The following is a 144,179-nucleotide window of genomic DNA, read 5'->3' on the forward strand; positions in this document are numbered from 1 at the left end:
CAACATATATAAAAACATAATAAAACATTTTTTTAAAACCTTCCCTATACAGTGGTACCTCAGGTCACATAAGCTTCAGGTTACATACTCTTCAGGTTACAGACTCCGCTAACCCAGAAATATTACCTCGGGTTAAGAACTTTGCTTCAGGATGAGAACAGAAATCGCGTGGCTGCAAGATCCAAGATCTCCCCCACCCACCCAAGCAAACATAGTCTCACCTAAGCCGAGACCACATAACACTGGACCTGAAAGACCTATATTGGCTCCCAATACATTTCCAAGCACAATTCAAAGTGTTGGTGTTGACCTTTAAAGCCCTGAACGGCCTCAGTTCAGTATACCTGAAGGAGTGTCTCCACCCCTATCGTTCTGTCCGGACACTGAGGTCCAGCGCCGAGGGCCTTCTGGCGGTTCCCTCACTGCGAGAAGTGAGGTTACAGGGAACCAGACAGAGGGCCTTCTCGGTAGTGGCACCCGCCCTGTGGAACACCCTCCCATTAGATGTCAAGGAAATAAATATCTGACTTTTAGAAGACATCTGAAGGCAACCCTGTTTAGGGACGTTTTTAATTTTTGATCTTTTATTGTGTTTTTTAAAATCCTGTTGGAAGCTGCCCAGAGTGGCTGGGGAGGCCCGGCCAGATGGGTGGGGTATGAAGAAGAAGGAGGAGGGGGAGGAGGAGGAGGAGGGGGAGGAGGAGGAAGAGGTTATAGATGTTTAAAATTAAGTGACTTATGGACGTTTTAGATAAATAAATAATTTATGCACAAATCCACTCCATCTTGCAAAAAGTACACTTGGCATTGTCACCGTTCTTTGTCTCTCTCTGCTGAAGAAGGGTTCTGAGGAACTCAAAAGCTTTCTCGCTGCTTTGCATTATTTGAGGCACAAGGAATTACCTTTCTGTTTCCACCCCACCAATGGCTCAACTTGGCCTCCTGTGATTTTTATCTAAAAGGACCAAGAGTATTTGAAATCCAGATGGGGCGGACCTACCTAGAACTGCACATTGTTGCTGATTAAATCAAGCCACAGCTCTGAGATGGTTTTATGGAACTGGAGGATCCGTTCCTACACTCTGAAAAAGCAAGAGAGGCACTATGTTTCTGCACAAATTAGTTACGTTATGCAAGGAGCCAGACACAAGAGACATGCCTTGCAAGCGCATTATGCTCAAGGGAGATCTGAGGGAGGTGAACTTTTGAACTTGCCATGTCGATGTCTTAGGGTGCAATTCCATCAGTTGTTTGTCCTGCATTCCTTCGTGATTATTTTCTTTGAGGGACTTTTATGCAAGCAAATGGCTTCATATTCTGGATCTGAGTTTCTTTGCCTTTCTCTCCCTTTGGCTGTGCCAAAATGACTGTGAATTATGATATTTGCTGTTCTCTGCTGCAGAATCCTGGCCTTCAGAAATCAAGGGAATGATACCTTCATCATGTAACAGTTGCATACCGGTAGTGTGCAACTTAAGCACATTTAACTTGCGTGCATTCTGCTTTACATGCTTGGCCAAAAAAACCAAAAAATTAAAAAATTAAAAAGTGGACAGGCATCTAGAAAAAAAGACTTTGGCAATCCCACCCACCATTACACCCAGTACTTTTTTCTAAAAATTTTTTTTAGGGGTACTCTCATTTTCCTACTCATATTGAAATACTGCCCCTCAACGAGGCCAAATTTAGATTCACAAAATGTTTAGGGGTATGTGTACCCCTGCGCCCCCCCCCCGAAAAAAAGCACTGATCGCACCCAATGTGTTTTGACTAAATGTGATTTTGGCTTTATGCGCTATCCTGGGAACTTAACCCCTGTGCGAGATGAGAGTTGTTTAGTAGGGACCCAAACATGAAAATCCACTTAATTAAAAGCAAACAAAAAACCCTACGTGTAAAATATGCATATTAATTCCAACACTGAGGCCTAGCTTACCTAGGCGCAAGCCCTGGACTTACACGCTTCCATTCTCCCCTTCTTTATCCAGCTTGGCCACAAGGAAATCAGAAGCGCTTGCTCCATTTTCAACCAACCACGTTATCTCATTGTGTCTGAACTAGGAATCATGGTGTTAACTGTGGCTTATTGAATTCCGATTCCATCCCTAAAGTTACCTCCTTCTGCCGAAGTGAGCTGGGTTCCCCTTGTCTGATGCAAAGACAGGAGAGTGAAGTGTTATCTGCTCCCGGAGGAAGCAAGGAGCGACTGCTCAAAGCACTGAGGGGTTTGCGACATGGGGGAATTGTGAAGAATCGGACAGAGGCAGCTTTCGCAAGTGGAGCTTGTATTACAATATTTTGCAGAATGGCTTGAAATATTTTTATTTGCCCGCTTATTTAACATGCAGTACGACTCATGCAACATGTTGGCGACTAATATACACACAATAATTACCAAAATGATTATACATGCTTTATTAATCTTCTGAGAAAAATGCAAAACCTTATGCAAAGCCACAGAGACTTGTGAACTACCCAACCTAAGATGAACTTATAATGTCTGATTTCAATGGATTTTTCAAGTGCTTAACTCAGTCTTTTGCTTTCTTTATCTTTTTAGGTAAGTTCATGAAGATACCAACAAAAGGTAAGTTCGGTGTTGTTCACAATACCGAGAGATGCTAGCGAAGTTGTAGATGGATGTTAATAAAGTTGTAGACAGGGTTCCGACATTTTGCACCTGTTTCGCCCTGGCAGACGAAGTAATCAAGAGGCCGCTGTTCACCCCCGATGGGGCCCTTTTACTGGGGCTTGCAGATAGCACACTCCCAAGGTAGTTTTCCGGGCTTCTTCAGTGGTCTAATCTCCAAGCCTTGATACGTATATTGATATTCACTAATAATAATTCAAACCAAATCTTACTAGAAATAACTTAATGCACTTCTAAATATTCAGTTAAATCAAAAATATTATTTAACATGGGCCACATCCATACCACCCACGATACCACTTTAAACAGTCATGGCACCCCGCAAAGTATTCTGGGAGCTGTAATTTATTAAGGGCACTGAGAGATTTTTGGGCACCCCATTGCCCTCACAGAGCTGCAATTCCCAGAGTGGTTTAATAGTCTTTCGCATTTCACGGGGAACTCTTGACCAAAAGGGAATTAATAGAGATGTCCAGTAAGGGCATGTAGAGTTGCAAGAGGTTAACAGCTATTTAGGGCCACTAGCAGCCAAATCGCTTTAAATCTAATTAGAGTGTGGTGTTGAAAGAATGTCTGAATGCAAAAACCAATTTAATCCTATGAATCCCATGCCATTATAGAGTAGCAACAGAGTATTATTCATTTCTTTTTTGGTGACCCTGAGTTACCAAGGACATGCTGGGCTGCCAGCCAAAAGTAATACAAGCTCAATAATGATAATCTATACTTTGAAAGTTAACATGATGGCTCTTCCACAATGGCTTTTGCTGATTGGGGGAAGGTTAGTAACTGCTTGAGTTAGCACTTGTTTTACTGGAGGAGAAATGTTGTAAGATAAAATACACGTCTTAAAGAGGAAATGTCACGAGGTATAAAAACAGCAAAGATATGTCAATATCAATTCATTTTCCTTCTGACACACCCTTCCTCCTCTGGGTTCTCACCCAGGGTCCAAACTAACTCTCAAGTAGACCCACAAAAGTCTCACAACATCGAAACACTGGACAAGGTGCAATTCTGCCACCTGCTTTTCCTGCATGGCGAGAGTCAATTTGTTTCAGAGGCTGTGAAAGCTGAGGGTTTAGATGGAGCCTTGTGGCTTTAATAGAGGGAGAGGTGCGGAGTTCAGTAAACGTTTATTACTTTGCATCATTTGGATATTTCATTTTGCTGCTGCCAAACAGGGCCTACGTTTTTAAAACTGAAAGGTAAAGGTAAAGGGAGCCCTGACCATTAGGTCCAGTCGTGACTGACTCTGGAGTTGCGGTGCTCATCTCGCTTTACTGGCCAAGGGAGCCGGCGTACAGCTTCCGGGTCATGTGGCCAGCATGACTAAGCCACTTCTGGCGAACCAGAGCAGTGCACGGAAACGCCACTTACCTTCCCGCCAGAGCAGTACCTATTTATCTACTTGCACTTTGACGTGCTTTCGAACTGCTAGGTTGGCAGGAGCAGGGACCGAGCAACGGGAGCTCACCCCGTCGCGGGGATTCGAACTGCCGACTTTCTCATTGGCAAGTCCTAGGCTCTGTGGTTTAAAACTTAGAGGCCCGCAAAAGAAGAGTTTGGAAACGTATTTGAGGAAGATGCCTAAGAGATCTGGAACACTTTTCTAAACATATCTACACTGAAAGCAAAACTTGAAAATAATTTCAGACACCAGATCATTTCAGTGCTTTCATCTCTTCCCCAGCCTTTGATATTAATAGATCACACAGCAGCAGGGACAAGATAATAAATACACTCCCATCCTCACAGGGGACTGCAAAATGACTTAGAAATGCGAAAATAAAAAATGGCTCTCCATGATCATTCGAAACAGTGATATAGGGAGCAAAATAACTTGGCTGTTTTAACTGTAACCTAACATGTTAAATTCAGCTGGTTTTATTTGAGGCTGTGGATAGATTAAGTGATCCATCTCTATTACCTCAGGCTACCCCAGCCCCCTCCCCTTTCATGAGACTATCTTTCTTCTTACCAGACATTCCCATTCCTTTCCCTGAGCCACGTTCAGCTTAATAGCTGAGCTGAAAGGCTTTTTGGGGGAAGGGGGCGGTGAGAATTCCTAAGCATCCAAGGAATAGGAAGGAACCACAATAAAGTATTGCTCGCAGGTGTGTGTGTGTGTAGAGAGGATAGAGCAATAAAAGAGGAGGATGCTTAAAACACACACAAACACATCAGGACACACTGTTCAATGTTGCAATTTCTAGGCTTTGCAAATACAGTGGTACCTCGGTTTATGAACTTAATCCGTTCCGGAAGTCCGTTCTAAAACCAAAGCCGTTCATAAATCAAGGTGCGCTTTCCCTAATGAGGCCTACCACCGCTGGTGCCCTTCCACCGTTCGGCTTCTGTTTGTAGACCAAGGTAAAGTTCACTAACCGGAACACCTACTTCCGGTTTTGCAGAGTTTGTATACCAAATAGTTCGTTAATAGGGCTGTTCATAGACCGAGGTACCACTGTACACAGCTGCAGATGGATTTTTAAAACACCAGCCTCCCCCTTTCCCCTCCAGGTATTCCCCTGAGAACTGGAATGAGGGCATTGCAATTATCTCTGCTGCAATCAGAGCTCCGATCACATCCTTAGCAACGGCTTGGTCTCTATGGTACCTCGAACTTTCCCTTCCAGCCCAGCTCAAACATCTTTTTAATGCATCCTCCTTATGGGCAACAGAGGTCGGCACAGAGGTCACCTGGGCTCGCTGACACTCCACCTTCAGATGCCATCCATCTCCATTCTCCAAGGCTGACAATCCGTGGCGATAGCGTCTAAGCGGGAGGACTCAAAAGGGAGCCATTAAACTTGGCGAGGGACTCCAGGCTGTTTGGTTTGCAAGAAGCAGCGAGAGAACGACAAAGTAAGTGCTTCTCTTATGGCCCTCTCCGCTCTAATTGTCTTAAATGTGAAGCTAATGAACGTCATCTTTCGACTCCATTGAACTTCCTGATACAGTACATATCCTCTGGGTAAAAACATCTTGCAGTGCTGTTACCCAAAACAATAAGGAAGCTATTGGCGTGAAGTATGGTTCAAAGCAATGCCTTCCTTGGCTTCCTTCCCTCCCCAAGTAGATTTATCTTTTCGCAATGAATGGCTTCCTTGGTGACATAAAGGCACAAATGATGGAAATGTAATAGAACCATCTGGGTCACTGTAGTCCAGGGCATAGGAAGAATCAACAGACCAAGCTATTGGTGGTTCAAATCTTCCATAGGATAGGTGCCAGAACTGAAAAGGCTTTGAAACCAGGAAGGAGAAAGACGAGGAATAAGGGCCTTTTCATTGATGAGCGAATTCACAGAGTTATGGAATTGCAGAGCTGAAGGGAGCCAAGGGTCATCTAGTCCAACCCCCTGCAATGCAGGAATTTTCACCCAATGTGAGGCTCAAACCCACGGCCTTGAGATCAAGAGTCTCTCTAAGGCTTTGCAAAAACAGGGGGGCAAGAGGGGAATGGTATACATTTGGGAAGCCACCTTGTTTTGTTCACTTGCGGGTATAAGTTGCGTCATTTCATTCCCACTTGGCTTCATTTCATAAACTGTGCTTTGTGTTGAAATGGGGAAATCACCAATGTGCCTGTAACATTTTCAAAAAATAAAATTGGAGGAAATCTTCTGCATGGATGAAGCCTGCCAAATTTCAGCCAGATAGATCCAAGAGATTTTGTGTTGGCAGCTTTAAATTTTAAAGTAAGTAAAGCAGTTTCTGGTACCTTTTCACAGGGTATTTTGGGCAAGTATTTGCATGACACAGGGAGCACAGAAGTGTCCTTTGGTAAGTTCCCTGCAAAGGTTTACGTGCATATGTGCCGGGGTTCTGAAGTAATCCAATCATCTATCAAAGCTGGTATTTGAGGTTTCTGCCAACAATTATATTTATGTCCAGTTAGCATTAAATAAAACCCATTGGCATAAAGCTGCTTTCTCACCAGCACCAAGGCAAAGTGATTAAGAGGCACAGAAGTTCTCTTAAAACCCCGCCCCCATCACTTCATTGGGCGAGAGGAGCAGGACGTGAAAGAAAGAGAACCAATTAATGGGAGCCTTTGCCTGGAGGCAAAACCAGGCAATATTTCCTTTTTTTTGAAAAATAATATTTATTAAAGTTTTAAGGGGTACAAAAATAAAAAACAAAAAATAAAAAACATCATTTTAAACAAAAAACAATACAACCCATCACAATAGGTAAAGAAAAAAGGATAAAATACAAAGGAAAAAAACAAAAACAGAAAAATAAAATCCATTAAACAAAAAAGAAAAAACAAAGAAAAATACAACAAATCTTCCCATTACTTATCTTTCATTAGCTTATTTCCTTGACCTCTTCACACCTCCCTTTTTTGTATTCTAGATCGATTATCTATTTCAGCAAATCCTTTCCATCTTTTCAATTTTTAGTCCTGTAATTTATCTTAGTATAATGTAGCTTTACTTTCCCTCCTTTCACCAATTAACAGTCAGTTTTTCCCAAATCCTTTCTATCATTCCTGCTAAAGTCACATAACATCATTCCAACATCCTTCTAACATTCATTAATTTTACAATGTTTCTGTAAATAGTCTTTAAATTTCTTCCAATCTTCCTCCACCGACTCTTCTCCCTGGTCTCGGATTCTGCCAGTCAAAACCAGGCAATATTTCCATTGGCAGGGAGACCTGTCAATGAGGATGCTGGTTTGATCTTAGCCACCCTTCTCTCTTGCAGGCAATTTCTTTACAAGAACAAAAGGCCACTGGAGATTGTTTCAAAGTTAGGAACAGGCACTGCAAAAAACCAAAAACACCCAGCTTCTCAAATGCAAACAAAGCTTTATTTCCCAAGTGCTTTGATTCCAGTCACTTTGTCTCTGCTTCATTTGCCTGCGCTGAGAGCAACTGTTATATTACGAGACATATTTCTTGAGGGCATTTCGGGAAGCTCCCCAGACGCACAATTTAGTAATTTTGACATCGCCGCTTAGGAACAAAGCAGTTAGTTCGGTTTCGCTTTGCTTTTTGCTGTTCCTAGTTGGTCGGAGAAGTCTAGCCTTGGCTGTAATGAAGTCCTCAACCCTGTTCAATTTCCCACGTGTGACATTTACAAGAACTATGAAGAACGCCTCATTAGGCCCAAAGAGACAGCAAAACTCTCTGTCCGGGACTCTCACGTAGGCCCAAGTCTGGTTGCCACCTAGGGATGCCATTCCTCCTCTGTTTGCAACACTTGTTTTGTGAAAAAATTCATTGCACAACTGTTGTGGGGCTTTCCTTTGAGGGCGGAACTTCTGCTACAGTGTGCAACACTATCGCAAAGCAGGAAGAAGTGCATTGGCCAGGTGGAATCAACAGCCGATTCCTAGATGCCTTTGCCCCTCAAGAGGTGTTCTGTGACATGGTAGTGTTTATGAGAATTGCCACACTAGCTTTAATAACTAGGTTAAGGTTTCTGCTTAGATTTGTAGGGTTGCCATATTTTGAAGAGCAACAAAGAGGGCACCTTTGCCAACTTCTGCTTTTAACTATGGATCGCTATGACAACTCTCATTTTACATACCCATGAAAAAGAGGACGTGTCCTAGAAAAAGAGGACCTATGGCAAGTCTCTATAGGTAGAGGCTGGCCTGTTGTAGAGACTCAAGGAAGAGAAGGCAGCTGTATTAAAGCACAGTTTGCTGGTACAAGAGGGATTTGTGAACTCTCCTTGTTTCATCGATAGCAGCAACAGCCCAGCTAATGGATGGAAGGAGGGGAAAGGCAGCAGTTAGGAAGTCCACTGAAGTGCACTCGCTCCTGGCCTGCTCTGTCCAGTCTTTTTGCAGGCAGAACAAACTGTCTCATTCCCCTTCCTTTATCCCTTCAGCCCACCTGGAATCTAAAGTGTTGTCGCCCAGGTGCAGGTTGACCACCTCTGTGCAATCTAGGGCTTTGTCTCAACAAACTTTTGCTTTGTTTTGCCATTTTGTGGCTACAAGGACTTGCCTCCTTCATCTCCACTGATGCTGAGAAGGAGACATGTCCTCGCTCCATAATTCTTGTACTAAAAAACTAAGTAAGTTAATGCACATTATGCTGTAATGGCGTTCCTGGGTGTTGTAGCTGTCAAGATGCAGCATGTGGATCTGATCTAAATAGAAATGATTAAGCATCACATAAATGTGCTTTGAGAATTAAGCATAAGGTGAATATGGTCAGTGATTGCCAGCATTCACTATGTACTTTTTTTCCTGGAGGACATCAAATCTCCATTTCCCTAATTGATTCATGTAACACAGACAATCTGAGTGCTGTATACTGTCCACTGATCGCTAGGCAAACATTATTGAAGTGTCAATATTTGCCTTTCCCCCCTGCAGCTATCATTGCTTTGAGAGGCTATAATTCATACAGGACAAAGCGGTGGCTGTTCTGCCTTTATTATACAAAGAAAAGCACTGGCTGTTTAGGTTTCTTAAGTATGTTACATCTCAGGAAGAACAATTACACAGAGAAGGTTCAATGGATCCTCCCTGCAAAAGATCTTTGACAGAAGCCTTCCAAGGCGCACCTGAAGAATTAGTCAAATAGAGGCAGGGTTGCCATATCTTGAAGAGCAAAAAAGAGGGCAGCCCGAGATGCTGCCAGCCCAAGCCAGGAAAAGAGGCACATGGGCATGGATGCCTCTTTCTCTGGCTCGGGCTGGCAGCAGCCGTGGTGTATAGAGCAGCCCAAGCCGCCCAAACGCAAGCTGTCTGGGTCTGAGCCCAACCCCCCCAAATCTGGACATTTCCTTTAAAATGTAGGAATCCGCCCAGGTGGGCATATTGGCCCCCTAAAAAGAGGACATGTCCAGGTTTTCCTGGACGTATGGCAACCCTAAATAGAGGAGACAAGGGATGGGTCTCTGAAACACAGGTCATCCTTGACCCATGGACCATGTTAGCTGTTGGAGTCAAACAACATCTGCAGGGCCAAACTTTCCCTACCCTTGTTCTAGGGTTAATTTGCAAAGGGAAATATTAACAAGGTTTTTTTTTTTTTTTTTTGGTATGGATCACACCAACCCACAAGCTATTAAACAATCATACATTTGTGTCCTTTATCTCCCAGCAAAAATCTGCGACAACTTTTGCTAGCGTGACCAGTTAAGCACAGTTTAGAAAAAGAAATAGATTTGCATCATTAAAAAGAGAACAGCAGTTTGCATAAAGTTTGCAAATGTTTATGTATATGAATGCAAATTTAAAAATTATTGCTATAATTTAAATAGATATGCAGCAGATACCGCTAGAGTGGCCACGCACCAGGGAACTTGTTTGGCTGCTCATTCTGCTGGACTGGTGCTCCCAGCTTCCATGCTTCTGCTCTCCCTTTCTACAGTTCCTTAACTTTAAACCAGATTTGGAACGGACAGCCCTACAAACAGGGGACACCTTCAAAAAGACCATTCAGTAGCCTGGAGATGCCAGCACTGTGAACATCTAACTTAAGGCTTCTTGGAGAGCATAGCTTAGGACTGATATACCTAAAGGAGCTTCTCCACCCTCATCGTTCAGCCTGGACACTGAGGTCCAGCGCTGAGGGCCTTCTGGTGGTTCCCTCACTGCAAGATGCGAGCTTACAGGGAACCAGGCAGAGGGCCTTCTCGGTAGTGGCACCCACCCTGTGGAACACCCTCCCATCAGAGATATAAAAGGAAATAAACAACTATCTGACTTTTAGAAGACATCTGAAGGCAGCCCTGCTTAGGGATGTTTTTAATGTCTGATGTTTTATTGTATTTTTAATATTTTGTTGGAAGCCGCCCAGAGTGACTGGGGAAACCCAGCCAGATGGGCGGGGTATAGATATTATTATTATTATTATTATTAGTAGTAGTAGTAGTAGTAGTAGTATGAGTTATAGAGAGTGAACCTCCAAACACAGGTGCAGGTGTATCGCAAAGCAGTGCAGAGAGTTGGGTTCTCTTGACCAAGAGTTGCCAGGTATGAAATGCCCCCCACAGTGAAGCTTGCGCAGCACCATCTTGAGGGTGTTAATATAATAATAACATCATCATCATCATCATCATCATCATCATAATTTATTTCTGACAGCACAGCCATCTGACTGGGGTTGCCCCAGCCACTCAGGGTAGCTTCCAATAAAAATACAAAGGGGGGCAGGTGGGAATCTAGCATTAAAAGCTTCCCGAAACAGGTCTTCAGATGTCTACAAAACATAGTTACATAGTTGTTAAACTCTTTGACGTCTGGTGGGAGGGTGTTCCACAGGGCAGGTGCCACCACCGAGAAGCCCCTCTGCCTGGTTCCCTGTAACCTTGCTTCTCGCAGGGAGGGAACTGCTAGAAGGCCCTCGGAGCTGGACCTCAGTGTCCAGGTAGAACGATGGTGGTGGAGACACTCCTTCAGGTATACAAGTATAAAATGCTAACATTGCTGAAGCCAACACTTTGAATTATATCGAGTCCTTATTCTGAGCAACAGTCTTAAGCTGGAGAAACAAAGAACTTTTTCTATGTCATGCAAATTGTGTCATATCAAATTTCTGAAAACAACAACAATCCAAACCCATAGTACTTCAGCATGCAATCTGAAAACTCACCACACTGAGTTTCAATTAACCAATTAACAGTAGAAACCTTTTTCTATGGCCAAAATTAAGAATAGTGTTCAATTGTTATTAATGATTAACTGGTTCACTTTTGAATTTTTACTTCAGTATAAAGTCTCCAGGGTCAAACCTTTTAAAATTCAAAACTTTTTACTGCAATGGCCTAATTTGTCTTGCCTATCCTTTATAGACAGGTATGAAGGCATCTCATCGATTTTTGTCATTCTGAACATTTTTCACTATGTTCAGTCCCTCCTTTTGTTGTCAGAAAACTTAATCTACCTGTTGTTTTCTTGTGAATTTTTCCAATGATCTACAGACACTTCTAGCTTATAGTGCTTCTTTGGGACCATAGAACTAAACAAGAGCCCACAACTAGAGTGGAGCCGACATCTCTCAGAAAGTATTCCCGCCCCGCCCCCCCAAGAAACGTTCTGAGATTTTAATTTCACATTCCCCTATTGGATTTGTTCCCAGGATAGTGAAGGCCACCAATTTGGGTGGCTTTAAAAGAGGATAAGACAAATTGGTGGAAGATGTTTCTGCTTGTGGACTTCTTAGATGCATTTGGTTTGCCCCTGTGAAAGCAGGATTCTTGATCGGGTGGGTCTTTGGGCTGATTTAGCAGGGCTCTCCTTCTGTTCTTCTGCTAAAATGACTCTGTGCTTTGCAAGCCTGTCCAAAGCTGGCCACCTGAAATGGTGACTGGGGCCGGCCGCCGAGACCACATAACACCGGCCTTGAAAGACCTACATTGGCTCCCAGTACGTTTCCGAGCACAATTCAAAGTGTTGGCGCTGACCTTCAATGCCCTAATGGCCTCAGCCCAGTATGCCTCCACCCCCATCGTTCTGCCCAGACACTGAGGTCCAGTTCCGAGGGCCTTCTGGCGGTTCCCTCCCTGCGAGAAGCAAAGCCACAGGGAACCAGGCAGAGGGCCTTCTCGGTAGTGGCGCCCGCCCTGTGGAACGCCCTCCCACCAGATGTCAAAGAGATAAACAACTACCTGACATTCAGAAGACATCTGAAGGCAGTCCTGTTTAGGGAAGTTTTTAATGTGTGACATTTTAGTGTATTTTTTGTCTTTGTTGGAAGCTGCCCAGATGGGCAGGGTACAAATAATATATTATTATTATTATTATTATTATTATTATTATTATTATTATTATTATTTCCCTGTTCCCCCTAGTAAGAGGGAGCACAGAGAAAAGCTTGTGCTCAGATTCAGACAGGCTTGCGATGCAAAGAATTGTCTCCTTATGGCGCATATCTCCCTGACTCAAACCCATACTTCCAGGACACATAATAAGCTGTTAATGATTTGAGGCGTTCAGTTACCTCTCTCGCACTCCGTTCCATTCTCATGTTTTTTAAAATTCATTTTTAAAAAATGACTGTTAATTTACAAACAAATATGCAAGTCATTCTACTGCCATGCGTAGAAACCTTCACCTTATTTAAGGCAACCCATTTCAGTTCTGAAATGGCAAGCATTTTATTGTTAGGCGGAATAATGGCATGTTTACCAGGGAATCTACCCTTCTCCCCAGAGAACTTTTGCAATCAGAGTCTGCTCCCAGTAAATATATTCATCCCAGATTTAGATTCCAGTCAGCCAGTGCCGAGGGAGTGGCCTGAGAGACCATTGCACAATCGTGGCTTTTTGAACTTCTTAATCATCCTCAACCCTCAAAAGTTTCCTGATATATTAACCAGCTTCACACATTCTTCATGGCTGGCATTTGTGCCTGGACCTCTCTCCCTTAACACCTACATGATTCGTCTTTCAGATTCCTCCTTTAGAAAACAAATTCTTTGTCATGAATTATTTTTGCCACCTCTAACACCTTTAGTCTCCAAGTTTTTCTACTCAGGGAAATGACCAGCTGTTCTCCCTTCCTGGCATGCCACCTCCCCCTACTGAACGTTCAAGTCACCTTTAAAGACTTCTACCACAAAACTGAGGGGCTCATCTTCCAGCGTCATAACTTTTATATGCCTGTTGTCTTTGTCCATGGAGTTTTCTTGGCAGGGATACTGGAGTGGCTTGCCGGTTCCTGCTCCAGGTGGATCTCGTTTGGTCAAAACTCTCCACTATGACCTGTCCATCTTGGGCGGCCCTGCATGGCATGGCTTATAGCTTCTCTGAGTTATTCAAGCCCCTTCACCATGGCAAGGCAGTGATCCATAAGGAGCCCTGAGTGCTCACTGGAAGGACAGATCCTGAAGCTGAGCCTCCAATACTCTGGCCACCTCATGAGAAGAGAAGACTCCCTGGAAAAGACCCTGATGTTGGGAAAGATTGAGGGCACAAGGAGAAGGGGACGACAGAGGACGAGATGGTGGGACAGTGTCCTCGAAGCTACCAGCATGAGTTTGACCAAACTGCGGGAGGCAGTGGAAGACAGGAGTGCCTGGCGTGCTCTGGTCCATGGGGTCACGAAGAGTCGGACACGACTAAACGACTAAACAACAACAACAACAACCACAAAACTCCCTGAAACTATTTGTCTGTAGTTTGGCAGGTTTGTTACCTAAGGACACCTCTCTCATGCCTGCTGTTTTCAGAATGATGGCCCACAAAACACTTGGGGAGATTAAATTATTCCTATTTTATCCACCCTAAAACTCTAAGTGCTGCCCTTATGCAAAAACCACAGCAGCTATCATGCTGACATTAGCCCAGGATTCATTTCCTCAGAAGGACCTGCCTGCAAATTTCATGCAAATCTGTGATGACAAAAGTTATTGATGTTTTCTCTCTCCTTTTAAATAAAATGTATCTGTTAGATAAGCCATTGGACCTCTCTGGAGGAACTAGTATGCCTGCAAATTTCATTCTCACCTGTCAAGAGGAGGCGGAGGTATAGCAATTTTTGATGTCACAGTAGCAAATGTGGGTTGTGAAATGAAGTAGAGCTCCAAACTGTAATGGCTGCTGTTGTGCGGAAAACACTGCAGCTATTCTTCTGAAAATTTGGAGATTTGTCCCCTCAGAAGGACACAACCTTACCTGAAATTTTCATCCAATTCTGCCCCCCAAAATCAAAAGGTTTTAGACATGTCCTTCTTTTAAAATAATAAACTTTTAAAAGGACTTGACACAAAAACCTCTGCACCTATGTGCCTGCAGTTTGACAGGATTTATCCACCCCACATAGCCTAATATGCATTCAAATTTAATCCAATTCTCCCCCAAGAAGCAGAGGTGGTGGCCATTGTCAATTCTCCTTATAAGTTAATGGTGTGAAAACTATGTCCATGCCCTTCTCTCTGCCTATTTCCTCCTTCCTCAATGTCATGAATATAAGAAGGGATGTTGCTTGGCACTCGTTGGATGTGCTCAGGGCATTTCACAATGGCCTCTCTCCTGGCACCTTCCCCCATTCAAAAAGGATGTGGACCTTGGCAGTGATGGAGAAACTCACAGATGGAATTTATTTGATGAAGACATTGGTTAAACAGAACTCTTTTTATTCTGCTAGGAATCTTCTTTTATTGCTTTTGGGAATCAGAATCGACAAGATAAGCACTCACTTCCTCAACATCAATCATTCTGGAAAGGTGAGACTTGCTGAACTGTGGAATAATTTCTTTCTTGCACACGATAGACCTCTTTTAGATATAAGTTTCAAGATGGCATTGATCACTTTGTTACGGTTTGTTAAAAATGTGTTTGTATTGTGTTCTTCGGTCAATCTATATTTCAATGATAGCTCAAGGTCTCTAAACTGGATGAAGACAACTTAATAACAATTGAGGAACAGAATTGAGATCCAATAGGTCACTGCTGGTGCGTGAAGCACAGTATATTTGACTCCCATGAGATTTTATGTTTTCAGAAATACACTTTAAACGTTGGGAAAGTAATGTTTCCTAGGCAAAACTGTAGAAGTACAGTCAGATTGTTCATAGTTTTAACCATAGTATCTGAAATAATGAGATGTGACCTGGATTTGAATTAGGTATTAATTAATTTAATTTTGTTGATGGAAACTGTAAATTATAATAATGAATTTATCAGTTCCCTAAAGATGGTTTGCAACCATTACTGGGGGACATAAACAATAGTCTCCAATAATGAGTGAATGGCTTTTTAACAAGCACAGTGATTGCTAAAATAGTCAAATTGACACCAAACATAGTCATTTGCCAATACCTAATAAATACCACAGGGGGGAAATCTGGTTTTATTGAACTGTGGGCATAGAAACTTTGAAAGGAACTTAATAATGTAAACTGCATTTGCAGCTTCTGTATAGAACTCAAATTATATTGTTATACACAACCGTATTTTTCTGTCTATAAGACGCCCCCATGTATAAGAAGATGCCCCCTATTTTTGGGGACTCACATTTAAGAAAATGGGGGGAGATATATCCGTGTATAAGATGCTCCCTAATTTTTGACATTTTTTTTTGGGGGGGGGAACCTAGTCATATACATGGAAACATACGGTATATTTGTTAAAATAAATACACAAAATTTCACAAAAATGCAATCCCCAGCATCTCAAGGTAGGGATGGGGGGAAGCCATCTCAGAAGCCCTTGTGAGCTGATGCGAATCATAGTAGATCAGCACTCCCCAACCTGGTGCCCCCCCCCAGGTGTTTTGGGTAGGTGCAACAAGTCTCTCACTTCATCTAGGACTGCTTATGCACTCCCTGTGAATAGAAATTATCTGGCCCACAGCTCAGGCGTTATGCTATGCTGCCATACCCACAAGCTCCAGCTTGGTAGTGGAAGGATCTCTACAGGTCTCACAAGACGGCTGCTTTCTCACGCTTCATAGTTCCTTCCCCCAAATCTTCCTCATGGGCAACACTGGCAGAGCTATCAATAAGAGTTAACACAGAGCCTGCCATTAGCATGTGCGTAATTCTGTGCCTCACCCCAGGCTTAGTGGAAGAAACAGAATAAATCACACCAACTCAGTCCAAATTTGCTAGGGCTGAACAATCGGTTAGATCTACTGATTAAAATAAGTTTGAGGGACTTAAAAAGAGCTTCTCTCAGTTACCATATTTTTCGCCCCATAAGACGTACTATTTCCCTCCTAAAAAGTCAGAGGAAATGTGTGTGCGTCTTGTGGAGCGAATGCAGGCGAGAGGCTCTGCTCAGCGCTCCCTTTAAAGAGCCGTGTGGAGTGTGGGGCTTTTCTGGGAGGTGGGGGAAGGGACTGATGGGCTGCCCTTCTCCCACCTCGCGGAAAAACCCACACGGAGCGTGGGGGGCTTTCCCGAGGCTGCAAGTACCGCACAGACGCTCCACGCAACTCGCTGAGCAGAGCCTGGGATGCATACAGGCTCTGCTCAGCGCTCCCTTTAAAGAATATTTCTTTTCTTGCATTCACCCTCTAATAACTAGGTGCGTCTTATGGTCAGGTGCATCTTATGGAGCGAAAAATACGGTAATAGGCCAGAAGATTTACATTCTGCTTGAGATATATGCCAAAAAAAATATGACAAATTGCAGGCTTAAAACAGGCACTCTTCTTCTCTCTCACAGAGGAAACGAGGACCCTGTTGTGGTGCATGCATGCATCAGCTGAAACATGGCAAGGCACCTGTTGTCCTCTGCTTGTTGCTGGGCCCTGACTGCCATGGGCTGGAGGCTGCATGGCCACTCTTAAAAACCTGTATTTCTCTGAACGTTGCAGTGCGGTTTTCTAGCCACGTAATGGATACATAAAAGCATATAATAGGGTAAAGTGTGCATTAAAAGGCTTGTATTAGTGATGTGTGTGTGTGTCATTAACACGCATCATAGTAGGGAAAACCGCTTGCAAAAATGTGTATATTAGCCAAAAGTGCCATACAAATTAGGTTCGTTGGGGAAACATTTGTTCGAAGATGCTGATCAATTTTAATGAAGATCTTTTTATTAATGCAAATGTGGAGAACTGAATTTAAGGGTGGGGAAATAGAAAACCCGGAGATGCAAAATTGACACCTTTGCCCACCAATAGTTATTATTAATTATTAATAGTTAATATAAACAAATAAACAAATTTTTACATCACCCTTCATCTGTAGATCTCAAGGCAGTTCACAACATTAAAAAATAGCTTCCCGGACTGTCTGCGGGCTGGACTGAGAAGGCGATTGGGCTGCATCCGGCCCCCGGGCCTTAGGTTACCTACCCCTGCTCTAATCATTTGCTCATTTGTTTCTGGTCCTATACAAAACAGCCACCAGGTGGAGATGGAAGGCAAATGACCAAGCAGACAAGCAGCTGGCAGCGCTGAGGCTGGATTGGGTGTGTGTGTGTGTGTGTGTGTGTGAGAAGGGTTATTTACACTTTCCATTGGGTGCGGAAGGATGGTTAGAAACACTTCCTTCTGCACAACACCCGTTCCCCAATCAAATTATCCTCCCATCAAATTAGGAAATGGCTGCCGATGCTTTGAAATAAAGGTGGGAGGGCATCAAAGGAGGATTACAAGAACCAGCCGTGGCTCTCTCCCACCTCATGGGTAGCTGGACTCTCTCCACCTTGCAAAGGCCCAAGAAAGGGCTTGTCCACACCTTGGCTTGACCCGTCCAAGGAAACACGATTTTACCGCTGAATTAGACCAGACAGCAATCATGTTTCCCACCGATCACTGTTTGTTCCAATTCACCGACAAACAGCGCGTTTCACTGGGGAAAGCAAAAATTGCTTGGACCCACGCCTAGGAAAGCCCAGGACAAGCCGCAAACCTCTTGGACCCGTGTTTTCTAGGTGTGGGACAAGCAAAGTGTGTGCGAGCCCCAAGTTGAGCCCAGCACAGACATGCTGACATGAATTGACCCCAATTATTTCACATAGCCATTCATTTTAATGGGTTGTCTCTGAGTAATGACTCCTTCAGAGGTCGGAAACAGCCTAAGGGTGTGCGAGTGTGTTAGGTTGTGTGAGAGGGTGGCACACGAGGGGTTAATAGCTGTTGCAGTTGAAAATAACTGGAGAGCGGACGCTCTCAATAACTGTTTAGTAACCAGTCTTCTGAGAAAAAGGAAATGGGGACTCAGCAAAAGAGAGAGAGAAAGCTGTGCAGCTGAGGGAGACCACAAAGAATGGAGGACGCAGATTGAGGTCACTGAAGGAGAACATGGGAAGAGAAACTTGCCCTCTTTCTATACTCTGTGAAAGGACTGACCTAACACATGGAGTCCATTTCCTGTGGAGCTTTGCTTCAGCTGTTAAAGTGCTCTCCAGCCCTTTGGGGATTTCCAGTTGGTTAAGGGAAAGTGTCCAAGCTGGCTGCCCCCTCAGCTGCACTGTAATGAGAAACAGAAAACATGCTGCAATCTTGCATCTGGAGGCTGTGGGAGCCTGTCGTGAACAGTGATTTCCACTCCGGTGTTGCCACACCACCACGTTCTGAATTGGAGAAGAATTGCCCTCAGGCTAGGGGCAGGCCACTGACACTGAGTGTGCAGGAAAGCAGGGCTGGAGAGGACTTCTGGAAGCTGAACATGCCAACATGCCAAGGCGCAGTTTATTTCAGGCAGGGCCGTCCTCTGTGCCACTCATGCCCGCTAAGCAGAAGTGTTTTAAAAGCTAGGAATGGCCGGGGTGGAAGCAGACCTCGGCCTGTGAAGCGAAACAAGTGCCATGAAACTGTCAGATCCTCTTCACTCAGCCATATCCTGTTTTGAGAGACCAAACAGCAGCAAAAGGAACAAAAACTGCATGGGAAGAGGATTCGAGGTGCAACATTCATTGTGTGTGGGAGGTGCTGAAAAACAAAACAGAAAAGCTTTCACATAATTAATTGTGTGTTATGTGTGAGGGAGGAATGCAGAAATTCCCAAACATGGGAACACAAAAATCTTTCCAATAGTAGTGGAGGAAAAGGAAGGAAATGTGTCCACTCTTAATCACTGCCTGAGCTGTGGGTAGTGAGTTTCCTGACCTCTCTTCCTGCCTGGGCTCTCCAAGAATTGCAGGAAATTAGGCTTCTGCTGTGGAAAGGGAGAGAGAAAGAGAAAACCCCCAACCTCCTTCATAACACGGAGTATAAAAGTTGTCAACATCTCCACCCAGGAGAAGCAACACTTAGCTTTGCTGAGAAAATGACAAGTGAGATTATTTTGATCCTCGCTGTAAAGATTTCTACGACCCCTGCTGAAAATTCAATTATCTCCAGTTGTTTTAAGAACAGGAATAAAAGAAAAATGCATACCCACTTCATGATAAGGCAAAGTGAACGTAATAGTGGTGGACGGTAAGGAGAAGAAGAGATAAGAATGGTCTTAACGCATCCTAGGGGTTCTTGAACTAAACTGTCGTTCTCTTTCCAGTTAGACAACCTATTAAATGGGGCGGGGGAGAACTTTTGGGTTTTGCACAGACTGTTAAAAGGTGTGGTTTTGTTCTCCTCATCACCTGGTGACCTCAACCACCGTTATTTGCAATCTCCGCCTCCCTTTTCCAGGCTCATCCCAACTTTTAAAAGTGCAGTGGAAAACCCAGCAAAAACGGTCACTTCCACACCATGCCTTTAAAGGACATGACTTACCCCAAAGAATTATGGGAACTGTAGATCTCTTTCTCCATACATGGTATATTGCCTTTTTTGAGGTTTAAATCGATGTTAGCCAAACTAATAGAATGAGTGAGCTTTTCCTTCTAATCAGCTGCCCTGAGGCCACCATCTCATAAAAAAAAATGAGAGGCACAAATACAAGATGGGTGACACCTGGCTTGAGAGCAGTACATGTGAAAAGGATCTAGGAGTCTTGGTTGACCACAAACTTGACATGAGCCAACAGTGTGACGCGGCAGCTAAAAAAGCCAATGCAATTCTGGGCTGCATCAATAGGAGTATAGCATCTAGATCAAGGGAAGTAATAGTGCCACTGTATTCTGCTCTGGTCAGACCTCACCTGGAGTACTGTGTCCAGTTCTGGGCACCACAGTTCAAGAAGGACACTGACAAACTGGAACGTGTCCAGAGGAGGGCAACCAAAATGGTCAAAGGCCTGGAAACGATGCCTTATGAGGAACGGCTAAGGGAGCTGGGCATGTTTAGCCTGGAGAAGAGGAGGTTAAGGGGTGATATGATAGCCATGTTCAAATATATAAAAGGATGTCACATAGAGGAGGGAGAAAGGTTGTTTTCTGCTGCTCCAGAGAAGCGGATGGTTCCAAACTACAAGAAAGAAGATTCCACCTAAACATTAGGAAGAACTTCCTGACAGTAAGAGCTGTTTGACAGTGGAATTTGCTGCCAAGGAGTGTGGTGGAGTCTCCTTCTTTGGAGGTCTTTAAGCAGAGGCTTGACAACCATATGTCAGGAGTGCTCTGATGGTGTTTCCTGCTTGGCAGGGGGTTGGACTCGATGGCCCTTGTGGTCTCTTCCAACTCTATGATTCTATGATTCTATCTTTTCTGAACCAGCTACCTGTTTTCTCCCTGTGGCGGCTGCCTAATTTTAGGGTGCGCATTAGCAGCTCACAAGGGAGTGAGGTCATTTCTCACAGAACACCCCCCTGGTTGCTGTGTTTTAAATCGCTTTTTTACATGTTTCTGTACGCACCAGAGAGGGAATGGGAATATCTTCACCCAGTGGGCTTGTTTCCTTACATCAAATTCCTGTTTAGTGTCATCTGCAGTGCTGTTTTTCAAGAAAAAGAGGTGTCCGAACTCGCCATGAATGCTTCCCTTGTTCTAAGCGAGATGGGCGCCGCACCCCATAGTCGCCTTTGACTGGACTTAACTGTCCAGGGGTCCTTTACTTTTTTTTTTTACCTTCCCTTATGATGGCAATGGCAGCCACCTGAGAGGTGCTGGAACTGAGTTCCAACTGGGAAAAAGCCCTGGTCACCTGTGCATGTGATGTCAGATGTCAAGGAAATAAACTACTATCTTAGAAGTCATCTGAAGGCAGCCCTGTTTAGGGAAGTTTTTAATGTCTGTTTTATTGAATTTTTAATATTCTGTTGGGAGCTGCCCAGAGTGTCTGGGGAGGCCCGGCCAGATGGGCGGGGTATACGTAAAAAATGATGATGATGATATCTGAAATGTACACACCTCTGCTTAACTGCAGCTTAAGTTTTCAGAGCAGATGAAATCTAGTTTGAGGGGGAAAGCGTCAAAGAGAAGTATTGCTAAAAGAAACCCCAGCAGGATAGATATGCAATGTGGCTTACGCCTGCTTCAAACACCAGCGGTGGGACCTAGCTAGTAAAGGTAAAGGGACCCCTGACCATTAGGTCCAGTCGTGGACGACTCTGGGGTTGTGGCGCTCGTCTCACCTTATTGGCCAAGGGAGCCGGCGTACAGCTTCCAGGTCATGTGGCCAGCATGACTAAGCCACTTCTGGCGAACCAGAGCAGCGCACAGAAACGCCGTTTACCTTCCCGCCAGAGCGGTTCCTATTTATCTACTTGCACTTTGATGTGTTTTCCAACTGCTAGGTTGGCAGGAGCTGGGACCAAGAAACGGGAGCTCACCCCGTCACGGGGATTCGAACCGCCAACCTTCTGATCGGCAAGTCCTAGGCTCTGCGGTTTAACCCACAGCGCCACCCACGTCCCGGGACCTAGCCAGAGGCTGTGTAAATACAGCTTATGTTATGGGACATGTACATAAATGGCAGTTAGGACCATGGTCATCCTGGCAACTAGCAGTCACTGAACCAGGGACCTTCTGCACCCAAAGCAAGTGCTCTACCGCTGAGCTAAACCTTTTACCCTAAGGATAAAGAGGCTAGCTGTGGTCTCTTGCCTTGTTGCTGCTATCATGCCATCATTTAGCTCCCTGAGACAGAGCAGCAAATAGATTCATAAGCTTGGTCATGCTATTGTGACTCTTGAGGCAGAATATCTCACAAACTTTCCCTCTCCTTTGCAGTGAAAAAATGCAGCAATAAATAAATATGTAAGTAAGATAATTTGCTGCACTAAAAAATTGCTTTCTGAGGTATAGTAGAGACCGCCACAAAAAGGGCTGGCTCTACAATTAGGAAAGGAGGAGGAAGTCAGTGCTTTTAATCTTCCAGAAGCTTCCACTTGTGGTCTGAACAGACACATCCCTGAATATAGGGCAGCAACTGCCCACCTTTAGAAACAGTTCAACTTTTTCTCATACTAAGGAATAAAAGGGTGGCAGGGATCCAGCCCTCTAATAAAACCTTCACGGAGTTTTATTTAAAAATGAAGAAGGAGGGCTGCCTCTGAAATTCTGAATCAGCCTCCGAAGCAAATGTGAGGAGGGTCGCTGCTTGGGCAAAACATCTCACAATTTTTGAGGTAAGACGAAAGGGTTTGGATAAGGTGACTGAAAAATTGTTAGGGCAGGTATTGTACATTCCTAGATTGTCATGGTATTTCAATTAAGAGTGAAATCTGAAGCTAAGTGGGGTGTTCTTCCTCAAACATGCCCCCAAAAATTATTGGGGAAGCAAAGTGGGACTTCTGAGCTGCCCAAGGAGGGCTGAATTAGGGACGGCCAAATTCATATACTCCTGGGTCCATATCACATGTTCCTTCACGAGTTCGTTTCCAACTCATTTCTGTATTAATCTGAGTTCGTTGGCTTTTAATGAAAGCTCCACACGAAACCCTGCGTGTAAATACTATGTGTGGACAGGACCTCACACTATAGAGAATTTCTGGATTGGCCACCATGCATGTAGAAAGTTTGCCTTCAGTTGGGCTTCACACTAGCAGAAAGTTCATAGCCGGGGGCCTGGCTTCCACTGGTCTACTCTTTGCATTCCAAGCATCTCCCGTTCCCTATACTCCCATGAGAGCTTCAGCTGAGATTTGGGGGGTCACCTGTACTAATAGGCATTTGGGGCTCGGCGAGCTGCCATTAAATGGTAGTGAAATGGTGAAATTCAAACGCTTAATCCTGTGTATAAGAGTTTCTGCTGGTTCAAAGCTACCACCAAGATGCTACCCAGAAAACTGTACAGCATCACTCTAGTGTGACGCGGCCCCCACATCCTATATTTCTATTTCCATCAGTTTTCTTTATGTTCCCAAAGGAGATTTCCAGCACACCTTGAGCCATTTTCAGGCCAAACACATTCTACTTTTTATTACACATATTACATTCTTAAATAAAAATGCGTCACATAACTTTTTTTTTTTTTGCATAGATATCTTACAATATACCAATTTAAAAAAGAATTATGAAACAGACCAGTAACAAAAATAAATCTTCTTCATTAATAATCTTGGAACATTAACATACCACCATCATATAATACAAATAATATTTTTTTTTAAATCTTAAGACTTTTGTACAGCCAAAAAAATTGACAAAGTAATATATTCATATATATATATTTATATATAAAAAAGCTTAAAAAAAATAAAATGTCAACCGAAAAAAGGCAGAACCGAGGGCTACAGGATTGGGTACTTCCGCGATATACTAGAAATACCAGAGAAGGCCTGAGAGAACGAGACGGAAGGGTTCTCCAAATGCACTTGGCAAACGCATCTGGCGCAAGGGAAGCTGTGCTGTAGTGCAAAATGAAAGTCCTTCAAGTGTTGTTGGTTGTTATGTGGGCATTGCTTCTCTTCTTCTTTTCAAATGAATGACCAAGTTGGAACACACACGCAAAAAAGAAATTATATATAGATATAAGTATATACAAACGCACAGACGCACACCCCTTTATAACAAAACAGGGACTCTGGTGGGTTTATATGATTGCTAAAGGTGATGTGCAAAGCCTTTGCTTAGGAGAAAAATGCTGGGGGAACACACACACACCTTCTGGTTTCTGGCTTGGTGCCTTCTAACATTATTCTTAAAATAAAAATATCCAAGGCCAGGAAATTGTTCCGGGAGATGAACTGATCCTATCAGGCTGCTGAAATCTCAAAAGCCATGTTCCTCTAGCTTAGGAGGCAACGGATCGTAAAGAACAGGCAAGCCAAATCCAATATTGTGAGTCACTTGCTCTGACCCATTTCTCTTGCATGGAAGGAAAGCTGTTGGGGACAGCTGTGTGTAGCAAAGGTAGTTGGATGCACAATTTTGGCCCCAATTCAAAATCAAAGCTATGCAGCAGCAGGATGGACACCCATTGCTACATTCATGAAGCTCCCTCTGCACTAAATCAATGCATGGGACACCCCACCCCCACCCCCAATTGCCTGTCATCTCTATGGCAGGACAGCTGGCTTGTGGGGAAGCTTTGGGGAATCTCAGAGATCGGGGCCTGCAAATGCAAAATGGATAGTATGTTGATCCTTAATTCGCTTGGGGTTTCACCAGCTTGGGTGATCTGGCGGTCAATGTATTTTAATTGAAAAACAAAATGAGTAGGCCAATCTTACATTTCTGAATCCAAAAATGTCACGTATAAGCATTTAAAAGAAAGAAAACACAACACTACCGCCCGCATTTGCAATCAGAACAGGTAATAAATACATTCTTGATATGTTCCTCCTTCCATCCTATTTTTTTTTGGGGGGGGAGGGGAGGGATGAAATTGCTCTTCTCCCCTTAAAAAGAAAAAAGAAAATAAAGAGAGAGAATGCCAGGTTCTAAGTGGCAAAAGGTGTTTCATGCCAAATCTTGCCACTTCAAATGAAGACATTATATATACTGTATAAAAAAACATAAATACAACAAGAAGAGATAATAAGCTTAGGGCCACTTTATCACCATTCAGAAAAAATACGATACAAAGAACCTCACTGTGCCCATTATAGGTTGGGAGGGAAAATAGAGAGTTGTCTTTCAAGTCAAGTTTTAACATGGGATCCACCAGAGACCAGTGGTTTTGAATACTGGCGCACAGAGAATTGAGAGGCAGAAGCAACGAGAACGTTTGCCCCTTCTCCTACCTTGCTGCTCCTTAACTGTGTGCCTCTCTCTACCAGTGTGATTCAGGCAGTGCTCTGAAATATTGATGGCCAACTGGAATGCCACGAGTCCTCGCCCCACCTGGGCCCTTCCTGTGTTTTTGCCTCCCATGCCTACTTGTGCTGGATTAGGAGACCAGGTGATGCCCAGCTCCCTCTCGTATTGAGAGCACTGCACAAAGAGCAGCCCCAGGACCAAAGACGTCCACCATTGCCAATGAAGCAAGAAAGCCCTCTCCTTAAAGAAAAAAATAAATCCCAACTTCTACAGGACAGCGAAGCGAAGGCGAAATGGGGCAAGTGCCGAAATCAAGTTCTCGAACTATTTACAAACTCTCCATTTCAATTTCTTCAGGATTTGTAATATGGAAAAAGGAAACCCCTCAAAAGCATGGTGAACTGTTGTGATGGCACATCCATCAGGCATGGTTCACAGGTGAAAAAGCCAGAGGTTGCAGCACCTAAGTGATGACCAAGGGGAGGGAGCAACCAGGTAGCCTCCGTGGTGGTGGTGGCGGCCGTAAAGTGATGGTGACAGCACGGGGCTCAGATTCTGACTGGCCAGCAGTAGTGTTTGAGCCACTGATGCCATGGGTCCATGTTGGGTGCAGTCTGCCAATTAACAGTTGCATGGTTGGAACCTAGTATTCCTCTCCCCTATCTTGCAATCCCCGCCATTAAAGTCTCTTTCTTCCTTGCTCAACACTTGGGCTGGCTTCACATATTTACTCAGAAGCACATCTTATTTATTTCAAGGAGGTCATACTTTCCAATGTGTGTGCTTTTTCAGACCACTAACTTTGTGAAGCCATTAGACAGGGGACCAGTTTAGGGTTCTGATTTGCTGCAAAAGGGCGGGCATTGAAGATTTCACATTCTGAAGCAGAGATGTTAAGCGAGACCACAAATGACACTGGGGAAGTAAATCAACATTGTTCTTTTCCATACCCTTATTCCCCCCCTCCCACCCACATTGAATTATTTAAAATACAAGCTTATATTAAATTTGTCACCAAGTCTTATAGATGATCTCTAAGAATTCTAGAGGCAATAGGATTTAACAACATTTCAGATGACGACATTCATGGATATTGGTACCCAATGATTACTGTGATGACAGATATGTGTGCAGATTATGTAGGATGCTACAAGAATAATTTCTTGGACAGTATAGATTTTTCAGCTAACACACTGTCTGGATGTTCCGTCATCCACCTCAGCTGATATTCTAAAACTGCCATACAATATTCAAATAACGAGCTACAAGGCTCTCAAATGCCCACTCAACCCCTGGGTGGAATAGAAAATATGTGAACACAGATACAGAGAACTACAAGATTGTCAGCAAGCAGTGCTCCAATATTTTCTAAATCATAGCTAACCATAAATCTTTGGAATAAAACTTAGATCTCTCCTCCCTCATCCTTAAATGCTCTCGTTCTTTGCCCTCACACAGATGGTTAGATTTTGGTCCTTTTCACATCCCACTGTTAAAGGGCTGGGCCTTGTATCTGCACTGACAGCCACAGCGTCTGAAAGAACTCCGATGCAAAGAGAGTATTATTTGAAAACTAAGTTAAGTTTGACGAAATCAAAGATGGAAAGAAAGCCAAGAAGGCCAAGTGCTAAGAATCCCTGTGTCTGTACTTACATTATACAATTTTAGATATTCTGTATATAAAAAAAGAACTTTTAAAGTTTTTGCATCCTAAACATAAATTAGGAAATTACTGAACAGTCGGCAAGTCAAAAAAACAGTCAAAAGGGTGGGCAGTGAGCTAGTTTAGAGAGTGGAAGAGCAGCAACCAAGGGAGAATCAACATGCCCATTTCATTTCTCGGCACATCTTGCACGGGTGGTCCTGCATTATTAACTATACACAACCATTCCCAATGACTAACTCTCCACCTGCATGAGAGATAGTTTGAAAAGGCAGTCTTTGGAATCAGTGCCAGCTCCAACTAACTAGAAGTAGACATCATGTATATATAGAATAGGGTGTGTATGTGTGTGTGTAAAGTACAGGGAAATTAATCCACTTTGAGTCACAACCATCAAATTATCTACAAGATTCAAAAGGTGAGCCTGATACCTCCATTGATCACTAAATGGTTCAACCATTGGTCAGTGTGGACCAATGTGTTTTCTATTTGCTATTTTTGCTTAAACTTGTCATTTGGTAGGAAGTCAGTGCTCACCAAAAAGCCAATCCCTTTCATTTAACCTTATCATGTCAGAAGAATGGGGATAAATGGGAAAGGAGAACCTTAAGTAGGTTTCATCTTCAGAGCAAAAATGCTGCGTGGGGTTATTTTAACCGGAAGAGGTTCTCACTTTTCCATTCATGATGATCATCGTATTTCTACAAATCTGCTCAACCCAAAATATATCTTTTTGCAGGTGCCAGACACACAAATCAGTAACCAGGCTTTTGACTGGGTCAAAGGGTCAAAAGCGGCCTGAGCTGCTAACCAATCATCGTGGGTTGCAGCAAGCGTGCTCTCCACGGTGCAGGAGGAAAATCTGAAGTCATGCCTGAGTGACAGAATCCAAGACAGATATCCAGGTGAGTAAATGAGTTCTGATGAACATGGAGAAAAAGGTTCAAAGCTTCCAGAGAAGCTGTTGTTCAAGTTTTCATTAGGCAATTAAATAGAAAGTCCGAACTATGGCAATGTGGTGAAGGCTCCAAAGATATACTGTGGTGCTGCTCAGGGACATTGCTGGCCAACCACTGTGAAGTAACATCAGTAGTTTTCACAGTCCCCTAGTGCACATAATGTGCAATAACAAAATATCAAAATTTAAGGAACGAAAAGCAGAGCCAAAACAAAAGAAAATATCCTTGACGAAGTCTATACCATCTCAAGCGAAAAAAGTAGGCGTGTCCCAGGTGTCACTGCACAGTCTACTGCCAATTAAGGCCATTGGTATTGACTTGAAGGGATCTTGACAGCTCAGTTCTATAAAGAAGAACCATAATCAGAGCAGGTCAAAGTGTCTGTGAGGAGCCTTGATGCATCGTTGTACATAAGGGAGTCTTGAAAACAAAAACAGAAAGGAACCAAGACATTAACGTTTTGGCTACCAAACTGGGATTTGGTTTTTCTAGGTCATTAGTTTCCCCTCCAAAATCCATTTAAAAAGAAAAGTTAGTGCTACAAATATGCAACTCCAAAAGTCATGTTCCCCATCCCCTGTCATCCAAGTTGCATCGAGAAGCAAGTTACATTTCCTTCTCTTACTGCTGTTCACAGCGGCAGGGAATCCTCTCCCATTTGCTCTCATTTCCATTGGCAATAAACGGGGAACAAAAATCCTACGGTCCTGAAGTGCTGTAAGCACCATCCGTGTCTTGCTGACATCTTCTCGCACCCCTTTCCTCCTCCTCCTCCTCAGGTGTCATCTGCCTTCCAGTTGGGCAAGGTGTAGAGAAGACACATATGTAATTAAGTATAGCTGGGTGCATGACGGCATTTAGTGCATGGTTGGCGTACAGGTGATCAAGTTCTCTTCCTCTGAAAGGCAGCAAGAGACAGGCAGCTCCCCTCCCCCCAGGATGCTCAGGTCTGTCTGCATCTGGGCCATGCTGAGAGATCTATTATTTAGATGTGCCTCTTCATATGGAGGGCAAGGTGATCAGATCTTGAAAAACACCTGCAGAAATAAATACAAAAAATATATATATCAGGGTTGGGCAATAGAAAACTTTTCTGATTTTGCACCTCTCTGTATCATCGTCAAACGGGATGGAAAACTCTCTGCTTACAGCTGCACCATAAAAAGGCAGAATTTGCAAAGCACCTGGTACGTGTTGAACACTCTAGAAATAATGTATGACTGTGAATCTTCCATGCATGCTTGAGCTCAGACTTAGCAAATAAAACACCAATTATGGGTTTTGATCTGGGTGTCTTTCTGCAACTCACAAATAGACATAGTTATGAGAAAAGGAATATAAGGGTTATTTCATTAAATGGGATGTAACAAGCTGTATTTGTCCTAAATATGCCAACTCCTTTGGCCTCAAAGTGGAGATGAGCACTGCACCCCATAGCTGAATTCGACTGGACTTAACCACCCAGGGGTCCTTTACCTTTTCACCTTTATATATGTTTTTAATTTTTTGTATATTTATAATAATTAAAACACAGAGCACCAGAGGTGCAACCTTTTTATTGGGCCAGTAAACAGGAGTCCAGTATGCTTTCATTTTCCAAGAACAGGAAGTGCATCACCTTTGTTGGTGGGAAGCAACAAAGCTGCGTTATAACTCAAGTGCTAGAATAACTCGCTGTAGCTAGACTTTTCTATTAGCAGCAGCATATCAAATACGGCTAGGAGAAGCAATGCACCACCACCCAGTCTGTAAAATCCCGACAAAGCCACACAGTCTAGCTATTAGCCATGCCACAACAAACAGCAGTTTTGAATGGGTGCTTATAGTGGGTACAAACCACTCATTTTAGAGCTAAACTTTACTCCTAAGAAATAATATATTTGATTTTTCAATAGAGGCTGGTCATATTTATATCAGGTGGGGGAGACCTTGGGTGCTCCCGACGATTCTGAACTACAACTCCCATCAGCCCTAGCCAATGGAAGGAGATTATGGGAGTTGTAGTTCAGCAACATCTGGAGGGCCCAGAGCTTCCCTACACCTGATTCATATGAAGAAAGAGAGTTTGGACTTGATATCCCACCTTTCACTCCCCTTAAGGAGTCTCAAAGTGGCTAACAATCTCCTTTTTCCCTTCCTCCCCCACAACAAACACTCTGTGAGGTGAGTGGGGCTGAGAGACTTCAGAGAAGTGTGACTGGCCCAAGGTCACCCAGCAGCTACACGTGGAGGAGCGGGGAATTGAACCCGGTTCACCAGATTACGAGTCAAGCGCTCTTAACCACTACACCACACTGGCTCTCTTTTAAGGGGAAAATCCTGCTGTGTTTATGAATTTTATACTCATTCAGCCATTTTCATAGACCCATATAAGGCTGTATTTCAGGAAACCTAAAAAAGGTAGATCCACACCTTTATTTCCAACAAGGCGCCATTTCCCAGTAAAAACTTCCCTGTAGGAAGTAGGTCTTTGGAACAGTCCAAATCCATTACAGTCCCGTGCAAACCAGTGTGATTTCAACAAGAATGCCAGGCTTGCTAAACCCCTGCAGCCCTGCATCTGATCCTTGATCAGTAAGGAACAACTGAAAATTAGACTGCAGTCCATGCACCATCTACCTCAAAGGTTGGCTTGCAGTTCAACTGCTTGACCCTGTGCCACAATCCATGCAGCTTCTGTGTTCCTTCCAATACAGCAGCTGACCTACTGGGCACTTCAACAGAAATACCTAGCGAAAGCTAGTAGCCAGCATATTGAAAGGATACCCAAAGGATTCTCTTTCAGTCCCCTCTGGGGTCCACCTCTGCGCCCTTTCCTCTCAATCTAGCTGCCAAAACACACACACACACACACCCATTTGCAGTACATATGCTGATGTTGCTAATCAGCACGACACTTTGCCAGCTTACATCAATATGCCTCACCTGAGATGCAAGACGCAGCTGGAACAACGAATTGCGGGAGGGGGGAGCTGTGTGGGATTCTCTTTCTTCCATTAGGAATAGGCAGTGCTATGAAGAATCACAGCGCACAAATTGTGTGCTTGTGTGTATTACACACTCAAAGGGTAAAATTCTGGGGAAATAACATGCACTGGGCAAGAAAACTCCAGAAGCAGAGCGTTCAGGCGATGTGCTGGACACAGTGCCTTGCCTCTGTAATGGGTTGGTTTTTTGTTTTGTTTTTCATAGAATCATAGAGTTGGAAGAGACCACAAGGGCCATCGAGTCCAACCCCCTGCCAAGCAGGAAACACCATCAGAGCACTCCTGACATATGGTTGTCAAGCCTCTGCTTAAAGACCTCCAAAGAAGGAGACTCCACCACACTCCTTGGCAGCAAATTCCACTGTCGAACAGCTCTTACTGTCAGGAAGTTCTTCCTAATGTTTAGGTGGAATCTTCTTTCTTGTAGTTTGGATCCATTGCTCCGTGTCCGCTTCTCTGGAGCAGCAGAAAACAACCTTTCTCCCTCCTCTATCTGACATCCTTTTATATATTTGAACATGGCTATCATATCACCCCTTAACCTCCTCTTCTCCAGGCTAAACATGCCCAGCTCCCTTAGCCGTTCCTCATAAGGCATCGTTTCCAGGCCTTTGACCATTTTGGTTGCCCTCCTCTGGACACGTTCCAGTTTGTCAGTGTCCCTCTTGAACTGTGGTGCCCAGAACTGGACACAGTACTCCAGGTGAGGTCTGACCAGAGCAGAATACAGTGGCACTATTACTTCCCTTGATCTAGATGCTATACTCCTATTGATTTTAACACATTTTATTGTGTTAAAATCAATAGGAGTATAGCATCTATTGATTTTAAAATCAATCTATTGATTTTAAAATCAATCTATTGATTTTAAAATCAATCCTATTGATTTTAACACATTTTATTGATTTCAACACATTTTATTAATTTTCCAAAGATAATAAAAAACACAAAGAAACAAAAACATACATTCACAAAAATAATTTAAAAAACAAAAAAAAAACAACAAAATACATTTGTGGGATTCCTAGAATCCCTTGACTTCCATCTAAACCCTGACTTGGTTCTACTTTTTATCAACTTACTGCATGTCCGTTGTTATATTTATATCATATTTAAATCATCCACTATCCATTCATGATAAAATTACAAGTGATCTTAAAACCCTACTAATGTATTAAGCTGTGTACAGTCATACCTCGGGATGAATATGCTTCAGCTTAAATATTTTCGGGTTGTGCTCCGCGGCGACCCGGCAGTAACGGAGCGCGTTACTTCCGGGTTTTGCAGCTCGCGCATGCGCAGGCGCTCAAAATGACGTCATGCGCATGTGCGGAAGCGGCGAAACATGACCCGCGCAGACACGCAGTCACGTCTTTTGTTTGCTTCAGGATGCGAATGGGGCTCCGGAACGGATCCCGTTCGCATCCAGAGGTACCACTGTACATTGCTTCTGTATATATGCAATAAACATATTCCATTCTTACTTGAATTCATTGTCGTCTCTTCCTCTCAGTTTCATCGTCAATTTTGCCATTTCAGCATATTCCATCAATTTAACTGTAATGAATTGGATGAGAGCCAACAAACTGAATCTCAATCCAGATTAAGACTGAGGCACTTGTTAGTAGGCAGTTCCCTAGACCAGATGGCTGGGAGGTTGCCTTCTCTTGTTGGGTTACACTCCCTCTGAAGGAGCAGGTATGTAGCTTGGGGGCACTCCTGAATCCTTTGCTGTTGGCTTAAGGCTTAGTGGTGCAAAGAACCTTCCCTTCAGCTTTGACTGATGACCCAGCTGCACCCCTATCTGGACCAGAATAGCCTAACTTCTGTCGTCTATGCTCTGGCAATCTCTAGATTACTGCAATGTGTTATTACAGTCATACCTCGGGTTACAGATGCTTCAGGTTGCGTTTTTTCGGGTAGCGGACCGCCGAAACCCGGAATTACTGGAATGATTAACATTCTATAGACTCTGAAATGTGGTTGTGGGTGAGGGGTTATTGGTTTGCCATTGTTTTATTATATATTTTGTGCCCTCATTTTATATTTTTATGTTGTGAAATGCCTGTGATCTTCAGATTAAGGGCAGTACACTTTTTTTTTTTTTAAAAGGAGTGCCACAGTCAAAAAGCCCTCTGACAACCTATCTGGTACATACATACAATGCATAACAAGTCTGAGTTTTCAACATGTCCAGAATCTGATCTCTTTAACGAACCACGTAGCAAGGAAGCTCAGGACGCCTGGTGTGATTGGTATAGGACGGCAACCACATTTTGGAGAGAATGATGATGTACATTCATCTTCACATGGTCATATGTCATTGTTAGCGGAAATTTATTATTTCCATTTTATATTTGTATACCTTGCCACTTCTTCCAAGGAACTCAAACCAGTGAGGTTTTTTTTATCCTACAGAAACCCTGCATGGTGGGCTATGCTGCCTGTCTGCCTTTCTCAAGATCACCAAAACCTATTCAGGTATTTGCACGGGCAAACCAACAAAGAAAACGATGCTTTTTGGTCTTCACAGTTAACAATTCTTTTGTTTGAAAACATCCTCTCCTCTCTGGGTGCAGCAGGATGAGCAGGTTCTGTCCCCAAAGGCAAGGTAGTTTAAACAAAAAGTCTGAAAGCCCACATGGAGCCGCCAAGTGCCATTTAAGTTTCCAGTGTCACATGTCAATTAAACTTCTGCTGATCAAAACAGGGTGGAGAGGAAGAGGTTAAAACAAGAGCCATCACAAATCACCTTGCGGATATAAAGAAAAACAGGACGTTTATCAGCTAGGTTGTTGGTTCATGAAAGCATCCTTATTCAGCTAATCAGAGACTTATTTTTCTCACAAATGAGAGCTTAAAAGAGATTATTGCTGCATACTCCTGGGAATAGGGAAGGAAGAAGAGTAATGAAAGCAAATGTTACAATCACAAGCTGGGACAATTAAATAAAAAGAACAACTATTTTGCTAGTTTGAATGAAGTAAGTTTCTGGATAAGGAGTAAGACTCTCATTTCCTCAGATAATTGAACATTTTTTGGGGGGGAAGGGGTGAGAAAATATGTACAGTCATGCCTCTTGCGTTCTGCTCTTGTTGCGGACTTTCAGCTTACAAACGCAGCAAACTCAGAAGTGTTTACTTCCGGGTTTGCCGCCTGCACATGCGCAGAAGCGATCTGCATGCTTCACGCACGCGCAGAAACGCACATGCGCAGAAGAGGCGCTCTAGTTGTGAACTTTTTGGGGTGCGAATTTACCCATGAGATCACCTGAGCCCATATACACCCACTCAATCACTTTGATCTGTGAACTGGCATTGTTACAAGTGCCACATAATACCCGTTCCACATAAGAAATCAGTATTTTAGTGTGGCCACCTCCACATTGGAACTCCCTGGCTATTGATATCAGGCAGGCAACTTGCTATATACCAGGCATAGGCAAACTCGGCCCTCCAGATGTTTTGGGACTACAACTCCCATCATCCCTGACCACTGGTCCTGTTAGCTAGGGATGATGGGAGTTGTAGTCCCAAAAAAATCTGGAAGGCCAAGTTGGTCTATGCCTGGTATATACGGTACTCTTTTCAGTGCCTGCTAAAAACATTCTGCTTAGACAAGCCTGCCCAGATACCGGTATTTAAAATGTTGATGCATGTTTAATCTGTTTTTAGTTTATTGTTGATTTGCTTTTTCTTAAATGTTTTAAATTACTATTGCTATTTTATTGATAAATGTATTGTTTTCTGGTTTTTTTTTTTTTTGTAAATGGTTTTGAGGTGGTTTTATATATACACAATCAAGCCATGTATAAATTTTATGAAATTAATAAATATTTTGTCTGCCTGTTCAATTAAGATGCACACCTTTATTCCAATGAGGAGGAAAACTCCCAAGGACATGGACTCTCCGGTACAAGTGCAGAACACTAACCTGCTGGATGTTCATTTGCTGCATAATGGTTTCGACCACAATCCCCCCCCCCAATCTACCACATTTTTATCTCCAGTCTTTTGGGGGTGGTACATGTCAGGAACTCAGCTGCCATCAGCTATCATGGCCAAAGATCTGGAATTATGGGAAAACTTGTTTGGGGGGGGCACAGGATCTCTATTCCTGGAATCCCTCCCATTTTGTCCTCACAACAACCCTTTGACTGTGGTTAGACCAAGAGAGTGGCTGGCCCAGCTTCAAAGGGTGACTATGTGGCCAAGTGGAGATTTCACAGCGCTCCCTGTAGCCATTACAGTCATACCTCGGGTTGAATGTGCTTCAGGTTGAGCGCTTTCGGGTTGCGCTCCGTGGCAACCCGGAAGTAACGGAGTGTGTTACTTCCGGGTTTCGCCGCTCGCGCATGCGCAGATGCTCAAAATGACGTCACACACATGTGCGGAAGCGGCGAAACGCGACTCACGCATGCGCAGTCGCATCTTACGTTCCATTCAGGATGCAAACGGGGCTCTGGAACGGATCCTGTTCGCATCCTGAGGTACCACTGTACTGCACAACTAGTGCAGCAGGACCCTGAGGCAGAACACAAGGCCGACTTACTCAAAAAGCAGCTGTAAAATCTTATAGCATGGAGCTGAAGCAAACCTCCTCCACTCTTACTCTCTGAAGCTAGACTGAAACTGTATTGTGTGTGTGTGTGTGTGTGTGTGTGTGTGTGTGGTGTGTATGGGTGTGGGTGAGAAAGAGAAAGAGAAAGAGAAAGAGAAAGGGAGAGAGACAGAAGCAACTCCCCCCATCCCTCACATACATCAGGCTGAGTACTTCTGACACCCAAATCCAAAAAGACCACTACCCAAAAAGCGACTTTAGGCAAGCCCAGGGCAACTGTGGAAAGCTCACACACCCGTTCTGTATCATGTCCCCTCAGTTTCAAATGCAACTTGCCACAAGCCATGGAAGGACTTCTGCTCAGGAAAGACCACCCTGTATCTGCCTTGGGCATGAAGGACTAGTTGTGTTTGTCTTTGGAAACAAGCCAGGAGAAAACAGAGACACCAGCCTGTTCAATGGGCTGAATAATATTACGACAAGAGCCAAGCTGAAATTTCTCAGAACACTTTTCTTCTGAAAAGATGAGGCATTTCCCCTCACCCTCTTAGGAGAGGCCACTTTGAAGAATTTTCCCCAACATTTTCTGGTTTTTTTTGGTAGTGTGGCTTCCATTTCCCCTTCACAATGACATGGAACAATGCTAGTTAAGGTAAAGGTAAAGGGACCCCAGACCATTAGGTTCAGTTGTGACCGACTCTGGGGTTGCGGCGCTCATCTCTCTTTATTGGCCGAGGGAGCCGGCGTACAGCTTCCAGGTCATGTGGCCAGCATGACTAAGCCGCTTCTGGTGAACCAGAGCAGCGCACGGAAACGCCGTTTACCTTCCTGCCGGAGTGGTACCTATTTATCTACTTGCACTTTGATGTGCTTTCGAACTGCTAGGTTGGCAGGAGCAGGGACCGAGCAATGGGAGCTCACCCTGTCACAGGGATTTGAACCGCCGACCTTCTGATCGGCAAGTCCTAGGCTCTGTGGTTTAACCCACAGCGCCACCCAATGGTAGTTAGATGATGCTAAATGATGGACAGGCTGCTGCTGCAAGCTGTACACACTTACACACACTCTTAGGGGGGAAAGGAACGTGTTGGTTCTGCTACTTCCGCTGCTAATGATGAGCCTCACCCCTGAGAAACCATTGGAAAATTCTTCCTGCCCCTGGGGAGATCTTGTGAAACGGTTGCTCCCAATTTCTCTGCCCACAAATAGGGCAGGTGGTTTTTAAGGGCCGTTTGTGCACAGCTCTAACCAAGATAAATAACTAAGGTTGGGGGAAAGGGAGTTAAACTGCTGTAGAGCACGAAACGCAACGCAGAAATGAAACGAATGGCTTCAGCCCAAGGTCAGAAACTTGTCAGCTCCTCCTTAAAGATTACAAGAAAGCAGCGGTCTCACTCCAAGAAGACAATTCCCTCGACTGCGAAGAACTAAGCTAGTTCCAGTGACAACAATAGAACAACAATTGTTTAAGGAGTCTCCCACTGCCAACAAAGAAAAGAGAACACATCTTCCTTCGGTTGACAAAAGGAATGTATAGAAAAGCAAGGCTCCAGAGATCTCCCTCTAAGTTATGTTATCCCGCATTCTGAACAAACTAAAGCACGGCCAAATGTCCAGAAATAAAAAGGAAGGCAGAGCTGTCAGAGGAAAAACCAACTTGGTGGGATAAATGGACGCAGAAGAAAGACAGAATGTGAAAAATGATAATATTTCTTCCCCTGTTAGAGAACAGGTATCTGTTTCCGTCCTCTTCTCTATACGTGAACCCCAGCAATCTAAATGTGTCCAGGAACTAAAGAGTTATTTGATTGTATTAAAAGCATTTCCTTATTGCAACAGAAGTCTTGAGGGCTGCTTTAAAAGGATGGGTAATTTTCCAAAACCTGCTCTCAAAGTTACATATATAAATAGGATTTCAGAAGATGGCATGGCCAGATGTAAGATATTATTTGATTATTGCCTCGGCAAGATCTCAGGTTTAGACTGCGCATGGCCAGTCTCTCAAATTAGGTGGTTTACTGCTTGGCAATGACAGTGCTATTTGGTTTTATTACTGGGAAGTCTGATTTTATTTTGCCAATGCTATGCTAACAGTCAGATAGTCTAAAGTACACTGAGCCAAGTATTCCAGTCTGTAAGATCTGTTAAATCTTACAGCGAGTTTTCAAAAGTAACCAATAGCTCCATAACGTCTAAGAAAACTGAGCGTAAAAGGCAACCACAAATAACAGCTGCCTATAAAGGTAAAAAGTGACTGTGCAGTTATCTGCCTTTATATAAATACACTGTAAGAAGGCTAAATAGCTTGAAAGTGCATTTTTAGCTATGCTTCCTTTAAGGCTGTGGCGGCTACAGAAATCTTCATAAGCACAATATGCTTGCAGTCCTCTCTGTTGTGTTTTATTTTTTACGTTTTATTTATTAGATGTGGATGCTTTGTGACTTAACTATTCAATTTAGGCATGCTTAACGTTCTTCAAGCCATTATTTTGTATTAATGGCTTAGATTTGTTTCCATTCATGCTTTTATTTTTGTGATTGCGAATGGCGATATAATTTTATGCCAAATAGTTTGAAATGTGGCTTGCTCTTTTCTTCTTCAATGTATTTTTATTGTTCTTTTCAAACAAAAACGGGCGGGGGGGGGCACCCTCCCAGGCAATTGCAAGTATAAGAACAAGGACACTGGCATGAATTAGGTGGTTACATTGTAAAATCATCCGTGTCTAAGCCTGTCCCTCCACACATGACTATGCGCGGCCAGTGGTTGCCACATCTGTGCTAGTGAACTGGATAAAAGGATAGCTGGGCCCTTGAGGAGCATGAAAACCAAAACCTATAGCCCTCTTAGATGTCTAATTAAATTGACTTATCTTAACACTGTTTAGAGGCTTGGCCTCTTTCTCTCTCTCCCTCCTTTTTCTTTTTCTTTGCAGACTCTCCAAAGATCCTCTCAAGTCACCTTCTCAGGGTCATACTATATATATATATATATATATATGACAGGGGAGCCATGTTCGTTCTGTCTGGTGGCCCTCAATTATGGACCTCCCTCTCCTCAGTTACTCCTGGCACAGTCGCCGTATTTCCCCCCCCCCCCCCGCCAGGTAGCCAAGATACACTTCTTTGCACAGGCTTTGGGGAGCAGCCGAGTTATTTAAGACTGGACTGGTCCTTCCCCGCTTTGGCGCAGTAATAAACTTTGTACTTTCATTTTGGTTTTAAGGTTATTTAATGTGTTTCATTGAATGTAGGTTCCCTGAAATGGTTCTTTGTCCGACAGCACCCGGTCTTTATCGGGTCCCAAGCCCCGCCCACCTGGCCTGGCTGTCCAGGATTCAAATAAACAGATGGTGGGAAAGCCCAGTGGCCGGCCTAGGAATTCCCCAACGGATGATCGCCTAGCTGTCGTGTTGCTTCCCAGCGGTAGGATTTTGGTGCGACGAGCCGCAATTGTCGCCCACCCCGTGACCGCGCAAGCGGCCAATTTGGAACCTTGCGGTGGAGGGCAGGTAACAAATTCAAACAACCAAGCAAGCCTGCCCTACTCACAGTGTTTTTAAACAAAAGATGTGCTCAGATTGGGGGTCAAGGCCAGTCCCCCCATATCTCCCCTTTCCTCCCACTGCTCCCCTGTTTGTTTGTTTTTGCTTCCAGTCTGTCTCTTATAATGGAAGCGATCTGAGCTGGGAAGAAAAGGATGTCAAGCAATAGCAAACAGAGAGGAAGACGGGGGAAAGTTTCATATCCTTTACAGCATATGTGTTCTGTTGCAAATATTACCCCAGGCTCCAGCTTTAGAAATGAATGAGGAAGGGGAAAGGGCAAAAACCACACACGGCCGCCCTCACCAAACTTCCTTGTTTGTTTATGAAAGAGGGCTGGCTGGCACCATAGCATTTCATCTGTACCTGTGCATTTTGCTGACGGTCTGGTGCAAATACCAAGAGATTTCCTAGCATGCAATTCCTGTAAATGAAAGCGTGCTCCACTTCCTTGGACTCCGGACAAATACCCACCCTACCCAGTGGGGTAAGCCAGTCTTGCTTAATAGGGAAAGAAATAAAATATTCACATCTGCGCAAGTAAAATATTTATATCTGCAACAGAATTATGGGCTTTTGAAATGTGCACTCTGTTAATGTATTGGCAACGAACAAGCCAAGCCCTATCACTGTCCAAGTCAGTATTGTCTGAGCTGATTGGAAGCAACTTTTGAAGGTCTCAGGAAGAGAGATTTTTCCAGCTGTTAATATCTGAGACTGTTTTAACTGGAGATTCCAGGGACTGAACTGGAAACCTTGTTTGCTTACTGGGCAGGGCCTCTTTCCCTTTCCGTCCAAGGAAGTGGAATCAACCTTGAAATGTTTGGAGATGCAAGGCTGAAAGGTAACCCTGTAGCTCAATCACGGGGGCTCTTGTGTGGCCGATTCCCCTTCCTCCAAAATAAGCAGCCAACGTTGCATTAAACGTTTCTTTAAAAAAAAAAAAGATTTTCCTCCAAGTTGCCTCGAGGGCAGCTCTTGAACCAATAGGTGGGATGCAAGTTACCTGTCGCAGTGGTTGCACTTGAAGGGTTTTGCCCCCGTGTGTTTCCTGTAGTGTCGCGTGAGCTCGTCGCTTCGTGCAAAACGCCACTCGCACCCTTCCCACGAACACTTGTAAGGCTTCTCACCTGCAAAGAAGACGGAAGAAGTTTTGTCAGTGTCAACCAAAAGCTGGAGTGTCTGGTGTTGTAAACAAAAATTGCCCTTTTCCCTTGTGGGGTATCCAAGAGCCCATATAGAGTCCTTACATAGGTTCCCTATTGGTAGGAGAAAATAACAGAGGCCAACCAGAGAATACTGAGAAGCAAAGCAGCTAGTAAGCCTGATCTTTATTGATCTGTTGCAACAGGGTGCTCCCCTCAGCCGCAGGAGAGGAGGAGGAACCCCGAAAAATGGCGTGCAAGGCCTTATAAAGACTTTTGAAATTGCCACCCTGTAGATCAAGACCACCCCCAGAAACATCATACATACATCACAGAAGGGGTGTAACCTAAGACCACCCCTCAGATACATCATACCTACATCACAAAAAAGGCGGTCTAAAACAGAAATTTTGAATGTTGTTTTTCTCCTGTCATTGTTTATCTCCTGTCTGGCAGGTTACTTGACTGGATTTCCTGGGTAGCCTGGCCAGTCTTTTGTAATGATAAATACTTAGTTCCTGGGCCAGGTCACAGGCTCACACCCTGTTCATATCTTAAATGTGCCCTTAAGACAGGATTTGTGAGGAAAGAGACAATGGGGAGGTTTGCCACTTTGACCTTGCAGAGAAAACATTTGCTCAGTTTAGGAATCAAAATGGTTCCAGGTTGGTCTTCTTGTGCTGATCTATGTACATGCTTGGTTGGTACACTTATGAACATTACCATATATCTAAGACCATAAAATTCCTATCACAGTGGTCACCAATATCTTACATGCCAAAGAGGAGGGTTGCGTTGCTGCCAGAGCATCATGGCCTCTCCAAGTTGTCTATGTACCCTGAATAAAGCAGGAGATTTCAATTTCCAAGCCCTCCTGATATCATCTCTCCTTCTGAAATCAGGGGATTGGGGAGGGGGCGATTGTGGTGGAGTTTGGCGGATTTTTTTGGTGGTTTTTTTTTTTAAAAAAGGGCTTTTCAAGGGCTTCCAGAAGTTTAGAGGGTATTTGCAGGCTTTTTCAATGGCATTCCCAATATACGCACGCAATTTCACTTAAATGCACAGTGCCTCAGAACATAACCCATGCATAAATAGGCCTGTAATAAGAAACTAGTGGAGGAACCAAGATATTCTGTAGCAGACCCTTAAAGCTGCCTTTGAAATCTGAGACTGTGAAACTCTTATGACACTTATGAAAGCGGCTCATTTACTACAGGAAGCACTAGTTCTATTTTCAATGATTAGCACTGTAATTGATTTCTTCTTTTTTTACAAAAATAAAATAAAATAAAATCTGAACAACAGCCCAGTTTCATCTCTTCTGGATGGGCCCATTCACACATGAAAGTTGCATTCATCTAGTAGTTTAGGTCTAGGTTCGAAATATGTAGTTGTGAGCTGGTGCTAGGTGATGGTGCAGTCATGTTTTAACCCTAGTTAAATGAGACCTGATTTGCAACAGAAGCAAATGATTTTCACAGCAGGCAATGATGCTGCTTCTGTGGGATGAAACCAGGGGCACCATAGAGATACGTAAGAGAGATACTGTCATTTCATTTTTGCTCCCCTTCTCTTGTGAAAGCCTGCCAATGTGCTTGTCGCCATCGCAACTGATGAAGCATTCTGCTCTTTGAAAGATGGTGTTAATCCAAACCAGAGGGAGGACGACCAGCGAATGGTACAGCATCCTTTCAGCTTAGGTCTCCTCTCTCCAATCTAGTTGTCATTCAGACAGCACCTAGTTGCAGACAGTGGATGGCTCCAATATCTGCGTATTTTAACATGAGAAAGAATCCTGATATTGAAACCAAACACACACAGTACTCAATACGCAGCTACACATTCAGTATGCAGCTCAGCAAGAACAAAGGTGGGCCCAATAGCAAAAGAGAGTACACAGTGAAAGAAGAACAACAGTCTTCATTGTTGCTTCCTTAATAAGGAACTGTCAGCACCAGGGAAGAGGGAAATAGTTTTAAAATACTGGAAATCACCTTAAAGATGCCCTTTAAAGCTCATTCACAGCCACTGCCTTCAAGTGACAAGCTTCTTGAATCCTAAACACTGTTATTTATTATTAGCAAGAGCAAGGAGAGAAATGGGAGATCTGATTGCTTTATAGCCCAAATCTAAGAGAAACCACATGTTCAAGGAGTGGGCAAATGAAGACGGGAGAAACAGGCCCAAATTAATCTCCAGTTTAAGCCCCCCAATTATAATGAAGCTAACATAAGCATCTCTCATCAGGGCCCAAGGAAGGCAAAAAGAGAGAGGCTTCTCTGTGGTTAGTCATTTACGAAACATTACTGATTGCAAGCTAGGCTCTGCTACTCCGAAGATAAAGTGGAAATCTGGCACAGGCAGATGAGGAGAATGGGCAGAGATATCTCCTACAGTTCAGCAACCAGAGCCTTTTATCCTCAGCTCAGATGGGTTTCCAAATGAAAAGGAGAGAGAGTGATCTAAAACTGAAAGGCAGAGCAATGCAGAAAGGAAACTCTATACAAAATTGAAGCAGGTGTAGCAAAGCCAAACACCCATTGATCCACCAGCCCATCAGTCAAGTGATCTCGTCTCTCAAGGCAATAAATGAGAAAGCAGGGTAGCCGGATCATGCGAAGAGGGATGGGGTTCCTGTGGCTTTAAAGTTATGGGGGACAAGGGGATTTCAGCAGGTGTAGCTTGTGACTCCAGCTACACCTGCTGAAATCCTCACCCTCCCACACAACAGTTGAAGATGCAGGAACCCTGTTCCGTTTTGCATCCAGCTGCCTTAGGGGAAAGTGAGGGGGAAAGTGGGGAGAGCTGGAGGTGTTGGGTTTTTTAAAAGTGCATTGTTTCATTTCACATAACGTATTGGAACTCTCTTGAATTCAAGAGTTCTCAATGGCTCAAAACTGCTAAGACATATCAATACACATAATAAATGTTGGAAATGTAAAGAAAAAGAAGGAACATTTTATCGTATGTGGTGGGAATGTAAAAAAGCAAAGAACTTCTGGGAAATGATATATTTGTTGTTGTCGTTTAGTCGTGTCCGACTCTTCATGACCCCATGGACCAAGCACGCCAGGCACTCCTGCCTTCCGCTGCCTCCCCCAGTTTGGTCAAACTCATGTCCGTAGCTTCAAAAAATGATATATAATGAGATGAAAAAGATGTTGAAATATACATTTTTTAAAAAACCAGAAGCAGTTTTACTTGGTATTATAGGTCAGGACATTAATAGGCAAGATGTTAAATTGTTTTTATATGCAACAATTGCGGCAAGAGTATTGTTAGCCCAGAAATGGAAACAAGAAGAAATTCCGACGAAAGAAGAATGGCAGATGAAATTAATCAACTATGCAGAATTGGACAAAATGATGGTAAGGATTCGAAACCTGCGGGACCAGAGATTTACAGAAGATAGGAAGAAGTATATGAATTATTTGAAGAGCAACTGTAATCAACAAATTACGCTAGTAGGACTACAAGAAGTTTTGTAAGGAGAAATATACGAAGTGTTACAAAGTAGACAAAGATAGAGATATTGGTTATGTGTTTGAAATGTAATAGGGAAGATAAGAAATGCATACTAAGAGATTAGTTTGGAAAATTTTCAGACAGGATTGATGGAAGTCAAAAAAATTGAATAAGATGTACAAGTATGTGTAATTACTGTTGAAAATTATATGTTAAAAAACTAATAAATATATATATGCGTCAATACATATACATGTCAGTACATATATGCTCATGAGTGCCTTTGAGCATGAGATGAATGCCCTCCCCTCTGTACAGCAAAAGGTATGTTTCTTAATGCAATTTAAAATAAAGCAGAGCAGCGAGAACAAACAGATCGCTCATTTTTAGGCGAGGCTTCACGCCTTCCTAAATGTTGCGACACAGTTTCTGGCTCAAAACACACTTTGAAATGCATGTTTTAAGACAAAATATTATTTATTATTATTATTATTATTATTATTATTATTATTATTATTATTATTATTACTCCACCCATCTGGCTGGGTTTCCAATATTTTAAAATATGTTTAAAAGTACACATAAAAATGCCAACTTTCATATGGGTTGAATAAAAAAAAAGCAGAATAATGTGGAAGTGGGACACAAATTGGAAACATTCCTACACGTGGGTAGAGGAGGACGGCACAAATACAATTAGTAACACTATTTCCCCAGACCATTGTCACACCATTTCCCCATTTTTAACAGAAATACTCCACCCCTATTCTGCCACAAATCATTTCTCTCATAACTGGGCATGTGGCAGAATGAATGGTTAGTCCCCATAGTTTATCTACTTGTGTTGGGAGTCAGAGTGCTCAAGTACCTGCAGAGGGAATTTTACTTCCCCTCCCTCGCATCTTTGTTTGCTCTCCCTTCCATTGCCCGTGATCCCGACAATAAGGGCTGATGAAAAATCCATAAAAATGTCCGGCGGAAACCAGGACGTATGTCAACCCATATCAGAAGTGTTGGGTTTTCTTTGGTGAATTTCCTTCAAACAGCTCAAAAACATCAATTTTTTTTGAGGGGGGGGAGATTTTGCAAAGAAAAAAGCTCAACAATTTTGTCACCCCCCCCCCAAGTTATACACCTTGCACAGCAAACACAACTGCTCCAGCAACAAGTTATTTACTCCAGTGCCTTGTGCAACAAATGACCTGGCCAGGTGGCTCTCTGACACTGGTTTATAAAAGATGCACCTATTATGTAAACTATATCTTATGCAGAAACTAACTGCTTAACACCATGTATCCAGTAACAGCATCAGCTACATGAAGCATGGACTTGCCTTTCAACTGCCAACCTACTGAAGCAGGGAGATGCATGGTTTTTTTTATACCCTACTGTTCCCTGACCTGTTGGGATTGAGGACAGGTCATCAGTCAAAATAACAGAATGCACACCTATTCTCATGAAGACATGAATAAAAGCATCCACTTTCATAAAGGGAAGGCGCTGGAGACAGTATTGTGTAGTTCCTGACTAGGCTAGCTTATCAGACCCCATCTTGTCCAGAAACTGAAGCAACCCGGCTCCTAGCCATCTTCCTTCTAGGATAAAGGATCCATCGTTTTCTACAGCAGCTTGAGATTTTCCAACACTGATTTGCCATGGAAGTGAATAATTCCCTTGGTACCCAATTCAACGATCCAAGATCTAATGTAACAAACAAAATATCTTGCAGCCACTAATTGGGGTGGCCTTCAGCGATACCAGCTGAAAAATACGACCCAAGATGGATAATCTTGACAGCAGTGCTGCATGAAACTCATTGCACAGAAGCTGTTAAAGCCTCCTGGAGTGTATTCTGACTTATTTCAGCGTCAGATATCCCTCTACCATCTATGATAGCTGAGCTCCCGGGGCATTCCAGAGTAGCTTTGCCAAGCACTGAGACTAGCCTTCTTTTCAGATTCTTTTCTTTTGTAACATGAGCTGCCTTGCTGCCAAATGTCAGACAGTGTCTCTTGTATTCCCAGGCACTGCACGCTTGCTTACTGTATGCAGTGCAGAGGACAAAACAGAAAGACAAAGGAAAATGTGACCTTTAAAAGCCGCTGTCTAAAGGAATCCTTGACCCTCAGACCTCAGCCAAGATTCGGCTGCTCCCTGCCCCCCTTGACAGCTAGTCAAAACTTCAAAGCAAAATGCAGGGAAAGGGAACAGTGACCATCTCATTACATAATATCTCATTAATGCTTTCCTTTCCCTGAAAACAATTAAAGAAAGTATCACTTGGTTTTCTCATCCTCTGATAAGTGCAATGGCCTCCAGGAAAAATAATAATCTAAATTTAAATTTATTATGGCAAGGATTGTTACAGCTGCATTCCACAAATTGCAATCTGGGTTTCATAAGTGCTAAACCTTTGGGACCTTCTCACATCTTCTCACGTTGTGTACTGTTGTGCTGTGTTTTACGGACAAGGAGCAGAAGAAATAAGCATTTAAGGAACGAGTGCAGAAAATGGATTCGGAGAGGTTGCTTTATTGTATGCTGTAGTCACAATATAGCCATTCTGTAAAGGTAAAGGTAAAGGGACCCCGACCATTAGGTCCAGTCGCAGATGACTCTGGGGTTGTGGCGCTCATCTCGCTTTATTGGCCGAGGGAGCCGGCGTACAGCTTCCGGGTCATGTGGCCAGCATGACTAAGCCGCTTCTGGCGAACCAGAGCAGCGCACGGAAACACCGTTTACCTTCCCGCCAGAGCGGTACCTATTTATCTACTTGCACTTGATGTGCTTTCGAACTGCTAGGTGGGCAGGAGCAGGGACCGAGCAACGGGAGCTCACCCCGTTGCGGGGATTTGAACCACCAACCATCCGATCGGCAAGTCCTAGGCTCTGTGGTTTAACCCACAGCGCCACCCGCGTCCAATTCTGTAGCATCTTGCAAAAGAAGCAGTTGCTTTCATGAAGGGCCTAGGTTGAATTCAAACTAGGAGCTGAACATTCAACATCTATTCTTGCTTTTACACATACTGTACTACTTTTCTGAGATGTTGCGGGATAAAACCTTCTTTGGAGGTCTTTAAGCAGAGGCTTGACAACCATATGTCAGGAGTGCTCTGATGGTGTTTCCTGCTTGGCAGGGGGTTGGATTCGATGGCCCTTGTGGTCTCTTCCAACTCTATGATTCTATGATTCTAGGAAGCTAAAAGAGGGCAAGTTACTTTCATATAATATCCACCTACAGCCACCTGTTTAGAACTGAAGCGGCTCTGATCTATTTATAATTTCTGTGCTTTCTACTGAAAAAGAGCTTTGAAGATTGTGTTTGCCATCCCAACAACTCTGTAGAATCAAGCTCATCATTACTGCTATTCTACAGATATTTTTTTTCTAACTAACTCTGCCTGCCCAGCTTTCCACCTCTGCATGAGCACAGCAGGACAAGCAAGGACACAAGTTTCCAAAATGCAAGGCTCTTCGGGTATTTATTTAACAAAATTAAACAAATTATTTAAAAAAGGGGGGAACCCTCTATGTGGTTGTTTTCTATCTACATCCACATCCATATACAATCTGTAGCTTTCTGGTAAAAGAAGAACATTAAGTTCAGAGCATATGCCTAGATTTAATCTCAGGTATCTCCAGATACCTGAGATGCGAACGCGGGACGCGGGTGGCCTAGGACTTGCTGATCAGAAGGTTGGCGGTTCGAATCCCCACGACGGGGTGAGCTCCCGTTGCTCAGTCCCTGCTCCTGCCAACCTAGCAGTTCGAAACTACGTCAAAGTGCAAGTAGATAAATAGGTACCGCTCCGGTGGGAAGGTAAATGGGGTTTCCGTGTGCTGCTCTGGTTCGCCAGAAGCAGCTTCGTCATGCTGGCCACATGACATGGAAGTTGTACACCGGTTCCCTCGGCCAGTAAAGCGAGATGAGCGCCGCAACCCCAGAGTTGGCCACGACTGGACCTAATGGTCAGGGGTCCCTTTACCCTTTACCTTTATCTCCAGTTAGTCTGTAGGTAGCAGGACTGCGAGGAGAGACCCTCAACTAGATTTCTTGTACAGCTACTGCCAGTGTGAAAAAATACTGAATTTGATGGTCTGATTCTGTATAAGGCAGCTCCAGTTGTTCAAAATTCAAGATTAATGCTGCTTTTTTCTAGCAGATAGTAAAGTGCCATGGAGACTCTGTGTTAAACAGCTCTTCCTCCTCCTCCACTCACCAGACCAGACTCTATTTGGTGCCAGAATAAGAGCACTTTTCAGATCAAAGTGATCTCGTAGCCTGACCTGGACTGAGTATCACACACACCTAAAACCCCCCACTATTGAGTCATTTATTTGCTACTGCTTTTGTTCAAGATAGTGAACAAAATAAACCAACAAAGGTCACAAAAATAGCTAAGACGTATACAATCAATTAAAAGGAGGCATTAAAGAAGAGATAAAGTAGCACCAGAGATACAGAACACCCCTCGTGATTAACTGTGATCTCAGCCGAGCATCACGTGGTGCAGTGTAACAGCTAAGATACTCAGCCAGCTAAGGCAATCTCAGTTTGAATCGCTGCTTCACTCAAGAGCCCAACACAGCCCCTCTACCTGCAATGCAGAAATAATACTCACCTACCTTATCAGTAAGAGTCGTGTTCATATGTAGCAATAAACCAAAGTTTGTAATAAACCATAGTTTAATCACGAAGGCCTGCACAGTCCTTAGAATTCTTCGTTTATTTCTGGCTTTCTAGGTTTTGAAGTAAACCACAGTCCACTTTTGGATGACACAACAAGCCGAAATATGGCTTGTTTCAAGCATATATGTGCCAGCGTAGGGGTGGAGGGAAGACTGTCTTTCAAATGTAACAAAATGGAAGCCCTATAAATTAAAATTGCTCCAAATTATCTTGAAGTATTAAGGTTCTTCTAGTTTGATGTGCCCCAGAATATATTTAACATTCATACTCATGACAGATTTATATCTTGGCCTAAACCCTCTGAAGTGAGTTTTTGCCATAAATGGATTTCTAAACAAATTCAACAAACAGCTGAGTTTTAAAAATCTGAATGTATGCAGTTTTATGTTATAACCTTAGTGTTTTCCATTTCCAAAAGCTAGAAATGGAAAAAATTTCACCTTTTCACAGTACTAGTAAGTTAATGATTGACGATGCAATCATTCCCTCTAATATCCTGGATGTGAAATCCCCTGGGACTTGCATTTAATCTTAAAACACATTATGTAAAAGTAGGATTCATAGATGGAACAAATTGTTGTTTTTTAGACAAAGAGAGAAAGAGCAAACAAACAAACAAACAGATACAGCTGTTTAAAAAAGAGAGAGATTTGGAGATAAAAAATATAGCATAAAGTATGTGTGTCATTCTTGAACCAGTCACAGTGAAACTAATAGAAAAATCTGTTTCGGTTTCTTTTAAGATTCTTTCATTGTTGAATGTGCCTCTAGTTGATTTCATCAGGTAAGAAAAAGTGCAATTCATTACTAAGGTGGCTGGGGTACTGTACCATTCCTATTTAGAGAGAGAAATGGTGTACGGTACCATTTTGGCAAACACCATCAACAGCAATTCATGCATGCACATTAATCAGAAAAATGAAGAAGAGAAACATGGCAGACGTGTGAGATGAAAAGCAGCACACCACCATTGCGACCATCCTTTCCGTCAATGTATTTGCTCCCACACAGTTTTGTAGAATCAAAACGCCTACCTGAGATGGAATATCACACCGCCTGTAGTTGAGAGACTTGACAGGCAGATCAATGGCACCTAAAGCCACAAAAATGCCCATTGAAGGCAGATTTAGCACCAACATCTCCCGCTTAACACTGGTCTGAAAGGCTGTTCTGAATTTAAAGTTCCTAATGAATGGTATGAATGACTCCAGAACAGGAATGGTAGTAACTCTGCATCATCCTGCTGGTAACCCATATTATGAATTGAACCCTCTGAATTCTACTCCAGAAAATGCCTTTTCTCCTTTCAAGCATGCTACTTTGTGGGATCTTGCAATTTATACATGTGGCAGGAACCTGGTGACCATAGAAAGCCAGGACTCCTTCTGGGGATGGAGGCAGGATCCCTATAAATCACCTTCTCTGAGCCCTTCAGCACAGGTACAAAGCCTTGCTGCAGCCAATCACGCTTTGACGTTTGGGGTTAATTCACACATTACTTGATTACTCAACATTTCAATGAATCGACTCCACTGAAAAACTCTACATAAGGGGACAGAATGCTATCCTTTCTGTGGGAATTGGATTTGTGAGAGCTCGCCACACACCAGTCACTGCTTCATGCTGCAGCCATGGAATGGTCAATGTGCACATCTGAGTGGAGACAGGCAGCCCCTTGTGTGGCAGCTACCGGTCATTCCCATTTAAGGAATGAAAAGGAGCTGCTTCAATCAATTTACCTACATCAACGGCAAACCACATCCTAAGTGGCTCTGTCACTTAAGTGTCCGTGACAACCTTCACATGTCATTCTGCATATAATGCGAAGCATGAAAAGGAGAACGAAATAAGAAAAAATAGACTCTCCCTCAACACGGGTAAAGAATGCTTCTTAGAAAGAGTAAAATGTCTCAGAGGGCTTAAGCTACCCGCACTCAATTATCACACCCCCTCACAAGCCCATACGCAGGAAAGCAACGATTCATCGCATCTAGCCCACTGACACAACGCACACTGAGAAAAGGTACATTATCCTTCCCTTGCTAGTCGCTTCATGAAAGGGACAAAGCTTCCTCAATTCCAATTCCTTTTTAAAGCCTGTTCTTGAAAGCTTAGCAGAAAAAGAAGCTTGAGGCACCTGATGTGCGTTAAGAACAGAAGGATTTTGTTGGGGGTGGAGGGAGAATTAGGAGACACAGGTGCCAGGCCTTCTGTAGAATGTGCCCTTCTGCTCCATTAATTGCTGACATATCCTACCCCCCCTCCAACTCAGCCCCTCGGGAGAACAGCAGAGCAGCAGGCCCAGACTGGTACCCAGCAGCAACACCAGCAGCAAAAGTAGACAATTAGGTGCCAGAAGAAAAGGGGGGGGGGAGAGAAGATGCAGTTGCCTAGCAACCAGACAGCAGAAGCAGCTGTGTAGCAGGCCCAGGCTGGTACCCAGGCACTGACAAGCTAGCCAATTAGCACACTGTATTTAATGCTGATGTGGTTTCCTAGCAACAGGATGCAAAAGTCTGTCTGCGACACACTCTTCCCTCACATTTCTCCCCCCCCATCCCTCATTCAAACCATTACTTTCTTTTCTTTTGTCCTAATTGACAACTCTCTGCTGCTTTAAATTGCCATTATTATTTTTTTGTCCCTGGAGAGGTTAGGAGAACTTAAAAAAAAAAAAAGTAATAAGAGCTTTTAGTTTCAACTTCACTTTAGCACTAAGAGCTCTGGATATATGACAAGCCAGCAGCTGCAAAACCAACAAATAAGGAGCAGGGAGACGTCGATATTTCAGCCCAACATATAAGCTTTACTTAGAATATCATTCACAATATGGTAACGGCTAGCTTGGACCACCTCTCTTACATTGTTTCACCATATGGCAAAAACCTTCCTGTTTAGGCAAGCATTTGTTTTATTGGATAGATATACTTTTTATCTGATGTCCATCTTATTCACTGCAGTTGTCTCTGATTTTATTATAATGCATTTGAGGAGGAATTTTATGGTATGTTGTAATGGGTTTCAATTGTTGTTAACTGCCCTGAGTAGCACGTAGGCACAAAAAAAGCCAGAATATAGATTTTTATATGATTTTGCATTTTTATTTTTATTTTATCCAACAGAAGTCTATTTATGACCTTGTCTGTTAGTACGCAGCGCACAGCATTAAAAGCAGATACCAATATTTTGTGGATCTGTGTCTGGGGGGGGGGGGGAATGCAATCATCAGACCGAACACAAAAGACTAAATATTACCAATATGGCGAGGTGAGCTTGCTACGCAGGGTTAACAGTATCCACTGCCCCATATTGAACATGCTAGATTGATGCACAGAATAATACACATAGCAGGAAACCTGTACAAATGTGGCTTCCCTAAAACATGAAGCAACTGTGCACTGCTCACCAGAGGAATCTGACTCACTGGAGTTCAGAATCTTTGCCCCATTACGGCACACTCTTGGCAGCCACTGGTACTCCTGAAGAGCTGGTTTCAGTCCCATAAATATATTCTCCCCAATCCAGAACTCTTGATAAGTTTTATTTGCCTAACATGCTCAGAGTAGGGTGCAATCTACACACAAATAAAAACCGTTCTGAAAATGTTTCTTCTTTTTAAGCGTGTTTTTTTAAAAAAACCACACTGAGTTTTCCATAAGATTCACCATCGCTATCTAGCGTCACATTGTATATTGCATTCAAAACACACTTTAAATGTTTTATTTGAAGATGTGGAGCTGAGTCCTAGTTGTCTTTCTAGTCGAGTCTTGTTTACTCAGCTCTCTAGGGTCTTGGGCAGAGAGAGCGCTCTCCTACCATCTGCTCTGTGTGCCTTTAAAAAACTGGGGATGCCAAGAATTTAATGTGAGGCCTTATGCACATGGAAGGTAAACAACGGTCCCTTCACCCCCCCCCCATTTTTAATGGACATTTTGTTGGTGTGACCATCAACACATGCCTCTCTGAGCACTTAAGGAGGCAAGTGCCCTAAGTGGAAAGATACTGGTTTGCAGGGCATAAAATCTGCACAACGATTCTGAGTCCTTTTTCTGCATCCCATCAATGATGCCTTTTCCTCACAGCCATTTCAAAGGTGCATTGCGTTTGCACCAAAGTTTATTGGAATTAGTTATGCTGCTTGAGCCGCCGTGTGAGTTTAAATGAAGCAAAAAAAACCCCCAAGTCCCTTTCATCTTCAAGGAATCATAGATGTTGGCAACTGAGCCCAAGGCCTGGTTCCTTTGCATAATTTATGCCATTTTAACTAATGCCATTAATGTTTGTTACCTCCCCTTTACTCTCCATTCTCTCTCTCTTTTTTACATCTTCAGGCGCCCATCCCCTGCTAGGACTCCCTAGGTGGTCACTCTGGATTCCAGATCCCAACAGGATAAGGCTCCTCATCAACCATCTTGACAGGCCTGCCTCACCTGGGGCTCAGCTGACTGCTCTCCCCTGCCTGCCCCTCCTTGCTGCCATTAACTCTTTCTTGACCCAGTGTTGCTTCCCTGTTGCATCAGTCACCCTACTCTTCCATTATATCCTCCTGCTTCTGAAGAGCTGGAGCCTGTCCCCCAAGGTGGCTCCCCATTCCATTTGTTTCTGCAACAAAAGCACTGCAAGTCTCTACAAGGTGCTGCTCTAAGCATCATTTCGGGTTCAAATTGAGGCTCGAGCCAAACTAACCCTTCCATAGAAGGGTCTTCATTTAATTTTTAAGGCACATTTTCCCATCAAAATATCTTGCTTCCCTTCTTAGACAATGGCACATTTATACTCTGTGAATTACATTTATTTTTTTTGCTTTTGTTCAACCTAAATTAGCTCTCCTTCTGTCACTTGCTTCAGTGGCATTTGCTGAGATGGGGCTGGAAAATTCTCTCTCTCCCCCCCCAAGAAGCCAAACTGTCACTGCTTGCAGAAGTATCTGCCATGCAATTAAAACAGGGGACAAATGTGTTAAAGCTAGATTTATGCCCCCAGTCAATTAAGTACCAGTTCTATTTCAGTTCCTCACACCCACGAAATAGGTGCTCTTTCTCCCAACTGCAGACCTCACTTTCCCCTGCCACCTAGAGTGCTCTTTCGCACATATTTTTCCCATATGACAAGCGACTTCTCCATTTTACTCCGGGCCAAAATCTGGTCCCACCTTTTTGCACGTTCGTCCTTAGCAACGTCTCCTTGGCGCAACATAAATTAGCACCACCACTTTAAAAAAACACCCCTTCAGTTAACTGAGACCGAAAAAAATAATTAAAAAGAGGGATCTGCTTCTTGTTCTGCTCAGCTGAATTAAACTCCTTTCCCTACACAGTGGCTCCACCAAACAGTTGCATTCCAAACTCTTCATTTGCCAGAAATTACAATATTCAGAGGGAACTGTGCCGGGTGCCAAAGTCAGACCATGGATCTCTCTGGCCCATAGTGATTGGTAGCAGCACACCAGTTTCAGATGTGAGTCACTCGGGAGCCCTGCCTGGTGAAATCAAGGACCTTGTACCCTTGGTTTGCACAACATGATCTACCGTTGAGCTATGTGTGTCTGCGTTTTAACAGAGCGGAAGATTACAAGTTATAGGGGTGTGGAGAGGGTGTGTATGAACTTAACAGCGCTTAGCTTATTTTCTGATTGCTATTTTCTGAATGTTAACATTGCTTTATAGATGATAAATGCTGTGTTGATTTGTTAATCATGTAATATGACTTTTGCTTTAATTGTGACATTTAGCTTATTTTTTAAATTGTTGACAGTGTTTTATAGATTGTCATTGTTTCGTTCTATATGGTTTAAGCTGTATTTGTGATGTTTTACTGTGTTCTGTTGTGTTATCATTCTTTGCTGTCAGTAAGCCGCTTTGAGATTCATTTGAATGAAAAGCAGCACAGAAATATAATAAATCAAATCAAATGGAAAAATCCTCCCTTCTCTCTGTCCTCTCCCCTTTCCTTCTGCCTGCTTCAGTCCCCTCGACAGCAAGAGACCAGGTGTTTTGTGCTTTGCTTTCTTCCCCCTGCACAGGGATTGTCAACTTTGCAGTCAGTGGAATGCATATGGATCTTCACAGGCAAAATCAAGGGTGCATTCTGTGGTCACCCCCAAGGCCGCCCTACAGCAAATCTCATCTGTCCACCAGAGTTTGCAACATGATTGCTTGAGACACTGCATGGCAGAAGAAACCCATCCACTAATGTTCAAGGAGAGAGAAGCCTTTGTCTTTCCGTTTTATTGTAGAGATGCGGAGCAATTAAGCCACACAGAGCCTCCTCTTCTCCTGCACATGAGAGCGCTACCAGCAGCCAAAGGGAAAAATAATATCTCACAATCTTTTCAGACCTTCAGTTCAGCTGTCAACTGAGCCAAGTGGCTGGCAGCCATTGGCACTGCCAAGCATGTTCACAATTGACAGTGTATTACGCTGATGATGGTTCCAAGAAGCTACGGCTGCGTGGAAAGACAAAGGACCCAGCAAAATAACTGCTCCGTGGCTGTAATCTTGGGTACGTGTGCTTGGGATCCTTACAATACACCCCAAAATTTCCAAACCACACCCCTTTAATACTTCCTATTTTGGTTTTGGAGGCAATTTAGCTCTCTTCCTGCATAAGTAATGCTAGCTTTATTGCCAAGAGGGATCAGACAGTGCAGATTGAGAAAGGCAAGCCATGTAAACATAAGCACAGCTGTTCTGGGTCAGACTTCTGGGCCCACCCAGCCCAGTATCTCATTTGCAATAGTGATCAGGTCCACAAATGTAACTATACAAGCGAGGTGAGAGGGTGCTTCATTCTACGTATCTAGCCTGTGAAGGTGTCAGGGACAACATGTATAGGAAGGCTATATCCTGCACATAGCCACTGACCTTCTTTCTCTTTCTGATGAATTTGTTCAAGGCTGAAAGGTGTGGCCTAGAGCTGGGGGAGTCAGAAGGTAGATTGGGATTCACTGGTAGATATCTGGGTGATTTGCATTTGAATGGCAAGGGAAATTCCCAACTGAAAGCTACAAAAAGCGTCTCCCCTCACTAAATGAAATGAACAAAGCTTAGAACAGGGCCAGGAAAGACGGAGTTCAGTTTACTAGTTCTACTTCTGAATACAAGCTCAGTAGGAATCATGCCAGAACCTTAATTTCAAGGGTGTGTCCACCCCCCGAAGTCATTCTTTTACACGTGGTTTCACCTTTTGTTCAAAGAAGTTCTAGTCCTGCATGTCTGAAGGCTGCCTCCCGATGACCTAGAACACGACACAACTTTCCGCTGCTAGTTGACTGCTGCCAGGATGTCTCGATCTGACCAGCATCAGGTTTGAAAACTAGACTCACCGAGAGTCACCATGGACCAAATGTCCATGAAACCCAACCCCCTTGGCTCTTCTCACACCAGACCATTCAAATATCAACCTAAGCTGATGGACCAAAGTGTGCCACAATCAGATAACAGTGCTCATCTACAACTTATGAGTAAACTGAAATTATTACCTCCAGTGGCATGAGAAGCACTAATACTAAACATGGATTATATAGCACTTTAGGGAGTTCAGAGCACTTCACTTTACGTTAGGAACACAAGAAGCTGCCTTTTATGGATTCAGACCATCGGTCCATCTACACCAGGGTTGAGAAACCTCTAGGCCTCAGATGCTGTTGGACTACAACTCCCATCATGCCATCAATTCCCAGCTCCATAATGAGCACTTTGGTGTGATGTCCAAACTGACAAAACATAGTTATGAGCATCATTTTGCTAATAGTTTGGATTTTGAATTATTATTAGAGCAAACCATGGTTTGGTGTGCTGCTGGAAAGGAACCCACAGTTTGCCCAGGACCACATGGAAAGTATGTGGCCAAGGTGGTCCTTGAACAAGGGATGATTTTATGCCACTACAATGCAGAAACTGTACGGCACAGTGAATAGTTCAGTCTTTGAAAGTCCTCTGCATAATATTAATTTCTACTAGTCCAGGAAATTTATCTTTATAAGGGTAGAAACCTATCTCTAGGAACTCTCTTTTATAAAGACATGTTATTGGCATGGTGGCATTATCATCAAAGACTGCATGTTCAACAGCAAAATTGAGGAAACTGACTCAGCAGTTCCTTTAGAAGCAAAAAATAGCACAGCAGTCATGGAACTGTATCATCCTCATGAGGAAAGCTGAGAAAGAGAGCAGAGACATTAATCAATTGCAGAATAATTATTTTGAGAAATGTTCTGAGAGTAGAGAGAGTGTAGAGAAAGAAGATGGGATAGCTCAACTCATCCGAATATTTAGAGGGGAAAGAGCTTATGGAGAACTGGCTGTTTAAAAGCTCACTCATTTCAATTTGTTCTTTTCTCCCTTTTTCCACTGAGAAATTCTGACACAAGGACTTTTGCAATCCACATTGTGCATACTAAGACTGTAGAGTTCAGCTAGAGGTTTATACCGTGGGCCTCCTTGAATGTCTAAAATCATTTCTAAAGTGATGTAGTTCACACAGTGAAAAGCTCTACATGAAGAGGATACAATTTGCTAGACAAAAAACTAAACTCTGGCTGAGACACCAGGATTCAAACTTGTGGTCAGCCATAGGTATCTGTGGCCGTGGGCAAAACACTCTATGTCAGCTGCCACATCTGAACATGGGAAGAAGCAATGACTTTGCAAGATTACTCTGGAAAGAATTAAGGAGGTGGTGTTTTGCAAGTGCGATGGCATGGTAATGATGATGATGATGATGCAAAATCAACAGCACAAAATTATTCCTAGGAAAGGGCACATCTCAAGTTTTGGGGTGTTTCTTTGCAATTATTTGAAACTCTTTTTTTAAGTACTCTTAAGATACTGAGAGGAAGCCCCAGCTCAAAGTTGTAGAAACACCACCGCCCAGAAAAATTCCTTGATCCTGGCACAAGTGACATTTCTAAGCACACTGAGAAGTGTCATTTCAACTACCAGCCTAAGAACATATATGCACCTTTATAAATAATCACTACAGTTTAAACAGAAATACAGTATGTCTCAGCACCTGTGTGTTTGCTGAGTCTGCTGTCCAGATGTCAACTGTTTGTGGGATGGGAACCAGGGTGCAGGTCTTTCAAAGTTTACATTTCTTTTGACAATAGGACTAAAGCCGTTTCCCTCAAGGTTTTTTACAGAATCCTATTAGTTCACAGACTTCACCGCTTGAAATGCATGCGACCATTACAAAGCTAAACTGATTAGAATCCAGCCCACTCTTCTGTCCTCAACTCATTCCATCAAAGAACTGCCAGACTCATAAACCAGGTGTGAAATAAAGCCAATTCACTCACCCCCTTGAGCTAACAGCATTGACAGTGCATTAATCCTGCTACATTAATCCGCATCATTCACGGAGAGAATATATGCTATACTTGGAGGTGCTTTCTGTGACCAAGATATGCAAAGCTAGATGCTTCAAACAAATAGCAAAAAGCTTTTCACATCCGATGACCTGTGCACCCCATTGGCCGTGTTTGCATGTAACAGAAATCCAGATTTCACAAACAATGTGCTCCCAACATGCTCTCACTTTGCTCCTCCCCTGGCATGAGTGGGGTGAACAAACCAGTAAACCTTGGCTTTCCACTACCTAAAAACTCAGGGTCTTGGTTGAAGCCCTGGTTGCTTTGTTCGCTTGAGGATCATGTCTTGCAAATGCCGCTTGCTCACAGTAAACCAGAAGATGTGGCTTATCATTACATGTGAACACAGGCTTTGCATCTCCAGTGTTTTTGGGGAATTCTGAAACATGTACCAAATACAGGGAAACCTGAGACCCTTTCAGGGGTCTTCCACACGAGCAAGGTCATCCTCAGATAACAAATTCCCACCCCCACCCCCACCCCCACTTCAGAAACGCATGGAACACATTGCTCCAAACCATCTTCCAATAGACAACTCTCATCTAGGGACTTCAACTCTGAACTTAACAAACAAACAAGCAAGCAAGCAAGCACAAGACCCAAGCATCCAACGTAAGTACCTGTGTGAGTCCTCTGGTGCGCTTTTAAGTGTGAGCTCTTTGTATAAACCTTCCGGCACCCATTAAACTGACAGCGATGAACCCTCTTCTTGTTTTCCGGCAAAGCATCTGCCCCTGTCCCTCCTTGCTCGCTGTCACTGAGCGCACACTTTGTTGTGCTAGCCGGTGCTACCACACCGACTTTTATAGAGCTGAGGGCGCTCTTCTTTGCAACTAACTTCAGCGTAACTGTGCCATCCACCGCGGAGACAGTCTGTGAGGTTTTTACAAGATGGCGACTGAGCTCAGGGGAGGAGGGAGGTGTTAGTGAGGTCACTGCGTTGAGTTGGGCCTGGTTAACGGCAGTATAGCCCTCTGTGGAGGAGCTGGTAGGCTGCAAGCTGAGGCAAGTCTCGGACAAGAGTTTGTCCCGCGAGACGATAACGTCCATGTTGGAATTCTTGTCGCAAGGACTCATGTCTACAGGTAACAAGAGGGGATCCAGCTGCTGGATGGTGTCTTCTGTGTCTTGAGCGGAGGCAGTGTGGAGGAAACAGTCCAAATCATCACCAAAGCTCTCCGATATCTTCCTGGGCTCCGTCTGAAGGTAGCGTTCCAGCTCAAGGCATGTCTGCAGACAGAGAAGGAAGACATCATTAGATCACCCAATCCAACAGTTGCCACTGCCGAGAAACAGAAGACAGACACAGGGGTAGGGAACGCATGGCCCGCCAATTCCCATCATTGGCAAGGCCAATGGGAATGATGGGAAGTGTAGCTCAGCAATATCTGGAGGGCCACAGCTGCCCCATCCCTTCCCTAATTGGCGGAAACATATGGATAGGCCAAAACAGTCATAAGAAAAGAAAGGAGAAATACATTATCTGCTGTGCAGTTGGTATAGGACGAGACTTTTCGTTTCAGGGTGGTTGGTTCAAAGACCCATGTTGGATAAGAGATTCCTGCATTGCAGAGAGTTGGACGAGATGACCCTCAAGATCGCTTCCAATTCCACAATTCTATGAATTTCCTTACAGAATAGCAGCCAAAAGTGCCACTTCTCCATTCTCGGAGGAAGACGGAGGACAGCAGAGGCCCTTTCCAGTTGCCTAGCAACCCCAGGAGCAACCACTTGTGAACCAACCCCCAAACGTTAGGAGGCTGCTCCACAATCAGTCAAATTCCTTCCCCTCCCCATCCACCTGAAATGTTTGCTTAGCACACAAGCAGACTATTCGCAGGCTGCAGTTGCATCTTCTCTGGGGGCCTGGCACAAATACCTCTGTACCAAACAGGGGAAGCTTTGGGTTTTGTGGGCTGGAAGGCACAGGAAGTGCTCCTCTGCAGTGCAAACCAAATTGCTTACTGCCCAGTGGTTCATAGCTCCTTCCAGCAGGGCAAGAGGAACTAGCGGGGAAAGCTCCTTGAGGCTCTGCTCAGAACCGCTGGCTGTTGGTGTAAATGCCAGGCCATCGGGACAGAAAAGTGGGGTATCAAAAGTGCTGTAACAGCCCATTTATATAGGCCAGCCTTTTACATTTTAGCCTTTCCACGCAATGCTGAGTAGTCAAGGAAAAACACCCAGAGAACAGGAGTTGCTATAACATACAAAGCAGTGTAAGGTCCACTCCCTGCCCCCCCCCCCCCGCAAGGTAGAATTCAGTAATTATTCTATGCAACTGGTGCACATTTAACATGTGTGCATTCAGCTTTACATGCCTGGCAAACAAACAAAACAAAACAAAATTTAAAAAGGGGGACTGAGCGCAGGAGAAAAAGTCTTTAACAATCCCATCCGCCATTGCACTCAATATGGTTTGACTACACTTGATTTTGGCTTTAGGCACTGTCCTTAATACGTTGCCTCTGTGTAAATTGAGGGCTTACTGTATTGGGATGTTCCTTCTTTCTATCACAGGGCTGAAATATTTGCCCCCCCCTCTCTTCCTGGCCTCGGTTTACTCTCTGCTGCACAGAAAACTCTTAAGAGCAGGTAATCCCCAGGTTAGCAAGCGTGGAGGCTGCTATATCTAACGCCAGTCATATGAATTCTCCACTGCCTAGGACATTAAAGTGCTGGGTTTGGTCTCCGAACTTCCTGTGGAGAGGGCAAGGGGGGGGGGGGAGCTGTCCCTTTAAGGCATTACTCCTCTTATGACAACCATAGCGGTCCTGACAGACTTCGAGCCTTGTCATTAATTTTCCATAAAGAACAGTTCTCCGCAAGCCCCCTTTGAGGCAACGCCTGATGCTTCAGAAACCTATAATTATTCTTGCATCCCACCCCCTGTGGTCTTTGCACCTGTGTCAGTTCAAGATACCAGCTGGTCAAGCCTCGCCTTCTGCCTCTGAAACACAAAACCACCTCCTCAAGGCCATCTCCCTTAAAAAATAAAAAATGGGGTGGTGGTGAGGGGGAGAGAACTCAAAAGGTTGGACGGGCAGAGAGGGAAAAAGAAGGAGACAAAGTGAAAAAGATACAGCTTTCAACAACAGGAACAAAACCCCAACACACTCCATGGCTAGACAAGGTTCTGATGAGGCCGAGCGATATATGGGTCTATTTTCAGGATACAGAAAGTATCCATTTTTTAAAAAAAGTTTTTAAGAGGTTGCTTACGTTTTAAAGCACAATGCTAATCAAGTGGAGGTGGGAACGAAAGAAACAATTTGTTGCATTTTGATTGCTATGATTTCGAAGTTCAGATATCAGTATTTTTCCCCAGGTGCTGCCTGTGGCTTGCCCACCGTTGGGGAGAAGCTGCTATTGAATTAGGCTGCACACTTAACTAGTGACTGAAACCTGCTGAACACAGCAAGACAAAATTCTGAGTAAACCTGTGTGGGATTGTGCTGCAAGGCTGTTGTGAAAGCAGCACAACCTGCCTGCCACATTCCCACGGGTCATCTGCAAATTAATTATATGAAGCCAAATATGCATTGTTATCTTTAGCCTTCCAGTTCACAGAATTATTCTGTCTTTAACACTTTGTCTGTGCCATTAGAGAAGAACTACAGATAAAATATCTGCAAAACAAAATGAGGAAGGGCCGTCCTCCTTTGAACCCCAATTCTCATCTGCCTGCTCTCTGCTACAAGTTGACGCTTTTTCATGCATTACAGAGATTCTTTCTTCACATGCAATTTTGCTGCTCCGGAAAACATCAAATACCTTACATAACCTTCTTCCTTCTCAGTCCGACATCACAAGTAAAAAAACACACACAAAAACAAGATCTCCGGCTGCCAAGCTTATGTTATAAAACAAATTTGTTGGCATAACATCGCCACCCTGGCCCCCAAATGGAGCATGAGAAGGAGGTGCTGTTATTGTATTATTTATCTGTTTGCAAAAATTACCGTCAACCTTACGAAAACCACCATGGTGGTGAACACCATAAAACAGTAAAAATTGCATCCATAAAACAAATTCAAAATACATTGCAAATTGGAATATCAAATTACTGTATCAACATAGATGGATCGCCCCGCAGGGAAAGCTTTGAGTGAACAGGTGAGCGTAAATGCCAGGATGGAAAGTGCCTGGTCTGCTGTTCATTGGAAGCACATTCTCAAAGGCAGGTGCTACCACACGAAAGACCCTGCTCTTAGTAGACGTAAGGTGAACTTCGGGAGAAAACAGAACTACTAAGAGGGCCTCTTGCAAGGGCAGAAGTGACCACACAGGTGTATAAAAAAATGTAAGGCCTCCCTGAAGGTAATCCGGTCCCAAGTTGTTCAGAGTCACAAATATGCTAATAGGTAAAGGTAAAAGGACCCCTGACAGTTAAGTCCAGTCGCGAACGACTCTGGGGTTGCACGCTCATCTCGCTCTATAGGCCGAGGGAGCCGGAGTTTGTCCGCAGACAGCTTCCAGGTCATGTGGCCAGAATGACTAAGCAGCACACGGAAACGCTGTTTCCCTTCCCGCTGGAGCGGTACCTATTTATCTACTTGCACTTTGAGGTGCTTTTGAACTGCTAGGTGGAAGACCTTAAACCTGACGCTCCATCTTACCCAGACCCTGTGGGACTCATGCATCTTTTTGGCTTGGTGATTTAATTTAACATGCTGCTATTATTTTCTGCAGTGTGTGTGTAAAATGACTGTATTTTGCTTTATTCCTGGTGATTGCTGCTCATTATTTGGTGTTTACATTGCTTCATGCTATTATCAGTTTTAAAAAAAAATCACTCACACACACGAGATCCACCAGCATACTGGCAGCTAGTGAAGCTCTTTCAGAACAAGTGTTAGTCACCTCCTTGAGTAGCCTTGCTGCCATATTCTGCACTAGAAACTTTCTATTCTGCTGTAGAAACTTTCATTGCACAAAACATTCAGAAATGCATTAAGACTCATCTGTCCAATTCTACTTGTACCCACTTGGCTATGCCTGTTGCATTTCACTGCGCTATTCAAGAGGCCCACCTTTTGGGGTGATTATTTCCCCCCCAGAAAACATTACTTGTAAAACGTGCTTTATCTGTTTCTTCGTGGAAAATGTTATTTCGTAAATTCATTAGTCACAATGAGTGCATGCCAACTGCAACTATAACATTAGACAAGCTTCAACATTCTAGCTCTGCTTGCTAAATACATGTAAACTGAACACAGCAAATTAGAGCACTCTTGGGCCCCAGAAAGTTTTCCAATGCAAAGTATCCTAATTTGTATAGGAAAATTTTCCAAATCCCATTTTCCTGGGAAACTTGCTAGTGTTACAGGCCATATTTCCTCCATAACCACCCAAGCTATAAGCCTGTTATGAGTAGGGAAGCTGCTGATATTCTCAGGAAATGTATATTCCGTGCTAGATACTAGAACCAACATAGCAGTGCTCAGAAAACAGAGAAGTCCTGGTGATGGAATACAAGGATAAGTTTTGCCCGACAGATATTCACTGTGTCTGGAATTTTTTCAAAAGTGCTAATGTATGCCAGTGATCTGCACAAAGTAACCTGGAATGGCACAAAGTTCTCTGTCAATTTTCTTGTAGATCTCTATTACACCAATTTCTGCAATCTACTTGGAACTGCTGGCAGCAGCAACACCAAAGATAGTTAAGAGATTAGCCATATTTTTGGAGAAGCTTTTGCAGCTCAGTACTTCAAAATAAAAGCCTTACTTAAAAATACAGTAGTACCTCGGGTTACAGACGCTTCAGGTTACATACTCCGCTAACCCAGAAATAGTACCTCGGGTTAAGAACTTTGCTTCAGGATGAGAACAGAGATCGCATAGCGGCGCGGCGGCAGCAGGAGGCCCCATTAACTAAAGTGGTACCTCAGATTAAGAACAGGTACTATTTCCACTGTACGCTAAATTCAACTTGAGCCTTGGCTTTTTCCTAGCAAATACAGTGGTACCTTGGGTTAAGAACTTAATTCGTTCTGGATTAACCTGAAACTGTTCTTAACTTGAGGAACCACTTTAGCTAATGGGGTCTCCCGCTGCCGCCATGCGATTTCTGTTCTCATCTTGAAGCAAAGTTCTTAACCTGAGGTACTATTTCTGGGTTAGCGGAATCTGTAACCCGAAGCATCTGTAACCTGAGGTACCACTGTATCACTGGTGCATCATACCAAAGACCCGTTAGATGGTGGGGAAGGAACACCTACAGCCTCTAGTAAAAAACCAAACCATAGCTCCACTTTACACTTGCACGCAGCAAGCTAAAAGAGGAGACAGATTTGTACTGTGAAGATTGATACCGAACAAAAGACACCTAAAGATAAATGACGTGGCACAGCTGCTACAAGATAAAGAGAAGTTGATAGATGTTATTCGTTGCCAGAGTCACTGCATGACGTGATGGACAGGGTTTGAAGAAGAATGCGGTTCCTTAAAGAGAAATGAGAAGTTGGCGCCTGATTGTTCCAGCTTGCGGGGGGTGGGTAGAGATCCTATCTCTCTGTGGGAACTACCATTCTGGGGCATGGGTTAGAACCCTTGCCCAATTCCCCCTCTTCCCAGAAGTTAAAGCTCAGTATCTTTGAGGAAGATCCTTACCAGCCCTAGCTTCTCCTGCCTCCACTCCCCCCCAGTACGTAGGCCAGGTCTTCTGAGGCTCAGATCCTGAGATGGCTGGGGTGGAACTTCATAGAGCAGGGGGTGGAGTGTGATCGATAGGGGTGAAGTCTAAGACAGGGGTGGGGAACTGGTGGTTCTCCCAAGGTGTTGAACTTCAGTGCCCCAGCCAGACTGCCAATGGGCAGGGTTGATGTGAGCTGACATTTCATGGACTCAGCCTGCTTAATCTGCACTGGGATTTTCTTTGCAAGGGTTGCCCCTTCAGGTTTTAAAAAATGTGTTGCTGTTTTAACTTCTGCATAGCTCAATGTTCATCCGAGCATTCTTATGCTTCCTCTCTCATTTCCCAGCAGCCCAATTCAGTATTGCCAATCATTTTTATCTCCAGTCAACCACCTGAGTTTCCTATTACAGGGGGAGGGGAGGAAGATTCATGGTTAAGAGCAACAGCAGGAGCTTTTCATGGCCTCATGCAAAGAAGCAACCCAAAGATGGTAACACATTGGCCTTTGTGGGGGGGGGGGGTCAGTTTCACATCAGGCCTCAAACTGCTGCTTAAAACCTGCAACAATAAAAGCACTCTCTGAAATCTTTCTTATGGAGCCCAAACCAAAGGAAGAAACACAGGTAGCCCAGACACATATAAGCAGCTATAAACTTAGGCCTGCCTTGAAGAGTACCATTTATAGGGATCCACAAGCATCTCCTTGTAAGTCTATTAGTATTATACACATGATGTCTGGAAACAGATGCTGGTCACACCCACCCATTCCACATTCATCCATTTTTGCAGCATGCTTGGCACATCTTGGGTACACACCTAGCAAGGAATTTAGTACAGTGGGAGCTCGGGATGCGAATGGGATCCGTTCCAGAGTCCCGTTCACATCCTGAAGCGAACGCAACCCACGTCTGCGCGTGCACAGGTCGCATTTCGCTGCTTCCGCGCATGCACGTGACATCATTTTGACCGTCTGTGCATGCGCATGCGGCAAAACCCGGAAGTAATGCACTCCGTTACTTCCGGGTCGCCATGGAGCACAACCTGAAAATACTTAACTTGAAGCACATTTATCCCGAGGTATTGCACTAAAACAAACGTTATAGCTGAGCAAGGATTTCTGCTTGTCTAACAGAACAACTTCTCCTCTCCTCCCCCTGCATGTTTAGGGGTACTCTCATTTTCCTCCTCATATTGAAATACTGCCCCTCAATGAGGCCAAACTTAGATTCACGAAATATTTAGGGGTATGCGTCCCCCTGGGACGTGGGTGGCACTGTGGGTTAAACCACAGAGCCTAGGACTTGCCAATCAGAAGGTCGGCAGTTCGAATCCCTGCGACGGGGTGAGCTCCCGTTGCTCGGTCCCTGCTCCTGCCCACCTAGCAGTTCAAAAGCATATCCAAGTGCAAGTAGATAAATAGGTAGTGCTCCGGCGGGAAGGTAAACGGCATTTCCATGTGCTGCTCTGGTTCGCCAGAAGTGGCTTAGTCATGCTGGCCACATGACCCGGAAGCTGTACACTGGCTCTCTCGGCCAGTAAAGCGAGATGAGCGCCGCAACCCCAGAGTCGGCCACGACTGGACCTAATGGTCAGGGATCCCTTTACCTTTACGTGTCCCCCTGCATCCCCCCCAGAAAAAAAGCAAGGAGGGTGGCAAGTCCCATTCCACTAGTGGGAGACCTTAGCTGGAACTACTTCATAGAATCTGGCCCCTAATGTTTTTAGCAAGCTGTTTAGGGAAAATTTTGCTGTTTGATGTTTTATCGTGTTTTTAATATTCTGTTGGGAGCCGTCCAGAGTTGCTAGGGAAACCCAGCCAGATGGGCGGGATATAAATAATAAATTATTATTATTATTAAATTATTATAGTTAAAGAAATTTAAATGGTGCAAACCAATCGTGTGTGTTTTATATCCCATTTTCAAGCGGTTATCGGTGCTCTTCACTGGCCTTCAAGTGAAACACACCAGGGCAAGATGTTTAAAGGAAAGCCAGACAGCCATGTGCTTCATGTGACTATCACAGCAATCACTGCAAAAATCCCGGGTGATAACTTTCAATTGCAGCTTTTAGGAAGCCAATGAGAGATTTGCCTTACTCTTGTGGATGTTGAAGGCAGAGACCACATGAGCACTAAGAAGCATAATACAAAGCCCTAGGAATCAGTGCTGCAATATTATCACTTCTATTGCAATATCTGCTGTTTTTATTAATGCCCCAGGCACCAGGCAGGCAATTAGAAAAGAACCTCAGCTTTCATTAAAATAAAAAAAAGTTACATTCTAGCTCTTGAGGTTACAAGAGAATGTCTGAAAAACACGATTCCCTAAGGTTTGGGAGTACGGAAGCAATTAAAAAAAGCACTGAATTCCTTTAAGAAGCATATACGACACACACATATCCCTAAATTGGGAATGTTTCAGGGAAAACTGAAAGATCAAAACTTCAAAAGACAAAGAGAATATGCAGACAGGAAGAAGGTGAGATGAAAACAAAAGTTAGCAGATGAGGTCAAGGAAACTAAGCAATGTTTTTCTGTGGCCAAATGTGATTCCTTAGGGAGGCATCAAGGTCAGATAGTTTAAACTATTAGTGATTGCTAATTCAAATTCTTCTTCACATCATGCACATTCTCCAATTATGTCCACAGTGATACAGTAAAGTGCTGAACTCTTAGCAGAAGTACAAAGTTAAAAAAACCTCTACGCAGAAATCTAAAAGGCTGAGTATACGGCTCTGTTAAAATGATTGCTTACTTTCGCATCAGCATCCTGAAAACTGTGAAATTATAAATGACTGGGCTTTGGCCACACCTAAATATCTCAGTAAAGTGACAAAAAGAAAATGGGGGGGGGGGGGAGAGAGAGAAGGACACAACTGTACGTGGCTGGATCCTTGTTCATGACGGCACCTGTTGAAATCCTGTTATGCAGATTTGGCCTTGTAAAAGTGGGTGACCTGTTTGCTCATGCTTTACGATGTGCAATAGAGTGTACACACAGGAAACACATTTGTGATTTGCAATGGGCAAAAGTGCCCCAGATCTGTTACGTGAAAGGCCCATGTTATACTGTAGACACAGTTTCCAATGTCAACACGTTTTGGATGCTGCATAAGAATGAATAAAACTTTCTACAGGGAAAACTTGATTCATCAGTTGGTTGGGTGGGAAATCCTCAGTTCATTTCATGAGAAATCCCCAACCATTCCCATGAAACTCCTACATACTGCAGAGGATGCCCAATGGACTGTATGCTCTCCAGCTGCACACCCCATTCAAATGACATGCCTGAACCTCAAAGTCATGTGTTAGGGGCAGGAAGGGCAGGGATGCCCTAAGACAGAGCTTAATAATAATAATAATAATAATAATAATAATAATAATAATTTATTATTTATACCCTGCCCATCTGGCTGAGTCTCCCCAGCCACTCTGGGCAGCTCCCAATCAAATGTTAAAAACAGTACAGCATTAAATATTAAAAACTTCCCTAAACAGGGTTGCCTTCAGATGTCTTTTAAAGATAGGATAACTGCTTATTTCCTTCACATCTGAAGGGAGGGTGTTCCACAGGGTGGGCGCTACTACCAAGAAGGCCCTCTGTCTGGTTCCCTGTAACCTCGCTTCTCACAATGAGGGAACCACCAGAAGGCCCTCGGCGCTGGATCTCAGTGTCCGGGCTGAACAATGGGGGTGGAGACGCTCCTTCAGGTATACAGGACCAAGGCCGTTTAGGGCTTTAAAGGTCAGCACCAACACTTTGAATTGTGCTCGGAAACGTACTGGGAGCCAATGCAGATCTCTCAGGACCGGTGTTATGTGGTCCCAGCGGGCACTCCCAGTCACCAGTCTAGCTGCTGCATTCTGGATTAATTGCAATTTCCAGGTCACCTTCAAAGGTAGCCCCACACAGAGCGCAGTGCAGTAGTCCAAGCAGGAGATAACTAGAGCATGCACCACTCTGGCAAGACAGTCTGCGGGCAGATAGGGTCTTAGCCTGAATACCAGGTGGAGCTGGTAGATAGCCGCCCTGGACACAGAATTAACCTGCGCCTCCATGGACAGCTGTGAGTCCAGAATGACTCCCAGGCTGCGCACCTGGTCCTTCAGGGGCACAGTTACCCCATTCAGGACCAGGGAGTCCCCCACACCCACCTGCCCCCTGCCCCCCAAAAACAGTACTTCTGTCTTGTCAGGATTCAACCTCAATCTGTTAGCCGCCATCCATCCTCCAACCACCTCCAGGCACTCATGTTGATGACACACTATTTAGACATGCATCATTTTGTGACGCAGTAATTCAGTTTTACTAGCAAACCGGAGGTTAAACTAACCCCTTTCCAGCCCCGGGAGGAGTGGAGGGAGTGTTTGCATGACACACCTACACACTGCAGCCGACACACTAACATGTCGCGACATGGTCTGGAAAGCTCTGCCCTAAGGGCACAGCTCCTGGCCCTGATCTAGGAGTACCCATGTGTCAGTGTGGCCATCTGCAAGGGGAGAGAGGGAAAGGGAGAGACTGACCGACAGGCAGCAGAAACCATTGTTTGTGCATGGACTTCCTCAGTGCCTGGATGCCAACGTAACTGGGTATTTCTGGTTGCATGGAAGCTTCTGTAAAAGCAGCTGTTTGTGCACAGGTACACAGAGGAGTACTGAGGAGCAGGGCTGTGCTCCTAGCCCACACTGCCAGGATCGGGCAGGCTGCCTGGCCCTGCCTCTAGATATCCTTTTGCTAGCAAGGTCTTCTGCAAAGAAAAAAAACATTCCCAGGTACTAGCATAGCAGCCCCTTCACGCAATTTCCCCAGACTTGGATTCCCATAGGTTATTCAACTACATCTCCCATCATCACTGGCCATGCAAGCTGGGGATATTTGGCGTCCCAGTGCTGGGGAAAGCTGTATTGGATTCACCACATTCCAATCAAATACGTCTGTGCATTTCACTAGAATTGTGCCAATTACAGCACATTCTTCTATTGCATGTAATCATTCTTAACATTACTAAGGAACAAAAGAAAAGTATCTATATTATACAGTCGTACCTTGGAAATTGAACGGAATCTGTTCTGGAAGTCTATTTGACTTCCAAAAGTTCGAAAACTGAAGTGCGGCTTCTGATTGGCTGCAGGGAGTTCCTGCAGCCAATCGGAAGCCACGGAAACCCCGTTGGACGTTCGGCTTCCAAAAGAACGTTCGAAAACTGGAACACTCACTTCTGGGTTTCGATCATTCGGGAGCCAAAACGTTCCGAGAACTAGGCTGTTTGACTTCCAAGGTACGACTGTATATGAATGGAGCTGTGAAGCTGTTTTCCTTCACATTCAGGCAGTTGAGCACCTTGGACAGCTGCAAAATGTGTACTCTAAATTCACTCAATGTGTCTTTTGAGGAACCGGTATGTGCCAATACTTCAGTCATAGCCAGCCATGTTAACCTTGTCAGGACAGGGAAAGGAAACATGTTTCAGATCCCCAACATCAGTAGGAAGATTCAGAAGCTGCTGGTGCTCACAATCAACCCAGATCTCCTGCTTTTCAATCCTTTTCCATTTCTCAAGACCTCTCTCATGCCCCACCTCTGCAGACTTCAAAATACCACAATGAAGGCTCGATACAACACCATTTTTGATCCTTCCAGTGTCAAGCCCAGATGATCCTGCAACAAGGAACGGTGGAGGACCAAGCCAAGAGTTTCCACCATTCTCAGTCTACAGTTCCTACCTACTGGACTCTACAAGTAGTAAAGCAAATACAAGAAACAATTCCATGGAGAGATCTGATGGTATTTCCACTGAGTTAACCAGTGGGGAGGAACGAATGAACCTAGAATGAACGGAGAATGATTTGAACATATATCTGAATTAAAAAGCAGCATAACAACCTACTAAAAAAGGTAAACACTCAGATGCCTTTGCACACGCCCACCCAAATTAGAGTCTGAATGCATAAAATAAATGCTCTCTTTCCCCCTTTCTCCATCCCCAGTCTCTGCTTTTTATTTCCAGAGCTAATAGTTTGACTAAGGAAAACACTTATGCCAATGAATAACAGCATGAACATTTGCTCTTATGAGAAATGCCACAGAGTCATTAATTATGGAGGTAGATAACACGGCGCCTCCATTTGCAATGTCTCAGAGAGCATCTTCCATACAGGCATTGACAAAATCTGCTTTAATCTACCAATGAAGTCTAAAAGGAAACCAGCAGGCAGGGCCTTTGCAGGTTTGAAGCCTCAGTATTATTTTAGGTATCTCAAGCATGATGAAAATTACGTTAATTTTAAGTTGTCTCCCATGGCTTTTGTTGGCGCCCTCTGCTTAAACCAGGCTTGTAAAATTATTTGCCTGGGCACATCTGAGATAAGGAAGAATCGGCTCAAAGCAGCTGCGCAGGAAAGCTTTATAAACATGGCCTCTCTCTTAGGCCACAAAACAAGCTTCTGTGTATGAGCAGATCAGCTAGTCACATGTTTGTTTTAATTTCAGAGGAGTCCAGCTGCAGCTGAATGTCTGAACTGGCCCTTGAAGAATATCCTGCAGGACAACCATTGTGAAAATTGCCTCAATATATATATTTTCATGAGGGCTACTGCTTCTCACGGTCCATGCAGAATGCATCTTAACTGCCAAGTCAACCATTTCCGCAAGGGCTTGGCAGTAGTGAAATTAAAGCCCTTTGTTTTTAGTTGGTCCTGCCCCATACTCAAAACTAAAAAAAGCCACCAAAAACGTTGGTCCTGTCCCTGACTGAAGAAAGCTGTCAATAGGCAGACAGTCATATGAAAAAGTTTTATCCACAATTTTGTTATTAGCGCAGCTTCTCGGGTAGAGTAATCTGCCAAGCAAGGTCATGACCAGCAGCTTTTAAAATAAAATACCTTGAACATTTTCTCTCACACCATTCTGCTACTGTTGTTCTGCTCACCTTAACAAGAAGCCTCTCCTGTTCCCGTAAGGGCATGTTTATCCACATTCCAGCAGCAGAAAGCACTCACTAACTGCCTCCTTGAGGAGCTTCTCAAGGGCACGGAATCAGATCTTGTTATAATCATGTGTTAACCTTGATGCTTGACTAAATTCCAGTTCGGAAGTGTAGAGAAAGCACGTGGTACAGTCCTCACAGAACCGTTCCATTTCAGAATGCGGCTGGGAGAACTGTACCATCTATGCACTTTTTCCGAATGTTCGGAGGAGCTCTAAAGGAATTCAAAGCAGGAAGTTCTCAGAGAAAGCATGCACAGAGGAGCAACACTGGACATCTGAATTCTTATAAAAGGACTGCGCATTTTAATCCAACATGCTTTGTTTTAAAGGTAAATGGAAAATGCATTTTAAAACTGCACAAGCATTTAAACTAAAGAGAACTACACCTACTGCCTGAAAGCCTAGCTAAAATCAATACTGTATTATAGAGAAAAGGAGGAAAACCACTTTATAAGCTTTGCTGAGCCTGAGAGGTAGAGAAAAAAGTGCATCTCTCTCTACCTCCACCCCACCCCCCACCGCTAAGAATTTGCCTGAGGGGTTGGGGGTTAGAAATAATTGTCTCTACAGAAGCTGTTTCATCAGAGACATTTTCCCTGACACACTGGAAGTTAATATGAAAGAAACCCAAGGATGAACAAATAAGAAAGCACGAGCCAGAGACTAGGAAAGACTCCAAACAGCCAATATCAGCAAGTTGATGCTTAGTTAATATAGAGGATCACTTAAAATGGTGGCACTTTATGAGCAGTGTGAGAAATGCAGAAATATCCAAAGGGAGAAGAATCCTGCCAGAAAAACACATATCCTGCTGGGGGTGGGGAGAGAGAATGATAAGAAACAAAGAAATCTGTATCTGTTGCCCTGGTCAGTCTTTAGAAATTAAAAACCGTGAAATAAAAGTGTTAATAGCTTGGACAATTTGTACCCACCACCTGGCATACTCAAGGTTATTTCAAGGTGGCTTATTCAGAATATTTCTTCTGCTGCAACAATCCCTGTTTACATAAACAGACACTCCCACAGTAACGTCCTCAGACGATTCACTCAGACTAAAAGGTAAAGGTACCCCTGCCCGTACGGGCCAGTCTTGACAGACTCTAGGGTTGTGCGCTCATCTCACTCTATAGGCCGGGAGCCAGCGCTGTCCGAAGACACTTCCGGGTCACGTGGCCAGCGTGACAAGCTGCATCTGGCGAGCCAGCGCAGCACACGAAACGCCGTTTACCTTCCCGCTAGTAAGCAGTCCCTATTTATCTACTTGCACCCGGGGGTGCTTTCGAACTGCTAGGTTGGCAGGTGCTGGGACTGAGCGACAGGAGCGCACCCCGCCGCGGGGTTTCAAACCGCCGACCATGCGATCGGCAAGTCCTAGGCGCTGAGGTTTTACCCACAGCGCCACCCGCTGATCCCCACTTAACAGGAAACAGTAACCATTTTATCATTTAAAGCCAAGTGGTGACCAGAAGAGCTAAGATTAAGCCTAAGAGCCCTGAACACATATTCAAAAACTCATTTCCCATTGTTAAAAATGAAGTAGGCATTCCATTAGCTGGGTGCCCCCACTGAGAAGGCCCCGTCCCTGGCGTGGATAATGGGGGCACCTGCAGATCCCTTATGAAGAGCTTAACATATGGTTAGCCAGGGATGCGGGTGGTGCTGTGGTCTAAACCACCGAGCCTCTTGGACTTGCTAATCAGAAGGTCAGTGGTTTGAATCCCCCAACGGGGTGAGCTCCTGTTGCTCTGTCCCAGCTAATGCCAACCTAGCAGTTCAAAAGCATACCACTGCAAGTAGATAAATAGGTACTACTGCAGTGGGAAGGTGAACGGCGTTTCCATGTGCTGTGGCTTCTGTCATAGTGCACCAGATGTGGTTTAGTTATGCTGGCCCGGAAAAGCTGTCTGTGGACAAATGCCAGCTCCCTTGGCCTGAAAGCGGAGATGAGCGCTGCACCCCATAGTCGCCTTTGACTGGACTTAAGCGTCCAGGGGTTCTATGGGTAGCCACATATGGAGAAAGGGGCACTTCAGGCATGCCAAAGCCATAAAGGGCATTAAAGCAAGGTGGTTCAAAAGGCACTGTCTCAAAATCCAATTGGTGCAGCACTACTGTGTTATGATCATAGCATCCAGTCCTGGTTATTAATCCAGCTGCTGTATTCTGAACTGTTGTTGTTTAGTCGTTTAGTCGTGTCCGACTTTTTGTGACCCCCTGGACCAGAGCACGTCAGGCACTCCTGTCTTCCACTGCCTCCCGCAGTTTGGTCAAACTCATGCTGGTAGTGTCGAGAACACTATCTAACCATCTCATCTAAGCTACTGATTGCCTGCCTGCCTTTTTCATTCCCCCACTGAAACATAAGTAGCAATGAGACTACGATTTCGCTCTCAGTAAGATTTTGCCTACAATTTAAATATTGACTCATACTGGGGGATTAGAGACTAAAACAGATACACTTTCTCAATACAACCTATAGTACACAAGACGAGATAGTTGCACCCCCCTTTTTTAAAAATAAAAAAGTCTCCTGCATCTTGCCTGCTGTCACACAATATCTTGTGTGACTTTGCTGTTCAGCAGCTTTCTCTGGTGCCTTTATGCAGCTTCTTGCCCCATCCCATTTTCATAGCAGGTGCTTCCAAACTGTTTAGTCAGAAGCAACCCCCCCCCAAAACAACAACAAAAAAACCCAATAACCACCCAGATTTACGAGAAAGGGCCACTGAAGTCTGAGAAGCTGTGTCAGTTTATGGCATTTTGAGCATCTGGTCCCATAAAAGCCCATAAAATCAAACACTGAAGTTTCAACAGCTGAATCAAAGCTGCTCACCAGAGGGTCTCTCATTACAAGCTCTGCCACACACTATTAGTGCAAGACCATAAAGCAAGGCTACCTCTCTCCAGCCAACCTCCCACCTCATAAACGTTTCCTTAATTATTAGAAATACACGTTTAAAGGCTTAGGAAAACGGTGCAGATAAACACCAGTTGGAAGGAAACATGTGCATGCCATCAGACCCAGGGTGCTGAAGTACAGCAATCTCTAACGGTAGATGCGTTCCCCAGAGGGGGAGAAACATCTACTGCTGGTCCAGGGCAATTAGATTCCAGGAAATGAAGCTAGAATCTACAAGGCCACAGGGAAGGAGGAGAGCATCCATAGTAACTGTAACAGGCAAGAGGTTGCACAACTCTGTTTCTTCACCTCGCCGCCAATATATGCTCTGCTTGTCAAACACCCCCTGCAAATGTACTTTTGAATAGCTGGTGGAAGGTTGAACAAGTCCTGAAAAATCTTTTCCTTCAAGTACAGAAGCAAAGATAATAATAATTAAAAAATTGAAATAAATTTAGAATGCATGTGTGTTGAGTATCTGCCCTGCATGCTCCAAAGGGTTAAGTGGCCAGATCCTAGATCTTGAGAAGAACAATCAGTCTGCGGCTACAATTCCAGCTCCGCCTGCTTGGAGTAGATCATTGCTTCAACAGAGCAAAATATGCAACTTTTGCTCAAACACTGATTTCTGGCATCTTCTCTGACATGAACTTATGAGTAAGCATTTTTACGGCAGAAACTTTTAACATGAAATCTCAGCAACAATTGATGTAGCATGCATGACCAGAAAATAAGTAGCAAAAAAGTACTATTGATTAAGTAACACATACAAAGAGAAAGAGAGAGAGTTATAGTGTAACCCTAATTTAGAAATTGGGGGCAAACTCTTTTGATACATAAAATAACTTAAAGAATCAAGTACCGAAGATGTGAATTATAAACAGGATTGCTTGTGATCACCTAAAATAAGTGCAGATTTAGGCTACAGCAGCCCTGTAACCACTGACCTAGGAGTACCCAATGAACTCAGAACTTATTTCTGAGTTGACGTAAAAGATGGAGCTGGAAATATTTACTGCCTAAAGACCTTCGTTGCCAATATATCCACAGTTGCTGAAACCATCAACCGACAGAAAGTTGTTTAGACGAAATGACTTTGCAGCATCTAACAAGCCAAACATTCATTGTTTAAGCGGAAGTTATTTGTTATTGCACAATATGAAATGATGAAAATACAAACATCCGATTTAGATTTAGATTTGTTGCTTATGGAAAGGAAGACAAAAGAAGATGTTTAAGTTGCTCTACTACAGTGACCAGCAGTCCTCAAAATCTTGCCTTGGGTATCAATGGATTATAGAAAGAAAAAACCCCATTGCATTCTTTATAGGCTCTATTAAGGCTCTATTTTGATTGCTCATTGCAGTGGTTTTCAACCAGTGTGCCGTGACACCCTGGGGTGCCTTGAATGATGCTCAGGGGTGCCGCTGGCAACACTGACCTCTGTCCCTCTTCCTTCCGGTCTCTTGCATCTCTGCCTCCCAAAGGCTTGCACAGCTGTTTGTTGCAGCAGCCCTGGCTACAAGCTCTGCAGGGGAATGGTGCCTCTGGGGCTGGGCAGGGGTGCTTCCCAGGCCCCTGTGAGGCAGTATGAATAGGCACCTCTCTTTGGGGCAGGTGGGGAGCAGCTCAGAGACCAGGGGGCAGCAGCTGTGGCTGCCCAGAGACTCCCAAGGAGAGGGGAGAAGAGAGGAGGCCGAGGGAACACTCCACCAGGGAGGGTGTTTGTAAAGGGGTGAGGGGCTGCCGGCTCTGCAGGCAAGGGGTGGCACAACTGGGCTCTGGAGCCCCACAGGGGTGCAGCAGAAAGAATGTAGTTGGTCAAGGGAGCTGTGGACCCCAAAAGGTTGAAAGCCTCTGACTCAGAGAGAAGCTTATTCATAAATGCTAAATGCCAGTCATATGGAAAGAGCAAGGCAAAACTTACACATACGTTGCAGCAAAGCCAGATTGTGATTCCCTATTGGAAAAGAGGCTGTGGGTTTTAATAAGGTTCCTTTTTGTATGAATAGACTATGAGTTCCAATTTAAGGGTGCCATTTCAGGAGAGTTTTCCAGTGTGGGTTCTCTGACAAGCTTCCAGAGAGCCCTCGTTGTGGCAAGCTTGGAAGGAGAATGCTATTTCAGGTATGGAAGGAAGGATAAAAATACCCCGGGAGTTTCTGTGCGGCTGCGCTCAGGTTGCTGAGCCGGCAGGAAAATGAATGGAGGAAATAAGATAAAGGGATTATAATGAAATACAGTCTGCATTTCTGGATTACAGGGAACTAAACAGAAATGACAATGTTGTGTCTTTTAAAGGTTTCTATAATGTTTGCAAGCTATGTTGTGATGTAGGTCCCTGACTTTGCATGGAATTATACATTTGTACACGGAGTTACAGGAGAGCAGTATAGTTTAGGAAATGTTTAAAAGGATTTCCTTTTTATTTTGTTAATGTCTGGTTCAGTGCCCTTCCACACATAGAGTTTCAAGTAGCCTAATAATCACAATCAGAACAAGCCCTATCATTAGGCAGTTGAGACAGTGTTCCCTCGGGCATCAGATGTTAAGGCATCTCTGTACCCTGGCTTCTGACACCTGAGGTGCCTTTTTTTTAGGACCCACCCTATTTCTGAAATTGTAAGTCGTTTTAAACCATTTTTAATACTGTGTCTTAATTGTTGTAAGCTGCCCTGGGACCGGAGGGGTGTAGGGTGGTTAATAATAATAATAATAATAATAATAATAATAATAATAATAATAATGGGCATATTTTTATGGCATGTACCTCCATGCTGAAGGACAGCACTGTTCTGATTTTCTGTCTTCAGAAAACAATCTCCAGACACCCTAATGAGTGACAGTCCCATCTTATGCTGAGAATTATACAAATATATTAAATAAAAAATAAAAAATGCACCGCTCCCTGTAGCATTCACTGGATTCAGGGTTCCCTTACACCAACTCTACTAATTATATTGCTGTCCCTTTTAACCAGCCTCCAGAACCTCCCAAACGTCAAGCCTGCCTCTTTCCCCACTCACAGCAAATCTGAAATGTGCAGAGACGGAGGACCAAAACCCCTCGTCCGACTGGCCAGGCGTCTTCACTGTAGTAAGCTCAACAGAAAACTGTGCAGTCAAACTTCTAAAGACAATTATTCACACTGCATTTCACATCCAGCTTGGATATCCCTTTCTGGTCATTAGCAGCTGGCTGGTGCTATAGTTATTTACAATCCCCTTAGGCTCTCCGCTCCTCCCGCCAGATATTAAATGGAAATCAGTGTGGATTAGGGAAGGGGTGTTGTTAAGTCATGTGAGCAGCTCATGTGCTTTCAGCACTCTCTCAGTTTATATATCCCTGTTAAGTGCTGCTTATTTAGCAGTTGGGAGTTAGCAATGGCCTGACCGCTGCCGGGATTGTCACGTCTGGCAGGTAGCTCCCGCAGAGAGGTCATTTCTCGTACAGAGCAATGTCTATAGGGAATTCCTGAAGAACTGGACCTGAGGAACCAAACCAAACTTCACCAACCTGGTGCCCTCCAGATGTTTTGGACTACAACAGATGGACATGCTGTCTGAGGCCTCTGAGAGAGTGGTAGTCCAAAATGTCTGGAGGCCCCTATTCCCTGCACAAATTCCCAGAGTTCCCTACAATTCCCAGAGTTCCCTGGGAAGAGGGATTTGCTATTAAACTACTCTGACAATTCCAATTCTGTGAGGGAAAGAGGGGTCTCCTAAGAACTCACAGCACGCTTAACAAACCACAGCTCCCAGAATTCTTTGGGGGAAGTCACAACTGCTTAAAGGGGCATCACAGTGCTCTATAGTGCAAGACCTAAAGTTGGAGTTATCTCCTTTATAAATCAAGCATGCATTCAAATCAAACATTACAGTCATACCTTGTGTTGCGTTTGCTTCATGATACTTTTTTCAGGTTGCGTCCCGCGGCGACCCGGAAGTACTGGAAAGGGTTACTTCCGGGTTTTGCCACTCACGCATGCGCAGACGCTCAAAATGACGTCACGCGCATGCGCAGAAGCGGTGCATCGCGACCCGCGCAAACGCAATGCAATGCAGGGATGCTTGTGTGTGTGTGTGTGTGTGTGTGTGAGAGAGAGAGAGAGAGAGAGAGAGAGAGAGAGAGAGAGAGAGAGAGAGAGAATATTCACAAATATAGACAGAACTGGGGCATGGTGAATTTAAGACTGAAAAAATGACAGAGAAACGGACGTTAACACTTTTGTCCATTCCCAATTCAAGAGCAATGAAAAAAGCAGAACCTTAGATAATATAATAATACTGAAGACAATGGAAACTGATACCACACTATACTAGGCAAAATGGCCATCAATAATAGCACTATAAATTAGGACCTCCTCTACCTGCAATACTATACTTAGATTTGTGCACCTCATTGCAGAGCAAAGATCTCGACAAGCTGGCAAACCTCCAGGAAAGATCAACAGAAATTGCTGAGGTAAAGAAAACAGCTATTTATAGGCAAAAATAAATTAAAAAACCCCAAAGTGTTCAATAGTCTTCCTGTTGCAATGCCTAGAGACCCAGCCACAGATCAAAACTTGACCATGTTAGATGTTGTCAGAAGCCCGACTGATTAGCCAAACTTAATTTCTCCCCAAGTTGCTCCTCAAACTCAGATACAATAAGACAAATATCTAGAAAAGTGAAGAAGTGTGCAATAGATAGACACAAGTTACCTAACCAAACAGGAACAGCCAGGGTGGCATAGAAGTTAGAATATCAGACTAACAAGAGAGGTTCAAATCCCCACTCCGCCAGAAAGTTCACTGAGTGATCTTGCTAGTTTTATACCTAAACCTACACGGCGGGGCTGTTGTGAGTATCCATGGGGTGGGAGGAGCTGACCACCTTGAATTCCTCGGAGGAAGAGCAGGACAAAAATATAAATAAATATATACAATCTTGGGCTATCATATCCCCAATCATTAAGTGCATTAAGTGCATTTACTTATTTACTTCAAAGGGGGGGGAGGGGTTGGTTATAGTCAGCATTAATTCTTCCGTTTGGAAAAATTACATAGACCACATGATTTTGTTAATTCCGTTTCAGCCTGGCACAGCCACAGTGGCTGCTGGTGATTAATGAACCCCATTTGGATCTCGGTCTAGATGATGTTGCAGCTTTTTACAGTTGTTGAGATGGAGAAGAAAAAGGAGAAACAAGTACTTTATTTGAGGCTGCATCTTTCCATTTCTTTCCATTTCCCCCACTCGTTTCATCCTGCTCCCAGAGTTCACTTATTATTATTATTATTATTATTATTATTATTATTATTATTATTATTATTAAACTCCTACTATTCAGACAATACATTGGGCCAATGTACACGTTTTTAATAGTTAAGCATAACAAGGACAGGAACCCTCCTAAAAGGGACTTGCGAGAGTGGAAGAGCCATCATAGAAAAGGAGGCAAAAGAAGGAAAAACAAACAACTACCAATGCGACAATTATATGTACTTAGGTGTAAGTTATGCCATTACCTGCGACCCACGGACAATGGGAGCTTTTCAGCCTGGGCTTTGTTGCCCATCACAGTTACCTGTCTTTAAAAAACAACACGTTGGTATTTTTTCACCAAAACCTCACTTTTTATAGTGGAGAGCTGAAAAAAAATCCACCCCTGTTAACCACCCCTATGGCTTCAGAAGGTACACAGGCAGAAGAGTTGAAAAAGACTGGGACACAATCTGACCAAACTTTTGATATATATTTTGCTCTAGGAGGTTTAGTTTGGTCAGAACTGAGTATACACTTTCAGCGTTAACACTAAATACATTGCTCTTGGTGAATGAACCTCCATAGCCACTAGAGGACTGTGAAAATTTGTGTCCCCGGCTATTCAGACTCGTCTACCCAGGTACCATCTGAAGCCAAAGGGGTGCATTGGTTGCCAGGTATAAAATATACAGTGGTACCTCAGGCTACATACGCTTCAGGTTACATACGCTTCAGGTTACAGACTCCACTAACCCAGAAATAGTGCTTCAGGTTAAGAACCTTGCTTCAGGATGAGAACAGAAATCGGGCTCCGGCGGCGCAGCGGCAGCAGGAGGCCCCATTAGCTAAAGTGGTGCTTCAGGTTAAGAACAGTTTCAGGTTAAGAACAGACCTCTGGAATGAATTAAGTACTTAACCCAAGGTACCACTGTATTGGCTTTCTTTGCGCACACACACACACACACACACACACACACACACACACCACTATTACTGTTCCTGCTATAAGCAGGCAAGTTTCAAATCCTCCTTTTAAGGACAGATTAGCAGTGGACAAGAGGGTCTTTTTAAGACCCTGTGCAACATAGTAGGGAGAGGGGAAAAACCCCATTCCCTAAAAGCCAAGATGACTAACCAGCATTTCTTTAAATCTTGTGCCAAGGAACGCTTTAGAAGATTCCAGTGAAGGAGTACCAGCACCACTAACCTGCAGTATTCAGCCAATAACACCCCCCCCAGCTGATCTTGAAATCAGAGTTCCAGGTTCATCAACGCAATAGATTCCATCCAGTCTGCTTAATGCTCAGAAATGCAATGATTGCCCTTTTAACAAGACAAATGTTGCCGCAGATGTTTTCATACTATGAAGTAAGAGATATAGTATGAACCAACACTCGAGTTTGCCAATCCCTGATGAACTACCAAAACGTTCGGAAACCAAAGTGCGGCTTCTGATTGGCCGCAGGAACTTCCTGCAGCCAATCAGAAGTTGCAGAAGCCCCGTCGGACGTTCGGGTTCCAAAGAATGTTTGCAAACCGGAACACTCACTTCCGGGTTTGGAACTTTCAGGAGCAAAAACATCTGAGTACCAAGGTGTTTGGGATCCAAGATACGACTGTATTTTACCACTCTTGCTAAATATTCTGATGCTTATCAGGAGAGGCGCGTTTCAAAGCTCTCCTCCTATGCACCATCACGTTTTTAAAAGGTCACATTCTTAGGCCACCATCCTGAGCTCAGAAATGCATTCTTCACGATAGGAGTACTTATCTCAGCCAGTTTGGGCCAACTTCACGAAACTCTTATGGACACGAGGAGCCTTCCTTGTCTTCTTGAGCATGGGATACTTATGCAAGAATCCCACCCACCTTTAATAAAAGCAGAACACCCATATTTACACAGATTTCAAAGTGAAAGACTGAGAAACTAACCGGGTATTAAAGAGCAGCTTTACAACGGTCTGGTTCAAATCTGAAGGCGGTGCATTGATGTTTTATTATCTTCTTTGGAAAAAAGCAGCGTTGCCTGCGTAACTAGGCAGATTTATGGTCTGGATGCATTCAAGAGAGAATATAGATTAGCCGGCAAAGTTCTGAGTAAACGATCTTGCAAATCAAGGTGGAGGTCAGTGAAAGAAGAACTTGTGCTGTGTCACCTTGAAGTTATGTAAAGATAATTTCTATGTCTGAGGCCGCTGGTAGCTTTCCAAGATTATTCCGTTCACGGACTTTATAGCTGGTGGGCAGGCGGTGTTCATCAATTCTCAGTTTTAAGGTTCCCCAGCTCAAGGCAGCCAACTCAGGCAGCATAAACCCAAGAGATGGTGCCCCCCCCCATGGGTGCTCCTCCCACCAGATTTGGGAGGCAGCGGCAGCGGAAGGGCAGCACCCCTCGATTTAAGAAATAAAAAACTGCCTGGAATCTCTCCAAATGTAACCAAGGCAAAGCCAAAACTGATTTAAGTTACTTTTTTTTTTAATTCATCTTTATTGATTTAAAATATCATCTTGCATATATATTACAGTTACATCAAAATTAAACACAAAAATATAATAGAAAAAAGATAAAGAAAATAACAATAAAAAGCAAAAGAGTTAACAATAAGAAATGAATATTGGTTATAACATCCTGTCTTTTCTAATAAAGTCTTCTGAAAGAAATTTCTGATTGTTCTCATTGTACTTTTTTATTGTCTTATCGCAGTTTGTTTTATAACTTTTCCTGTATATTCATCTAGTATATTTATTCCATTTGTTTATTATATACAAGTATCATTCAGTTCTGCTAGGATAACATCATTATTACAATATAATCTTATATATTCTTTGAATAGTCTCCATTCTCTGAATATTTTTTGATTTGGGACTCCTCTGACTTTTCCGGTCAGCTTCGCTAATTGAAAGTACCCTAGCATGAGTGATTGCCAATCTAGTATTGTAGCTGTTGTTTCACATTTCCAACTTCTGGCTATCAGTATTTTTGCAGCCATAACTGAATACATAAGCACTGATTTAAGTTACAGGTGGTTTTAATAAACGCCTAAGAAGGCCAGCTACAGCAAATGTGCAAAAGTGCCTCATAACGTCACATGCCGGCAAGCTATGGGAAGACATGAGCTTGGACTCTCTGATCTTCACTATTAGCCTCTTCCTTGTCAAGATAATGTCTTTGAAGGCCACCAAGGAGAAGCTGAAGGTTACTGTGTTGACAATCCTCCACCACCTTCCCTGCCATGCACAATTTGCAAAGAAAAAGTAAAGTGTGTTGTAACTTCGAGACTCCTCCTGCCCTCAGTCGACACAAGAGCTCCGAGGTACAAATTCAGAAGAGAGCATTGGCATTCTACGTCCAGCTCCAGTTAATAGGCATCCTTACTTTTCCCAGATCCATTTTATATCTATTTATGTAAAGCAAGAGGTAGGAGGAAAACAGAAGCAGCTCATGTCTTTCCAATACTGTCTTACACCTTCTTAAGGAGGCTGACCTCCGTGTCCCAGAACTACAGCCCCGAGGCATCTTCCTAGGATACCTAGGCAGCATGGTAGCTGCTGAAAAGCCACCTGCCATGCGAGAGCAGCTGAAAAATCAATGGCACATGGTCACTGTGCCATGCCTCTATATGCAATTCAACATGTAATGCTGGGGACTCGTGCGAATGCCCCTTATAAATGCTGATATACAGAGTTTTGGGGTGACCATCATATGCTCAGGCAATGTGTAAATTGAGTCCCAAATAAAGAAGCTGCAATCAAGGCTTTCTTTAAAGAACCGAGGTGCCTACATATGCTTCTCAACCCACACCTTACAAACACACACGAACACACACACAACACACACACACACACCAAAAACAATTAAATTATCAGTTGGCCTTCAAGTGTCTGTTCTTCCAAGTCACAATGTATTGCATCCTTGTGCTTGCTCTCTCCTCCCCACCCCACCCCTCATATTATATATGATAAGATAGTAAGCATTTTATTTTGCTTGCGTTCAAACAACAGAACAAAACCTAAAACATCAAGATTATCTGCAAACAGGAACATCTAGCAGCAACAAATATTTTAGCAAGCAGGCCTGAAACATCATATCTACCATCACAGAGGATCAGTCAACACAGTAGTCACAAAGCTGTCTCTGATAAGCAGGGAATTACGGATGAGAAATATGTCTATTCTGACTATTAACTGGCACGGCCCAAGTCCCTGTAAAAAACAACATTTACTATGGCACCTTAGAGACTAACAGACTGATCCTTTGTGCATTTCCTTGCACACCTCATTTAATTCAAGGATACCTGGGTCCCACCTGCACCATGCAGGTAAAGGATGTTAGTCTTATGCCCCTTTAGCAGTCGTTGCTTCCTCCAAAGAACCCTGGAATCCATAGTTTGTAAGGGATTCAGAGAGTTGTTAGAACATTAATAAACTACAGTTCCCTGCAGTGTTCAAAACCCCCATTATTCTAGGTGCATTTTGCGACGGGGAATTTTATGAAACTGAGCAGCTTCTGAGCTCTGGGTGCAGTACTGTGCCCAAGATTTCAGATTAAAACTGCAGAGTGGAAGGAAAGGAAGACCCTTTTCTGCCTCCCCACTTCCAGTTATTCTCTGAAGACTGGAGAAGAGACCCTCTTCAGAATATTAGGGGGGGTGGGCCGGGGAAGGACTAGACCATGTGAAAAATGAACATAATATTTTAGCTGCAGTTCATTCATTTTCAGCTTTGTATTCTTGTTATTAAAAAAGTACACCTAGACATTCCATTGTTGCCCCCATAACTTAGGTTTAAGGTGCCATTTAGCTCCTAGCTTTCATATCTCAGTTTCTAACACTGGTTCCCTGGGTTCTTGCGGGAAAGCCATGATTGTTAATAGTGGTATAAGAGTGCTTTAGACATACAGGGCTGGATTCAACGAACCCGGGATGCTAGGAGAAACCAGCAGACGGACTCCCGCTAAGCTACAGCAACAGGGCTTTCCCGGTGCCCTCCTCCCCCGGCACATCCTTTGCGCCTTTCCGAAATCTGCTATGGAGGGTCAAGAGAACCCCCAGAACAACCAACGAGGGGTGGGGAAAGGGGAGATTTGCTGGTAGGAAGGTTGCACTGGTGCGATGCTGAATGGGCGTGGATGTGGCCTTCCTTTCAAACAAACATACATCAACCACAGATCACACCTATAAACAGTCCTTTGGGTGACCACCTGTGAGAATAAAGACAAGCTGTCGACCAGGCAAGATTTGCACACCTACGCACACAAAATTACCAACTGCTTTTTCCATTTTAGTTGACAATGACAAACAAGCAAGCAAACCAAAATGTCTCCATGGTTGGTCTAATTGGGGGGGGGGGGGGAGACACAATCATGTGAATGTCCCAGAAACCTTATGTCAGGGGTCGGCTACCTAAGGCCCATGGGCCAGAAGTGGCCCACAGAGGCTGGTTAACCGGCCCACAAGCCGCCCCTGAACCGAGATGCCCGTGCTGCGCTAAACACAGTGCAGGGACTCTCTTCCGCGGCTCCAGAAATCGCTTCTGCACAGGTGCAATTTTCGGCATCTGGGCATGCGCAGACTCGATTTCCAGCATTGCGCTGTGGTGGTCCAGTCCACGGAAAATGTCCGTGGGAGTGATCCTGCCCATGCCCTTGCCAACCCCTGCCTTATGTTCTCCAGTAAGCACAGCCCCGTGAATATCAGACATCCAGTCTCCCACCCTTGTACAGCGAGAGCAGCCACTGCCGCCAGCCCCTGGAGACTTGACGTCTTCCCATTTCCTCATTCTCGTCACACAACATGGAGACTCTGGCAGAAGAGGCTGGCACAGAGCCTTGAACACACTCCCGGCTGTCTTTCAGAGCCCTAGCAAGGACACTGGAGGGGAACAGCCTTGCCCAGGTAGTAATCCTGAAACAAACAGGAATAACCCACGAGTCTGCAAGTGCACACAGCATCCATAATTATTTAATGTTCAAATGCCGTGGGTTTTTTTTTTAAAAAAAAAGGACCAAGAAAGCCTGACGGCAGGTTTTCATCGCCATTCCAATCTGCTCAGTAACGTGCAAAATTTGTCCTAGGTGGCACTCGTCCAGGTTCCATTAGACAGTTAGCACCACTTTTCTAGCCGCTATATGTCAAAGACAAAACAATATTTGAAAGATGCTCTCTTTTTTTTTTGCATCAAATGCTCCTTTGCACTCTCCCCTTCTTGATTCTCTGTAGCAAGGAGTTCGATTCAGCAGCTCTTAGTGACTGCAATCTTTTGAGGGCATTGTAAATTTTCCAGAGCAACTCCGAGATTAAATGGCTACACACACACACACACACACACACACACACACACACAGAGAGAGAGAGAGAGAGAGAGAGAGAGAGAGAGAGAGAAAGAAACAGCACAAAAGACACATGACTAGCCGTGAGCCCTTCGAGGAAAAAGCTGGTTTCAAAACAAGGCAAGAAAATAGCCAAAGTGGTTGCCATGGTTAGGACTAGCAGATATTCCCTGAGTCCAGTCCACACCTCATTGAAGTCAATGACTAAACTCTTGTTGATTTTAATGGCTCTGAACTGGACATCATGTTTGCAAAATTTGCCCCTGGTTGCAGGTTGCATGCTGCTGCTGAGAAAGTATCTCGACTTCAGTGAGACCACAGACATAGGCAGACCTCATAGTGCAGGGGTCAGCAAAATTTTTCAGCAGGGCGCCAGTCCACTGTCCCTCAGAACTTGTGGGGGGCCGGACTATATTGGGCGGGGGGAATGAACGAATTCCTATGCCCCACAAATAACCCAGAGATGCATTTTAAATAAAAGCAAACCTTCTACTCATGTAAAAACACGCTGATTCCCGGACCATCCACAGGCCGGATTGAGAAGGCGATTGGGCCGGATCTGGCCCCCGGGCCTTAGTTGGCCTACCCACGCCATAGTGCAACCATCCACAATATATTGGACCTATAGAAGCACATCTAATGAACTAAAACATTCAATATTTGCTTGACAATTATGTTATACTCAAAAAAAGCCAAACCACACACATGAAACCCTTTTTTAAAACTACATGTAAGAACAACTTGTGGGGGGAACTCTGATTGCAACATTATCTCTCAGGTCTTGCAGTCCTTTTAAATTTTTTTTTAAAAACTTTTAAAATCTTACTAGGAATTACAATTCAGAGCCCTGTCTGAATGAAGATCTTGGATTCGTGGGTCTTTAGGAGAGCACATCATGTCTGCAGAGTGTGTGTGTGGGGGGGGGGGGGTTAGAGTGCCAGAGATTCTGCATTTGGGAATTTCCTTTCCTTTCAAAAATATTTTACGTAAGACAAAAACAAACTCCTACATTCCTCAGGAATTGCGGGGAGGAGGGAATGCTTAAAAAAAAAAAGTTAGCAAATGTTTCAAAATTCACATCATGGAGGTTTTTCCACTTTGTAATCACTTTTGTTTCTTTTTCTCTGGAATAATTAAGGATGTCCTTGAGTTACAGATTTTAAAGAGCAGAGCTGATAAAATGGAATGTTTAAGGATCCTAGTGCTTCTCTCCCCCCCCCCCCATAAGCTGCCCGTCTACAAAGAGTCGCATTTATCCCACAAAGCCCATCATTTGTTTCTTGAGTTAAATAAAGATTTGCGACACACAAAAGCAAAATACAGTGGTACCTCAGGTTACATACGCTTCAGGTTACATACGCTTCAGGTTACAGACTCCGCTAACCCAGAAATAGTGCTTCAGGTTAAGAACTTTGCTTCAGGATGAGAACAGAAATCGTGCGGCGGCACGGCAGCAGCGGGAGGCCCCATTAGCTAAAGTGGTGCTTCAGGTTAAGAACAGTTTCAGGTTAAGAATGGACCTCCAGAACGAATTAAATTCTTAACCCGAGGTACCACTGTACCAGTTAGCTCCCAGACTTCTGGGATTTGGCAGGGGGGGAGCTTCCAGACGAGAAGGAGAGCTTGGGGTCTCAGGCCTCCAGATTTAGAAGCAACAACCTGTTTCTCCTACAACACAAATCTTCATCTGGTTTCATGGAGTGACCTGCACCTTCGCTTGGCCAAAGGGAACACAACCGGCAGTGGCACAGCACAAAACAGAGCCCAAAAAACTCAGAAGGTAACAAAGTTTCGAGTAAGCCAGGGATTTCCTGCTGCCTCTGCAGGGATGTATCATGTGTGGGAGCAACACTAGAACTCATGCACACCCAACCAAGCTGAATGCTGGAAGATGCAGGAGGCATAAAAGAAAGTCCTCCTTCACGCAGGACAGCAGAGTCAAACTATGGAACTTGTTCCCCGAGGAAGCAGTGATGGACACCAACTTGGATGGCTTTAGAAGAGGATCAGACAGATTCATGATGGAGGAGGGGGTGATCAACAGTGTTAGAAACTGACCAATGGTACCAAATAGTATGGGAAACAACCCTACTAGAAAAATTGCCGTATTTTTTGCTCCATAACACGCACTTTTTTCTTCCTAAAAGGTAAGGGGAAATGTCTGTGCGTCTTATGGAGCGAATGCGTGGTCCCTGGAACCGAACTGCCCAGGGACAAAAAGCAGATCGTGCTTTTTAAAAAAAAAAAAAGAAGGAAGGGGGGTGTTGAAACAAAGCCGCTGATTGGCAAGTCATTGGGAGATAAGGCTGCTTTTAAAGGAGGCTGCCGGGGGAGGTAAAGACAGCGAACTTGCAAGGAGAGGAGACAGGAATACTAAAACAAGCAATGAGGAGAGAAATTAGAAGAAAAGGAGGAGCAAAAAACTGCTCCAGCTAAGGAAAAGACACTAAGGCAAACAAGAGGGAAGGGGGTGTTGAAAGGAAGCAGCTGATCAGTGGGATCGGGAGATAAGGGACACGATAAAGGAGGCTGCCTGGGAGGGAGGGAGGTAAAAGCCCATGGATCCTCAGGATTTTTACATTGGTCACCCCAAATTCACTTTCGGATCACATAGCATGTCCGTGGCTACAGCCTACACCAAAAAAATCATGCATCCACTGTTTCCTGGGGCTGCAATGGTGCAAAAATGTGGTTACAAAGCACGGATCCACATGGATCCTTGAGGATTTTTGCATTGGGCTACCCCAAATTCACTGTCAGATCACATGTCTGTGGCCACAGCATGAACCACAAAAATCATACATCCACTGTTTCGTTCAGAATATTTTTTTTCTTGTTTTCCTCCTCTAAAAACTAGGTGCATCTTATGGTCAGCTGCGTCTTATGGAGCGAAAAATTCTGTAACCAAGGAACTGAAACTGACACGGGGACAAATAGAAGAAGACGCCTTCACCCCGGTATGGCTCTCCTTTATCACATAAACAGCCCAACAAGACAATGACAAAAATCCACCAACAGCATACAAATAAATATGCCTAACCTGATCCAAAACACCCACCCACCCCACTCACACATGAAAACAAAGATCACCACAGCCAACCACAAACAAACAACCACACCCTAGGCCAACCCCAACCTCTCTCACCACCAAAGAAACACAAGTGAACAGCAAAGAACCTGCACAAGCGACGCTGACACAAAACCTCACATATATTAAGTATAATAGAAACATCGTCAACCGACCCCCCCATCTTCCCCCCCTTCCCCTTCTTCTTCCTAATGTCTCAACAATTGAAACTGATCTGTAAAAAATGTTACTTGGAGGGGGGGAAAGAGAGAGAGAGATTGTACACACTTTTGTAAACTAAGAAAATCTTTAAGAAAAATGTAATTAAAAAAACAGTGTTAGAAACTGGTATAGAAAAGCCAAACGGTTTCTGGGACCTGGGTTGAGGGCGCCAAAACAGAATGCCTAGTCGCCATGGGGGTGTGGGGGTGTCAGCAACAATTTTTTATTTTCTTTTGATGAGCATGAATTAATACGCAATTTACACAAGTGAGACACTGTTAATATCACATTTTTAGCAGAAATTGTGAATACATGCTTAATTTGTTGTTTACAATAAAAATATTGGTATCATACTTTCAAAACACTCTACTCTTTATTGTTAAACTCCTTAACGTATCGTTTATCCTTAAAAATATACTTCGAGGCTTCAAAGCACAAACATTTCAGTAATCCTTGAGTGTCAGCCACGCACAAAAAATGGCACCCAGGCTTTTTGAGGTGCTAGCAGCTGGGAGATCTTTGGGCGCAAAATGCACCTGGCACCCTGCTAATTTCGAACAACTGGCTATCAAAGTTCACTAGCTGCAATGGCTGTGCTCTACCTTCCACAGCTGGAGGCAGCAAGGCTCCCGAATAGCAGTTGCTGGAAACCCCAGGCGAGGAGACTGCTCTTCTGCTCAGGTTCCGCTCGCTGGTTTCGCACAGACATCTGTTTGGCCACTATGAGGACAGGACGCTGGAGTTGAAGGGCCATGGGTCTAATCCAGCAGGCTGTTCTTATGTTCCTATCTGTGAAGGTGTTGTGAGCCTAAAGGTAAGGGGTAAAGGAACCCCGACCATTAGGTCCAGTCACGGACGACTCTGGGGTTGCGGTGCTCATCTTGCTTTATCAGCCGAGGGAGCCGGCGTACAGCTTCCGGGTCATGTGGCCAGCATGACTAAGCCACTTCTGGCAAACCAGAGCAGCGCACGGAAACGCCGTTTACCTTCCCGCCGGAGCGGTACCTGTTTATCTACTTGCACTTCAACGTGCTTTCAAACTGCTAGGTTGGCAGGAGCAGGGACTGAGCAACAGGAGCTCACCCCGTTACAGGGATTCGAACCGCCAACCTTCTGACTGACAAGTCCTAGGCTCTGTGGTTTAACCCACAGCGCCACCGCGTCCCTGAGCCTTATTATATTGGTGTTCAAAACTAGCCAGGTGCCAGGCATCTCCACCCTCTGGAGGTGCATGCCTGGGGATCATTGGATCTGGACTGTTTTCACATGCTACCAACACATCCTGTAGAATTCTATCAGATATATTTCATCTGCACAATCGGAATGAATTTCAGGAACCCCAATGCTTTTTCTGTGCAGCCTGAGCAGAAGCAGTGAACAAAGTTATAATCGATTGTCTTTAGTTACCCCATCCCACTGTCCTGCCCACAGTTGCGGAGAACATCCCTACATTATGAATGTTTCATGTCACCATTAAGAAAAAGAGGTCAGAATGGGCATTGGCCCATATATGTGGACTATCCCCAGATCAAGTGACTTTTCTTCTTTAAGTTCTCAAAGTTCTTCACCTAGCTCAAGGTTGTCATGCGAACTATCCAGACGTTGAACTGATAATCAATCACAGCCTGTCCGTCATTTGAAAAACAAGGCTCTAGAGTCGCCTGGCCCCAAAACGACAACTAGACATTCCATTTTAGTGACTGTAACCTTGGTAACCCTTTGGCGCCTGGTTTATATATCTGAGTTTCAAATACTGATTACAGTATGTAGGAATGAAGACACATCATGTCATAGAACCCTGGAGAATCCACAGCCCAGTGGCAACAGAGCAAGAATCCCATGCCGATCACTTACACATCCCTGCAATCTGTTCTGTTCTGCTTGGGAAGATAAGGGACTGAGCACCAGGACTTGCCAATGCAGGCAAACTTGCTTCTGCCATCGCCACCAGCCCTAGGAACTGGCATGCATTTAACCGCTTGCCATACATCATTAACCACCTTGGCCCAACGCCCCTCCATTTCTGCCACTTTTAGCTGCTGAGGTTAAATCAATTCCACCTACTTGTTTACACTCAGCAAACGCAAACCAAGCAGTCATGTACAATTTGCAAGGCAGAGAAGGAGCAAGACAGGAGAAGATCACACCTCCTCCATCTGAGAGATCCTCTCCCACTCCAGGTAAAAGCCTTTTTTGCAATGCCTGCAGTTTGCAGAGTGGGAGCTGTCCCACAATTTCAGGAAAGGCAAGCCCAGAAAGGTGGCATGGGGAACATAATCACGATGCACAATAAAAGCAGTCCCTGGCTATGCTGTAGTCATAATTAAACCTATTTAAAATGTGACACTCAGGTAAAGCGAACGGCACAAAATGTGCTATAACTGTACAATAATTCCCACATTCTGCCACAGCTCAGAATTATTGCTCTGGAGGAAAGAAGGGAGGAATCACACTTTCAACAGTGACAAAAATGTTGAGGTTTGAATACAGGAAGAACGTGATTTTCTAGCGGCAGAAACTTTGCCTCAAGGGAAGATGCATGAAATCCTGACAAAAGCTGAACAACAAAGCAATCCCTGTATGCCTGGAAACACCAATATAGGATGTTTTGCTAGAGGCCATGCTGACATTTGTTGTGCAATCCAATATCCTACACATTTAATTTTTTTTTATTTAAGTTAAAACACATTAGCTCATCATTCTTATTAAAAAACCAGGAACAAAGAAACATAACAAACAGGGAATATATGGCAGGTTTTTTTGGATTTCAAATTAATCAGGAGTATTATCATAATCAAATGTATAACCCACCCTTCACCAGCAAGCCCCAGAGCAGGGTACAATTTAAAAGTCAGAAATTAAAAACAATTAACACAAATTACAGTCAGGGGGAATAGGGTGGGCCCCAGGTGAGACTGAGCAGACTCACCTGGGTGGCAACTTTGTAAGTACAGCACCAACACTGAGGAGGCTCTGCCCTGACACCACAGACTTAGTGTTTTTCATAGAACTCCCAATATCCACTGACCAGAGTAAGATGCAAAATATTGCCTGCACCCCCTGAAGAGTGTTCGAAATTAGCCAGGTTGCCAGGCGCATTTTGCACCTGACTATGAGCCACTTGCAACCAAGGGAAGATGCCTGGGCGCCAGGAAGGTGCCTGACGTCTCCACCATCTGAAGCTGCACGCGTGGGGATCATTGGATCTAGACTGTTTTCACACACCAATACCACATCCTGTAGAATTCAATCAATTATATATAATCTACATAATCAGAACGAATTTCAGGAACCAAAATGCTTTTTCTGTGCAGCCTGAGCAGGAGCAGTGAACAACATTAATAGTCAATGGTTGGAGCTTGCCATCACTTTGCCCACCCCACTGCCCTGCCCACAGTTGTGAAGAATATCCCTACATTATGAATGGTCTGTATCACCCTTAAGAAAAGGAGGTCAGAATAGGCCAGTATATATGTAGACTGCCCCTGGATCAAGTGACTTTTCTTCTCAAAGCTCTTCACTTAGCTCAAGGTTGTCATCTGAACTAGCCAGATGTTCAACTGATAATCAATCACAGCCAGTCTGTCATCTGAAAAATAAGACTTTATAGAGCTGTCTGGCCCCAAAATGGCACCTTGTTGTTGTTGTTTAGTGATTTAGTCATGTCCGACTCTTCGTGACCCCATGGACCAGAGCACACCAGGCATTCTTGTCTTCCACTGTGTCCCGCAGTTTGGTCAGACTCAAGTTGGTAGCTTCGAGGACACTGTCCAACCATCTCGTCCTCTGTCGTCCCCTTCTCCTTGTGCCCTCTATCTTTCCCAACATCAGGGTCTTTTCCAGGGAGTCTTCTCTTCTCATGAGGTGGCCAAAGTACTGGAGCCTCAGCTTCACGATCTGTCCTTCCAGTGAGCACTCAGGGCTGATTTCCTTAAGAATGGATAGGTTTGATCTTCTTGCAGTCGATGGGACTCTCAAGAGTCTCCTCCAGCACCATAATTCAAAAGCATCAATTCTTTGGTGATCAGCCTTCTTTATGGTCCAGCTCTCACTTCCATAAAACTAGACATTGGCAACTAGACATTCCATTTTGGCCACTGTAACCTTGGTTTAAAGAGCCATTTGGTGCCTAGCTTATTTATCTGAGTTTCTAACACTGCCCCTGAGCTGACAATCTACTTTGTCTAATAAACATATACAAATACAAATCCATAGTTTAGTTACTTCAAATTTACAGTTTGAATACAAATCCTGAAACAGGCGAGCAGACCTGCAGAAAGACCTAGTCAAAGGCAACCAACTAATATTCATATTTCACTGGAGAGGACCACAGAGTCAAGTAAGTAATTCCCACAAGGCCAGCATTGCTTTCTTTTTCCTTTCTTGCAATTTTACTTGGCATTGTTAAATAATTGGGAGGCAAAAACCCTTACTGATCTACTGCAAACAACCAAGAGATCTACCAGTACAACCTGACCTACCTTTCACCCAGTTCTGATCTACAAGATCTAATAAGATTTCTAAAAAGATTGAATGGTGCACAACAAGCCCCCTCCTGTGGATCCCACAGTTCAAGCAGGCTCACATTGAAGATTCTCCAACAGGTCTTTTAGCAAATGTATTTTAGCAATCCATAGCTCCGTTAGTGCATGGAATTGCATCCTTTGTGCCCTCATGGTGGCCTGGAGACTTGTAATGCAGAGAAACCATAATTTGTAACTAGGGTTTCTGCAGCCAAAACACGTCAAAGACAAATCACCTTAAACCCTTTTACTTTACATCCTGCATTGTGTGCAAGTGTGACAGGAAGTGTTTTAGCTTATTCAACAGCCTTTTCCAATCCTCCGTAGCTCACAGGTGGCTTCTTATACTTGGAAGTCAACTCTTCCTGCAAGCTATTCTCGCGGGGCATGATGTACAATAAGCACTTATAAATGTGTTTTGCTGTGACTGGAACCAAGATGAAATAGCAATATTAAAGGAGATGAGTTTCGTTTATGGAGTGGCCAAGTATGCCATTATTCTAGAACAATGGGGAATGGCATGAAGGAAGGAATGTTCCGCCCCGTGATTTATTCCTTTCCAGTAGCAGCGGAAAATTTTCGACCGGCCAGCAAAATGGCCCCGTCTGCCAAATATAAGTCAGCTTAATGGCTAACAGAGTTGTGCTAGATTAGTCCTGCCATTGTGATACTTCCATAGCCCCAGACGACCTCACAGCCTCTCTCATCATTTTACAGCAACACCTCAAGAGGGGGAAAGACGAGCTGCCCTAAAATTATGACTGCCACTCCCAAACAGCCAATAGGACTGACAGGAAAAAAACCTTTGCACCTTATCTCAGAAGCAAGTCCCTGTGTGCTCAATAAGGCTTGCACTCAATGAAGTGTGCTTAGAACCTGCAGCCTGCATGACACGTGAAAAAGCATATTTTGAGATTTCTTGTTTCAAAGGGCAAGGTTAGCCTTCTGAAGGTAAGGTAGAACAGAGGCTCTTTCTTGACCTCTCTCTCTTTCTTCCCCTAAGTGAGTGTGTATTGCCAAAGAGTGTGTGTTAATATGGCCCAGTGTGTGTAGATAGGATGATCCTCGTGTTGTTTTTGGTTAACACAGAGAACCTACTAAGCAGACCATTTTAAACAAAAAACCCCCAATGCAATCCAGCGTGACGTTTTCTCAAGCAAGCCTCACTGAACTCAGGGAGAGCTCTGCAAAAGTACCACGTGCCGTGTGAATGAAGTCAGCACTTAGCTAACTTGACACACACCTAGTTATTTGGGAAATGTGTGTGCATAAAAACAGAAACAATGAGGAGACAAAAAATGTTCTCTAAAATGAAGGTCTATCCATGGGCTAGGGAACCTTTGGTCCTCCAGGAGCCACTGGGCTGCATCCCTCATCACTCCTGAATACTCTCCAGGGTGACTGTAGTACAGTCAGATCTGAAAGAGACACAGGTCCAACCATTCCTGGCCTATCACATACAAATCAAAACTAAGTCTGGCCAATGCACAGGGTCCCTCCTCCCTTCCAACAAACATTTTTTTACTTAACAGGCCTTCCAGCACAATGTCTGAAAAATCATCTGCCTTAAGAGCAGCAACAACCTGGAATTAGCTTGGTCCATTCATACTGTACCTCATTCCTCATGCTGGAGGTCCAGTGGTTTTGAAGAGACCCAAGGAAAGATCATGCCACCTCAAGCCAGCCCAATGTGCTTCTCCACACAGAGAGTCTTTTCACACATCCAGAAATTATCACTTACACACCTGTATTACTAACTGTGCACATCCTGATGTTGCCTATAATGTGCACATTGTATCCACTTTTTTCTGTTTTTGACCACTTGCACATCTCACAGGGGATCAGTGCTTGACTGCGAGTCCTCATGCCATGTACACTAGATGTAGAATAACACACATAACTATGGCTGCAGCAAGTACACCGCAAATACCTGTATTATGCAAGGCATATAGCTGCCCATTTGCACATGGTGCAAAATTGTTGCTAAGTGTCGACTGAAACCACATAATTGTGCATTAAACTTACCCTCTAACCCCAGGAGGAAAACAGACAGACAAACCTGCAGTTGCACACCAGTACTGCCAAAATTCTGTGCCAAGAGAAGCTGAATTTGGATTTTAGCAACCTGTGTAAAATATGCAGGCAGCAAATGGGCATATATTGGGATTGTTTTGCATGATTTATTCTGTTCCTGCTCAGCCTGGTGAGGGACAAGAAGCAACACAGAGCACTGATGCCCCATCGTATGAACCTGGCTCAGTGACAGAACACACGCTTTGAATGTGAAAAGGTTCCAGGTTCAATCCCTGGCCTCACCAGCTGGAAAGGCTCTCAGGTGGCAAGGACAGGGAAAGACCTTAGAGCTGCTGCCCACTGGAGTAAGCATGACCAACTGCAACCCACCAAAGTGTCAAGGAGCAGAGAAGCAGTATGTTCCCATGTGTAGCATGCAGGTTATATCTGGTTATCCTTAGCATGCCTGAAAGGGGGAGGGAGGGAATGCTGCGGTGCAAAAGCCATCTCTTGTGTTTGTGAAATTCCATTATTACAAGAGATCCTCTTTCCACCCTTTCAGAACATACCAAACATACCAGTGCAGAACAGGAAGGACGGTATTGTTTTAAACATCCTCGAGAAGAGATATGACAGCCATCTTCAAGCATCTAAAGAGCTGTCATATGGAAGATGGAGCAAGCTTGTTTTCTCCTGCTCTGGAGGGCAGGACCTGAACCAATGGCTTCAAGCTGCAAGGCAGGAGGTTCCAACTGAACATCAGGAAGTACTTTCTGACAGTAAAACAGTGCAAGGGACTCCCTTAAAAGGTGGTGTGTTCTCCTTCACTGGAGGTTCTTAAGCAGAGGCTGAATGGCCATCTGCCATGGCTGATTTAATGGAGTTTCTTGCAAGGGGTTGGACTAGAGGATCATCAGGGTCCCTTCCAATCCTATGATTCTATGAGCAAGGATCCTAAACACCGATAAGTGTCTGTAGACATAGGACACACACGGGTCATTAAAATTAAAGTCGAGGGGCTTGCTAGTGGGAGATGAGCTGATCATTAAACAGATAGCAGATCAATGATATAACCAATGCAACCAATTTTCAGGTGTTGTGCTGTGAGTCTCACCCACATCTATTAGAGATCTGCGCTGAGACCAGGAGTTGGAGCAAATAAGGAATTTAAATGAACAAATTGTAAGCTGCACCCAACATATTATTCCACATCACAGGAAACAATCTCACACCCCAGCCAAAATTTCACACATACACACAAACTCTTTTATAAACATTCCAAGCTTACTTTCTGGACCCACCAACCAATTTTTAAAAAGTATGATCAAGGCATGTGGTGAACCCAGCAGAACACCCAGCCACAGGATAGCTGCAGATAACAAGCTGTTTCCTGTCCATGAAATATTCTTCTACGTAGGTTCATTCAAGATCTTAGAAGTCTATATTTAATTTCATTCAAGCGATAACATTTGAGCCGAGTATCCTGTCCAACACAGCCATTTGCTCTTTGCCCCACTCCTGTTTCTGTTGCAATGAGATGCTTCAGTCTTGCACAAGACTTTGACAATCTGCCTTGGGAACATCTGCACGAACAAAGATGCTGGCTCTTTTCAACTGAGGACAGACAGACTAAGGTGGCGGGGGGCAGGGGGCGGGGGGCAGAGAGAGAATATGACCTGCTCAGAGCAACCAAGAGGAGAGACTTGAGAACTATTGGGCTTGGGTCTAGAATCTAGATTGTGGGCTTCCCAGAGGTCTCTGACCAGGCTGCTGTGAGAATAGGGGGCTGGACTAGACGGGCCTTTCAGCCTGAACCAGCAAAGCTCTTCTATTTAAACTTAGGTCTTCCCAGCCAAAGTCAGAGGAGCTACTCTAATCTCTTACTCTGGCTCCTTGAGCATTTGGAAATGGCCAAAATGATCCTTCCAACAGCAAAACCCCCAAACTTGCTCACTCTGCAAGTGCTAAGAATTCACATTTTTCATTCTGCTCCATAAGGAGTTGTGTTCTGCCGAATCCTACTGAAATAAAGCCATCAGTCCAATCTATGTTGCACCTTTTGCTATCAGGTATGCACCAACAGCCCCTGCCAAAGTAATTTGGCTTAAAACCAGCATGCAACGGACATCAATTCTCTTCCACCGAAAGGAGCCTGCCTGCTCCACATTTAACAAGTTATTCAGAAACTGCCTCATTGTAACTTTCCATGCAACTACTGTACATTCTCAGAAGCAGAGACCTAAGAACTTCCTCTTCCTTCAGCTACAGGGAACGGCTGTGTGTATGTGTGTGTGTGTGTGTGTGTCAGAAAGGAGGGTGGGTGACAGCCAGCGATTATTTAGCAACTGTCTTGGGTTATTGCTGCAGACACAGTACTATAGGGGTTTTAGGTTATGACACTTGACAGCTACACTACATGCAACTTTTTCTGTTCTGTATTCACAAAGTTGCTGCAAAGCAGTAGGCAGGCAAGCAGAGAGACAGAAGAAAGATGCAGTTCTCCACAGCTGTCAATCACAACCAAATGTCTACTGGGGCACAGAAAGCTGCACCTCTAAGCATATTTTATTGAATGCAGCTTACACAGATTTAAGTATTTTGAAGTCCCATGGATTTCAATGGGAGAGGTTTAAGCAAGTTCTCAACTTCACCTTTGCCAAGAGTGTGCCTTTAGTATTTACACAGTGCTTTTCCTGGGTAGTCTAGAAGCAATTTCATGCACACTCTCTCAGTCATCCTTACAACATCTCTGTAATTGGACTTCATGTTTCCATGTCCATGTTGCAGACAGAAGCTGTGGCTTGCCTAAGAACTGCCTATCATCTGGATGCTGGATCAGATGGGCATCTGGCCTGATCCATGCTCTTCTTTTGATTTTAAGGCCTTAAGGTTCAAACCAGAGTCTTCCCTCGTTCTATTACCTGCTGAAGGTTGAAGATTTCATTTTAGCAAGAAGCTTCGTACAGCTGAATAAAAAAGCACGGCCCTTCAATAACAGAACTGTAACCTTCCATCATTTAGGAACTCCAAGATGGAAGAAGTGGACCAAACCAAGGATGGTGGGGAATTTTTTTGAAGGAGTTGCGCTTTAGGAATCCATGTCTGGAATCAATTGCAAACATCACTTGAACTGCAATCCTAGACCCATATACCTGGGAGTAAGTTCCGTTGAAGTCCATGGGGCTCACTTCTGAATAGAGTGGTAGAGGATGAATGCTGTGATTCTAATTCCTGGAGGACCATCCTCAAACGCTGCTGAGATCTGGCCATGCTGAGGACAGCAGGAAGGGGAAAGGAAGCAAAGACCCGCCCCCACCTGCTTCTCTCTGCCACCCTCACCTCCCACCAAGGTAGTTTTATTGAATGTTGGGGTTTTCTACTGCATTGTTAGCAGCCCTGGGCAGCCCACTGGGAAAAAGGGTGGGCCAGAAGCACAGAGATATAAAATGAATAAGGGTTGTCCTAGAATAAATTTCAGTAAAACTGAAAGCAACTGTGGCAATTTTGCTGCACTCCAACCCACAAAAACCCAGTTTTCATAAGCGTATGAGGATTCCACGGCGGCGCTCCCTTTAAAAACAAAGCTATAATTATCTTTTTCAAACTGTTTATTTATCTTTTACTGGTATTATACAGAACAATAACATTCAAGCTCTCCACCCACCCACCACCCACACACAGAAGAACAGATTAATACAAGCCACCCTACTAAGAGATGTTAGCTAAAAGTATGAGTCCATAATTTGCAGTGAGTCGTTGATGGCTGATAGCCCTGCTCTGTAAAAAATCTTAGAAACTTGTTTGTCGTGATTTTTGTGGACACATGTCTGGAAATCGTGGTGCCTGGGGGAAAGTGAGAAAGCAAAGCACGTGCCTAGACAAGAATGGGTCCATTTGGTGACCTCAGGCTGTGGGCAGGCTTGTCTCATGTCTCCCTCTTCTTTAGATGATAATGCTCACTTACTACAATATGTGATAAGAAGCCTGACCTGCTGCATTGGAGAGGGGGGTCCCCTGCTCAGGCTGCTCAATGGGCCACTGGACATCTGCCACCCCATCCCCCAAATCCTGCCACCATGGCACCAAGGTCTACAAATTATTTCTCTGTAGCTGAATCACTGTTCCATTTACCCATTTACCCATCCTATTTTTTTTTATTTTTAGTGCCTTTGGCTGCAATCCAGTACCCACTTACCTGGGAGAACACCTCACTGAATTCAATGCAACTTACTTCTAAGTAGACGTGCCTGGGACTGCATGTTTAATGGCATGAAATCCGGTGTCCCAAATTCGAATCTCACTTCAGCTTTACTGAGGCTTTAGAGAAGCCACTATTCTCTAACTTGCCTCCCTCCCAAGACACACCATATTGTGCACTGGCCCTGCCTCTCGGGTTCTTTTTCTTTCCGTGACGTTTAATGAGATAATGTACATGGGGCACTTGGAAAACTCAGAAGAATACTATACAGCGCGATGAGCTTGTGTAAGAAACAAAAATTGGTTTGATTGAAAGGTTCGTGTGATTATAAAACAAAGATGGACTAAAGGATGTAGGTCAAACACCTGAGTTCTTAAAATACAAAGAACAAGCCATGCTCCTTTAAATGTAGCATTTGGCAGTCGTGTGGCAGAAAACAGCCAGCTTCCTTTCAGTGCGCTAGGACAACCTCACAAAGTGTAGCATACAGTATCTGCCTGAGGCATGCTGGCTATGTCAACAGATTATCTCGCATTGAACTGTCTAGACTGTTATTAATATGCAACTGATTCAACAGCAAGGGCACTGCTGTTGGAAGCAAACTGGAAGAACTGTTAAGTGGGGCATTATTCGCCTCTCCAACTGAATCAGTCCCTTAAAGGAGAAACATGGAGAAAACCAGATGTGACTCATCAATGACTATGCCTAGCAAGCAGGCAAACAAAAGGCTGCTCTTCCTTTAAGAATAAAGCAGACCTGAACTGTCCCCAGTTACCTGCCAGTGCTGTATTTTGCCAGAAAACCTTTCCCAAAAGAAAGCAGGAACTCAAGGCTGAGAAACCCCTATAATAATGTCGGTCAACTATCAAAGTGGTTAACAATTCCACGGCAATAATATCCAACAATAGATGCAGACAGCTAGAACACGTGTACAGTCACCTTAAACACACACAAAACACACCTTTAAAAGTACATTGTGGAATCATGCTAATCAATTATCATTTGGACAACTGGAAGATAAAATCCGGCACCTCATTATCTCACTCACCCTACAGCTGTCATGTGGGGGGGGGGAGTGCAGTATGCAAGTTACATTTGCAGCCACATGCTTCTTCATCTACACCTATCTCCTAAACTACACAGGCCAGGCTTCTCCCCTCCCCAAATGAAGACACAGTAGTTTGTACAATGGCTAAATAATCTTAGACTTGTAACCAAACCCAGCAGGGCAACTCATAGCAGCACTACTTTAGGTAATATTTTGCCCTGATGAAAAAACCCCTTCCAGCCGCATCGAACGATCCCAGCTGATACATTTGTTTTCTAGTCATTTCCTCTCCCCATCTTTGTACATATTTAGGCTAATCAGAGATTTCACACCCAGTCCGCTATCTCTCTCTGGATTCCCCATCTCTCCACCGTATTGTCAATCAGTCTGGTTTAACCTCATTACCCAATTTCCATCTCTGGTTGTATTTCTAAACCCCTTTGCTGTCTAAACTCTCTTCTGCGTGTGCTTGAACTGTCATTGTTCTAAGCAAAAACAAGCTTTCTTTTTTAAAGGAAGCAAAGTAACACAAAGGATTCTCTTTTTTAAAAAATTATTGCAGTGTGTGCCTGGCTTCTGCAATCAAGTCTCTCCAATAAAGGAACTGACTTGCCCGACACACCAATTACCTTGCAAAAAATCTGAAAAATCTATTCAGCTTCCACCAGCTGTTAGTTGTTAACACTGGTTGAAAGCAATCCCCCCCCCCGTGTTTTTTTTAAAGGGACCAGCAATGAAAGAAGAAGCAACTTTATTTTGAAAAAATTAACAGAACCACAATGTAATATGAAAAAACACACTCAAAAGAACAACGTCCAACAGACCTCAGATGCTCCCTGGTTACTATATGATCTAGGATTTAATGCAAGCAGCTTTCAACAGGACTGCATGGCTATTCATAACATTTATGACAGTGTTGATTATTTTTTAAAGGGGGGGGGACGACAAGATCACAGAAAACGAGAAACAAAATCAGAAAAGCCGCTCTGATTCACCAGCGCCTGCATTTAAGAGATTTCACAGGAGTAACGTAAATGGTTCACCTGCTGCCAGTTCTCTTCCAAGGATGGCAAAGCCGAGAAGTAACCGGTGTCGTGGACAAGCTGCAGTTCCTGGAATATACTATAACTAGCCAAAACATCCATGTTGCTGTTCCTGCTGCTTCTGCTGCTTCTGCTGAAAACAACAAACCCCGACCCTTTCCTTTTAGGTTTGTGTTTGCAATTTTGCGGTGGGCTTTTAGTTCTGTTCATTAAAAAGGGAAAGGGGGAAGAGGAGGAGGAGGAGGAGGAGGAGAAGGGGGGGAAGAAGGACCGTTAAGAGCAATCAATCCAGCTGTCCTTGTCCTCTGTTTTGCTTTTGTTTGCTATATATATGCATATGCTGTTTGTAGTCACACTTTCAGGGACGGACCCAAAGCAGGAACAGGAGCGGAGGAGAGCGGGGGGAGGAAGGAGCCCCATCAACGACCCAGAGAGAGAGAGGGAGAGAGAGGGAGAGAGAGAAGGGATAAATGCTCCCGAACGTGTACAGTGCAAGCCGTCAGCCAGGCAGCCAGAGAGGAGGAGGAGGAGGAGGGGGACACACTTCTTCTCCACTTGTAGTAAAAAAGCAATTGCCTTCCGGGGCTCTGTTGCTGACTCCAGCTCTTGCACCGGCGGGGAAGGGGGGGTGGGGATGCAAACTCACTGACACGAGACTGCCATCTATTTCTGCATTGCTGCTCGCTGCTGAATGCAATCTTTGCTCTTTATTTTGGGGAGGTTGCATTTTCCGCCTTGCGCGCGCGCGCGCGCTCCTGGAGCCAGGCGCGCTCCCATACTTTCCTCTCTCCCTCCCTCCCTCCTCCCTGCGCGCAGCCGTGGGATCTTCAGAGGAAACTGTCCATTAAGGCAGCGCGTGACCATGTAAGGCAAGCGGGAGGCGGGACGCCAGGGCCGCTCATGAAGTCACTGGCGCCCAATGGGGGCCCGGAGCGAGGCGGCGGAGGCGGGGCTGGGCACGGAAGAGCCGCGGCGATTGGGCCGAGGGCTGGATCCGACGTCCGCCTTATAAGGCAGTGTAAGGGGAGCTATTTTTAGAGGGCTATATAAAGGAGCCGGAGCGGCTGGTGCGCGGCGGAGTTTGCAGGAGAGAGAGAGAGAGAGAGAGAGCGGGAGTGCGCCTGGGAAGCCGTGCGCGGACCTCGGGCTCCGGCCCGTTCGCAAAGGGGCTCCCGTGGTCAGAGGGGCTTTGCATTGCAGCAGCAGCAGCAGCCAGAAAGCATTTTTTTAAAAAAAATATTTTGCATGGCCAAGCGAAAAAAAATATCCAATCCAGAACGGGAATAAATGAGACAGCAGGAATCTCCCGGTTTTTCAATGAGATATTGGCGGGGGGGCGGGCGCACAAGTTCAGATCTTCCCATTTCCCACTTTTTAAAAAAGAGAAGCCAGAATCCTATGAGGAAAAGCGGGGGGGAGGGGAGATCGAGGAAAGCGTATTTATCCCGGGGGTTGGTGCTGTTCTGTGAACGCCGTTCGGGAAAGTTTCCGGGGGCTTCATTGCACTTGCTGCAAAATGCGTGCATGGACTGGCCATTTAAAAGCACGCGCGCGCGCACAAAAACACGCTTTAAGTGTCTGCCGTCCCGTATACGCGCAGTTGGGAGTGAGGCCCGTTGAACTCCGAGGGGACTGGCTTCCGAGTAAGCATGCACAGGATCAGGCCCCCGCAACGTCTGCAGACCTTGTAAGCGCTAGCAAAAGTTTGGGCGTTGGTGGCGCTTCCAAGTCCCTGGCATCCTGTCGCGCGGAGTTACTCCTGGGTATCGCCTCCTCTGTTCCAAGTCTACCTGCCACCGAAAACAAAGTCAGAAATGTTCTGTTGTGGCAGCTGGGGAGCCAGATACTGGACTAGGGAGAAGAAAGCAGAGGATTAAAATCTGTGACGACACTGGGTGAAGATAACCCCTTACTGGTATCTGAAAGCGCTGGGGCCTTATGCCAGAACCCAGCCACTTGCATATTTTGTTGCCTACCAAGTTCTTCGTGCAAAGCAGTCTAAGTGAGCATGTCAGGCTGAGTTTTTCCATAAATGGTTCGCTTAGGCCACATATTCCCCAAGCTTTTCAGAGTGGTGGTAAAGGTAGTTTCACTTGGAAGAAATGACAGAGCTAAGGATTTGCTGCTTGCAATGTGATTTTGTTGAGTGGCTAACAGACAAGTATGTGCTCCTTCCTGTCCGTTTTTAAGGCTTGGCAGTAGCTCAACTCTCCAGCCAGGGCTGGTCAGAATCCAGATGTGTGGGTTTCCTCATCCCCTCTGCCTTTTCTGAGGATGGGAGAGGGGGACTGTCACTTGCTGTAGATGCCACTTAGTGTACAGTGTTTTGTAACAGTAACCCTGCCCTTTCCTGTGTATATTATAAACAGCAGCCACGCAGAGAAGGAAAATTGCACATCCTAGTTGAAATAGCTGCATGCTGTCTTTGCTGCACCAGCAGAGGGTTTAAGCTTCTCAGTTTGGATGGGGCAAGGGAGGGTGAACCACAGTGAGGTTGCAAGAATAAGAGCAGGGCTGGTTGAGGCTGTTGGTGGGAGTTGTAGTCCCAAATATCTGGAGAGGACCAGATATCTGGCGAAGTGCTGGGATATTCAGTGGAAAAGAAGTTCCCTTAAGCAGGCATTTCATGACTTGGGATATGATCATTCTGAATGTCAACAAGCAAGGAAAGAGTATTATTGAGCTGTCCCTACAGCACTGGGAAGGAAGGAAGAGCAGATGTCTGCATTTAATAAGACATTCTGTCTAAAATCTATATCTTATTAAATAAACAAGACATAACCTACTGGTCAAAGTAGGCTTTGCATACAAACAGATTGGCTTGGAATACTGTTTTCTGATCTAGAATAATGGGGGCACACAGTCCAGAATTTTGGCTGGATGTTTTGAAAAATCTCCCCTACCTTTTTCAGCCCATTCCAGAGCTGAGCAAAAATTTCTCAAGACATTTTTCTGAGAAACAGAGATTTATCTCGTTCTGATTTTACCTAGAAATAATTGTGAATGCATCCCCCCCCTCCAAATATGCCCCAGCATTTTAATTTTAACGCACATGTTGGCAACCATTCTTTCCTCCACCATCCATGCCCCAAGATGATGCTAGATCCACTGTGGAACATGCACAATGGCCAGGCAACAGCAGAAAGACAAACAGAAAGGATGGAATCTTTGGGGGGATGAAATTATGGTGCTGAACACCCCTGGGGGGATTTACACTAGCCTTTGCTGAGCCAGCGTTTGCTCAGCCAGAGAGGATAGGTTACACTCACATATATTTGGTTTAGCCAGGGTAGGAGACTTGGCACCCGCTGAGCCAGGGATCAGCTGGCTGAGCTGGAGATCAGATGCATCCTCAGCTGCTGATCTTACTGTGCTAGCACCTTGTCACCTGCACGGACGTCTAGTATATTTCCAGGCCCAACTGCTATTGTTAACATGAGCAACTTGACCCGTGGAGCAGAGCAGCAGCAAAAACTTCCCGAATACAGTATTGCTGCTGATTATTAGGAGTGGGGAGGTTGGGGCTGTGCAGATGTACTGGTGGACCCAATCCAGCATTCCCACACATGTGTTCACACAGCCCTGACCTTGCCATCACTTCCCACTGTTGGCGTCCGTCTGTCTTGAGAGACAACGGAGTGTGCATCTAGGTGTTGTGTTAGTGCTGAATGACACAACAGCACTAAACTGTTGTGTTAGTGCTGAAGTTACCTCCCCTTGGCACAAGCCTGGGCAGTGTGTATGGAAGTCCTGGGCTGCCCAGGCAAAACAACGCTATCAGCCTCTCTGATGTGGTCCAAAGGAAAGGAAAGCAATACATTTGGAACCAGCTTGGCTGCAGGAGTTGCCAGAAGGAGGCATGTAAGACGCCATCCAACCGTTGTACGGACAGATAGGTGAAGGATTTACTGATTAGCCCTTTCTTTTCCCAAAGATGTTCCACAAGGCAGTGGAGGTTTAGGGTCAGAATTTTCCTTCTCATAGACGGGCTACCTTCCTAAGTTGATGAGCCCCGTCTGCCCCTCACTTCCCTTCTTGGTCTTTTTGCTGTCAGGCAAAGATCTTTCATTTTCCAAGAATTTTCAGTCTGAAAATCTTTTTGGTGATTTTCAGATTTTTGTACTGATGTTCTCTATTGCTGGTTTCACTCTGCTTTTGTTTTGTTGTGGGTGTTATTTTGCTTTACATTTTGTGCTTATGTTTGTTTTTAAGGGGAATGAGGGGAAGCAAACAAGGTTGAGGGACAGAACCGTTTTCCCTACAAGAATTACTATTGAATTTGAAAATAATTTGCATGAGATACCGGTAGCTAATTTTAGCAGATGCATCTATGCTGGTTATACCACTGAAAAGGTGAGCTTTCAATTTCTGCACTACACCAATGCAGACTAAGCAGCATAAACGTGTAACTTCATGGCTAGGTTTTCACGTCAACTCACTATGGAAGTTCTGTTCACTTCTCATAAAATGACACAATTTAGATCTTCGCGGAAGCACCCCACATTAACTAATTTTGTCATTCTGTGAAACCTTTGCTTCAGAATACTGAAAGGGACGTTAAGGTTCACCAGATAATTCCTTGTAGCCCGATCCTAAATGCATCTACTTTGAAGTCCCACTGATTTACCATATTTTTCGCCTTATAGGACGCACTTTCCCCCCTCCAAAAATGAAGGGGAAATCTGTGTGCGTCCTATGGGGCGAATGCAGGCTTTCGCTGAAGCTTGGAGAGCGAGAGGGGTAGGTGCGCACCGACCCCTCTCGCTCTCCAGGCTTCAGGAAGACATCAGCAAGCCTGGGGAGCCCACGGGAGTTCCCACAGGGCTCCCTAGGCTGCGGATAGCAGCCTCCTGCACGGAGCGCGGGGCGCGCTGAAGCAGAATGCCCTGCACTTCGGGCAGACATCGGGCAGCCCCAGAAGCGCCGCCATCCCGCTGTTCCCCGACCTGGTTTGGATTCCCCGACCTGGTTTTGGGGGGGAAATAAAGGAAATTTTTTTTCTTTATTCCCCCCCCAAAAAAAACTAGGTGCGTCCTATGGGCCCGTGCGTCCTATGGGACGAAAAATACGGTAATTGGGTTCATATCAGTGCTATTTTTCTAGAAAAAGAGGTGCTGAAACCCATCATCTCCCTCGTTCTCTTAGAATGGCTATGGCACCCACCTGAGAGGTGCCGGTACTGAGTTCTGGCAAGTTCCCCTTGGGGGGAAAGCTCTGGTAAGTATGCAGTGATTAACAGTGGTGCATCCGTACTTTAACAAATACCATCATGAAGATTCCACAAGAGCTCTGGGCAATTTGTTTTCATTGACCAATTTTTATTTCTGCATTTGGTGAATCTCTCCAGCATAAAGGAGTTCCATATACATAGAGCAGCTACTAAGAAAAAGAAAAGCCTTTCTCAAATGACCTCATGGCAGGGTCATTTGGCAGATGCTAAAGAGAGGGCCTTTTTGGTGGTGGTACTCAGCGTCTTCTTGGGTAAGACATCGGCAAAATGTTGAAGGATGCCAAAAGAACTTCAGAAATGTCATTGGATGTTTTCACAGGTCCCTAATTATAACCATCTACTTTCTTAAGTACAGTGGTACCTCGGGTTAAGTACTTAATTCATTCTGGAGGTCCGTTATTAACCTGAAACTGTTCTTTTTTTATATAATAATATTTTATTAAGTTTAACAATAAAAAGAAACATAAAACACACAGAAAAGTAAAAAACAACAATACAATCTTTCACAAAATAGAAAAAAAAAACAATCTGAAACACCACAAATGACATAAATAACATAAGATAAACACAAATCACTCTTTTCTAATTATTCATCTTTGGTGAACTTATTTTCCTGACTTCCTCGCACCTCCCTTTTTTGTATCCCTCTTTAACAATTAGCTCAGCAAATTCATATCGTACTACTTTGTCCTTAAATATTTTACCTCCCAAATTTATAGTTTCCAATTTTTATCTCTTGTTACTAGAACTTCTTCTTTTTATTTCCATATCATCCACATTCATACATTTTACAGTACTTCTGTAAATAAATTTTAAATTTCCTCCAATCTTTCCACCAACTCTTCTCCCTGGTCTCGGATTCTGCCAGTCATCTCCGCCATCTCCATATAGTCAATTACTTGCATCTGCCATTCTTCCAAGGTGGGTAGGTCTTGCGTCTTCCAATGCTTCGCAATAAGTATTCTTGCTGCTGCTGTAGCATACATAAAGAAAGTTCTGTCCTTCTTTGGCACCAATTGGCCAACTATGCCTAGGAGAAAGGCCTCTGGTTTCTTCACAAATGTGCATTTAAGCACCTTTTTCATTTCATTATAAATCATTTCCCAGAAAGCCTTAATCTTCGGACATGTCCACCAAAGGTGAAAGAATGTACCTTCAATTTCATTACATTTCCAACATTTATTCTCGGGCAAATGGTAGATTTTTGCAAGCTTGACTGGGGTCATGTACCACCTATACATCATTTTCATAATATTCTCTCTTAAGGCATTACATGCCGTAAATTTAATCCCAGTGGTCCACAACTGTTCCCAGTCAGCAAACATAATGTTATGTCCTCTATCTTGTGTCCATTTAATCATAGCAGATTTTACCATTTCTTCCTCAGTACTCCATTTCAACAGCAGATTATACATTCTTGATAATATCTTAGCATTGGGTTCTAACAGTTCTGTTTCCAACTTTGATTTTTCCACCTGAAAGCCAATTTTCTTATCTTGATTATAGACCTCTCTTATTTGAAAATAATGTAACCAGTCTCGCACCTTCCCTTTGAGCTTGTCATAACTCTTCAATTTCCACTTGTCACCTTCCTGTTCCAAGATTTCACAATACTTTGGCCATTTTGCCTCCATGTTAAATTTTTTCATAGCTTTCGCTTCCATAGGTGATAACCACCTTGGGGTTTTATTCTCTAAAAAATCTTTGTATCTTGTCCAGACATTAAATAGTGCTTTCCTGACAATATGGTTTTTAAATGCTTTATGCGCTTTAACCTTGCCATACCACAAATATGCATGCCACCCAAATACATTATCGTAACCTTCAAGATCTAAGATGTCAGTGTTCTCAAGAAGTAGCCATTCCTTCAACCAGCAAAAAGCTGCTGATTCATAATAAAGTTTAAGGTCCGGCAGGGCAAACCCCCCTCTACTTTTAGCATCAGTAAGTATCTTAAATTTTATTCTGGGCTTTTTGCCCTGCCAGACAAATCTAGAAATATCTCTTTGCCACCTCTTGAAACAGTCCATCTTGTCAATAATTTGTAATGATTGAAACAAAAACAACATTCTCGGCAATACATTCATCTTAATAACAGCAATCCGACCCAGCAAGGAAAGCTTCAAATTCGACCAGATCTCTTAACCTGAAACTGTTCTTAACCTGAAGCACCACTTTAGCTAATGGGGCCTCCTGCTGCTGCCATGCCACCGGAGCACAATTTCTGTTCTCATCCTGAAGCAAAATTCTTAACCCAAGGTACTATTTCTGGGTTAGCAGAGTCTGTAACCTGAAGCGTATGTAACCCGAGGTACCACTGTACAGGTAAAAAGGTAAAGGTAATGTACCCCAAGATGGTTAAGTCCAGTCAAAGGCAACTACGGAGTGTGGCGCTCATCTCGCTTTTCAGGCCAAGGGAGCCGGCATTTGTCCACAGACAGCTTTCCAGGTCATGTGGCCAGCATGACTAAACCATTTCTGGCACAACGGGACACCGTGACGGAAGCCAGAGCACATGGAAACACTGTTTACCTTCCTGTCGCAGCGGTACCTGTTTATCTACTTGCACTGGTGTGCTTTCAAACTGCTAGGTTGGCAAGAGCTGGGACAGAGCAATGGGAGCTCATTCCGTTGAGGGGATTCGAACTGTTGACCTTCCAGTCAGCAAGCCCAAGAGGCTCAGTGGTTTAGACCACAGCATCACCCACATCCCTACTGTCTTAAATATGCACAATTCTGTTAAGTGAAATGAGAATCGGGCCTTAGAAATGTATTCCTTTCTTGAACAAAGCCTCTATTTATTCCAGGAGAAGGTATTCCACCTCTTTCGATTTGGTCTGAACAGACAACTAAAATCTCCACAAACAGTACAGTGCAGTAAAAGGCACAATTTCCTTTCCTAGAACCAAGGCCTTTTTTCAGGTCCTTGAAGTCCCTCTAATTTCCTCTTGTTTTGATAGCTTCCTCCTCAACCTCTCACCTTCTTGTGAAACTCACCCCCCTCCCCACATTCCCCAAGTGACATTTTTTATTGAGAGAAACTATCTTCTTTCCCCTTAGCCCTGAGGTATTTTACTGATGTGCTGGACACTCTTTTGCAGCAGCTTTTCTACAATGCTCTCTTTAAACCTCTTTCAAATACAAGCAACCATCCCCACCCCAGCTTATAAGAAACAGGAAAGGGGGGGAAATACCATAGGAATTTGCCTTCTTCTATCATTTCATCATTTGAGGTGTTAAACAGGGAGAGGGAAAGGAGCCCCACAAGAAACCTCGTTTTCTAGGGCAAGGAAATCCTTGCAGGCCCATATTTTTAACCTTCCGCTTTTTAATTGAAGGGATGTCTCTCAGGTATTCCTCTTTAAACGTGCTTTTGCTCGCTAAGCCTTTCTGCCCTTGTGCCAATCCGCAGAAAGTAGTTTGTACAGCCAAGAATTTATGTTAGCTCCGCATTCTGCTTCAGAGAGTGTTCCCAAACATCTGATATTCCTGGAAGAATGCTTGGCTTTGGGCTGATACCCTACTAGGGCCAACTCACACGGCTGCTCACAGGCTTGGTGGCCTTGTGAAGTCAGTTGAGTTTTCCAATTTAGGATGAGATTCACAAACTGTTCACCATGGTCAAATGCCTGACCTGCTTGTGTCCAAAAATATATATGGAGCAGTTCCTTTCCCTGTTCTCCTATATACTTATTTTTCTTTCATTCATTCATTCATTCATTCATTCATTTGTATAGTAAGCTTAAGTTCTGTTCCACCTTCAAGGGTGTGTGTAGATCTAGATGAGAAATATCACAAAGTATCTGCTTCCTTATTCAGGAAAACACAAGTTTGCATGGGCCTCAGGTACTACCAGTGGTGGCATTATTTGGGGGTTACCAATTATGACATTGTATACCACATCACTGCAGGCGTGAGGCCTCATCCGAACTCCTGGGTGAGAGAAAGCTTGTCAATATTTTGGGGTGTTTATTACGATGTCTGTATATTTTTCTAAAACCTGCAGTCATGTTTCAGCAAAAAAAAGTCAGACACAACTAAGGGATAGCATTTTGGCTTAGTTAGCTACCGTATTTTTTGCTCTATAAGACGCACCAGACCACAAGACGCACATAGTTTTTGGAGGAGGAAAACAATAAAAAAAATATTCTGAATCTCAGACGCCAGAACAGCAAGAGGGATCACTGCACAGTGAAAGCAGCAATCCCTCTTGCTGTTCTGGCTTCTGTGATAGCTGCGCAGCCTGCATTTGCTCCATAAGACGCACACACATTTCCCCTTACTTTTTAGGAGGGAAAAAGTGAGTCTTATAGAGCAAAAAATACGGTACATGAAATCTTGTGCCTGGGCTAGATGACCCCTGGGGTTCCTTCCAAGTCTACAATTCTATGACTTGTATGGACATACCACTTCAGAATGAAGGTCGCTTACAAAAATAACTTTTACACTGTAGTCCAAAGCCCCCTTTTCATGGAAATTAACTGCTATTCTTTACCACTATACAGTACTTCATTTTTCAGCCATTACCATAAGGGACACTGAAGCCAATGTCTTATGAATGTAAGTTTGAAATATTTCTGTAAAGGGTGGTGGTTGGGTTTTTTGTGTTATATATTGAAAATTGAGTTTGAGTTAGCTATCATCTACATGCTCAGAACATTCTGAAGTCGCCCTATCTTTTGAATGCATAGTTATAGCCTTCTAAAAGCCTGCCTTTGCACATCAAATCTTAGGCTGTCTATATCTTATTGGATTATAAATACTTACCCTTTTGCATTTTGTGACTTGGTTCTTCATCAGTAGGTAATTAAAAATATAGACATGTGCCTTTTTGGATATTGTACTTCAAAAGCACCTGTTTTTACTAGAGGACTAAAATACTGTATCAGTGTCGGTGCACATATTCAGATGTGCATTTGGGACTATATTTGTTGTGCATTCCTAAATGAACATCCACAAGGACATTTGTCATAGCCATCTTCCAGGTTATATCCTACTTCCAAGTTGTATCATTTACCCAGTTCACAAGTAACGCTAAGGTCAAACAATAGGCACTCAACAAGGAAACTATTCCTCCAGTCCTGCTGCTACTATGCTGTTGTGAGTTAAGCCATGGTTTGGCTCAGTGTGTCATCCGAACCTGGGCTCATGGTTTGTCTTGCTTGAGAGTCTAGATGAGCCATAGCCAAGATTTGGTCTATGGCTTACAGTTTGTGGTTTGCCTGGAGGAGACAAATCGTGTTCAGACAACACACTAAGCCCAAACCATGGTTTAGCTCACAGCAGCAGGACCACAGAAGCCAAGTGGCCACGATCTTCTCTTTGGAAGCCTTCACGCTCACACATTTGTGCTAAGACATGGTTTGGCATAGCATGACATGCAAACTCAGTCACTTTGTTCCTTGTCAGACTAGAGAGTTTTCTTGAGAAACATGCTTTCAGACAACCTTGTTGGGGTTTTGCCCTAAACATGAATGAAGGTAATTCTAAAAATACAGCTGTACGGCTGGAATCTGCCAGAGTCTGTTACCAAACTGTCTCTACATCCTTGGGGATTTCTCTTCTGTTCCTGATAACAAGCTGTTGAAGAGATGACTCCTGAGTATACCAGAGATTTAATAAGGAAATGTTCTGTGTGCAGCAGAGGCAGCAAAGGCTCCCGGATGTTCTGTTCCAGACCGACAGCCTTTAATGACATGACAGGGCTCAGTTTTGGCTCACTGCTTAGAAGTCAACCTGGTTTTGCTGTACAACTTGAGAGGAGTGCTGAAGCCATGCCATGCTTATTTTGATGTATGAAACTGTCTTGTCTTCTGTCGTAGGTGAAATCCCATCTGCTTAGACCCCTCAGCCTTCTTCAACATTGCAGGTGGAAGATGTCTCACGCTGAAAGATGCTTGTCTGTGCTCAGGCTCCCAACATCTCACCGGAAAGCTCCTGTGCCTCACAGAAGAGTTCTGAGGAAAGCAAGGAAGGAAGATTTGATACACACATTGACAATTTATGCTTAGACACCACCGTCCCATCTTCCTTCGTTTCCTTCTGTTTTTTAATGTGACTTTAACGCTGGACTCTCCATAGGTAAAGGTAAAGGGACCCCTGACCATTAGGTCTAGTCATGGCCGACTCTGGGGTTGCGGCGCTCATATCGCTTTATTGGCCAAGGGAGCCGGCGTACAGCTTCCGGGTCATGTGGCCAGCATGACTAAGCCACTTCTGGTGAACCAGAGCAGCGCACGGAAACGCCGTTTACCTTCCCGCCGGAGTGGTACCTATTTATCTACTTGCACTTTGATATGCTTTCGAACTGCTAGGTGGGCAGGAGCAGGGACTGAGCAACGGGAGCTCACCCTGTCATGGGGATTCGAACCGCCAACCTTCTGATCAGCAAGTCCTAGGCTCTATGGTTTAACCCACAGTGCCACCCACGTCCTGGACTCTCGAAACCCTGCACTAAAACCATCAAAATTAGTGCACAAATAGTGATCTGAATTCTGTGCCAACTTTACAACCCACATAATTTATGCGAGGAAAGTAAAGGGTGAGTCTATATGGTTTTGAGTAATTTATTATACTGCTTCCAGTAGCCTGTGGAACAGGAATGTAGGGCAATGTGAAGCCCCATCCTTTTTTCCTTCCCTCATCCGGTCCCCAGCTTCTGAGACTTCTTTGCCAGGGATTAGTCAGCACATTTTCAAGCCCATTTTCATAGCCATTTGAATTCAGCTTTCATATGAACTAGCCTTCATCATTTCTGCTGGAGGACTACAACCATCTTCTCTGTTTTGAAGTTATTTTTCCTTGATCTGTTCTACAAACTTTTTTACAAACTACCACAATGTAAACAGAAAGGTCCATTTATACAATTTTCTTCATTGAGGGGGATATGACTGTCACAGGGACTGTAGGATTTCATGGAATAAGAGCCAGTTCTTCGTATTTCCTCTTTGTGCAAGGAAATTTAAAGTGCATTTTTTCTCAGAATGAAAGCATTTGTTGGAAAGAACAGGTGTACAATTGGAGATTCAGTCTCTCTCTCTCTCTCTCTCTCTCTCTCTCTCTCTCTCTGTGTGTGTGTGTGTGTGTGTGTGTGTACCTTTAGGAAGCATGTGTTGTTATTAAGACACTGACATAACAGAATGTGTATTGAGCACATGTATCTGCTTATGCGCAGACCTCCCATTCCCCATCACCACTCCCTATGCACAAGTGTGGGCAGGAGGAGAATAGCAGGGACCCTCATGTACCTATGGTGCAAGTGGACAGTGCTCGTGTAATATAATGCTTGTGTGCATTTTATTAAGACTCTGTGGGTTCCCCCCAAAAGAGATACATGTGGAAAAGAGATGGACCAGTGGGTTCACCCCTAGTCTCCCCACTGCATAATGGTGATGGAGGGGGGCACAAAGATAGGGCTAAAGATTGACCCCACTTGTCTGTTTTGCTCACCAGAAGGAAGATGCTTCTGTGCAAAAAGGGATGCAGTGTCACAATAATTGAGATGGTTTGCCATGAAAATAAAATGAATGGCCTTTTCTTTAAGTTCATATGTAAGTGGGTTTGTTCTTTTTTAAAAATGGTCGATTTCAGAATAGAGAGTTGAATTTCTGGATTGGGATTCATTCAGTCTGAAATTCAGCCATGATACTTAAGGCAGGGGGTTGTGCATTTCAGCAGCAACTCTTAATTCATTTGTGCACCTTAATCATTCATAATTCTGCTAGAAACCCAGCATTGGCTCAGCATATCCGTGTGTGGCTTGCGAGTATAAATCTTTCCTGTTATGTACTGAGTGGAATAGGATCCAAACTGCAGCAGTCTGATTGGTCCTAGAACAATAGGATCCAAAAGGCAGCAGTCTGATTGGTCCTAGAACAATAGGATTCAGAATGCAGCAGTCTGATTGGTCCTAGAACAATGCAGCAGTATGATTGGTTGGCAGGAACCACCCAATCATGCTCCAGATAGAAGTGAATCCACAACCTGATTGGCTTACAGTAGAATTCCGGAATTAGCCAATCATGTGCAGCCCATTGTGTAAATAATGTATATAAAGCAGATACTTTGAGGGGACTTTGATTCATTCCTCCTCACCACTATGAGCTGAATAAAGAGCATGAAATCACTTTGCGACTCTGAGTATATTTCATTTCCCAAGCTCAGATTTCATTTTGGTATGACTTGTAAGAACACGGACACGAGCAAAAAGCTGTAATGTTGAAAACAGCCCTTTAAGATCAGACTATTGAAAGATCACAAAATCCTTCTATGACTAATGTTCAGGGAACTATTCGATGAGATGTCAATGAGAAAATAATAGCAAGGTGATTTGTTTTATTACTGAAAAGCTTTCATTATATGTTGGAACTCACACTATTATTTGTCCTTGACTAACCCACTGATGGACAGTCAGAACCACAGCCCTATCTGGTTCTGACTGTGATTGACAGCACTGGTTTTACCTCTGACAAATGAAAAGAAAACTCTCATAGCATTGGGCTTTATTTCTTAACTGGGTAGCAAGAGCTGCTTCCCCTTTATAAACACTTAAATATTTATTTCAGCATAAGGGGGGAAGGGAAGGTCCACGCCCCCTTCCCCAGTTGACTACCCAAGGAACAACAGATGATGGGGGCAGTGGCAAACAGGTCCCATGTCAGTATTGTTATAGGCTTGGGGGGACGACTCCCCTAAATCCTAGAAATTAATAAATGGTGGGTTTTTGATTATTTTGAGTATTGAAGGAGAAATTGCAGGCCAGTGGAAAAATATAGGCTAGGCTTCCTTTCCAAGCCAGGGCACTGAAGTAAATTATAGTTCCTGTTATTCCTTTTGGGGGTGTGGAGTTTGAATGTATGGTGTGTACAGAGCTCAGGACTCCACAACTCCCAGCAAAAGCACTTCATTGTATCGTTAATAGAAACAGGTGAACATTCACTGTAGCCTCATTTTCCTAATGGTTTTTTTGAGTGATGCTATTGACCTAATATAGTGGTACCTCGGGATGCGAACGGGATCCGTTCCGGAGCCCCGTTCGCATCCTGAATGGAACGTAAGACGTGACAGCGCGTCTGCACGGCTCGCGTTTTGCCGCTTCCGCACATGCGCGCGACATCATTTTGAGCATCTGCGCATGCGCGAGCGGCAAAACCCGGAAGTAATGAGCTCTGTTACTTCCAGGTTGCCGCAGAGCGCAACCCAAAAGCGCTCAACCTGAAGCACATTCAACCCGAGGTATGACTGTATTTCTTATGGCTCTGTGTGCTGTTATGGAATACATTTTCCCATCATTTTGTTGGGGCTTGATTTCATCAAGAGCAGGAGGTTATGCCAAAGCAGACCAAAACCTAGCATGATATTGTTATGGGTTTGTGGGTGCCAGGCCACTATAACCTGCAGATCAAGCTAGTGTTAGAATTTAATTAAGTGTTAAAACTGGGTGCCAATCCCATATGTATTGAGTTGTGTGCTAGACACTTCTAATTATTCTGGAACCAGCAAGTGTTAAGAGCTAATTAAACCAGGGTAGTTTAGTTTTGAAGTGAGAGCTTGGGTCATGAGCCATTAAGACAACAAAGGGTCAAAAGGGACTTGTTGTGAGATGGCAAATGAGTAGGGCCTCTCCCTCAACAGATAAAGCCAGAGCTTAAGAACTTTTGGAGTTAGGAGTTATGTGACCGAGATGCAAAGCATCAGGCAGAGGGTGATGTTTGGTGTCTCTTTGAATCCATTCCTGTGGGACAAAAAAAAAAGATTCTTTTGGGGGTGATTATGCTGTGAAGCTCTCCATTGTAGGCTCAGGTTGTGTGTGTGTGTGTGTGTGTGTGTGTGTGTAAATAAACCATATATCATAAAGACGCCACAGTCTCTACTGTGCCTCATTCCCAAAAGGAAACAGACCCTGGAATTCCTGGAATCTCGCACTCCTCGGAGATTGAGGTTGGTGTGCAACAATATGGTGGAGTTTTCATTGCCAGAGGTATCATTTTTCCCAAGTTCATCTTGCCCTCAAGTGACACGCGACTTTCCATGTTGCTACATTTGTGGTATCATGATATTTGGCTAAAGATGATGTTGGAGAATAAAAAGTCCCACACAGTTAGCTATTTCAGAAAGCATGGGAACTGACATGTTTCTCTATGTGTCTTTGGTTTCCATATGGCTGCATTTCTTTCTTTCTTTCTTTCTTTCTTTCTTTCTTTCTTTCTTTCTTTCTTTCTTTCTCCAGTTCAGAAATTCAGAAATCAATACAAATCTGCTGCACACACTTTGTTTTTTTGCAGCTCCAGAGGGAATGATTACACCACAGCAAGATTTCTCATTTCATCCACCTTACATAAACCAAACTACCTCCTAAGTCAGTTAAGCCGAAGAACACAAATTGAGTGCTTTTGAACCCACCCGCATGGGAGCTTTTCACCTTAGCATGAAAGCAAAATGCAGGAAGCACCAGTGTCAGCCACACTAACAGGCCATTCCCCCCACTCAAAGATGTGGAGTAACACAATCAGTGCAGGAATCGGGAGAGTTGTGTGGCTTGAAAAGATCAAGAGGCCTGGGATTGGCTCATCCCAACTGCACTGCAGCGGAGCACTGATCCTTGGTTTTCATCCATTTCTTGTCAACGTGATCCTTCACTGTGGTTGGTAATGACCGCTCCCCACATCAAATGGCGGTGCCTCTTGCGTGGTTGCGTGCAGCCCCCCCGGCTCCCAGTGCGACTCCCGGTAGTATGGGCTGGCTTCACCTTCCCCAGGCTGGATACCTGGAGGTCTCCGCCTACCTCAGCCAATCGCCCAATCCTGCCTGGGGAGGTGTTGCCTGGGGATTGGCCAGGTAGGGGGAGGGACTGCCCGGCCCACACAACAGAAGGTGAATCTTACCTGCGAAGCGTCATTTGGCTCCAGAGCTTCTCCCACCCTGCCCTCCCTCAGTTAAGTCTTCGTTTGCAGGTTAACCTCTTCTCCACAGGTACGCGGGCATCATGGTCGCTGTTGAAGGGCTGGAAAGGAATTTTCCTGCATTGGCAGTTTGCCTTTCCCATAGCAAAATGTCACATCTTTGGCAGTTTCAGGCCTTGGGCGGAATCCTTTAGTCTATCTTCCTAAATGGGGGTGTGTGTGAAGCAGTGACCCCCTTGCGGCGGTGATTCCAGGGTTCCCTGCTAAAGGGGTCTTGAGGGGAGGCATTGGCCATATGCCGAGAGGTTGTCATTGCTCTCCCCTCCAACGGTGGCCAAACGGGGGGCGGGCTCTCTGCTTGAACATATGTTCTCCAGAGCCAGCCCAATCCCCACACATTCTGGATAACCCTGATGTCTCCTAGATCCCCTGCTGGGGACTGGAAAGGATAAATGCCCAATGCCTGAGCCAAGGTCTCCGTACATATGAAACTTAATAAAGTTGTGGCCAATTTTAATCCCATAGCACATTGTATTGAGTCAATATTCCGCTTGGGGGTCGCGTGGGGTTGGGGAGACTCCGCCTGTCCACGCAACTTGTGGGGTGCACTAGTGGTGCATAGAACAGTACTTGAAGAAGTCCCATTCATTCACAGAATGTAAATTCTTTTCCCTACCCTTTATTCCTCATGTAGATCTTCACTCCCCCTTTCTCCCATGGTGGGGAGGGGGCGCCATTTTGTGGTTCACCTCAGGTGCCAAAATGTATTGGGCCAGCCCTGGGGGGGTTGAAGAGGGCTAGGCTTTCTACCATAGGCAATCTTGGTTAACTTTCCCCCGTACCTAACAAATGAGATTGAATCAGGTCTTTAATAGCCCAGGGTTATGCTAATATTTCTGATACCTGAAATAAAGGAATGCATCCTTTTTAGCTCAAGGAAACCTTTCAGGAACAAGGCATCTGCCAGATATGGCAGGCTTTTATGATTGTTTCTGCAATAGGGAATGGGTAGTTAATTACCATGTGCCACTCTTGTTAACCTCTGCAAAAATAGTATCATTATAACTGATTAATGGAAAGAGCTTTTAGGCACATCTGAAAGAGAAGTTTCTTCAGAGGCATGTATCATTATCTTCATAAGCGCCACCAGTTCCGCACAAATGCTGTTAATGTTCATTTGAATATTGTTTTAGCTGGGCTGGTTGAATAAATATTTCAAACCAGGGTCTCACAAAATTTGTCTGATCTCCCATGGAAAACAGAAAAACAAATTCCGTTACAAATCCACAGCTTTTATGCTCCATGTTCCTATGTATCCCTGTGTGTGTCTTATTGGACCTTTAGCTAGCACCCATCTAGTAATAACTGAACGGGAAGAGTATCTGTGGTAAAGCATACAGTTACCCTATGTGATATCATGAAATTATAACAATTCTACCTAATCACGCTGTTGTTGTTGTTTTTTAAGGGGACGTGCAATCCTTAAATGGATATCTAACTACCATAGAACTATTTCGGAAGCTTTAGCTGTGTCTTCCTTTAATTCCTGCCCCTTTCCCACCCTCACCTGCCAACAGAAAGAAAAAAAAATCTCGTTTGCTTTTGTGGACAGCACTTCCAGCCTTTTTGTGTTATCTAGGAATTCAACAGATGTGGAATAGGCTGAGTGGGCATATTAAGTACACTACAAATGGAGCCACAGATTCAGGCTGGATTAATGTGGTGCTCAAATTACAGCTGTCTTTTTTTTTTTTTTTAAAGTAGAGATATAAACAAGTAACATTCACTGAATAATAAGAGAACCTGTAAATAATATAGCAGAGTTAAGTGGTTTCTCATACATGTTCTCTGCTGGGAAAATGAATTTTGAAAGCAAAGGGGACAAGATAGCACATTCTTTTGCAAACATACCCTTCAACATTTCTCCAATAAAAATAGGGACGTCCCATTCCATAATGATAGTTTTACTATTTATACCCCACACGTCCGGCTAGGTTGCCCCAGCCACTCTGGGCAGCTTCCAACATATATAAAAACATAATAAAACATTGAACATTAAAAGAAACCTTCCCTATACTGGATTGTCTTCAGACGGCTCAGGGGGTCGGGTAACTCCATGCCCACCAACATTTCTCCAGTGAAAATAGCAACACCATTAGGAAAAGCAGGACATTGCAGGATCAAATCAGGAACCAGAATGGCTTCTCTAAATCAGGGACGCCCCTGGAAAATAGGGACACTTGGAGGGTCTGCACAAAGTGTGTTTTATTTATTTCCTCCCTAAATTGTTGGTACCAGTTTAAAATTGTATTTGGGAGTATTCTGAATCCTTGCACTGCCGCGATAACAACAGACTATATGGTTCACAAAGGAGGAAATCCACAATAGCTTGTCCTATAAATTTCATCTTGTGAAAATTTGTGTTGTTTGCAAATGTGCACTGGAAATCTTCATAGATTGTTCATGGTATTGTTACTGCCAAAGGGAGGTGTATGCACCCTGTCCTTCAAGAATTTCAGAGTGACTTATATGGAGTTTTATTTTCACTTTAAATAACCCATGGCTGAGGGGAGTACCATTTTTTTATTATGGTAAAGAAGCAGAAAGGGTGGCAGTGATGGTTTACAACATATTCAAAGGTAGATTATTGGATGTGTTTAGCAGCAAGGCCATAGTCTTGTGCACACAAAAGAAGTGGACTTTTTGATAGCAGTTAAATTTTTTTAACAGAAAGTTTTGCTAAGAAAGGGGAGACACAGAGTTTTCCTAAGGAATAATCACACATGTCCTGATATTTGCGGTATATTAGGCTGAGAGTTACAGTGCCTCCAAAGTGAAGTTTATGATGAAATTGGTGCTGCTCATGTATGCGTTTTAAAAATGTTCATATGATGTCATCATCAAAATACCAGCCTCCACTTTTTAAATTTGGATTTCTTCTTACTGCGGTCTACTAAGACTCCTAGATCTTTTTCACATGTACTACTGGCAAGCCAAGTGTCCCTCATCTTATATTTCTGCAGCGGGTTCTTCCTGCCCAAGTGCAGAATCTTACTTTTGTCATTTTTTTAGTGTGGGCCCAGCTTTCCAGTCTGTTAAAGTCATATTGAATCCCAATTCTGTCTTCTGCGGCATTCGCTGCCCCTCCTAGTGTCATCTGCAAATTTGATGAGCATCCCCTCAATTCCTTCATCCTATGAGTCATCTGGGACGCGGGTGGCACTGTGGGTTAAACCACAGAGCCTAGGACTTGCCAATCAGAAGGTCAGCGGTTCGAATCCCTGCGATGGGGTGAGCTCCCGTTGCTCAGTCCCTGCTCCTGCCAACCTAGCAGTTCGAAAGCACGGCAAAGTGCAAGTAGATAAGCAGGTACCGCTGCGGTGGGAAGGTAAACAGCATTTCCGTGCACTGCTCTGGTTCGCCAGAAGCTGCTTAGTCATGCTGGCCACATGACCCGGAAGCTGTACGCCGGCTCCCTCGGCCAGTAAAGTGAGATGAGCGCCGCAACCCCAGAGTCGGTCACGACTGGACCGAATGGTCAGGGGTCCCTTTACCTTTACCTTTATGAGTCATTTATAAAGACATTGAACAAGGGGCCCAGGACAGAACCAGGCAGCACCCCACTTGTCACTTTTCCCCAGGATGATGAGGAACCCATAGCTGTCAACTTTTCCCTTTTCTTGCGAGGAATCCTATTCAGAATAAGGGAATTTCCCTTAAAAAAGGGAAAATGTTGATAGCTATGGTAAGGAACCATTAATGAGTACTCTTCGGGTTTGGTCGGTCAACCAGCTACAAATCCTAACAGTTACCTCGTTCAACCCACATTCAACCAGCTTCTTTACAAGAATATTATGGAGAAGGATTAGCTGTGCTTCAAATTTTTGCTGCTTTGAGCTTTCTTGGCAAATGCTAACAGCTCTCTCTCTCTCCCCACCCCCATCGCTATTCACAACCCCATATGCAGATTTTCTTTTCTTTCTATATTACCTAGAATAATCTCCAATTACACTCCCCTAATTAACTACAAAACTATAACAGCATGTAGGGGGGAAAACAGTTTCTACCCCCAGGGAGCATTCAACCACTCTTCCAAAATTATACTATCACCATTCTGAAACGGCTTTCCTGTTTATTTAGGGAAGTAGTTTCCTGCTGTAAAAGCTACACTTTGGGAATCTCACATCCAGAATGGAAAATGATCCCTTATATTCTAGTGTGCAAATATCTGGTGGGGTTATTTTTAAAGGGCAGCACCTACATTATCCCTTCAAATCAATACCTGACAGCTGCTATGGGGATGGCTGTTGCCATGGGTTACAGAAAGGCACATGGCAACAATGGCTTTTAACGTCACATCCTCCACAGAGATGGTGTCTCTCAAGAGAGCTGACCTTTTCTTCCCTCCCCTCCCCCTCCCCACCCCATTAGTGTATATTCTTATAGATTCACAGTATCATAGAATTGCCCTGCTACACATTAAATTCGCAAGCAGGTATATTTTGGCACAGGCTGCAAATGATAGCTCCTTGTCTCTTGTAATTAAAGTCAGCACAATACTCATATTTACTTCTAATCTAGGGGAACGTTTTAAAATTAGAGCGCCATAAACAAGCAACCTACACATGTTGCCTTGTGCCTGAACTGTGAGTTTTCCTATTAGGGGGTGGGAAGTGTAAAGACAAATGAAAGATGAGAAAGCCAGGGTCAGGTGAGGGTGGTATTTAGTATGCCAGCAATCACCATCAACTTTTAATTTACCTTACAGTAATAACACATGGCAGCTGCCTTTTACCAAGGGTCCTGTGAATTCTCTTCTGCTTCCTCCATGGGCTGTATTTATTGATGCAATCAATAATTCAGAGTAATCTTATTTTAAAATACCTAGAGCAGAATTTTGCCCAGAGGTTTTTCCAAAGTAAACCTCATCGCTGACGAGGCAGTATGGCAAAATACCCACAGGCTGACATGTACAAACAAATATTAAATCTGCCCTGATAATATTTGTTCCTCCAAGTCCTACTGTCTAAGAAGAAGTCATTTTAGGCTGCAGTCCTGCAAACACTTTTCCTGGGAGAAAGCTCCACTGAAATCAAAGGGACTTAATTCTGAGTAGACATATATGGAATTGCAACATTAAGAATAAGCAATGGACAGTTTTGTGGAACCTTAAGGTGTTTCAAAGATGTTTTTGCTGCAACAGACTAACATGCCTCCCCTTTTGGAAACTGTTAAGAACGTTAGCAAAATAATCACTACAGTGGTACCTCAGGTTGCATACGCTTCAGGTTACATACGCTTCAGGTTACAGACTCTGCTAACCCAGAAATAGTACCTCAGGTTAAAAACTTTGCTTCAGGATGAGAACAAAAATTGTGCTCCGGCAGCGTGGCAGCAGCAGGAGGCCCCATTAGCTAAAGTGGTGCTTCAGGTTAAGAACAGTTTCAGGTTAAGAACGGACCTCCGGAACAAATTAAGTACTTAACCCGAGGTACCACTGTATAGGGACTATGAACTACAATGGGGACAATCTCTGCCAGTCGAAGCTACTGATCCAATGTGCCCAATTTGTGTAGTGCTTCATCCCATATGCTCTGACGAGTTTTCATCTCTCCTACCATTCAAACACCATCTCATGTCTGAGCTATCAGTGGCCATGTCACGGCAATGTGGATTACCACCGATAATTGAGAACCAAATGTACGGTAAATGGGGTTGAGATGATGCACACAGATGGCAACTGGGAGAGCATTGAGCAATGTGTGATGTAAAGCAATGACACATCAATGACCTTTGTACCCCAAATCATGCCATAAGGCAAGCAACCTGCATTTTAACACTACGATTCTCTTCCTCCTGGAGTTTTTCTTACACTCATCTCCTCGCTGCTGGTTATATAAAACAAATGTGTATATCAAAATGGCAACAACAGATTAAATGGGCATTTTGAAAAGATGGGATGTTGGTTTGCATTGCTATAGGTTTTGGGTGTCAGAGTTCATGGGTACAAGGCACCCATACTTCCTAGATTTAGTAAATGTTAGATTTTAACCAATATTTGGAGTACTAAGAGCATAACTGTCAACGTTTCCCTTTTTTAAAGGGAAATTCCCTTATTCCAAATAGGATTCCTCGCAAGAAAAGGGAAAAGTTGACAGCTATGACTAAGAGAAGGTGCAGAACGTTTGATTTAGCAGTGTCAAAATACAGGCTAAACTTGTTTTTTCCCTGACCAGGGATAAGCCATTAAGAAACAAAGACAGAGTCATGACCCACCAAGATGGGCCAACAACAAAGTAAAGTTTGCCAGCTGCAAACAAGGGATAGTTAGTAAGACAAAAGGTGTGGGGTTGTGATCCACGTCTGAGGGCACCAGTCTAGGGAAGGTTGCCTTAGAGAAGGGTTTCCTGAACTTGGGTCTCCAGCGGCTTTTGGACTACAATTCCCATCATCCCTGACCATTGGTCCTGCTAGCTAGGGATGATGGGAGTTGTTTGGCTGGAGACCCAAGTTAAGCAAGCCCTGCCTTAGAACATTCACAGCCCTTCATAAACATAGTAGTAAACGTCATGACAACCTTGTAATGTAGGCTGCTATTATAAGCCCCATATTATTAGTGGTTGAGGTTGCGCCATTGTGGTTGGCCTTTGACAACACTTTATTTATGGCACGGCTGAAGTTTCTGCCAAGCACTTCCCACGGCTGATGCACTTATCCTCTAGGCTCTATCAAACCACCCAAAAGAATTCAGAAAAATACGATGAGAATTAACATTCACCCAGTCAGCTAAGGAACTATATGTACGCTATTGCTTTCCCTATACCCAAGACTGCAAAAAAATTACCATATTTTTTGCTCTATAAGACTCACTTTTTCCCTCCTAAAAAGTAAGGGGAAATGTGTGTGCATCTTATGGAGCGAATGTAGGCTACACAGCTATCACAGAAGCCAGAACAGCAAGAGGGATTGCTGCTTTCACTGCGCAGCAATCCCTCTTGCTGTTCTGGCTTCTGAGATTCAGAATATTTTTTTTCTTGTTTTCCTCCTCCAAAAACTAGGTGCGTCTTGTGGTCTGGTGCGTCTTATAGAGCGAAAAATACGGTAGATCCAGTCTTTTGAGTTCCAACTTATGGCATCTTGTGAGTTCATATTTCTCTTCACAAGTTCTTATCATTTCTTCCTGCTGCCCTGCACAGAGAGATCTTGGGAGGGAAATTAGGAAGTTGGAATTCAAAAGTGTTTTCTGCATCATTTTTTTAAAGATGATGATTTATTCTGAGCATTATTTGTTTATCATGATGGGCCTTTATTACTGTGCTTTCTAATATATTACAGGTGTGATCCAACTGCCGTTAAGTTTTAAGCCTCGTTCATTTCAATGGGAGAGATTTCAGCATTTGCTTAACTCACTTATCGAAATCAGACTTAGGAGGAGTGCTGCTGGACCCTGCGGCTTCACGCTGTCGTATGCTTCCTTCTCCCTTCTTAGCTGCTTTATATTATTTTAATATGGGGCACATCAAAGTGCAAGTAGATAAATAGGTACCGCTCTGGCGGGAAGGTAAACGGCATTTCCGTGCACTGCTCTGGTTCTCCAGAAGCGGCTTAGTCATGCTGGCCACATGACCCGGAAGCTGTATGCCTGCTCCCTCGGCCAATAAAGCGAGATGAGCGCCGCAACCCCAGAGTCGGTCACGACTGGACCTAATGGTCAGGGGTCCCTTTACCTTTACCTTTACTGAAGGAACGGTGGGATAAAGCTTTTATAATAAAATAATACATAAAAGTGAGGGCGAAATCCTTAGCATATTGAAGCAGCTAGTATGCTGACATAAAACCCAGATCTCTCCAATATATTTATACGGTTTTTTAGGCCTGCTATCGGCGATTTTACTGTGGCGATGGGCCCATCATTCTTAAAAGAACGTGTCTAAACTTTCTGATGTTAACATTCGGTTACAACTAAATAAAATGCAGAGCCTTGGCGAGATGCCGTTTTACGGCAATTCAAAAGGAAACAGCTGTAAACTTCCTCAGGAATACAGGTTCCTCAGTTGCATCTGCCCATCCTGTTACATAGCCAATCGCCATAGTTTTCTAAGCTGTCCTATTGTAAATCAAATTGCTTTATGTTTAGAACAGTATTTAATAACACACACCATGAACACTTTAAAGTTAACATTTTGTATTCAGAGTGATTAATAGCACCATATTGTATTTCAATTACTACAAGATAGGTCTTGGTAATAAACAGTGGCAATAATATTCACATTAAGCCAATAAAAAAAAGCATCTGCAACGTGTAATGTATAAGAGCTGTTATCACAGCATAATTTGATGGCACCATACAATGAATTATCAGCATGGTTACAGGAAAGATTCTGGCAGCAAGTGGTATATTTTGGTCCTGATCATCAGGCCGTTGAGTCTGTAACCCTTGTTTTCACTAATTTATCCTCACATACTGCAAAGGAATATTATAGCTAAGCCCATGTGAGATACAAAATGAGTGCTAAGCCATTAAAGCATGGTTTATAGCTCGGTTCTACGCATGCCAACCCAGAGGTCCCACTGACTACAAAAAGACTTCCTCCCAGGTAAATGTGTGCATAGGACTGCAGCCCTAGGAATGCACAGAGCAAACCAGAAAGTGGTTCATTTCAATGTAGCTCAAGTCATTCATAATATATCCACCAAGGATGAGCTGAAGGCAAACCAATGGCCAGTTCTGCCTTATGAGCTCCCGGAATTTTGGAAAGTGAAGTCAGATCACTTTTGTGGCAAGGAGTTCCGTAGCTCAGCTCCCCTCAAGCGAAGTAAAGACCTATTGTGACCCAGCCTCCCCATTTTGCATTTTCCCATTCCCACGTGCCTCTCAAAGTATTTTTTTATCCATTTCAATTCCCAGTTAGTTCCCCCCCACCCCACTATTAGCTAATTATTATTAACATGTTTTGTAGGGGGTTGGAGTAGATGATACTCAGAGTCCTATCCAACCATACAATTCTACGATTCTTTGATCTCCCTTTCTTTATGCAGTGGTACCTCGGTTTACGAACTTAATCCGTTCCAGAAGTCCGTTCTTAAACCGAACTGTTCTTAAACCGAGGCGCGCTTTCCCTACTGAGGCCTCCCGCTGCCAGTGCCCTTCCACTGTTCGGATTCCATTCTTAGACCGAGGTAAAGTTCTCAAACCGGGACACTATTTCCGGTTTTGCGGAGTTTGTAAACCAAATCGTTCTTAAACCAGACTGTTCTTAAACTGAGGTACCACTGTTACCTCAGTATACACAAACCCTCCAAGTGTCCCTATTTTCCAGGGGGCCAACTAAGTTTGTTATTGGTATGAGCTTTCATGTGCATGCACACATCTTCAGATACCAGATATCTGCTACTGGAAGGAATTTTTTAATTGTATTTTCCAGGGACAGTCCCGGATTTACAAAAGCCGTCCCGGTTTCTGATTTGATCCCGGAATGTCCTGTTGGAGGGGATGAGAGAGACCTTCCTTCCCGGCCCCAAAACCTCATTTTCCTGGCTACCTTTGCTCAGGATCCAAGAACTTGCCGGCCCTGGTACAGTCAAAAGACGGTAGCACAGCCTGGCAAAGTCCAGTTGTTGGACATTTTCCATATCTGCTATTGGGTCCCCGGAGCACAGATTCACACGAAGTGGCAATCAACCTTGCAGGATTCAACAGGATTTATTTGAAATGCATATGCAGGACAAAGGCACAGCGTGATAAGCTCACAATCTGCACACCCCAGTCAGGGTGCGCCCACTTTTTATACATTTGCAGAATACAATACCACCTGATTTCTGAGAAATCGAAAGTTATAGCAACTTCCTATGTCTGCTAGTGTTTTCACCTGTTTACAGTGATCTAGATCATGGGTAGGCAAACTAAGGCCTGCGGGCCGGATCTGGCTCAATCGCCTTTTAAATCCAGCCCGCGGACAGTCCTGGAATTAGCATGTTTTTACATGAGTAGAATGTTTCCTTTTATTTAAAATGCATCTCTAGGTTATTTGTGGAGCCTGCCTGGTGTTTTTACATGAGTAGAATGTGTCCTTTTATTTAAAATGCATCTCTGGGTTATTTGTGGGGCATAGGAATTTGTTCATTTCCCCCTGCAAAAAATATAGTCTGGCTGCCCACAAGGTCTGAGGGACAGTCGACCGGCCCCCTGCTGAAATAGTTTGCTGACCCCTGTCCTAGATAAATTATAATTTCCCCCCAATCTTTATTGAAGTTTAGGTCTTCGGGGTTCCTGAGTCTTCCAAACAGTTTTGCCATTTCCGCATAATCCAACAGCTTGATTTGCCATTCCTCTCTGGTAGGGACTTTATCTTACTTTCATCTCTGGGCTAGTAACATCTGTGCCACTGTTGTCGCATACAGAAAACGTCTTTTCTGTACCTGTTAAAAAAGAAAACAAAACCCATGTGCTCCTAGCCTTCAGTACTCATTTGCTTTAGCCTTCACTAGTTCACTGCATACTAGATATAGGAAATTCATATAATTTCCTTTATCTAGGACGCAGTGGGACGAGTAGCTGGATAGATGTGTGCACACAAACACAAAATTAGGTGTCTTGCTCTATCCTACCCCAACGTCCTCATTCCCAACATGAAAATGATGTCATCTTTCTTCGTGGTTGGCTGGTCTTGCTGTATTTGCCCCCTGCAGAGCGACAACCAGTAGGAGACAGCTTTGGGGACTCCAGCCGTGTAAATAAATGATGACCCACTGGATAGAGGGAGGCAGCCCAGTCCTGCTCAGGACACATTAAAGCTATTAGCCAGAAGAAAGAAAGAGAAACAAGAGGAAGGAGCAAGTGGGGGCACCATGTCTAATCTCAAAGTCAACAAAATCCATTGGATTAAGGGCATGCGGGCAGTCAAAGAACCCAAACAGCCACATGTCACCAACGGGTATGTCATTAGTGAGCATCTCTGGGAAAAGTAAAAGCGAGAAATGTTTAAGATAATGTGCAGCAGCTGCATGCCTGATGGCTGATGGAAGCGTTTGGCTTTTGAAACAGGCACCAGGCCCCTGCCGCCTTTTCCTGTCTGCTTGTCGCCAGCCTCCTGGGTGTCTTGAAGATGCTTGTCTGCGATGCCCCCCCCCCGTGCGCTCCCCCCCCCCAACTCCAACCGGTCACAGCCACCTTGTACAAAGCAAAGGGAGGACAGCACAGAAATAAATGCATTGTTCTTCGCTGCTCATTTTTACAGTTTGGGAGTTCTCTGACCTTCCTTCCATTTACAGGTAAAAAACCAGGAATTATTTCGTCGAGGCTGCGTATATTCCAATCAGCCACAGCCAGTGCCAGATTTACGAATAAGCTAAACAAACTATAGCTTAGGGCCCCACTCTCTTGAAGCCCCCCCCCCCCCCCAAATTAACAGGGGAAAAACCCTGGCTGTACATTTCCAAAATGTAAGATAAAAAACAAATAAGATAAAACCTACCTACAACAACAGTGTGTTGTGTTGTGTATGATGTAAGTAATAGGCCCCGCCTGCTAGCCTGCTCCCTAAAATATCACTGGTTTGCTCATTTCTGTATATAGGGTGCCTACATTCTGCATGTGTAAATGGCTTTAGATACCTAGTAGGTCCATAAATTACCATATAGCATATATTCAACACAAAAAACAGCGACAAATCGTGTCCTCCAAATCATGGAGAGCCACGTGTTGTGGTGAGATCACCAAACAGCCTTCTTGTTGCTGGGGCGGGCCCGTTTGGATGACCTCCTTGCCTCATTGGTCACCCCTTTGTTACTGGGGCAGATTTCTGTCGGTTGGGGTTTGATTGGCACATCAGGGGCTATTTAAGGGGCTGCACGTGGCGAAGTACTTCCTCTTTCACATCATGCAGCGGATCTCCCGCCATCCCTCCCTATAATTTTAGGTTGTGTTTTTGACCTTGCTATGCCTGTCTAGGGGTCGTCTGTTTTTGGAGCAGGGGCCCGGTAGGAATTTTGCCACTTGGCTCATGCCATTTGGTTTTTGCCTACTGTGTAGCAAATCACCACAACTTTGTAAGGTTGGCGGTTAGGCATTGGTTCATCTTTTGGTGGAGGGGATTATGGATTGGCTGTGCCTGCCCCTCAATTTTGTTGCTGCTGCTAGGGAATTCCGTTAAAGGAATCCAGGGACTCGATTTGCTCTGTCCGATCCCCTCTCAGAGGTAGGGCCAGGCCAGAGTTCCTGGGAACATCTGGGGTGAACTAAGAGGTGGAAATCCGCCTCTGTGCTCCCCCAGTATGTTTTCCCTTACTGACCTCTGGACGTTCCAGTTGTCAGTCCTGTTCCTGCTGGTGCAGGTTCACGTAGTCCGAACCAATGCCTAAGCAACCTCTCACATGCTGTAAACAATAAAGGTGTGGCCAAATTAATGCCAAAAATCCTAAACAAATATTCTGTTTCCTGTGTGATTTATTTTGGAGGGGGTTTGGGGGTCTTCACACGCAATTTGTTGTTGCCAAAGGACAGCTGGACATATAAAGGGCCCCATTACCTTCAGTAGCTTAGGGCCTCATCAAACCTAAATCCGGCCCTGGCCACAGCTTAGAGAGTGAGGCACATGGTTTGCATTTCATTTACAATGGAAGAGATCTTAAGATAGAAATGTAGAGTTGGAAGGGACTCCACGGTCATCTAGTCCAACCCCCGGCAATGCAGGAATCTCAGTTTAAGCATCCATGACAGATGGCCATCCAACCTCTTCTCTAAAACCTCCAAGGGAGGAGTCTGTTCTCTGGGATGTGAAGTGCTTCCGTATGTGTCCCCCACTACTGCAGAACAACATTACCAAACAACAGGGGTGGGGGGGTGCTCTCTCTTTGTATAGAAATTAAGCCCCAAGAGGCAAGATGGCTGATATTTGTTCAACCTTGGACTACTTGCTTGAACTACTGCAATTCTCTCTATGTGGTGACCCGGAAACTCCAACTAATCCAGAATGCGGCAGCTAGACTGGTGACTGGGAGCAGCCGCCGAGACCATATAACACCGGTATTGAAAGACCTACATTGGCTCCCAGTACGTTTCTGAGCACAATTCAAAGTGTTGGTGCTGACCTTGAAAGCCCTAAATGGCCTCGGTCCAGTATATTTGAAGGAGCATCTCCACCCCCATCATTCTGCCCAGACGCTGAGGTCCAGCGCCAAGGGCCTTCTGGCGGTTCCCTTGTTGTGAGAAGCCAAGTTACAGGGAACCAGGCAGAGGGCCTTCTCGGTAGTGGCGCCCGCCCTGTGGAACGCCCTCCCAGCAGATGTCAAAGACAACAACAACTACCAGACTTTTAGAAGACATCTGAAGGCAGCCCTTTTTAGGGAAGCTTTTAATGTTTGATGCATGGCCTCCTCTTGAGAATCCTGGGCTAGATGAGCCTCAGGATCCCTTCCAACTCTACAGTCCTATGATTCCTATATACTACACCCCCTTGCAAGATACTGCTTTGTCTCGTTTAAAATGCATCGGGGGAGGGCCCTGAAGCTGCCCTTACTTAAATCCAGAAGACTACTTTAAACACGGGCATGAGCTTTTAAACACGTGCAATCCCATTTAATGATTAAGTCTACCTGTATCTAATTACATCTCCATCCTGAACACATTTTTATCCCATTGATTTAAGTGGGATTGAAAGCACAGGGGACGAAAGAGCCACTTCTAAGGCAGAGACATCTCCAGAAGCATCTAAGGTGTTGCAGCCTCTTCCCCTTTCCCTTTTTTAACCATCAAAGAGACTGTGGGGATGTGGAGGTCTGCCTTGCATCTCGACTGCTATTTTTAAGGCAGAGAGAGCCCTGCTCAACTCACTAGATCATGCTGGCTCTTTTCAATTTCTACTCCAATGGAATCTGAGGTGACAAGTTCAATTCTCTGCTCTTTCAAACCTACTTTCCATGACCTACTTTTTCACTCTGCAGTGCTGGAACAATGCCTTGCTACATTCCTCCTTGCTCAGATCTGCATGTGTACAGAAGCCTAGTTGGTTGCCAATACTTCCTAGCTGGGGACTCTCCATAATACACACCTTTTGCAGAGTACAGCCAAGTCTTCCTATTAAACACTCTGAGTGCACCTTGCAATCAGAAGGGAAAGTGGGCATCGGCTCAGTCCTCCAGTGTGTACTTTCACTTCATGATAACACTTAAAAAAAAAACAAAAAAACCAACAACACCCGAATTGATGGGGAATTATTGTTCTTGTACTTTTGCTGTCTCTCATAGCTTGTTAAACATTATCACAAATTCTAATTCAAAATCTACTCTGTACTTTGGAAAGTTTGTTAGCTATGCATTTGGGCACCTTTTAAGGTACTCTAACTATGCGGGTGGCGCTGTGGTCTAAACCACAGAGCCTAGGGCTTGCCGATCAGAAGGTCGGTGGTTCGAATCCCCGCAAAGGGGTGATCTCCCGTTGTTCAGTCCCTGCTCCTGCCCACCTAACAGTTCGAAAGCACATCAGACTGCAAGTAGATAAATACCACTGCGGCAGGAAGGTAAACGGCATTTCCGTGCACTGCTCTGGTTCGCCAGAAGCGGCTTAGTCATGCCACATGACCCGGAAGCTGTCTGCGGACAAACGCCGGCTCCCTTGGCCAATAGAGCGAGATGAGCGCCGCAACCCCAGAGTCATCTGCGATGGGACTTAACAGTCAGGGTACCTTTACCTTTCACTACGTTTTGCATGATGGATTCTGAGATCAAGGAACAAATTCACATCTATGTTAAGGTTACCAGACGTCCCCCTTTCCCGGGGACAGTCCCTGGATTTACAAATCAGTCCCCATACAAATTCCATTGAAGTTGAAAAGTGTCCCCAGATTCATTGAAAAAAATCTGGTAACCTTAATCCATGTTTGGATATGATTGGCTGCCATTTTGAATCAAGGTCATGGACTGAACCTTTAAATATTGCACTTTTTTGTTTCTTAGAATTCCCAAGCATTCTCAAGTACCAGTCTGACTAGTAACGGATAAATAAAAAGTTTTAATGTATTGAACTTCAAAATCCCAATTGGTTGCTATTGCAAATAGCTGCAAGTCACCTAGTATTACACCAAGTTCAAAACAGATAAGAGGAAGTGAATCAAGGATATATTAGGGCTGCTTCACTTCTTACTGTTTTCTACTTGTATGCCTGAGACCTGCGGGTCTTTTGAGAGTTGTAGTCCATCAACTGGGCCCATCACCTCCTGGCAAATAGAAGGGGAAGAAATGGAGGCAGTGAGAGATTTGACTTTCTTGGGCTCCATGATCACTGCAGATGGTGACAGCAGTCACGAAATTAAAAGACGCCTGCTCCTTGGGAGAACGGCGATGACAAACTTAGACAACATCTTAAAAAGCAGAGACATCACCTTGCCAACAAAGGTCCGTATAGTTAAAGCCATGGTTTTCCCAGTACTGATGTATGGAAGTGAGAGCTGGACCATAAAGAAGGCTGGTCGCCGAAGAATTGATGCTTTTGAATTATGGTGCTGGAGGAGACTCTTGAGAGTCCCATGGACTGCAAGAAGATCAAACGTATCCATTCTTAAGGAAATCAGCCCTGAGTGCTCACTGGAAGGACAGATCCTGAAGCTGAGGCTCCAATACTTTGGCCACTTCATGAGAAGAGAAGACTCCCTGGAAAAGACCCTGATGTTGGGAAAGATTGAGGGCGCAAGGAGAAGGGGACGACAGAGGACAAGATGGTTGGACAGTGTTCTCGAAGCTACCAGCATGAGTTTGACCAAACTGCGGGAGGCAGTGGAAGACAGGAGTGCCTGGCGTGCTCTGGTCCATGGGGTCACGAAGAGGCAGACACAACTAAACAACAACAACAACAGTCCATCAACATCTGGAAAGCACCAGGTTGGCAAAGACTGGCTCGCATTTTCTTGCACACATTAGCTTTGATGTAGAAAAAAAGAAAAGGTTTAGGTGAGAAAACTCTCCATTATCACACTGTCACAGGACTGTGGGCAAAACGGTCTCAGTACAATAGCCCCGTCTGCAATGTTACAGAACCTTTGGCTTAATTAACCCCTCCAATATTCTCCTTTAGCAGAATTCACTTGAAACTCAGGGGCAGTGAACCCAGACTTGGCACCCCTGTCATTTCCAGAGAGTCAGCCAAACGTCAAGAGGGGTCTCTAGGCTTTTATCGCAGAGGAGGAGGGACTGCATGTCACTCTTTTTTTGCCTAGCCTTGCATGGCGATGCTTAACTCACACTCATTATTGCTGAAACCAAAAGGGATGGAGCGAGCGAGTTGGGAAATGTTTGTGAAAACTGGGCACCATTGATTCATTTTGTAAATGGTGTAATTTGGATGTGAATCTATATAAATCATTTAAAATTTGGTAAGGAAGCAACATTATGCATGCAGTTGAAAAGAAACATTGCCAAGGAAGGGAGATGTTTTTAATATGTTTTCTGCTGTGCATGGACTATTTACAAAAATAAGTGGGGAAACATTATTATGTTCTTTGTGGTAATTATATGCACTTTAAATCACAGTGTATGATTTTCAAGGTCAAACTGCAAACCGATGATATGCATGACTTGGATCTGAACTTTGTGATGGTTTATACATACTGTGAAGAGCTTTAACCTGTTTGGGATTTGTGTCCAAATCAACTGAATATAGGACTCCATATTAAGGTATTTTATCAATTAATTAATTTACAGCAGTCCCTTCTCAAAATAAGAATGTACAATAGACACTGTATCGCACTGCAGTTTATTAAAACATTGTTAGCAATTTACATATTCATACAAATCATTTCTGCATATTTTGAAAACAGTGGTTGCTTTCCATAGATATTGTCGTCATTCCTGTTGAGGTCAGTTGCATCGCATTACTGTGAAATAATTGTTCAGTGTTCCTCCATACTTCTGTCATGAATGCCATATTTTCCCTTTCAAACAATTCTCTTATTTAGTGTCCTTCTCCTAAGAAATGCAACACACACATACACACAAACATTATCGAGGCAATGTGCCCATAGAATGAAATGGCACACATTCTGTTAAAGAGACTCACAGTTCACGCTGACTGTAAATGTGCAAAACTTTATAATAAAACTACTTTTCAATCATACAGCATTCTAGAGTATCCAGATCACATTCATTACACTGCAGTCCTAACAATAAGTCTGTAAGGCGGTCAGTATTATTACTGGCAGACTAAAGATGGGTTGGCTGCAGCTAAGAAAAAATGACTTGCCTAAGCGCTTAGCCTTGTTGGCATCCGTCTGCCTCTAGAGACAACGGAATGTGACTCTGGGGGCAAAGTCAAACTGCTGGAGAATCACAGCACCTGCTGTGGCTGCAGAGACCGGTAACTCACAACTGCTGCTTCCTGTGTTGTTTTTGCTGCATTCGCAGCGATGAAGTAACCTCTCTGGGGCACAAGCCCTGAGCAGTGCGTTTCGAGGCCTGCCCAGACAACAGGCAACAAGAACCCCCTTTCAGCCTCGCTGACGTGGTCCAAAGCAAAGCAAGACTCTGCCCCTTGGGCTCCCCTATTCTCATTCCTTTTGTGTGTGTGTGTGTTTGTGTGTGTATTGGTGTTGTCACAATACAAGATAAAACTTGGGATTTTTTTTTTGAGAAAACAAGTTCCACATTAGTTTGTAACTTCTTAGTAACAGCACAAACTATTTCACACCTTTTTGATATCCCCTTGTTTGCTGTATCCTTAACATCCTTTATTCTTAAGTCATTTAATTCCTGGCATTCATACTAAATCTTCTGGTACCTTGACCTTTACATAACCCATTATGTAAGCTAACACGTTCCCTGCATGGAGGAAGAGGGAGGAGGAAGATCACAGCTTTTCTCTGGCCCTGACATCCTCTCCACCAATTGCAGGAGGGCAACTGGCTGGTGTTCTGCACCTGCTCCCACCCCAAATGCACCACCTAATAAGCACAGCTGCCCTGACCACTGGCTGTCAGACATCACTATGCAGACAAACTCAAAGAGAGAATTGGCGTTGATGCTTTAGGGGGGGAAAACCCTCTTCCTCATTCTCCCAAAGGAGACATCAATGAGATTTCGAACACTTTTAAAGAGCTGGTTTTCTCTAATATGTGCTGACAACTAGGTGTGCTTCCTGTTTCATTTTGTTTTGCTTTTATACCCAGAATACTCCCTCTTGGTATCATGAAAAACAGAGAAGGAGAATTTGCTGGGCAGCTGCAGATCGTTCAGCTCTGTGCTACAGACATGGCAAGCTTATATTAATAACAAGCTTATACCATTGCCTTGTGGGACAAGAGAGGAAATCTTTCTCAGCTTCCATTTATTGGAATTAATTTAGGGAAGAGTCCATCAGCACAGTGTGACCTTCAGTTTCCTAGATCTTACTACAGCCTGTTTTCCATAATGATTGTGTTTGGACGCATTAGCATTGCTTCTGTAAATACAGTTTCCACCGTCTCCAGTTTTATTAAACTATTAAAGAATTTATGCCCTATTTCTCCATCTTTGAAGGTCAAAGCAGCTAACCATTTTTAAAGGAACAATGCGATAATCCATATTTTCAAAACGGCTGATAAATGGCTACTACAATGCCCTTTAAAGGAAAAAGAGCCAAAGGCTCGCAGATGTAAAACAGTTTTCACGCTCAGCCCTTGAAAAGCAAGCAAAGAGGGAGCCAGGCAAGTGGTCCTCCTTCGGGTGGGAGGCACCATAACTGAAAGGTCCCAGCAGGAACAATTCCAGAGTAAGTAAAACTTTTTCTTTCTTTCTTTTTCTGCTACAAACAGGTTAGTGTGAACATTTAAGTCTGCTGACAAGATGCAGTCCCCTGGGGCTGTCAATATGACAGCTGATATTTCTGGTCCAATAATTAATTTCATCGTTTTACCCAGGGGTAGGCAACCTAAGGCCCGGGGGCCGGATGTGGCCCAATCGCCTTCTCAATTCAGCCTGCGGACAGTCTGGGAATCAGTGTGTTTTTACGTGAGTACTATGTGTGCTTTTATTTAAAAATGCATCTCTGGGTTATTTGTGGGGCATATGAATTCGTTCATTTTTTTCTCTCCTAAATATAGTCCAGCCCACCACATGGTCTGAGGGACGCTGAAAAAGGTTGCTGACCCCTGGTTTTACCTCTCTAAAGTATACTTAACCTAGCACTGAGAGCAGGCAGTGAAATAATAACTGACTATGCCTGCATGGGGACACGGGTGGCGCTGTGGGTTAAACCACAGAGCCTAGGACTTGCCGATCAGAAGGTCGGCGGTTTGAATCCCCACGATGGGGTGAGCTCCCGTTGCTCAGTCCCTGCTCCTGCCATCCTAGCAGTTCGAAAGCACATCAAAGGGCAAGTAGATAAATAGGTACTGCTCTGGCGGGAAGGTAAACAGTGTTTCTGTGTGCTGCTCTGGTTCGCCAGAAGTGGCTTAGTTATGCTGGCCACATGACTCCCTCGGCCAATAAAGCGAGATGAGTCGTCTACGACTGGACCTAATGGTCAGGGGTCCCTTTACCTTTACCTTTATGCCAGTATGTGTAATGTCTCTCCTATGGACCAGCTCCGTGTCAGCAATTCAGTTAGGATGGAAACAGAGATGCCTTTATTTCTTGGTATCTGTGGTGTGTGTGTGTGTTGAGCTGTGCTCTGTCTGCTGAAGCAGCACTTTTGTGAAGGCCCTTTTCAAAAACTGAACATTTTCATAACCCTGGGCAAAGTTATTTCAGAGTGCTATTGGAGCAGGGGTCCAACTTCGGGCCTCACCTATGAGTCACTGTGCTGAAGCTGAACCATGAAGTATACAATTTCTACTATGCAACAGGACTTGCACCACTTGGCCTTGGTGTGTTCTGTATCCTTTTGGTCCCCCTTGTGCTGCATCAGATGAGCCATTGAGGTCCTTGATAGCAACAGAGGCTAAGAGAGGAGTGGGCAACTGGTTCCCCCCTTCAGTCCCCAGGCGTTGTTGGACTACAATTCCCATCATCCCTACCAACCAGTGGTCAAGGATGATGGGAGTTGTAGTCCAACAACATCTGGGGACCCAAGTTTGAGAAAGGCTGCCCTGGGAGGTCACAAAGGTGACCCAGGGCAGAGCTGGGGAACTCGTGGCCCTTCCAGCTGTTGTTGGACTCCATCTGCTCCTGGCAGCATGGCCAACGGTTATGGGAGGATGAGAGTTGGAATCCAGCACCCACATCTGGAAGGTCACAGGTTCCCTAGCATCGCCCTGGGGGCGGGGGATAACTTGTTGGGTGCGCCATGTGGGTGAGGCTGAAGCCAGGGTGGGCAGGGGCAGAGCAGACCTCCTTCCACATGAACGTACCCCACTTAGTGTTTTGCTTAATTCCACCCCATGGAAGTTTGTGTCCAGTTAAGTAATATTCCGAGTGGTCCCGATGCATTCAGTTGACTTAGGTTAGTCAAGTCCATTGGTTTCAATGTCCATTCTGAGTACAGTGGTACCTCGGGTTAAGAACTTAATTCGTTCTGGAGGTCTGTTCTTAACCTGAAACTGTTCTTAACCTGAAGCACCACTTCAGGTGGGGCCTCCTGCTGCCGCTGGAGCACGATTTCTGTTCTCATCCTGAAGCAAAGTTCTTAACCCAAGGTACTATTTCTGGGTTAGCAGAGTCTGTAACCTGAATCGTATGTAACATGAAGCGTTTGTAACCTGAAGCGTTTGTAACCCGAGGTACCACTGTATTCCTTAGTTGGATTCAACCGTATGCGTCTATACATGGTACTCCCAGCACCTCATATCCTCAAAGCAACCTCCTGATATCAGTTGAAGCCACAGGCTAACCCCACCTGCTGGAGCCAATGTACGGTATATGCTGCCAAAGCCATTTTCTAGGTGTTACCTTCTCCCAGTAACTGGGCACCTGTGATTTTATTTCTCTTGTCCCAGCTAATTTGTCCTTTTCCCCCATTTCATCTGAAATATACTCAGAGTCGCAAAGTGATTTCATGCTCTTTATTCAGCTCATAGTGGTGAGGAGGAATGAATGAAAGTCCCCTCAAGGTATCTGCTTTATATACATTATTTACACAATGGGCTGCACATGATTGGCTAATTCCGGAATTCTACTGTAAGCCAATCAGGTTGTGGATTCACTTCTATCTGGAGCATGATTGGGTGGTTCCTGCCAACCAATCATACTGCTGCATTGTTCTAGGACCAATCAGACTGCTGCATTCTGAATCCTATTGTTCTAGGACCAATCAGACTGCTGCCTTTTGGATCTTATTGTTCTAGGACCAATCAGACTGCTGCAGTTTGGATCCTATTCAACTCAGTACATAACATCATCCATGATATTTTATTTGATGGAACACATATCTCTCGAGAATTACATGCACACTTTCTGAATGCATCCTTCTTAATCCTGAAACTATTTTTAACCCAGAATGTTAAGCCTATAAGAGACCAGGAAGCATTTCCCTTAAGGGGGGTGGAATACAGGATAAGAAAATGTTAAAACACTAATTATGGACATTGGTCTTTTTCATTACACTTACGATTTTTTAAAAATGCAAATCTCAATAATTATTGACAGCACAATCCTAACCATGTTTACTCAGCAGTAAGTGATATTGAATCCAATGGGGCTTACTCCCAGGTAAGCATAATTAGCCCTAGCAATTCTCCAATTTAGCTTTGCACACCTTGAGTGTGGTGGAACTCTCCCCTCCCCCCCCCCCATATATCAAGGCAGGTTTCTCATCTCTATTATCTTACTGAACACTTTCCTTTATCAGCAAGACTTTTAAGTGGAGATCTGTATCTTAGTCTGTATCTGCATTGAATTTGGAAATGTTTTTACTTACGGAATTGTTTTTAACTGTTTTTGTCTATGATGCTTCTGCTGTGCAACTGCTTTGAGACAGTACATATGGAATGCAGCTCATAAACTGCATCAAATAAATAAATACAACCTCCTCCCAAATTTGTGCATCCAGTCAGCTGTTTCATTCATCTTTCAAATTTCCCCTCCTCCTATTTCTTTCTCTTCTTGGCTCTCTATGATGCATCTTTTTAAACAGTGTGCATTCATCCCCCAGGGAGAAAAGGGGGGAGAGAGAGAGAGAGAGAGAGAGAGAGAGAGAGAGAGAGAGATGCCTCTAAGAAACCGGCTCTGTCTTTCCCCAAAATCTAACCTTATGCTTGATTCACAAAAATGGAAGAGCAAACCAGCAGATCTGCATAAGCAATTCATATAACAGCACAGAGCCCCCACCTGCAAGCTCTCCTTCCTGGGGTTTCGGTGCTGAAAGCCACAAAGGCAAAGATGGAGAAAGCAGCAAAGCTCCCCTATACCCAGAGACCAACCAGTCACAATTAATAAAGAGCTACTGGGGGACATTACAAACATAGTGGCAATATATTGCTATCTGTCGCGGTGTTATTGGGAAAATCAGGGTTCAGGGTAAAAATAATGGAAGCAAAGGGCCCAGTGGAGCAGGCAGCATTCTCAAGAGGATACAATGCACTGCAATATCTCTCCGTTCTGAAATACTCCTTCTAGCTGTGGCTATTAGTGAGGGAAGCGGGTTTCCCTAAGGAGGCAGGAACAATTGTCAGATGTTAGTGAGGAGCGGGTGTTTGGTTTGGCCTTGGAGATGGAGCTGTTCTCCGGATGTAATGCACATTCTATTTGCATTTTGCATCTGCAGAGGCTTCATTATTGGCTTATTGGTTTTGCCTCTGCCTGAGACCCCGGAAAACCGTTGCCAGTTGGAATAGATTTAAGCTTACAGGACTGGTGCAGGTTAGCCTTTGTGTCATCTTGGGGGTCCAGCCAATAAGTCCTTGGGATTATATATTTGCTTTATTTAATAAACTTTATATACCACTTGATTGTGCCAAAAAAAAAAAATCAAAGCAGCTCACAAAAAGATAAAGCAATAAAATTGTTGCTAAAAAAATTACAGCCATAATTTTAAACACACAGAAGGTTATGATCAAAATAGAATAAATTAAAACAGTTCACCCCAGTTCAGGAAAGGCCGTAGCTGTCAAACCAGTTGCAGTTGGTAAAAGGCATTTCTAGTCACTCAGGCTACCTCAGGCTTGTCCACATTTGAACATTATTTAGTTGTGTACAGTCGTACCTCGGATGTCAAATGGAATCCATTCTGGAAGTCCGTTTGGCTTCCAAAACATTCAGAAACCAAGGCGCGGCTTCTGACTGGAAGCTCCTGCAAGCCAATCGGAAGCCGTGTCAGACGTTCGGGTTCCAAAGAACATTTGGAAACCGGAACACTCACTTCTGGGTTTGCAGCATTCAGGAGCCAAAACATTTGAATCACAAAGTGTTCGACTTCCGAGGTATGAATGGATCTACTTTCCTCCCATTTGAGTTAAGCCAGATAAGTCCACATGTATTTGAATTTGTATATGAGGAGCAACATTGGCCTTTGTTATTCAAACTGTTAGGGTTTCCCTACTTTCTAATTTGTTGATTCTGTTATGCCAGATCAGTGCAGCAGGGCTGCTTGTGCACCTTCTTTGGTTCTTTAAAAAGAATTTGCTCCCCGAAGTGCACAAGAGCACACCATCAAGCAGCCGCAAATTCTCAGCACACACCTTTGCAGTTTTTTTGTGCAAATTTGAGGCAACAAAGGAAACCCTATCCGAAAACAGCAACAGCTGTGTGACCTGTTCACCAATGGCACCAGGAGTGCTGCATGGAAAGTGTCAAGACACACCCATGACTGCAGTCCAGACAGCAAATTAAACAACAGCTCAATAAACATAAGGAAGAAATGCATTTTCCCTTTAATGGTAGTGCAATTCTCCCAAGTGTGAAAGGTTGTCTGAAGAGAGGCATCTGGATCCTATGTAAGAAATCAGTACCAACCACAGTTTGAGTATTCTATTATCTGGAAAGGCTGGCATGTGCTGGTGTATCTTGGAACATTATGGACCAGACCAAAGGCTGATCTAGCACAGGGTTTGGATTCCACCAGTGGCCAGCTAAATGCTGCCTGTGGTTTGGTCAAGGCATCCAGGAAAATACTGCTTCAGCGCACAGAGGTTGCTATTATCTGCTGTGACTATTGCAGAGAGAGTCTTGCCCTTCTTGAATTTGTCTCTTTTTCCAGAGCCATCACACCGTTACATTTTCTGGCAGAGAATTCCATATATGGCAACTATGGCCTGGAAGACAGAAGAGGCACAAATTCCTCCCTGCCTCTTTCCACCTTTACAGAGCGCCCATCAGCAGATTGTTCTGAGGACCACTTTGGGGGGTTCCGGACCAGCACAAGGAATTCTGCCTAATGGTTTCCCAAGACGTGTGTTCCTCTGGCTTTGTATAAGTTTGGGGAGTGAGCAGGGCAGGCAAACCCTTTCCCCCTATGCAGCCTTAGACAACTGCGGGGTGGAAATCCGAACCCCTGGAACGAGCTCGAAAGCTTTGCTCTCTCCGTAAGTGAAGCTTGCTAGCTGACAAAGTTTGGAAATGCAAGGATGTGTGGGTGGGTGTTTGGAGAGGGGGGTGTCTCTCTTTCTGCTTGTATCTATCAAGGGTGGACATAGCGTAGAATACAGAGTTCCAGTGCATAAATAATGCAAATGCCACGAAAGGGTTTCTTTCCCTCCCTCTCTTCCTCTTTCCATCCGCTCCCTGGCTTATAACAAATGTTAATTTAATCAATTGGCAGTAAATCTGCTCAATGCTGACTCATGCCAGACAGTGTCTCTTGGGGACTGTACAGAGCTTTTGCTGTCTCATTTAGAAATGAACAATGCAGAACAGTGCAGTTCCATCTTCACCTTCTCCTTTGGAGAGATTTTTTAAAAGGGGGGTGTACAACAGCAAGAAAACTGCCAAGTGTTTGCAGGTTTATGAAACGGAGAAGTCAGGCAATTAAAAAATAATATTTTTTTTTTTAAGGATTCAGATATACGTTACATCCTTTGCAACTTTTGCTAACAGGGAATGAATATGAAATGGAAAAGTAAAGCAGTAGGCAAAGATACATTTTAAAACCGTATTGGTTGCCCGGTATTAAAGCAGATTAAGACTGAAATGCTAAGTGGATTGAAGCCATTTCTTTCTTCTTCTTTTTAAGACATTTAATTATTATTATTATTTTGGACCAAACTGCGGGAGGCAGTGGAAGACAGGAGTGCCTGGCGTGCTCTGGTCCATGGGGTCACGAAGAGTCAGACATGACTAAACGACTAAACAACAATTAATTTTACGAATAAAAAAATAAGGTAAACACACATCAATAAAATAACACTATATGTGGAGATTCTCTGTATCTCACGACTTCCTCCCCATCCCATTCATGGAGTCTTGTTTTAAAACATCTACAACTGCATACTATGTACTCCAGTTATTATATCAAACCATATTATCCATAATATTTTTTACACTACAAGTGTGTCAAAATCTGCTCTTGTTTCCATCCGCTTGCAGTGGTCTCCTAAATAACTTGCAAAATTTTCCCATTATTTTATATAGTTTTTATCCTCTTGGTTTTTGAGTTTTCCAGTCTGCTTTGCCATCTCACCGTAGCCCATCAACTTGGCTTGCCATTCTTCTCTGGTAGGGACTTTATCATCTTTCCAACTCTGGGCCAATAACATCCGCACAGCTGTTGTTCCATACATTAAAAGTCCTTTCTTGTGGATTGAAGCCATTTTTTTATCCCTTTCCTAGTTGTGCTACTCTAGAATTTGCACTGAAGTGCATGTTCCTAAGGACTGTTGCAGCATGCAAGCATAGCCAAAGATCTGCTTGAGACTCTCTGAACCTGCAGATTGATGTTCGAACTCTGCACCAATGTAACTTCACTAGCATACCAGTATCAACACCTGCGGCAATGATCTAAGAGGGATATACAAATCACAGACTGGAATAATATGGAATGAGTCATCCCAGGGCATTGTCTATCCCAGTGGCTCTCAAAAGGTATGGTGTACCTCACTGACGTGGCAAGAGAGGATGACAATTGTAGCGGAAATATGGAAGATCAGAAAAGAAAAAGGCTTCATTGTGTCAATGAGGATTGAGAGTTTGTTTGCCTCAAATTAGACCTAATATAAATGAGGCAAAAGCAAGACCTGGCAAAAGCAAGCTCATGCCTCTCATAGAGTTTGTGTACACACTTAAGGTACATATGTAAGAGGCTCGTTTATAATTATATTTTGCAATGATTCATGTTCTTATGCAACTGCATTGCTTTATACTTTCTGGATGTTCCATGAACATATTGTAAAGTGCCGTACTTTTCCATGTATAAGACGCCCCCATGTATAAGACATTTTGGGGGACTCAAATTTAAGAAAATGGGGGGAGATGGCCCAAAGGGTTATTGAGCTTTTTCTAGGGGGGAATGCCAAAAATCGCTCACCCACACATTGCAAAATCCACCTCTTCTCTGTCCCATCGCCGGCA

General features: G+C 44.0%; 1 protein-coding gene and 1 long non-coding RNA gene across 2 annotated transcripts; one reads left to right on the plus strand and one right to left on the minus strand.

Annotated features, from left to right (window-relative positions):
• Positions 1 to 4,956: 4,956 nt before the first annotated feature.
• LOC310743732 lies at positions 4,957 to 27,570 on the plus strand. Its single transcript, XR_014539200.1, has 3 exons — positions 4,957 to 5,518; positions 14,716 to 14,794; positions 27,449 to 27,570. It is a non-coding gene; the product is annotated as an uncharacterized lncRNA (long non-coding RNA).
• KLF7 (KLF transcription factor 7) lies at positions 23,235 to 102,441 on the minus strand. The gene is made up of 5 exons (XM_083572443.1): positions 102,295 to 102,441; positions 101,649 to 101,850; positions 58,051 to 58,660; positions 39,767 to 39,890; positions 23,235 to 28,705 (listed from the first exon to the last, which is right to left on the minus strand). Exons 1-5 carry the CDS (start codon positions 102,309 to 102,311, stop codon positions 28,654 to 28,656), a joined length of 1,005 nt encoding a protein of 334 aa, XP_083428569.1. The 5' UTR covers positions 102,312 to 102,441; the 3' UTR covers positions 23,235 to 28,653.
• Positions 102,442 to 144,179: the final 41,738 nt, after the last annotated feature.

The sequence above is a fragment of the Podarcis filfolensis genome, assembly GCF_964270895.1.
Source record: "Podarcis filfolensis genome assembly, chromosome: 1".
Lineage (NCBI taxonomy): Eukaryota > Metazoa > Chordata > Lepidosauria > Squamata > Lacertidae > Podarcis > Podarcis filfolensis.

Excerpts from the sequence above, each read along its gene's own strand:
- KLF7 (XM_083572443.1), bottom strand. Across the intron at positions 39,891-58,050 it reads GCACCAGAGGACTCACACAG|GTGAGAAGCCTTACAAGTGT; the intron begins GTACTTACGTTG and ends TCTTCTTTGCAG. Across the intron at positions 28,706-39,766 it reads AAGTGCAACCACTGCGACAG|GTGTTTTTCAAGATCTGATC; the intron begins GTAACTTGCATC and ends TTATTTCTGCAG.